At 41.8% G+C, this 120,954-nt stretch overlaps 5 protein-coding genes and 1 long non-coding RNA gene across 13 annotated transcripts; 1 reads left to right on the top strand and 5 right to left on the bottom strand.

The window, feature by feature from the left end:
• Positions 1-36,103: 36,103 nt before the first annotated feature.
• Positions 36,104-54,360, bottom strand: LOC122016724. The gene is made up of 2 exons (XR_006121179.1): positions 54,212-54,360; positions 36,104-36,289 (listed from the first exon to the last, which is right to left on the bottom strand). It is a non-coding gene; the product is annotated as an uncharacterized LOC122016724 (long non-coding RNA).
• A 657-nt stretch (positions 54,361-55,017) lies between these two features.
• Positions 55,018-59,148, bottom strand: LOC122013585. Its single transcript, XM_042569842.1, has 4 exons — positions 59,112-59,148; positions 57,519-57,908; positions 56,361-56,401; positions 55,018-56,271 (listed from the first exon to the last, which is right to left on the bottom strand). Exons 1-4 carry the CDS (start codon positions 59,146-59,148, stop codon positions 55,357-55,359), a joined length of 1,383 nt encoding a protein of 460 aa, XP_042425776.1. The 3' UTR covers positions 55,018-55,356.
• A 136-nt stretch (positions 59,149-59,284) lies between these two features.
• LOC122016179 (rhamnogalacturonan I rhamnosyltransferase 1-like) lies at positions 59,285-63,708 on the bottom strand. Of its 4 annotated transcripts, none has more exons than XM_042573405.1 (8): positions 63,299-63,708; positions 62,473-62,540; positions 62,309-62,397; positions 61,889-62,051; positions 61,397-61,548; positions 60,170-60,374; positions 59,865-60,022; positions 59,285-59,791 (listed from the first exon to the last, which is right to left on the bottom strand). In XM_042573405.1, the coding sequence occupies exons 1-8, from the start codon at positions 63,567-63,569 to the stop codon at positions 59,524-59,526; spliced, it is 1,374 nt and encodes a 457-aa protein (XP_042429339.1). In that variant the 5' UTR covers positions 63,570-63,708; the 3' UTR covers positions 59,285-59,523. The 4 variants fall into 4 exon arrangements, with proteins under 4 accessions (XP_042429339.1, XP_042429338.1, XP_042429337.1 ...); XM_042573404.1 differs by having other exon boundaries at positions 61,397-61,683; positions 61,889-62,024; positions 63,299-63,707; XM_042573403.1 differs by having other exon boundaries at positions 61,397-61,683; positions 63,299-63,706.
• A 1,318-nt stretch (positions 63,709-65,026) lies between these two features.
• Positions 65,027-68,870, top strand: LOC122016181 (translation initiation factor eIF-2B subunit alpha-like). The gene is made up of 5 exons (XM_042573412.1): positions 65,027-65,507; positions 67,641-67,793; positions 67,870-68,011; positions 68,086-68,327; positions 68,480-68,870. Exons 1-5 carry the CDS (start codon positions 65,094-65,096, stop codon positions 68,684-68,686), a joined length of 1,158 nt encoding a protein of 385 aa, XP_042429346.1. The 5' UTR covers positions 65,027-65,093; the 3' UTR covers positions 68,687-68,870.
• Positions 68,871-69,257: 387 nt separating this feature from the next.
• LOC122016180 (20 kDa chaperonin, chloroplastic-like) lies at positions 69,258-103,802 on the bottom strand. 4 transcript variants are annotated; one of them, XM_042573408.1, is made up of 10 exons: positions 103,459-103,802; positions 103,123-103,228; positions 102,835-102,872; positions 102,651-102,751; positions 80,073-80,233; positions 79,758-79,963; positions 78,660-78,839; positions 77,710-77,865; positions 69,681-69,758; positions 69,258-69,587 (listed from the first exon to the last, which is right to left on the bottom strand). In XM_042573408.1, the coding sequence occupies exons 1-10, from the start codon at positions 103,537-103,539 to the stop codon at positions 69,411-69,413; spliced, it is 1,284 nt and encodes a 427-aa protein (XP_042429342.1). In that variant the 5' UTR covers positions 103,540-103,802; the 3' UTR covers positions 69,258-69,410. The 4 variants fall into 4 exon arrangements, with proteins under 4 accessions (XP_042429342.1, XP_042429343.1, XP_042429344.1 ...); XM_042573409.1 differs by having other exon boundaries at positions 80,073-80,194; positions 103,459-103,801; XM_042573410.1 differs by lacking the exon at positions 102,835-102,872 and having other exon boundaries at positions 103,459-103,797.
• A 1,410-nt stretch (positions 103,803-105,212) lies between these two features.
• LOC122015340 (protein TIFY 10a-like) lies at positions 105,213-107,485 on the bottom strand. 2 transcript variants are annotated; one of them, XM_042572174.1, is made up of 5 exons: positions 107,286-107,485; positions 106,702-106,879; positions 106,321-106,544; positions 106,172-106,229; positions 105,213-106,073 (listed from the first exon to the last, which is right to left on the bottom strand). In XM_042572174.1, the coding sequence occupies exons 1-5, from the start codon at positions 107,410-107,412 to the stop codon at positions 105,929-105,931; spliced, it is 732 nt and encodes a 243-aa protein (XP_042428108.1). In that variant the 5' UTR covers positions 107,413-107,485; the 3' UTR covers positions 105,213-105,928. The 2 variants fall into 2 exon arrangements, with proteins under 2 accessions (XP_042428108.1, XP_042428109.1); XM_042572175.1 differs by having other exon boundaries at positions 105,948-106,073; positions 106,160-106,229.
• Between the last annotated feature and the right edge of the window lie 13,469 nt (positions 107,486-120,954).

Genomic DNA, 120,954 nt, shown 5'->3' with positions numbered 1-120,954 from the left:
GCCCTGTTGTCAAGGTTTACGTGGCCTCGCGTAATTTCCTTTTCTCTTCATAACGCCGCTCGTTAGACTCTCCTCAAAGGTCCACAGCGAAGCTAGGGCAGAAAAAACAATTCTCGGAACTTTGTGACAAGCTGGATATGATTGAGATATATGCTCCAGCTTGAGCGGAAGTGTTGAATACTTTTGAAGACTCCTTTACTTGTAGGGATTATGATTGATTTAGATTAGCTTGATTATAGAGATTGTGATTGATTGTAATTAATGATTGATAGACATACCATAATTATAGGATCATCTTTTTGTTGGTGCAATATACCCTAAGTCAAAGTTGACCAGTTTGACTAAGCTTGAGTTGACTAAGCTTGAGTCCTGATGTTTGAGTTTTGATGTTTGACAATACATGGAGATTGCAGGTACAATCGTCTGATTGGGGAGATTGTTAGAGCAATTCCCCTCTGGTCAAGGTTTGACCAAGTTGATGTGAAGAAGAGTCAAGTAAGTCAAGGTTGACTGGATACTTGACTAGAAAGCCCTGGTGAGTGAAGTCAGGCAGATCGAAAGTCCTGGTGAGTGAAGTCAGGCAGATTGAAAGACCTAGTCAGTGAAGTTAGATAGTTGTAAAAGACCTAGTGAGTGAAGCTAGGCAGTTGGAAAATCCTGGTGAGTGAAGCCAGGTGAAAGTCCTGGTGAGTGAAGCTAGGCAGGTAGAAGTCCCTGTGAGTGAAGCCGACTAGTGGAAAGACCTGGTAAGTGAAGCTAGGCAGGTGAAAGCCCAGGTGGGTCAAGGTTGACTGGACACCTAGTGTTGGAAAGTCCAAGTAGGTCAAAGGGTTGACCGGATACTTGGCACGTGGAAATCCAGATGGGTCAAGGTTGATCGGACACCTGATGTTGGGAAGTCCAAGTAGGTCAAAGGGTTGCCGGATACTTAGCACAAGGAAATCTAAATAGGTCAAGGATGACCAGACATCTGGTGGAAGGAAGTCTAAGTGAGTCATGGAGGATCAGACACTTGGCACGAGGAGAAAAGTCAAGTGGGTCTAAGGATTGACCGGACACTTGGTGAAGAAGTCCCAGCAGGTCAAGGTTGATAGGATGCTAGGCATGAGGAGTTCCAACAGGTCACGGTTGACTGGATGTTGAAATTAGGAACCTTGGACTTGAGTTAAGCAAGTCCAAGGGAGGCCAATCGATTGGACTATAGTCCAATCGATCAGTCGATCGATTGGTTGTGTGCGTGATCGAAGGCTGGCCCAATCGATCGACCGATCGATTGGGAAGCGAAATCACGCACACAAAAGCTTACCTAATCGATCAGTCGATCGATTGAGCATCGCCAATTGATCGACCGATCGATTGGGGAGCTGGAAATTGCGTCAAGTTGTGATAGAGGCTGAATCGATCGAACGATGGATTCAGGCCTTTTCCAGCGAGCATAGAGGCACTCTGAATCGATCAACCGATCGATTCAAGACATCCCAATCGATTGATCAATCGATTGGGATGTGACTGTTGCGAAGGAAACGTCGAGTTTAAAGTCGTCTTCCTCATAGCGATTCCAGCAACTCTTCTCCACTGTTTTCTCACGACTCTCACAGGTTTTCGCCACCAGTTCTTGAAGCGTCTTGGAGTCAAGTGTTGTTGCATTTTCCAAAGTCAAGAGGCGTTCCACAAGAAGAAGAAGCTAGGGTTAGGGTTTCATGTTGTAAATCTTGTAAGATTTTACTTGTATTTGCTTCCCTTGTCTTTCTTCTTGTACTGAGAGTTTGTACAAGGCTTCTCCGCCTTCGGTAGTTACCGAAAAGGAGTGTTTTTCATAGCGGAGTGTGTCACGTTCGGATCATTGGATTAGTCACCTCTTTTTGAGATGGATACTAAGTAAATCCTTTGTGTTAGCGTTGTAAATTTGCTTCGACCCCTCCTGCCCAGTTTAACCGTGATTTACCCCCTCTGGATATCTGTGGGACCGGACCCAGGGGGCCGCTAAGGTGGCGGTTCCACCTTTTGCAACAAATCGACCCTAACACTTTCCCTTATGTATATAAATATCTACATATAAGTGGATTATTGGGTGAAGAAATACATGGTCTCTCTCTTTTACAGGTACAAAGGTGGTAACACAGTGTAGCAATTCACATATCTTGTATCAAAGTCAAACATACTAAGACGAAAGCTTGACTTTCTCTTAATAAATTAATATCCTTCAATTAAACTTGTGTTTAAATAGTATTTTAGTTTGATTAGCTAAAGCATACAATGGACTCGAACTAGAAACTAAACAATATTTATAGTTAGATGCATGAATAAATTATAAACTCTTTATTTACTTATTTTTGTTCCACATGTCTCATTTTAGTTCACTTTTATGTCTATTAGTTTTAGAATTTGTTAAATTTAGATTTGAGCGTCTTTTTCCTTTATAACTTATATTCTTTTGGTTCTACAATTTACAAGAATCTTACAAAGAACATGACTCTTTATATACCATCCATGGTAAATCGAGTTGGATCGTAGAAGTCATACAACTAAATAAACCAATCACTCACTAAATAATCATTATGAATCAACTCCAAACTTACCCAAACGCTGCTTGTTCTCCTTCTCCAACCACAACTTATGGTGGAATGAAACCCTCCTAGGCAATACTCCGAACGTCTTCAAGGTTATGATTCTAAGAAGATATGAACAAAAATATGGCATCACTAAATCAAGTCTAACAAATGAAATTCGTTACCCAAATCAACCGCTGACCTCCTTCCTCTCTGGTGGTTTACTGCAGCCGGAGAGCCACTGATCAGGACTGGCTGTCAGCGGCGGCTAGCTGCTGGCAGCAGTGGAGAGGAGAAGACTAGATCAGAAGAGATACGAGGCTAAGGCTCGACGACAACATGGCGTCGACAAGGGCGGCGGTGCACAGGGATCAGATCTAGGGCACGGGGAAGAAATTAGGGCTTGAATACTTGCTCCTGGCTGAAGACTAAACCTGTGCAGAGATGGTGCCTCGGCGAGCTAGGGCACGGATCGGCGGTGTGAGGTGAGAAGAAACCGAGAGCTTCGGGAGAGGAAGGCTCGGCACTGAACGGTGGTGTTATGTTCCACAAGTGTACGGAAATATCGCAAGTAATATAAAAGATTATCGTATCCACAGGGACTGGAATAAGCACTAAAAATATCTCAAAGCGAATTAGCTAAACAACTAATCAATTGGTTTCAAATGCTAAGGATGAAAAACAAATCTAAAATGAAAGATTAACAAACAAGAGTTTGGGGTTTGAGTTATGATAAAGGGAGGTTCTAGGAGTTTTGGTTTCTTTGTAAGATCTCTTGAATATATATGGTTTACCAATTCTTATTTCTCAATTGTCTAATATTTGTAGAAGGTTGTCAGTTCTTTCTTGCAATAGATAATTGGCTTAGAACTGAAAAATGTACCTAAATGTGATCAATTAGATATGAACCTACGTTGTCCTTACACAGGATTACACCTATTACTATGCTTCCCTCGGATATCAACATAGAAGTTCATAGCTTCTTAAGCCATAAAGATACAAGGATTGAATCATAAAATCTATCCTACCCTCTTGAATATTCTCATTTCCCCTTCAAGGTTATCCCTCAAACGTCCTTACACGGGCTTGCACCTATCACATGGATCCCTCGGAAAATCGAGTGAGAGTTAATCTCTACAAAGTCTATAAGATATCCAAATAATCAATCAAGAATGAGAATTAAGCCATAATCACAATTAATCATTTAAGATCCAATCGATACAAACTAGGCAACATCATAGAAACAAAGAAATGACAAATCCACAAGAGTTTACATCAATTTATCTCACAAATACTCCCTCCATCCTAGAACAAAAAGATCTACTCCATAAAACGAAGAAAGAAAATCAAAGATAAGAAGATTACAAGCATTTCTTCAATCCCAATCCAAGAAGAGGAGAGAAAGAAAACTTATCTACAATATAGCTTCATCTTCGGATCCAATCCTCGCTCCCGGAGTCGAATTTGCCAAGATCTCCCTTTAGATCGCCCAAAAATCCTCCCAAGAATTGGAGGAATCCACCAAATCTTGCTTTTTCCCAAAGGGGAGAAGATCCCCTTTCAAATCTTCAAAGAGGCTTTAAATAGAGGGGGCTTTCGGGCGCCACACGGCCCCGAGGCATGGCCGTGTGAGGTTCACACGGCCAGAGCCTTTCCCCTCTCTGCCATCCATACACGGTCGTGTGGTGTACACGGCCGTGGACAACTCCCATCAAGACCTCCAAGCACGGCCGTGTAGATCCACACGACCTGGGCTGCCCCAAATTCTGGAAACCTGGCACGGCCGTGTGGTGCACATGGCCAGAACACTTTTAAGCGATGGGAACCCTGCACGGTCGTGTGATGCACACGGCCAGGGCCTTCTTGGTCTCTGGAAACTTTACACGGTCATGTAGATCCACACGACCATGTAAGGATTGAACTTTGATTTGCTTCAAAACTTGGCACGGCCGTGTGAGGTTCACACGGCCAGGCCAAGTTCCTTGTCTGTTTCTCCTGGTTGACCACACGGCCAGAGCACTCCACCCAGGCAAAGTCGTGTGTAGCACACGACCAAGTGCTTTCTCCAATGCTTTGCTCATAAGTTTGTCCAAGAATGTAGAATCTTCACCAAATTCGACTCCTATGTATAAAAAATGCACAAAAAGTAGATCACCGAACAAAAAGAGTAAATATGCTAAAAGAAAAGCTAGAAGTATAAAAATGCATAGATCAAGCAAGCTCAAAGTATTTAAATGTGCGCCAAAACATGCATAAAAGTATATAAAATCTACGCACATCACACCCCCAGACTTAAACCTTTGCTTGTCCTCAAGCAAAATGCTGCAATCTAAATTCATATGTTCTACAACGCATTTATAAACCCTAATGTACTTTCCTAACTCTATCAAAGAGTTCCAATAACAAGCATAATCATGGAAACAAATCAAGTATGGCTCAAGCTTAAGTATCCTGTGCACAGTGTAAAAGTAACTCAAAAACCCTTCAAGTTTCAATCTATGTCCTAGTCAAGTCGTCATCAAATTTGAATTCCTAATGTTTCCGGTGAGAGACAAGTAACCAGTGATAGGCACTTACTTGTCACTCACTTGGTTCATATTTCTCAACCAACGCGAGGTCTCAAAGGTGTGCTCAATCTCAAGAGAAGTTAAGCAGTCATTTCCCCAGTAACCTAACTCGGTCTCAAAGGGGTGACTTGCTAGATTCCACTCACGACAATTGTTTTTTATATCCCTTTTTTTTTTTTTCATTGCTTTTCTTTTTCAATTTTTTTCATAAGTATTTGCATTGGGCAAATCTTATTTCACAAGTGTACTTTTAGCACAAATGTTGGGATATTTTGATTTTTCCAAATGAGCTTTCATGAGTTGAGCCTCATCTAGTAACCAAAATGAAGTTTGAAAAATCACCATGGAAACTAAGTACTAAGCAAACAAGATGAATCATGACTATTTCAATGATATCAACCATTCAAGCATTAAGTCAAAGTGTAGTGAAAGTAAGATTCTTAAGGTCAAGCCAAGACTAAAACTCATCTCCATATGGTTCTTAGCTTATTTCATGCTACCCAAGATAGAGAAAAGAAGTACATAAAACTTACTATTAGCATCATTTACAACATCATGAATCTAGATAATGAACGTGCTAACATTTTATCTTGAATCCAAGAAAGCATAAAAGTGAAGATTGATGTTCTCAAGATGTTTGCCAAAGGATTTTAAAAGATAATCAAATGACTATCAAAACAAACACTCAAGCAAGACAATCAAAATAGAATGCAAAACAAAAACTACACATGCAGAAAACAATCAAAAATTGAAACAAAAAGAAATCAAGTTTGACACCCCCCCAGACTCAAACTTTTCATCGTCCCGATGAAATTAATATGGTGGAGGTGGAGGTGGAGGGGGACGAGGAAAAGGGTGCCTATGATGTAGCCGACCAATGGGAAAACTCGGGAATCCAGGAGTTTCGCTCAGGATTATATGATACTCAAACAAAGCATCAACTTATTGGCTAGTGACACTCATGCTTTGCATAAAGTCTCTCATTCTAGCTTGATCAGTATCATAATCTTGGACAAATTCGGCCACTTGACCCTGAAAATTCCTTGTGAATTGAAAGTGCTTTTGTACTTCTCTAAATTGATTATCTGATAAAGAGAAGCGGCCTTCCAACATTCTTTGTTGGGCATCATGCTTCTCGTGGAGCGATTCTAGAGAAGTACGGAAATTAGAAAAATCAAATCTGGAGGAACCCGTACCATAAGCAAAAGAATGCCTAGCAGGATCCGGATGTCTGGAAGGCTGCGGGTATCTAGATGTCGAGGGTTCAATGTGTGGCTCTGTGTCTCTGGATATAGAGGGAACATTTTCGGGATCAATATCGGTGATTACCCAATTAGCAGGGTTACGAATAGACATTCATTCAGGACAAGGAAGAGGTAGAGGAAAACCATTCCTCCTAGGAAATGCAAACCCATTCTCATACCGAACGATCATCTTCATGGCAAGACATGCATCCATGTCAATCATATCATTGCCATGAATAACTACTAACCCTTCTAAATCAAGTTCCAAATTAATGGCTACTTGGGTAATCAAACCACCAAGCACTATTGATCCCGAAGATGCCCTCGCAGTTCTCATTAAGGTTTGTAAGAAATGAAAATCGGAATCAAAATCATCCTTATATAGCATAGCCCATAGAGAATAAAGTTCTACCTTTTTGACGACTCCATCACTATCACCTCTACCAAAAATAGTTTTGCTCATAATTCTATGTAGATATCTAAAAACTGGGTTTCGCATGTGAGAAGCCTTAGCTCTAGAGGGCTCATAAGGATGATCTAGTCCAATAATTGAATTCCAAAAATGGTTCCAATTGAATCTAGAGTCAAACCTTCGAGAGCTACCAGAGGACAATCCAAAACAAGTATTAAAGTCACTAAACGTTCATTGAATTTCTTGATTCATTAATCTAAAAGTTATTCTGCCAACATAATCGTCCTCATTGGTAAAATGGACATCTAACGAACTCAGAAACTCCAGAACAAGACGAGGATAAGTTGGTAGATGTGAGTACAACATATCACTCCAATCTAAGAACTCAATCATCCAATCTATGTCATCCCTAATTCCCATCATATCTAAAATAGTTTGGTCATTTACCGAGTACACACAATCTTTCTATTGACAAGAATTGTAAATCTAGTAATTTGATCATCATTTCTAAATACAATATTGAATTCATTGTCATTACCTTCGTTGCGTGATATCCTCTTCCCTTTGCCCTTCATTGGTTGTTTTCCTTTATCCCTAGATGGTTCCTTCTCTTTGTCTCCACTAGATCCACCACCTCCTTTGCGAAGTTTCTTCAAAAGATTGGACATCTTGTTGAGTTTAGATGAGGGAAGGGACTATTTAGGGTTAGAGAAGTAAGATCTCAAAGAAACAAATCTTTGAAGAACAAGATTTGAGGTTAAGAGAACGAAAATCTTGAGTTTTGGAGAAGAAAAGAATCTGGATCTAAGAAAGTTTGAGGAAAAAGGTTGAAGAAAAGAGGGATATTAAAGAGATTGAGAGAGAAGAAGATGTTTTAAGAGAGGTGGGTGTGTGCGGGACACGGCCAAAATCTGGACGTGTAAGGAAGACACGGCCTCTTAAGGGCTTCTCCACATGAGTCGTGTAGATCTAAACGACCCCTCCCTTTCCCTCCTCGGCTTCATTCACACGATCGTGTCTGGGACACGGCCACATCCTTCTTCTTCTCGGCTTTCTTCATACGGGCGTGTCAGAGACACGGCCTTCCGAGTTCACTTCTCTGGTTTTGGCACACAGCCGTGTTTGGTACACGGTTAGTGCAGGCTCTTGCTCGGACTTCTTCACACGGCCGTGTCTAGAATACGGCCGAAGAACTCTCCTTCTCTGGATTCTTCACACGGCCGTGTGTGGGACACGGCCTTGCCCCTTTCCTTGTCTGTAGACTTTACACGACCGTGTCTGGTAGACACGGCCAGGTCATCTTCCTTCTCTACATCCTTTGTCTGGCCGTGTACAGCACACGACCATGCCCCTTTTTATTCCATTTGATGTTTATTATCCTAATCCACTTCTCCAATACTTCCATGCCCATGAAGAAGTCATGGCCAACTCATGGAAGTAGATTTTAACCTGAAAACAAAACTAAAACATAGTGAAAACAAAATAAAGATGAAAATACAAAATACAACTAACTAAAAGAACCCTTGGGTTGCCTCCCAAGAAGCGCTTGTTTAGGGTCTTTAACTCGACCAATCCAACTTATTCTTCTCGTTTCCTTGCCCTTGGAGGGCAGACATATTTTTCATTTTTGTTGGGAGGTCTCCTCCCAACATCCTCTACCAAATTGTTCTTTTCATTAGGTGGCCTTCCATGAGGATGGAAATTCCATTCCTCAAGTTTGTAAATCCTTGCCCTGCTACAAGCATTTAAAAGAGAAGAAACATGGTTAGAGACATTAGATAAATCATACTCCAACCGTTCCTTACCAATTACCAATGACAACTTATGATTTTTAACATCAATAATTGCTCCAGCTGTAGCAAGGAATGATCTTCTTAATATGATAGAAATTTTAGGGTCCTCTTCCATGTCCAACACAACAAAATCTGTGGGAATAATACTCCCACCAACTTCTACTGGCACATCTTCAATAATACCCATAGGGTACCTGTAGAAATGATCAGCAAGTTGTAGTGTCATAGTAGTAAGTTTAATGTTTTTGAGACCTAACTTATTATAAATTGAATAGGAAATGAGGCTAACACTTACCCCCAAATCACAAAAAGTTTTTTCAATGAATTCTGTTCTTATCTTGCAAGGAATATAAAAGCTCCCTGGATCCTTCAATTTCGGGGAAGTGTTCTTCACCAAAAGAGCGTTGCATTCCTCAGTTAGTGCAATGGTATACATCTCCTCTCTTTCTTTTATTTGACATGATGTCCTTCAAGAATTTGGCGAACTTTGGCATTTGAAGAATAGCATCTATAAGAGGAACTTCAACGTATATCTCTTTAACCTTCTCCAAAAATTTGCCAAATTCTTCATCCTTTTTAAGCATATTGAGTTTTTGGGGAAAAGGGATAACTTTGCTCTGATGGTTCAGTGGAAGAGTCTCTTCAACCTCAATGGTATTCTCCTCATTATTAAAAATTTGACTAGGTGTAAGAGGAGAGAGCTCTTCTTCATTTTGCATCCCTTTTTGAGCAGTCACTTGGGGATTTCCCAAGGTCCGTCCGCTCCTAAGCTCAATTATGTTGCAATGCTCCATAGGATTTACATCAGGTTTTCCAGGAAGTTGTCCTGGTGCTCTAGAAGATGAGGAAGCTAGCTGGGAAATTTGGCTATCCTGAATCTTTTGATGCTTTTCAGAATTATCCATTCTCTGAGTAAGCTTCAATAGATCCTGCTTTATTTCATTTTGATTGGAGATAATTTCTTCAAGCATCTTTTCAATTTTGGATGTAGGAAAGACTTGAAAAGATTGTTGCTGAAAATTTTGTTGCCCAGATTGAAAATTTGGTCTTGCCCCCATAGATGGTCCTTGATCCTGATTATTTCTGTAAGAGAAATTTGGATGATTTTTCCATCCAGGGTTGTAAGTATTTGAGTATGGGTTGTTCTGTCTTTGATTGAAACTCATGATTGCATCGCATTGCTCTAATTGATTAATTTGTGTAGTGATAGCTCCCAAAGGACATGAGTCATTTGAATGTTCTGAACTCCCACATACTTCACAAGACATAGCAATGACATTTATCATATTTGAACTAGTCCCCATATTCTCAAATTTTTTTGTAAGAGCATCAAGTTTTGCAGCCAATAAAGTCACTGCATCAACATCAAACCTTCCTGATGCTTTTGTTATTGGGTTTATTGAAGGATGACCACCACTTCTTTTATTTGCCTATTGATGATGATTTTGTGCTACACTCTCTATGATTTCCTCAACTTCATCCAAATTTTTATTCATGAGTGCCCCTCCAGCAGCTGAATCAAGGGACACTTTGGTATGATAATTAATATCATTATAGAAAGTATGCAACACTAACCATCTTTCCAAACTGTGGTGAGGGCATTGTCTGAGCATACTATTGTATCTATCCCAAGCTTCAAATAGAGATTCTGAGTCAGCTTGTTTGAAACTTGCAATCAAATTCCTCATATGAGCAGTTTTACTTGGGGGATAGAATTTATCAAGGAATTGTTGCTCACATTGTTCCCAAGTGGTGATCCTGTTGGGAGCCAAAGAATTCAACCATTACTTGGCCCTATTTCTCAAAGAAAACCCAAATAATAATAACTGCACTGCTTCTGAAGGAACACCATTCATTTTCATTGTCCCACATATTTCATAAAAGACCTCTAAGTGTTGATTAGGGTCTTCATGTGGTCCTCCCCCAAATTGATTTTGCTGCACCATGGAAATAATTGCAGGTTTGATCTCAAAATTATTTGCCTCCACTGAGGGTCTTGAAATACTAGATCGAAAACCCCTAGCATAAGGTGCTGCATAATCCTTTAGTGGTCTATTAGTCATGTTCAAATGCTCTTGTTCTTCAATTTGTCTCTGCAGAATTCTTCTTCTATGAAATGTTCTATCAATTTCAGGGTCAAGAGGAAAAAATTCTCCTACAAAGTTAGATCTTCGCATACACAAGAACAAGATTGCAATAGAAACTAAATCAAACAAAGAAATTAAAAACAGAGAAAGGTAAGATTGGAATGTTAGAAAACAAAAAAAATGCAGAATTAAAATTGCTACAAAAGAATTTCCAAGAAGTTAGAAAGTATATAGGAAAATGAAAACAGAAAACTAGAGATTAGTTACAACTATGCAAATGAAAAGAAATAGAAATGTTATGTTTAGTCTAACTCAATTGATAATCTCCAATGTTATAGCGCAGTCCCTGGCAATGCGCCAAAAACTTGTTACGTTCCGCAAGTGTACAGAAATGTCGCAAGTAATATAAAAGATTTTCGTATCCACAGGGACTGGAATAAGCACTAGAAATATCTCAAAGCGAATTAGCTAAACAACTAATCAATTGGTTTCAAATGCTAAGGATGAAAAACAAATCTAAAATGAAAGATTAACAAATAAGAGTTTGGGGTTTGAGTTATGATAAAGGGAGGTTCTAGGAGTTTTGGTTTCTTTGTAAGATCTCTTGAATGTATATGGTTTACCAATTCTTATTTCTCAATTGTCTAATATTCGTAGAAGGTTGTTGGTTCTCTCTTGCAATAGATAACCGGCTTAGGACTAAAAAATGTACCTAAATGTGATCAATTAGATATGAACCTACGTTGTCCTTACACAGGATTGCACCCATTACTATGCTTCCCTCGAATATCAACATAGAAGTTCATAGCTTCTTAACCCATAAAGATATAAGGATTGAATCATAAAATCTATCCTACCCTCTTGAATATTCTCATTTCCCCTTCAAGGTTATCCCTCAAACGTCCTTACACGGGCTTGCTCCTGTCACGTGGATCCCTCGAAAAATTGAGTGAGAGTTAATCTCTACAAAGTCTATAAGATATCCAAACAATCAATCAAGAATGAGAATTAAGCCCTAATCACAATTAATCATTCAAGATCCAATCGATACAAACTAGGCAACATTATAGAAACAAAGAAATGGCAAATCCACAAGAGTTTACATCAATTTATCTCACAAATACTCCCTCTATCCTAGAACAAAAAGATCTACTCCATAAAACAAAGAAAGAAAACCAAAAATAAGAAGATTACAAGCATTTCTTCAATCCCAATCCAAGAAGAGGAGAGAAAGAAAACTTATCTACAATATAGCTCCATCTTCGGATCCAATCCTCGCTCCCAGAGTCGAATTAGCCAAGATCTCCCTTTAGATCGCCCAAAAATCCTCCCAAGAATGGGAGGAATCCACCAAATCTTGCTTTCTCCCAAAGGGGAGAAGATCCCCTTTCAAATCTTCAAAGAGACTTTAAATAGAGGGGGCTTTCGGGCGCCACACGGCCCCGAGGCATGGCCGTGTGAGGTTCACACGGCCAGAGCCTTTCCCCTCTGTGTCATCCATACACGGCCGTGTGGTGTACACGGCTATGGACAACTCCCATCAAGACCTCCAAGCACGGCCGTGTAGATCCACACGGCCTGGACTGCCCCAGCTTCTGGAAACCTGGCACGGCCGTGTGGTGTACACGGCCAGAACACTTTTAAGCGCTGGGAACCATGCACGACCGTGTGATGCACACGGCCAGGGCCTTCTTGGTCTCTGGAAACCTTACACGGCCATGTAGATCCACACGGCCATGTAAGGATTGAACTCTGATTTGCTTCAAAACTTGGCACGGCCGTGTGAGGTTCACACGGCCAAGCCAAGTTCCTTGTTTGTTTCTCCTGGTTGACCACACGGCCAGAGCACTCCACCCAGGCAGAGCCGTGTGTAGCATACGGCCAAGTGCTTTCTCCAATGCTTAGCTCATAAGTTTGTCCAAGAATGTAGAATCTTCACCAAATTCGACTCCTGTGTACAAAAAATGCACAAAAAGCAGATCTCCGAACAAAAAGAGTAAATATGCTAAAAGAAAAGCTGGAAGTATAAAAATGCATAGATCAAGCAAGCTCAAAGTATGTAAATGTGCATCAAAATATGCATAAAAGTATATAAAATCTATGCACATCAGGTGGTCGGCTTCAGGCTGCGACGATCGGTCGTGGGTCCGTGGTGGTCGGCAGCGGCGTAGAGGAGAGCGGCAGTGGCGTCGGGTGTTGCATGACGCGAAGAGGAGGAGAAGGGCTTGGCCGGCGATTTTGTACGCGCGGGAGAGGAGGTGTCGTGTGGCGATGACGGTTTGCGGCGGCGATGGCGCGTCTGATGGGGAAGAGAAGAAGAATCGGAGTCGCGAGAGGGGAGGAGGAGAGGGATCAAGGGGAGGAGATGGGATAGGGGATTAAAAGAGAAAAGTTAATAAATTTAGGTTTAATTTAATTAAATTTTAAGTTGGTTTCTCAATCAACTCTTATTTTTAGATATTTCAAATAGACTTCCATTTAGCCTAAAATTTTATCCCCTTAAATTCGTGAGCTCCGAAAAATTCCTAGAAAATTCTTAAAAATTTCTAAAAATTCCCTTATGATAATTTGTCCTTTTCGGTATTTTACACAAGAACTATTAAAATGAAATACTAACAACAATAATAAAAAAAAAACTTGAACCGCAAGTTGTCGGAGTAGCTTCCCAGCGTCGCAGGAGCATGGCGTAACAGAGCAGTTGTAGAAAAAGTTGTTATCTTGATGCTCTGTGGAGGCTTTCTTTTATAGGCATGCTCCGGGCGCCCGGACCGTGACGTAGGTCCGGCCAATCAGCGCGCTCCATATCTATGACAAGATAAGTTTTGCCTTTCGGGTGCCCGGACCACCATTTTCTAGAAATTCCTTTTCCTGCAAGAAAATGTTAGTCCAATGCAAAATAAAGGTTATATTACCCTGCAAAATAAAAGTTAGCACAAACATAGTACAACAGAGTAATAATTAGATCCTGTCTCACTGAGACTGGTATCTAGTCACGATCTCAACTTAGATTCCCGAAATGATTTTAAGTTGGATCGACGCCTAAGTTCCCTAACTGGGAATGCGTCCTCACAAGTCACTCCCCTCCATTGACTTACCTTAACTTACCTGCCAGACATCCGGTCAGCCCGTCGACCTGTCTGGACTTTGTGGCACCTATCAGGTCAGCCCGTCAACCTAGCTGGACTTTGTGCCAGACATCCAATCAGCCCGTCGACCTGTCTGGACTTTGTGCCAATTATCAGGCCAGTCCATCGACCTAGATGAACTCTCCTGCAACACTAAGCTAGCACAATAGATAAGGCAAAATAATGTTAACAGAATTCAAGTATCCGAAATAGGTTCTATCTTAGGACGTCTAGCAGGTAAGTAGAGGTAAGTCACTAGAGGGGAGTAACTGTGAGAACGTGTTCCCGAGAAGAGAACATTAGGCGTCGATCCGACTTAGATCCATTTCGGATACCTAAGTCGAGATCGTGATTAGATTTCGGTCTCAATGAGACAGAATCTAGCTAATACTCTACTTGTTAAGCTTAAACTGTGCTAACACTTTATTTTGTAGGATATATATATCATATGTTTGCCTCCGGACTAACGTTTTCTTACAGAAAGGAAGATATTGAAAAACTGGGATCCGGGCGCCCGGAGGTGAAATTTCATCCGCAACGTCATTTTGCCACGTAGAGCACCCTGGTTGGATCGACTATGTCATATTCAAGGCGCCCTAGAGGTTTCAGGCACAAATTGTCGGCTTTTTCGTTTACTAATTAATTCTTGTACTTAACTTGTAATATTCTGTCGAATTATTAGTGATTGCCTATTGAAAGCACCCTTGCGTGCGGGCCTTGGAGTAGGAGTCGCCAAAGGCTCCGAACCAAGTAAAAGGTTCTTGTGTTAGCATTGTTTTGGTTTCGACTTTTCCGCTGCGTACTCTTTCGAAAATTTTTAATCGCTATTCACCCCCTCTAGCAAAACTCTACGATCCAACAATTACGATCTCAACTTAGATTCCCGAAATGATTCTAAGTTGGATCGACGCCTAAGTTTCCTAACTGGGAACGCATCCTCACAAGTCACTCCCCTCCAGTTACTTACCTTAACTTACCTGGCATACATCTGGTTAGCCCGTTGTCCTATCTGGACTTTGTAGCAGCTATCAGGTCAGCCCGTCGACTTAACTGGACTTCGTGCCAGACATCCGATCTGCCCGTCGACCTGTCTGGACTTCGTGCCAACTATCAGGTCAACCCGTCGAGCTAGCTAAACTCTCCTACAACACTGAGTTATCACAATAGATAAGGCAAAATAATGTTAACAGAATTCAAATATAACCTAGGGTTATCTCCCCCTAGGGTTGCCTAGCTTCACTCACTAGGACTTCCATTGTCTAGCTTCACTCACCAGGACTTCCTCCATGTAGCTTCACTCACTAGGGCCCAACTTCACTCACCAGGACTTCTATCACCTAGCTTCACTCACTAGGGTCTGGCTTCACTCACCAGCACTCACTAGGACTTCCACCACCTAGTTTCACTCACTAGGGCCTGACTTCACTCAATAGGACTTCCACCTTGTCTAACCTCCAGTTAGGACTCGTCACTCAGTAGACTTCTCACCTGCATATCCTTTGGTTAGGACTTACATTTGCTAGTCATCTAGTCCTGACTAGACTTCTCTCTTCCAAGCATCAAGTCTTGTTTGGATCAACCCTTGGTCAAACTGATCAGACTTAGGTATATTGTCAAACATCGAAACCCTAGAGGTCGACTGCACCAACAAATCGTTACATTTAAGTTCTAATATTTTGTTTATATAACATTCTAGATGTTGTTTTAAATGTAGGGAAAAATATATATTGTATTTGTTGGAGGTAAATGAGAATTTATGAAACATGGGCAGAAGCTTCTAATCATGTTAATGACTTTAAGGGCACTATACACAATTCTTTCAAAAGTAGAGAGGAGACATAAAAAGCTTTTGAGGCATACTTAGGTAAAAAATCTGCACCAACTTCCTTTGCACCAAGTCAAAATGAAATATCATGTGCAACTTCAAGTTCATATTTAAAGAGAAAACTTTCGAAAACTGAAAAATTTACTAAGTTGAAGGAAGCATTGAAAGAGATGAGCATCAATTGGATTCTCTTGTGATCAGTGATGATAATGACAATGATTAGGCATGTTATTTTAGGTTGTTATATGAGTTAAATTTCAAACACTGATTTTATTTTGAGTGGTTGCAATGGTTGTATCAAAATTAAGACGATGATTTTATCTAAATTGTTTTATGTAAGTTGTTACAAATAATGTGATGAAGTTGTTGCAGATTTTACAAAATGCAGGAGGAATCAACTATTGTAAGTAAAGCTGATTGAAGTTGTTATATGAGTTTGCAAGTTGTGGATCAATCCATGTATTGACATTAGCTAAACATGAATTTTGATATTCCTATCTTTACATAGGCAGTCAAGTAGCTCCTCTAGAATATAAAAGAGTTAAGAATAAACTCCTTGAGCAATCTGCAAGCCGTGGCTGCCCCTCCCTTAGGAACGCCATCGGTAAAAGAAATATCATCAAATGACATAAATATGAAAGAGTTTCCATAATCCTGGATGATAAAAGAAAGTGGAGATTCCCTACTGATCCTGTCTGAGCGCTGAGTCGATGGATACTGGAGCGTCGGAAGGTCGTCGCCGGGAAACCCCTCCCGGCTCGACTTCTTTGCAGGTTCGCCGGAGATCTACATCACCAGTCGAAGACAGCGGAGAGCATCACGTCTTCAGTGTCCATCGACTCAGCGCTCAGACAGGATCACCTACCATCTCTTAACTTCTCAGGCTCATCAGATATTTGAGAGTGATAATCAGCACAAACAAGAGCATAAGCGATGACACTTGTTGGTTCATCATCAAAAATTGGAATGGCAGTATCGTTAACAATAGATTGATTATCATGAGTAAATGTAGCTTAGCTGCTTAATGGAAGATAGATATTTTAGTATTCATGAGTCAATATTCAATAATGAAATGACAACTTTCATGTCTATGAAGTCAGATATTTCAAGAGAACCAAGAACAATAGATTGGTTATCATTTTGTTGAGCAAAAAGATATGGAACAAAAAATTGTACCATATGTTAGTTTTTCTTGACAAGGGTGTGAAAATGATAAAATAAGTAAAGGGGCTATATGAATGCTTCATTTCTAGATGTTGTCACATTAACCCTGAATTGTTAAATAAGAAACATATCCCTTTCTCCTCATTGTAATCCACCATTAGTTCAAGTGCCAGCAAAATTCCATATTCTTGCAAAGAAAGATAAAATCATAACAAGTTCATGAATATCGTAGTGTAAGAAGATTTTTCTGCACTCAAAAAGTTCCAAATTCTCACTGAAAGAAAATCCTAGAACACTGATAAAATCAGTATATGTTTATCACTCAGTTGAAAGAAATCATTAACACTTTGCAAAAATTTAAAAAAAAAAAAAGAATCATTACACCAAAACTGAAGCTGAATTCCTACAGCAACATAAGACTATTTTATCTGCTCCATCATTAACACACGCCAACATAGATATCAATCTCCTTCAAAATTGATGGTTTGGATGCCTCAATACGGGAAGGTATTGCATAATAGTACAACCTTATTTCACGCAACATTCTATTGCTATAGTGATGATTAAGGGTCAGTTTGTCACTAAAAATTGTATAAAAAATGCCGATAAATTAACTTGGGTAAAATAAATCTAATAACTTTCCTCTAACTGCATTTTCTAATTAAGCATAAATGTTTGGTGAAGTGCAATATGCAAAAATGTACATCTTCAGATGCATGGGAACCAATAACTGATTGACAATATCCATAATATGGGCAATAAATGACAAATCCTAAAATCTTATATTTTACAAAGTTTGCTCCAAAGTTGTCATCAATAAAAGCATTCATTCATTATATTCAAAAAGCATAAATATATCACACACAACGTAACAGTATTCTTTAAGTTCACTGAAATAATGTTTTCTTTAGTTAAATTCATTGACAGTAGAATATCACAGAAGAACACCACATTAAAAATGGCAGCATTTGCAAATCTTAGACAAATACAGAAATGAATAAAGAGTTCACAACATCTTGCTAGTCTTCTCCACCTTTAGGTGCTACAGCTTCAGATTTAGGTGCTTGTCTGTGCAACTGTTTCAAGTTCTCTAAATTATAAGGCCTAAGTGACAAGATATTCACTCAAATGTTGATAAGGGCATTCATAAGCACAAATCAAGCTAACATAAGTGTAATTCATAAGCACAAATCAGAAATCATGTGTAATAGCTAATTAATCAGAAATAGACATAATTAACAAAAGTGAAAAAGGAATCTTTGACACGAATTTTCCTGTATTGACCCAGCTTTAGACTGATTTAACTAACAAAGCACATATTGTTAGAACCTATAATAATAAAGACAGTTATTAATTTTAATATCTCAATCAATCAACCACTAACTTTAAATTAAACTTTGATAGTACTTGCCTGCTATAGATGTCAATTCTTCTTCATATGTGTCATCATCGTTGTTATTATAATTATCCACAGTTGATCTGACAATCAACACATCGTTGTATTTACACAATTTATGTAAATACAAATGGAGAATTAAAGTTGATTTGTAAATAAAATTATCATACAAATGGAGAATTAATCAACACATAACCTTACTGTAAAATTAGACAATTGAGCTTGTCATGTGACACGCCTCGATGCTCACGCCCACGACATAATCGAGACCTTTCAATTTCTTTCCACATCCCTTTATTCTTACTAAAGAAGGATCCATAATATTAAGGGACTCATCATGGATTTCTTCCTTTGACCTTGTTGGTGCGGTTAGCACTGACGGTCTAACTTAGATTTTAATGAATGACAAAATACGTTAAGTTAGTTTCATAGTGATCTAACACTTTGACGAAGTGTGCAGGAGAAGCCCGGCTAGGTCGACGGGTCGACCGGATAGCTGACACGAAGCCCAGCAAGGTCGACGGGTCGATCGAATAGCTGGCACGAAGCCCAGCTAGGTCGACGGGCTGACCTGATAGTTGGCACAAAGTCCAGATTGGTCGACGGGCTGACCGGATATCTGGCACGAAGTCCAGCTAGGTCGACGGGCTGACCTGATAGCTGGCACGAAGTCCAGACTGGTCGACGGGCTGACCGGATGTCTGGCATGAAGTCCAGCTAGGTCGACGGGTTGACCTGATAGTTGGCACGAAGTCCAGACGGGTTGACGGTCTGACCGGACGTCTGGCAGATAAGTTAAGGTAAGTCACTCGAGGGAAGTGACTTGGTGAGCACGCGTTCCTCGTTCGAGGGAACAGTAGGCGTCGATCCAACTTAGAACCATTTCGGGAATCTAAGTTGAGATCGCGACTAGACTCCGGTCTCGGTGAGACGGAATCTAATTACTACTCTTTTACTATAATTGTGATAACTTCTGTTTTGTAGGGTAGTTTAGCTTTTATTTTGCTTCAGACTAACACTTTCTTGCAGGAAAAGGACTTTCTGGAGAAAGGTGGTCCGGGCGCCCGGAATCGGTCCGAGCGCCTGGAAGGCAAAAATTATCCTGACAGCTTGGCGAGCGCTGATTGGACGGCCGACGTCACGGTCCAAGCGCCCGGAAGGGATCCGGGCGCCTGGAGCATGCCTATAAAAGAAGGTCTCCACGGAGCCTCAGAACAACGTCTTCCAACGGCTGTTCTACTGTGCTATGCTTCTACGACGCTACGACTCTACGAAGCTTCTCCGACAACCAACGGCTCAAGTTTTTTTTATATTGTTGTCGGTATTTTCTCTCTAAAGTTCTTGTACTTACATTTGTAATCTGATTTTGTGAACTATTAGTGATTGTCCAACGAAAGCACTCGACGAGTGCGAACCTTGAAGTAGGAGTCGATGAAGGCTCCGAACCAAGTAAAATCGGTTCGTGTTATCATTGTTTTGCTCTTATTTTTCCACTGCTTACTCTAACTCGATGACGAATTTTAAATCGCTATTTACCCCCCGCTCTATGATCTAACAAGTGGTATCAGAGCAGGTACTGCTCTGAATTGGTACAACCGCCTTTCATTTTTTTCCCTCCAAAAATATTTTAAAAAATTTATTTTCATTTTTTCACCGTTGGCTAGTATTGACAAAATATCACGTTTAATAAAATTTGTAATAATATTTTTTTATTAATATTTTTTTTTATTAATATTTATGATTTTTTAAAAAAAATCATGCATATTTCTTTATCTCCCACATTGCTTACCCCAAGACAAAGTCTTGGAAATTGTTTCTTATCTATTTTTTTTACAAATATATCAATGTCTATTCAAGAATGACGGAGCATCCACGAACCACCACCATACGATCAAGAAGATTTCAACTACTGGAGGCAAGAAATGGAATGATTCTTAGGAAGTCTAAATTTTGATAATTTGCTGATATTGAGAAAACCTTCTCGGGACTCAGAACTGAACAAAAATGTAAATAAACTTATTTGTAATATTTTATCTAACAATATTTTATGCAGACTAAAAAAGTACAAGAATGAACATGAACTTTGGACCCAGTTGATCAAGCTACACGAGGAGTCGTTAGAGCTAGAGGATCAAGTCAAAATCAAAACTGGACCTGAGTCAAATCCAATAAAAAAAACCCACTAAATTAGGGAATGCGGTTAATGTTAGTATAATTTACCAAAATACCCCTATCAGTAGTAGTTTAAATAATATGCATGATAATTTAGATAAGTATGAAATTATCCCAAATATGGTACATGATAATCTAAATTTACATGATTCAAGTTCAAAACCACAAAATAATCTAGATTCTGATCAAGTCAATCAAGACTTTAATTAAATCAGCGTCAATTGTGACTTCGTCAAACAAAACATTGACCAAATCAATTCAGACACATTAATTAATTCAGAAATAATTAATTCAAACATTAAAATAATGTCACGCCCCCGAGGAGTCCCTATAAAAAAATTTCGACAACATCTCCCTTGTACAAGTGACAATCTGAGACATACATACATACAAAATACATCAGCTACATACGACTGGAATATATACACCACCACACAGTTATATAATCGGCTCACTCGGCTGGAACAAGAATAAACACAACCACGCAGTTATATATATATTAAACAACACACACGGCTGAAAATAAAACACAACGGAAATCACAAATAACGATCACAAAACCACAATACAACCAACTACGAGTCGGCTCGGCTTGACACGACAACCACCACATCAAACCAAATACAAGATACTACAAAGCAAACTCCATATAAAAGATATAAGTACACGAATAATTACAAAACCAAAATAAAACGTATAGAAGCACTAATGGTACGGGAAGCTCGGTGTGACATGAGACTGCCGGGAAGGATCTCCAGGCGACTCCATAAATCCTTTACCTGCTACCTGGTGAAATAACCAGTTTACGGAGTGGTGAGTATAAAGACTCAACGGGTAATAGACAGATAGTGCATGAGTATAGTAAAGAACTAGAGATACAAAGGTATACAGTCTCGTAGGGAATATAGCAGATACTGTGATATCATAATAAGTGTCCATACCTGTAACCATATCATAGGCTAGTAAGGTCGGGAATAGTTCAGACCTGCTACAATACTGCTCATAGCTATAAGGGTATCATGTGAGGTATACTACCAATAAGTAAACTAGCGTCTAAACACATATCTCAGGTATATATCTCGACCTATGTGAGGATATCAGCATAAGAAAGCAACAGCAACATAAGTAAACAATAGCAGCATAAGTAAGCAATCAGCAGATATAATAATAACAGCGTATGCACGGATGGTCACTCCCACTCACCCCTCTGCACCATGACCCTTGTATGGCCGAGAGACCGGGTCAGTGACAGACTGTACACCACTCCAGCTACCACTACTCTCGAGTAGCCGAGGGGATAGTTGCATAGTAGCTGAATAGCTACGTCTGGGATGGGGGTCCATGCTGCTCGTGACTTCAGCTATCACTACCCATGAGTGTGCGAGTGGGGGGCACAATAGGATAAGCGGCACGCTCCAGCTACCACTACCCATGAGTGGCTGAGCGTGCGGCCCTGACCAACGACCCTCTCAACCACAAGGGAGGCATGGTCGCCAGCATGCATGCAATGACATGATGCAGTCATCATATATATATAAACAGAAACAGGTATGCTATATGAAGCCAGCATGCTCAGTAAGAAACATGAATAAATAGCAGTCAAAGTAAGAAAACATGGTATCTGGTATCTATATATCCAGTATATGGTGTCTAATATCTGCTAAATATCATAGATAGCAATGAGAAACTTTATAGATACAGAAACGAGTAGCTCAATGATTGAGTGGAAGTATCAAACGCAGGAAAAATACGAATGGAGTCAAGATAAATACAGGAACTATCCGAAGGTATAACTCATGCACTAAGAACAATGTACTAAATAGATAAAGCAAGAAGTACCCGCCTTTATACGTAGATCGTGTCAAGTACTCCCACGTCGAGACGCTCGTCCCGAACCCGAGTCCTGCAATCACAATATGTATAATATAACTAGTCAAGTAGGAACCAATTAGCTAAATCCATCATAAATTAGCTAACTTAACCCGAATCTGATTAGGAATCTATACATTGTTTCGCTTTACTACACTACAACAAATATGTTAAAAGACAACACTATAAAGACAATAGTTTTCGAAGGAACTGTTGTTAATTTGATAAAAGACAACGGTTTTGTCAAAAACCGTTGTCTTTGAGCTTTAAAAAAAAACAAAAGACAATAGTTTTGTAAAAACTGTTGTCGTTGAGCGAATTATTTTCTAATCAACAACGCATTTTACAACGGTTTTTTAAAACCGTTGTTGTTTTGCGCATTTTTTAGAGGATACCAGACATGGTGAAATTTCTTGGCACGTGTTTTCCCTCCCCTTAGTCTTCGGGAACCCTAGCCTACGGTGTCTTTCTCCTCTCCTTATCACGCGATCTCTTCACGTTCCCTCTCCTCACAAAATCTCCTCTTCCCAATCTCCTCACACAATCTCCTCCACTCCTCACACGTTTTTGCCTTCCACCCCTTTGCACGAACCCCTCTCCTCAAAACTCCTCTCTGCCTAAACCTCTCTCGCTGAACATCTCCGGCGAACCCCTCTCCTTGAACCTCTCCTTCGAAATCCTCTCAGACTAACCCTCTCCCGCTGAACATCTGAACAAGCCACCTTCATTCCCTTTTCAAAGGGGGTGAATCCACAGTTACACTGATATAACTCAGGTATGACTGGAAAAACTCTTTCATCTTCTTAGAAGGGTTTATAGTATTTTTTTCATCTTCTTATAAGGGTTTATATTGTTTGTGTTTGTGTGCTAAGAAGTGTTAACATTTTTATACAGGTATAAACAACAAATGTACTCTACCAAAAGTTTGCTTTCATTGTATTTTTTTTATTAACTTGTCAATCCATACAAGCATGATCTGCAACTGGAAGTTTTTTTTGCTAATTAATGTTATCCTGGTCTCTTCTTTTACAATTCGTCTAGCTTGTCTCTCTTCAAAGTATACTTCTCTTATCTCTACTACATGCTTAATGTTTAAAATAATTGATTCATAGTTGTCACAATTATTATTAATTTAGCTATATTTACCTTAATAATTAAATGAAATTTAATAGATATAATCCAACATAATTCATTATATTAATTTTGTAACGCCCCAAATTTCCTCAATTAGAGTCCTAAAAGTAATTTAAAAATATTTAAAAATGCTATAGAAATATTCAGGGATTTTTAGAAATTTTTAGAGTATTTTTATGAAATTTTTGGAGGTCGTTTGGTATTTTTACCAAAAGAAAGAAGTTTTGGAAAAAGAAAATGTCCAAGCCGAGGCTTGAACCGGCAACCCCTGACCCGAGCAAAACCCGGCTAACCAACTGGGCTAGCAGTTGTTACTTAATCAAATAAAGAGTTGTTACTTAACCAACTGGGCTAGCTATTAGAATTACATGAGTAGATTCCTTAGCTTTTCTTTGCTATTAGTTTGACATGAGCAGTTATGTTTATGCTTTATTTCTTTTTAGAGCATATAGTTTCTAGTTCTTTCTGTATACATGCATATTCGTGTTTTTTTGAGTTAGACAGCGCTTACTAAGCAAATTTTACTTATAGATTGCACTTCCTCTTACTGTAGATACAGGAAAGGAAAAGATATAGAAAGGAAGGCGACAAGGAGGTGTTCGAAGGATGTGTGATGCCAGGACTATGGAAGCCTTGGGACTAGGAAAGAAGTTTTATTTTAGTTTCCATTGTCTTTTGCTATGTTAGGAGTATTTGAGATAGTATTTGTTATTTTGATGTGATTAGGACATAGTAGAAGAATTGTAATCTTGTGTGATGATTTCTGGTGTTGTTCTCTTTTGTTTTGGATTTATTAAACTGCGTGAGAGTTTGTTACATGTTCCAGCGGCCTGTGGCTGTATATATTATGTATGTATGTCAGTTAAAGGTCACCGGTACAGGGGAGACTCTGTCGAAATTTTTTGGTAGGGTTTCCTTGTGATTTTAATCATACCGGTTAAGTAAAGTTAGTAGTTAAGTAACGGTCACTCTTAGGTAGTGTTAGGATCGATGATCGCGGCTAGAGAGGGGGGGTGTGAATAGCCGCCCCAAATCTTCGCGTTTCTTTCTACAAATCAGGTTAGCGCAGCGGAAATAAACAAAAGAAACGACAACGGAGAATAGCAAACCTCAAACTCGTCGATGTAACGAGGTTCGGAGATGATACTCCTACTCCTCGGCGTGTCCGTAAGGTGGACGAAGCCTATCAATCCGTCGGTGGATGAGACCCCGGAAAACCGGCTAATAACAACTCCTTCTGGGTGGAGAAACCTCGCCACAATAACTTGCAACAACAAGATGGAAATACAGCAAGAAATACAAACAATATGAATGTAAAACACCTTGCTTGCCTTCGACTGGTTTCCGTTGACGAAGCAGCAACTTCACGGAAGAACAGCAGCAGCTGACCAGCCGGGGAAGCTCACACGAAGCTTCACGAAGCAGAGAGCTCAGCAAAGCTCAAGTGCAGCAAGAAGCAGGGGCAAGAAGGAAGAAGTAACCGAGACGAAGAAGCGACTCTGCAGAAGCCCTTGAACTCTTTTATAATCTGCACTGCACCTGCGAGGAAGACACAGAAGAAACTAGCCGTTGCTACGCAACGGCTAGAACGTGGACCGATCAGGCCCTTCCCTGATCGATCCCATGACCGATCAGGACCTTTCCCTCCTTCTGATCGTCTCCTGATCGGTCTGCAGACCGATCAGGAACTTCACTGTATGCTATTGATCGATCACTGATCGGTCTGCTGACCGATCAGATAAGCAACAGAAAGCTTCTGTTTGGTTACTGATCGGTCACCAGACCGATCAGATAACCCAGCGTATCACTGGATCGGTCACCAGACCGATCCAGGTTTAGAGCTCCCAGCCCTAAACCCTACTTGGTCCTGAGAACGAGCTACCGAGCCCTCTCCGACTTCGTCCGGTCCAGAGAACGAGCTACCAAGCCCTCTCCGACCACAGTCCGGAGAACGAGCTACCGAGCCCTCTCCGACTTCGTCCGGTCCAGAGAACGAGCTACCGAGCCCTCTCTGACCTAGTCCGGAGAACGAGCTGCCGAGCCCTCTCCGACTCCGTCCGGTCCAGAGAACGAGCTACCGAGCCCTCTCTGACCACAGTCCGGAGAACGAGCTACCGAGCCCTCTCCGAATTTCCGTGCCAAGTCTCCAACTTGGTCTTCTCCGTGCCAAGTCTCCATACTTGGACTTTTCCCGTGCCAAGCTCCCTGCTTGGACTTTTCACCAGATGTCTGGTCAACCTTGACCCATCTGGATTTCCCTTGCCTGGCTTCACTCACCAGGACTTCCCAACTGCCTAGCTTCACTCACTAGGTCTTTCCCTTGCCTGGCTTCACTCACCAGGACTTTCCCGAATGCCTGGCTTCACTCACCAGGACTTTCCCGAATGCCTGGCTTCACTCACCAGGACTTTCCCAACTGCCTGGCTTCACTCACCAGGACTTTCCGAACTGCCTAACATCCCAGTTAGGACTTCCCAGTCAAGTATCCGGTCAACCTTGACCTACTTGACTCTTCTTCATCCAACCTGATCAGACCCTGATCAGTATCTCTCTGCATGGACAACTGCACCTGCATTGTCCATGTCTACATGTCTTTCTGTATTGTCAAACATCGAAACCATGACCAAGGTTTACGCTTGGTCAACTAGGTCGACCTTGACCTACTGGAAATTGCACCAACAATCTCTCCCTTTTTGATGTTTGACAATACCTTTAAGTTAGGCTAATCCAATAGCATCAACTTTCTTCATGCCACTAGGTAATGAAACCTAAGTTACAACCTTACATTCTCCTTCTAAGAAGACAACCTCCTTCTTAGATAATGAAGCCCTAACTTAAACCCTTCATTCTCCCCCTATTGGCACACATCAACTAACTCTCCCCCTGAAGAGTAAGTTATCGTTGTTCACAACTTCACTCGTTGTGATCAACAAACTCTCCCACTAACTCCAATGTTCTTCCTTGAACATTCTCTAGACATTCTCTCCCCCTTTTTGATACACATCAAAAGGAGTAAATCAAGGTCAAGAGTTTCTTCCTAATGAAAGTCCCATACCTTTCATTGAAACCCCTAATTTCCCCCTTGATACTAATGTCAATAGTCAATTTAGTGATAATCCCATATCACTCATGACAACTCCCCCTAAAGGTCAACTCCCCCTAAAGGTCAACTCCCCCTTGACCATTGCACCAACAATGTCTTGGAGAGTTCCAAACCTTTAGAAACCTAAAACACCAACTCCCGAGCTGAAATTTCAGACAACCAGTCGAATTTCAGCAAGTTGGCACGCCCTGATCGGTCACCGGACCGATCAGACTTCCTCTGGATCGGTCCAGTGACCGATCCACACAGACCTGGACCGATCAGGGAATCTCCTGATCGGTCCACGACCTCTGATTTCTGATTTCTGAAATTTTCTTCTTCCGAAATTCAGAAACCTCTAGAAAATCACAGAAAATTTCAAAAATTATAAAATTTTGAGGATATATTCCTCATAACATATACTATCATGGAAAAATAATTTTCGATGAAAATAACTTCCATTTTCAAATCTTGATACAAAGTTCAAAAGTCTTTGAAATAGCTCAAGTTTAACTCAACTTTGTATCAACTTGCTCAATGATGAATGCTATCACTAGAAAAGCTTCATCAGAGTTTTTCAAATCAATTTTAAAATGATTTTAAACCATTTAAATTAGGACCACAATCTTAGGGCTAGATGTACATGACTTGTACACAAGCTTTCCCTATGATCCCCAAATTAGAATTAGGCTCATCTAGGTACAAGAACTATGCACCTTGATCCTAACTCATCATCCTAATATCTCACACACATCTAAGGTGTATCAAACACATTCAAGTCAATTTTGATGTGAGATATGGGTTTAGGTTAGCTTAATCTAAGTTCTCATGCATTTTTCTAAACAACAATTTGATCTCCACATCAAATTGTGTTTCTTATCCTTAAATCAAGTTAATTGATCATTAATGCACAAGATGATGACATGACATATAATGATATCATAAGTGAAATATGTGCCAATGTCATGATGTCATGGCATAAAGTATGAAACTAAAAATAAAGCATGACATTTAACTAACCTAAGCATTATCATGACATTTTAAATGATCATAAAATAAATATGATGTCATGACATGGCATATGACAAACAATACATGGCAAATAATATATAAAGGTATAGAGAATACCTAATTCTAGCCTTAGTTGTCATTTTTGATATTTTTGATCATTTTGCCATAAATTCTATATTCCTAAGTGTAATAGACCTAAAATCACATACCAAGGATGTTTAGATCACTATGTGCCAATTAAATTGACCTAAGAGAACTCCTCAAATGTGATTGGCACATCCTAATCACCTTAGGAATAATTTTCAAATTCATTTTCAAGGCTTGATTGCACCTTGAAAATTCCTAAAGTGCCACCTTTTGCCATGATTATGTTAACTACCTATTCAAGTAAGGTTGGCACACCCTAACTCATCTAGCGTGATGAAATCACGCTCCTAGGAACCCAATACCTATTGGAGCTCATTGGGTTCACTAAATATTCACTAGGGATGACTTCCCTAGCAACCCTTCTAATGACCCTCCTAGGCTTTGAAGCCTTGGTCATTTGGGACTCATCAAGATCAACTCTAGGGGTGACTCCCCTTGTGACCTTGGTGATGGTCTTTCTAGCCCTAGATTTTGTTCCATAATCGAATGGAACATTATGATAACTGGGCTTGACCACTTGGGACTTAGGTTTGTGACCCAAACCTTTCTTGTCCTTGGACATTGGTTTTTGACCCTTAAACCCTAGAGATGACTTCTCCAAGTTCTTAAGAGCCTTTTCCAAAGTATCAAGTCTTGACCTCAAGACTTGATTCTCCTTCTCTAATACCTCAATTTTTAATTTTTCATTTTTCTTTGAGGTATTCCTAGGCATATGTCTAGTTGTTTTGGGGTTTCTACCTAGATTTTTCTTATCCTTAGATGAACTAATCCTAGGGTTGGTATTTCTAGTGTTATCCTTATCTAGACTCACATGTTTGGCACCTAAGCATGTGTATCGATTTCTAATGTTATCATGCTTACCATTATTAACAATAGCAATAAGGCTACTTGTGTTCTATTTGAATTGCAAAAATGAGCCTTAGAGATTACCTTAGGGTTTGCCTTAGCTCCCCCTATCGATGTGTTCGTCTCCTTGTCCTTGTGAGGTTGCCTCCCCCTCGGACATTGACTCCGATAATGTCCCCTTCGCTTGCATTGGAAGCACACCACGTGCTCCTTGCACTTGCGTATCGGGACTCCGACTTCCTTGATCTTTGGCGCCGGTGGAGTCTTCCTTATCCTCTTTGGACATTTACTCTTGTAATGCCCATATTCCCTACACTCAAAGCACATTATGTGTAATTTATTCGAAATTAAAATGCTTGAGTTACCTAGGGTTGAGGATGGTTGTATGCTTTCTCCTTCATCCCTTCCGGAGATAGAAGCTTCTTCTTCTTGCTCCGATCTTGAGGAAGAACTCTCCTCCTCTTCTTCCTTAGATGTTGAGTAACCCTCAACTTCTAATTCCACATCTCCATGGTGTGAGCTACTTAGCTCACTTGACTCCTCTTCATGGCTTGAAGTGGAGCTCCCCTCATGGAACTTGGCCAAGTTGTTCCACAACTCCTTGGCATTGTTGTATCCACCTATCCTACACAATATATCGTTAGGTAATGAGAATTCAAATATTTTCATTACCTCGTCGTTGATTATGGATTGGTGGATTTGCTCCTTCGTCCACTTCTTCTTCTCAAGAGGTTTTCCTTCTTTATCCATCGGAGGAGTGAAACCTAATTGTACACAAGTCCAATTTTCAATGTTAGTCATAAGGAAATACTTCATCCTTACCTTCCAATACGCGAAGTCGTCGCGATCGTAGAAGGGTGGAATGGTGATGTCTTCTCCGAGTTGATCCATCTCTAGCTTGTGCTCCCTCGGGTGTTAATCCGGCGAAGAGCGACCTGGCTCTGATACCACTTGTTAGGATCGATGATCGCGGCTAGAGAGGGGGGGGTGTGAATAGCCTCCCCAAATCTTCGCGTTTCTTTCTACAAATCAGGTTAGCGCAACGGAAATAAACAAAAGAAACGACAACGAAAAATAGCAAACCTCAAACTCGTCGATGTAACGAGGTTCAGAGATGATACTCCTACTCCTCGGCGTGTCCGTAAGGTGGACGAAGCCTATCAATCCGTCGGTGGATGAGACCCCAGAAAACCGGCTAATAACAACTCCTTCTGGGTGGAGAAACCTCGCCACAATAACTTGCAACAACAAGATAGAAATACAGCAAGAAATACAAACAATATGAATGTAAAACACCTTGCTTGCCTTCGACTGGTTTCCGTTGACGAAGCAGCAACTTCACGGAAGAACAGCAGCAGCTGACCAGCCGGGGAAGCTCACACGAAGCTTAACGAAGCAGAGAGCTCAGCAAAGCTCAAGTGCAGCAAGAAGCAGGGGCAAGAAGGAAGAAGTAACCGAGAGGAAGAAGCGACTCTGCAGAAGCCCTTGAACTATTTTATAATCTGCACTGCACTTGCGAGGAAGACACAGAAGAAACTAGCCGTTGCTACGCAACGGCTAGGACGTGGACCGATCAGGCCCTTCCCTGATCGGTCCACAAGGGTCCTGATCGGTCACAAGACCGATCAGGCCCTTCCCTGATTGGTCCCATGACCGATCAGGACCTTTCCCTCCTTCTGATCGTCTCCTTCTGATCGTCTCCTGATCGGTCTGCAGACCGATCAGGAATTTCACTGTATGCTACTGATCGGTCTACTGACCGATCAGATAAGCAGCGAAAGCTTCTGTTTGGTTACTGATCGGTCACCGGACCGATCAGATAACCCAGCGTATCTCTGGATCGATCCAGGTTTAGAGCTCCCAGCCCTAAACCCTACTTGGTCCTAAGAACGAGCTACCGAGCCCTCTCCGACTTCGTCTGATCCAGAGAACGAGCTACCGAGCCCTCTCCGACCACAGTCCGGAGAACGAGCTACCGAGCCCTCTCCGACTTCGTCCAGTCCAGAGAACGAGCTACCGAGCCCTCTCTGACCTAGTCCGGAGAACGAGCTGCCGAGCCCTCTCCGACTCCGTCCGGTCCAGAGAACGAGCTACCGAGCCCTCTCTGACCACAGTCCGGAGAACGAGCTACCGAGCCCTCTCCGACTTTCCGTGCCAAGTCTCCAACTTGGTCTTCTCCGTGCCAAGTCTTCATACTTGGACTTTTCCCGTGCCAAGCTCCCTGCTTGGACTTTTCACCAGATGTCTGGTCAACTTTGACCCATCTGGATTTCCCTTGCCTGGCTTCACTCACCAGGACTTCCCAACTGCCTAGCTTCACTCACTAGGTCTTTCCCTTGCCTGGCTTCACTCACCAGGACTTTCCCGAATGTCTGGCTTCACTCACCAGGACTTTCCCAACTGCCTGGCTTCACTCACCAGGACTTTCCGAACTGCCTGGTTTCACTCACCAGGACTTTCCGAACTGCCTAACATCCCAGTTAGGACTTCCCAGTCAAGTATCCGGTCAACCTTGACCTACTTGACTCTTCTTCATCCAACCTGATCAGACCCTGATCGGTATCTCTCCGCATGGACAACTGCACCTGCATTGTCCATGTCTACATGTCTTTCTGTATTGTCAAACATCGAAACCATGACCAAGGTTTACGCTTGGTCAACTAGGTCGACCTTGACCTACTGGAAATTGCACCAACAGGTAGTAGTAGTAGTAAGAAGGGTGGTCGTTACAAATTTTGTGTTGTTCGTAGTATTGCTAATTTAATGTTATTCTTACAATTGTTTTGAAGGATTTGACTCATTATTAGCTGCTTAGTTGTACGAGTAATGGATAAAGATTGGATGTCAAAGAATAGGTTATCACATGATTATGAGGTTGGGGTAGAGTCTTTCTTGCACTTTGCAACGCAAAACGCTATAGATCCGAATGCAATACCTTGCCCATGTGCAAGATGTGGTAATCTAAAGACGAAAGATGTTGACACTATAAGAGCACATTTGTGTTGTAATGGTATGGATTTAACATATCATACATGGATTTAGCATGGGGAAAGATCTAAGATCGGGAACTCAATGAATGATCAAGTAGGCCAAGATGAACACAAACCAATTGATATGGTACATGCTGCATATGATAGTTATGCTGAGAATCCAAACCAATTCCATAAGCTACTTGAAGATGCTGAGAAACCTTTATATCCAGGACGTACTAAATTTACAAAGTTATCTTCACTTGTCAAATTATATAACTTGAAGGCAAAATATAGTTAGGGTGATAAAAGTTTCACTGACATACTTACTTTGATCGGGGAAATGCTTCCAGATAACAATGAATTACCTTTATCTTTGTATGATGCAAAGAAAAGCTTATCTGTATTAGGGATGGATTATGTGAAAATTCATGCTTGCCCTAATGATTGTATCTTATACCGGAAGGAGTATGAGGATTTTTCCAATTGCCCTATTTGCGGGATGTCAAGGTGGAAGTTGGGTAAAAAAAATACGATAAATGAAGGAGTTCCAGCAAAAAACCTTTGGTACTTCCCACCTATTCCAAGATTTCAAAGATGGTTTAAGAACAAGGAGATATCTAAGGAGTTAACTTGGCATGCTGATAAAAGAATTCGTGATGGATACTTGCGTCATCCGGCTGATTCACCCTCTTGGAAATTGGTGGATCACAACTGGCTTGATTATGCTTCTGAGCCAAGAAATCTAAGATTGACCATATCAGCAGACGGGATTAATCCCCATAGTTCAATGAGTTCTACATATAGTTGTTGGTCAATTGTTATGATCACTTACAACCTTCCTCAAAGGTTATGTATGAAGAGAAAATTTATGATGCTCACTTTGATGATTTATGGTCCCAAACAACCGGGGAATGATATTGATGTCTATTTAGCACCTCTAATTGATAACCTAAAATGCTTATGGGATATAGGTGTTGATACATATGATGTATATCGAGAGGAAAATTTCTTGCTTAGAGCTGTTTTACTATGGACAATCAATGATTTTCCTGCATATGGGAACATGTCAGGTTGTGTTGTGAAAGGATATCATGCATGTCCAATATGCGGTGAAGAAACGTATTCAACAAGGTTAAAGCATAGTAGAAAAATGTCATATACTGGCCATAGAAGGTTTTTCCTAAAAGTCATCCTTATCGAAGGCAAAAGAAAGCATTTAATGGGAATCAAGAGTTTAACCTCGCACCAAAACCATTAACTGGCCATGAAGTATTAAAAAGAGTTGAAAGTATTAATTATCGTTTGGGAAAATTGAGTGGGAAGCTTCAGTTAAAGGATGTTGATGAAAAATCATGCTGGAAAAAGAAATCTATATTCTTTGAACTTGAGTATTGGAAACATCTACATGTTCGACATGTTCTTGATGTGATGCACATTGAAAAAAATGTTTGTGAAAGTCTCATTGGTACGTTACTTGACATTCCAGGAAAAACAAAGGATGGAGTAGCAGCAAGACTAGACCTTATGGAGATGAATGTGAGAACTGATTTGGCACCAAAGATGGGGGAGAATAAAACATATTTGCCAGCAGCGTGTTTTACACTAAGTAAGGTTGAGAAAAGAAAATTTTGCAATTCTTTGTTAGGAATAAAGGTCCCAACAGGTTACTCATCCAATGTTAAAAACCTTGTGTTGATGAAGGACTTTGTTGGCCTTAAGTCACATAACTATCACACTTTGATGCAACAATTGCTTCCAGTGGCTATCCGTGGTGTCTTGCCTAAACATGTTAGAGATACTATCATTCGGTTGTGTGGCTTTTTCAATATACTATATAATAAAGTGATAGATGTCTCAAAGTTGGATGATTTGCAAAGAGAGATTGTGATGCTATTGTGTTTACTTGAAAAATATTTTCCCCCATCTTTTTTTGATATAATGATTCATTTAACTGTTCATCTTGTGCGGGAGGTGAAATTGTGTGGACCGGTATTGTATAGGCATATGTACCCATTTGAAAGATTCATGAAGATCTTGAAAGGCTATGTGCGAAATCGTAATCGACCTGAAGGGTGTATAGCCGAAAGTTATATTGCGGAAGAGGCTATGGAATTTTGCTCAGACTACTTGTCTAGTGTGCATACAATTGGGATCCCATCAAGGCATCGAAGAGTACAACTCATAAAGCCTCTATCTGGTTCAGTAATTCACTCCACTAGTCATGATGAGTTGCATCAAGCACATCGTTATGTATTAGAAAATGATGATGATGTTGATCCTTATATCGAGTAATTTCTCTAACTTATTAATACTTTCTTCCACTTTTCTTATATTCAATTAGTTAACTTATCCCTAATCATTTCATCAAGAAGCACATGACATTTTTGAATGCAAAATTTCCTCATAAGGCTAAGTCTAAAAGGTGGCTACAAGATGAGCATAACCGAACATTTATTAACTGGTTACGTGATCGTGTAAGTTTCATAAGGTTTGAAATATAGGTTTTTTCAAAGCTAAGTTCATATTTTATGACATTGTGAAATATAGGTTGCAAGTGCAGTTGGTCATTCCACTAGTCAAATATCAGAAAGATTGAAGTGGATAGCGCGTGGATCTAGCAATCAAGTGTTAAAGTACTCTAGTTATTTAATTGATGGGGTTACTTATCATACAAAAGAGCGTGATGATATACGAGTTGTTCAAAACTCCGGAGTAAGCTTAGTCACAAAGACAATGCAAGTTGCTAGTTCAAAGGACAAAAATCCGGTTGTGTCAGACATGATTTTTTATGGAGTCATTCAAGAAATATGGGAACTTGATTACCAAAAGTTTCAAGTCCCAATGTTTAAATGTAATTGGGTTGAGAATAATAATGGTATTAAATTTGATGATCTTGGTTTCACGTTGGTAAATCTCAAGAGAATTGGATTCAAATCTGACCCTTTTATATTGGCCAGTCAAGCAAAGCAAGTATTTTACATTGAAGATCCGCAAGATCCTACATGGCATGTTGTACTTGCAACACCTAACAAGGAGAACATTGAATATATAAATGATGATGAGTTGGAAAATGATGTAATCTACTACCAATGTTTTACAAGAGGGTTTCTATCAATGGATGTTGATGGAATAGATGAGAAAGAACCACCATGTAGTCGTGAAGATTGTGATGGGACTTGGGTTGATAATAAATAAGTGCAATCCTACATGACATCAACTAGCAGGTTTTTAGTCTTTTGACTATTGTTCATTAGTTGTAAATGAAGTTCATTTGTTTATTTGTATTATGATTCTTGTATGAGTAGCATTGTGAATGACATTGATGTATGATGCAAATGGAAACTACTGTACTTTATTTACCAATGAATTGCATAGTGTAATTTTATGAATGGCTAACAAGTTGTCAATGCATAATGCAGGAACTGCATCATTGGAGAACTTTACAAGATTCTAGAATTGTATCATCTCATTGCTTTGTAGAAACTATGGCATCTTGTGGAAAAAAGAGTACAAGAAATGGAATTCAGGTACAAGGAAATACTGTAAGCACCAAAGAAGTTAATATGGCCAATTCTACAAATTCTGGAAATTTTGGTACAGTAATGGAATCTCAAGAGACCGAAACAACAAGAACTTCAAGAGGTCGCACTCGTTTGGATAAGCTGGTTAGGCAAAGGGTCCACGGAATTAGAAAGGATATAAAATTCAATAAATTTGGACAGCCAATAGGAGACTTTGCTATTGAAATGCAAAGTTATATTGGCATTCTCGCTCGGGAAAAGGTTAGGATAAGTTACAAATCATGGAAGCAAGTTCCAAGTGGTGTTAAGGATTTAATATGGGAATCAGTTAATGTAAGTTAAATTTGTTTTGACAATTTTAATTACCTTTTGTATGTTTATGATCTATTTAATGTGAGGGGTTAATATTTTTTATAGTTGAGTTACAATATTGACCCTAGCTGGAAAAAGGGGTGTTTGAATTCGGCAAATAATAAGTGGTGACAATATAAAGCTCTCCTCACTCATAATTTTATTGTTAGCAAGCTTGCTAAACCGGAGGAGTTGAAAGAACCACCAAGTGGTTATGGTATTACACGAGATGATTGGAGTGCATTTGTAATCAGTCGCATGTCTGACGACTTCAAGGTAAGAATTTTAATTTCCTATTTTCAATTAAGTTGATCACAAGCCACTGTTTTAGTTTTAAAGCTGGTATATGAGGAATGTTCAATTAACTAGAAAGTAAGTGATGAGCAAAAGAAGAGAAGAAAGCAGAATGTTTACCCACATCGGCTTGCCCGTAAAGGTTATCCACGTTTTGCTGCAGAAATAGTAAGTATTTCTACTTAATTCGGTAAATATGATCTATAATCTGCCTATATTTTATTTCTACTAAATCTATTAATGTGATTTATAAAGTTGTTTATATTATACATTTTGATTGTAGGGAGATGAATTATGTGATGATGAAGAGATTAATCGAGCGATTATTTGGAAGAAAGGACGGATGAATAAGAAGGGTCAATTTGAAGGCGATGATTTGAAAATGACAATAGAAAAGATTGTAAGCAAGCTCATTATGCGTCTTTCCTACTAAATCTATTATGCCTCTGTGTTTTCTTGTCGCAACAATAATTTATTGTTACATTTATTTACACTACATCATTGCAGAAAAAAAACAATTGTTGTATAATAAAATTTGGATCTTTAAACATGAATCTGCATCTGCTTATTTTCAGCAATAGTTTGGATACAATATTCTTTTTATTACAGAATCGTTTCACACCCAGAATAGCATCATAATCTGCATCTACATCAAAATCTGCATCTACATCAAAATCGTTTCATAAAAATCTGCATCTACATCAAAATCGTTTCATCAAAATCTGCATCTGCATCAAATTCGTTTCTTCATCAAAAATGATGTTATGTACCAGTAATTTATTCTGTACCAGTAATTATTTTGTTTTCTTTTGCATGACAAGATGATTATGTGCAACAAAAATGAGAGGGTAAGTTGCAATTAGTAGAGGCAAACACAGATATCCTTTCAAAAGCACTTTCATCTGAGGAGCATTCTGGGCGTGTGAGGGGTGTTGGAGGTCATGTCACTCCAACATTCTATTTTAATGTTGGCAGCAAAGTGAAGAAACATCTTGTCGATGAGCAGTTTATCGTTCAGCAAAAGGAGTTGATGGAGGCAAAGATATTAATCTCAGAACAAAATGCACGCATCTTAGAACAAAATTCACGCATATCAAATCAAGATGAACGCATACAGAAACTTGAAGCAATGTTCAGAAAGGGTGCATGCGACTTAGATACTGATGAAAAAGGTAGTTGCTTAGTAAAGTTGCATCCCATGAGTGACGAAAATATCAAAATTGAAAAGTGTGTCCCAAATATTGAAACTTTGGATGATGATGACATGCAAATTTTGAACAATGATGATTTCTTCCAGGTATATATTTAGTTGTCCTTATATTACTTAGTATTATTGAAACTATGAATTGCATCAATTTATAACATGATTACTTATCTTCTAGGGTAAACCGGTTGCATTGACAGTGGGTTCTAAGAGCAATATTGTTGCCTATGGTACAATTGTTCATGTCAATGCGGTTGGTAAATTACTTCATGGTGTTCTATTACCCATTAATTGTATGCGTGTCTCCATTGATAAAGCTGTGGATGAATTAGCACATTTGCCATTGTCAATTCCAAATCAATGTGATACAATTGGTGATGCTATAGGAACACATGTGGGATGGCCGGCTAACTTGGTAGTTATGCAAGTTGAGGTAAATGTCATATTATATTTATAGTTAAATTGTCCAACAAAGATTAGTGTTGCACCTAACATGTGTACATTTGCAATTTTTAGAATCCTCAAAGGAATAGAAGTGTTGCCCAAAGAAATAATCCAATTATTTCATCAAGAGTGCCAAGGTCATTGCATCTACTGTATTGTTATTGTAAGCATGCTCTAAATGATGAAACAAATATATCAATGATTTGTGAGCATGGTTTATTTGACGATGATTATGAAATCCTTGTGCACCTTGAAGATATCATTCCTTTTTATCATTTGGATCCCATAACTGCAAATTGTATAGTAATTTACATGTGGTAAGTCTTCTTATTCTATTTGTTTACCATATAAATTGTATAAACTTTATTAATTTAGCATTGTAACATTCTTCATTTTGAAATGGTAGGCATCTTTATAAAAAGTTGAAAATATATAGCAATGCCCATACAATCATATTTGTGAATCCACACATTATCCCATATATGGCATGTGTCACTCGACTGGACAAAAATAACAAAATCGAGCACTTGAATGAAAGAGCTAGTGTTTTGGCAGATAAGCTGAGTCAAGCATCAAGAAATCAACTAGTTTTGGTGCCACATAATGTTGGGTAAGTCAGACTTATAATATCAGTTTTAATTTATTCTTTTGAGAAATATGCATGCAATAATTATGTGATTTGTGCATAGTTATCATTGGATTCTCACTGTCATTGATCCATATAAGGAGACAGTTTATTTGTTGGATTCGCTTAGTCATCGCATTCGTGACGAGGACTGGAAATACGTAGTGGATATATGAGTACATATTTTAATTTTATTAAGGATTTGTTAATCAGTAAAACTCTGATATGTCCATTCTTATTGATGTATAAAGGAGCATAAGATTGTTTAATTCAACCAAGGAAAAAAAAGGGAAAAAACAAGTTACATGGGAAATAATAAAGGTATGCATGTCTACTTATGATTAAATTACAAACAATTAAACATGTATATTAGACATTTACAATTTGTTTTTAACATAGGGTCCTCGCCAACCAGATTCGAAACAGTGTGGCTTTTATGTGATGAGATATATGAGAGATATTATTGAAGAAGTGGAAACTATCGAGAGGGATTCACTTCGATCAATAGTAATATTTGGCATTCAATTCTAAATCTTCTCAAATATTTATGTGTTTATCATTTTGCACTTATCATCTTTTGATTGTTTTTTACTAATCTAATCTATGTCTTTGTTCACAGTTCATCAAAACGCAGTACTCTAGAAAAGAAATTGATGAAGTGCGTTCCGAGTGGGCAGAATGCATACAAGACTATATTTATGACTAGGTATGTAAAGTTATATAATGACTAATATACATTTCAGTATTTATGACTAGGTATGTAAAGTTATAATGCATACAAGGCAAACTCATTCTCATTTAAGTATTTCTTCTCTCTCTCTCTTTATATATTTCTTCTTTTCAAACTGAAAAAAGATCACAATGTTTTTAAAGTCCATGAAATCCCAAACAATCTACAAAATATACAGTTTCTTTTGCTCTATATGATCTCCTCAGTAAAGAGTTTCAGAAGATTAATAAGCTCAAGTCTTGTTCTTGCTTAATAATCTTTTCAGAAACAAATCATTCTGATATAAAGAAATAAAAATATAACAGATTTCTGATTTTTTTTATATCTTATTATTTTTTTAATGAACATGTTAAATATCATTTCTCTTGGATTTATTTAAAGTTAGAATAACTTGCGATTGGACAATCAGACCTTAAGTAGAGGAGAAACAAAATTAGCTCAATATAATAAAACAATATATTTTTAACCATTATATTTTAAATTTTCTGATATTTTACTGCTCTGCACGTCTATTATAAAAAAAATGATATGTTTTTTTGGTATGTGTGACTGCCTAGCACATGGAACTGCCTTTGAATACCTTAAACAAAATTTATCTTATGGTTGATATATTGTGAGAGTAGTTCTTCACCTTTTCTCTATAGCAGCTATGTTCCAAGTAATTGACACCAAATAATTAAAACATATGGTTTTTTTTTGCTGTTGTAGTTATTCATCTTTTGCTTCATGATTTCTTAATTACTAAGTTGATTTGTGTCATTTTACTTGTAAATCAGTTGGGTCGTTTGCTGCTGATTTGGTCTATTCTAGCATAAAAGCAAATTAAAACATTAAGCTAGTGTCTGACTATCTACAAGTAAAGATAATTTAGAGCCTCATAGGCATATCTTTAAATTGATCTATGAACATGTACGCTGAAAGAATACTTGTAATCTACTAATTTTTACATTAGCTTAGCATACAATCTTTATGTCTACCTTTTAACAGTTTGTTCAATTTATGTCAAGCTTCTGTTCTCTGAATAGTGTGTCTAAGCTTAGCTTGATCCAACCCGAATTGTTTGATTCTCCTTATTGGTGTTCATTGTTAATATTATCAAAGATATAGATTTGCATCGAGTTTGATGGAGGAATAAGATCCATTCTGTCTAGAATTAACATGATGATCATATCTAACTCAAGATATGCCACTTATTGCATTGGTGAAGCTATGTACTATTACCAATCTTCAAATCTGATTTCATCTCTTCCCTTCTCCAACTGCAGATATAGTCAAGGTGATTTCTTAAGGATGAAATTCTACTTGTATAATTGCACCCTCATTTCAAGTCTTGTCTCAGTGAAGAGTTTCAGTAAAGAGTTTCAATTTAGGTGGTAGTGATTATCAGTTTAGAAAATCATATTCTGGATTGCATAAAGTGATTAACAGTTTAGATGGTTTAATGGATTAGTTTGTTCTCGCTTTTTTATAGAAATAATGTTGAAACTAGTTTCGTATACTGCTTTGAGATTTTTTGTGGTTTTTATGCAAACTGCACATCCTCAAGCTTTGAGATCTTACTAGAGTGTTGCTGCTGTAATGTTGAGACATAAGGTACATGACTTCGATCCTCTATGATTTCATCTTTCTGTTGCTGCTGTTAGCTATTCTAGCTGCTTTCACATAATACATGGTTCAAGATATAATGTCAAATTTATATAATATTCATCAACTTTTTCATACTCACTTGCTTGACTGTACATGGTTCAAGATGCAAAACTGCAAGTTTATAATTGTTTATACATGTTGATAAGTTTTCTACTTTTGGGGCTTGTTTGTTTCAATTATCACTTTAGTTTGTAGTGGTTTATTAGATTATCTGTTTCAATTATCAGTTTGCAATGTTTATCAGTTTATACATGCATGTTTCTACTTTTTTCTATGGCTTTAACTATATTTTATTTTCAGAAAAGGGATAAAGCTGGGTTTGCAAGCTAAGTCTATGAAATTCTATATGTAGAAAAAGGACCAATACGCGAAGATTGATGCACATCCTGATCACTTGATCTATTCAGAAAAGGGCAAGTTAATTTACATGGTTGTGGTCTAATAAACTTAATTTTGTGGTCTCATCTTTTGTGATGGTCATGAACTTGTGGTAATGTTGGGATAGCTTGTAGTAATTGTAGAAGTTTATAAACTTAAGTGAATGTACATATATGTTGTACCAGTTTTTGGTTGAGACAAGATGTATAAAAGACAACTTAATGTATATATGTTGACAACGGTTTTTGCTAATGTATATATATATGTTGTACAGGTTTGTGTGTAAAAAAATTATGTTGACAACGATTTTTGTGAATGTATATACGGGTTTTGTGAATGTATATAGACAACAATTTTTTAACCGTTGTGAAAAATATGCAAAGGATCAATGGTTTTTAAACTAAATTTGGAAGAAAGACAACAGTAATGTATTTGTTGTTAAAAGCATATCTGCATGCGATCCAAATTATTGCAAAAATGGCAATTACAACGGTTTTATATGTTGCAGAACTGTTGTCTTTGGTATTAAAAAGACAACGCTTTAAATCCGTTGCATGACTGTTGTCTAATGTGGTCAAAGACAACAGTTTTAAACGGTTGTCTTTTACTGCACATTTAACAACACTGCCAATTACAACGGTTTAAAGAGCCTACGACAACGGTTTTTAACCGTTGTCTTTTAATATTTTTGTTGTAGTGCTAATCGAACACTTCTTTCAGTCCTTATGATTTAATCCAACTCATTTAGTTAACCTTTCTTGTTAATATGCTTCCATTATCCATCATGATATAAATTAACAATCCAACTACTATAATCAATCATGTATCAATTAATCCTCAATTAACACATCATTTAATCCATGTCTTAAATCAACTAGACATCATGAATCAATCATATTGATCACTAATTATCCAAGCAACAACAGATTACAAAATGTCCAACGCAATAGAATACATATCCATATCCACCCAAGCAACAGATCACATCTAAATATAATTAGAACTCCTAACCATTCCACAACTAGAATTAAATTTATACATGCATATCTCCAAAACTCACCCAATTTCATACTCATTCAAATGATCACTCATATCTAATCATTTAATCCCTTGATCTAACTACTAGCCATCATAAATCAAACCAAACTCACCCAAATCCGGAAGATCAGTCGGTGATCCACATCCGAAGATGTGCTTGCTGCCGGAACTAAAACTAGAGCTACAATAGTTGATCCAGCACTGCACACATTCCAAACCAATTAACATAATCTTAATCACTTCATAACCATCACAACTTACTTTAATTTTACTCCACGGTCACTTGGTTAAAGGCTTCCGTTGCAGCAGCGTGGATAAAGGAGTTCCCCACTCGGAACTAGTAGTGATCGAGGCAGCCCTCGAGTGCAAGAAGAAGTAACGACGAGGTTGAACTGTTTCGGCGGCACTGAAACAGCATTTCTTGCACTCATGTAGTCGGAGATGGGAGAGGATCGCCCTGCCGGTTGTGGCTCGACTCTACTCCGATCATCTAGTACCCTAGTAGAGAAGGCAATGGACCTCCCTGGTACAAGATCCAGTGAAGAAGAGGTGGTGTACCTTTCTGATGCAAGAACTGCAGCTCCTTTCCGATTCCACATGATTTGAATGGTGGGAAAAACTACAAAACTATGTTTTTCCATACTTGAAACCTTTGAAGTAACAATCGATTCTTCCTCGATGCACAAATTATCATCTTTTTAGTTGGTATTACATTTTGTTATACCCATAGAAAAGTAAATAAGCATCTTGAAGTTGATTTCTTGCTATCACTCTCCTCTCCCGAATATATATGCTGTGTTACCTGATATATACTTATGTCATACTTCATAGTTCATATGACCCTGCCAAACTCAACTAACATGAATCCCCTCTATTTCGATATGGATCCATTTGACTATTATAGAGCCATCTTTTAATCATAAAAGAAAAAACAAGAACGAGCCATCATAATGAATTCAATAACTTGCATATAAGCATATAGCTCCAAATGCAATAAGAAAACAAGAACAAAGGAAAAAATTCCTTAGAATTACTGACAAATGAGCTACATAGCCAGCGTAGAGATACCTACTATTGACTATTCTATTTTTCATTTCAGGACCCACTACTATACTTAGACATTGTAGATGATCAGCAATTCCATACATGGCCATCATCTCACTACGATAAGGTTTATATCCATACATGGTAAGCAATTAATTAAATTTTTTATTAGGTCATGGCCCTACTACGATCTTCTCAAGCTAATGAGAAGATCGGACGGTCAACCTAGGGTCAACAGCTTCTTCAAGCTCCTCCCTTTGACCGCCATGTGTTGCTCGCACCCTCCTCGTAACTCCATCTCGAGTGGACCTTCCACCGCTTCATTTTTGTACATTACAAATTTGAAACTCGAGTTACATTCGAATCTAAAATCTATTTACAACAAGAATTAAATTAGAAAGGCACGATGCGCAGGTCGCGTATCAAATACAACACGCACAATCACACAAAAAATGGAACGCATGCCATATTATGAATTACAACATATATTTCCAATCAAATTGGGTTCTTTGGGCCATGACCATCACAAATGTAACGACCCAAATTTTCTCATTCCAAGTCCTAATAGCATTTAAAAATATTTAGAAATGCTTTAGAAATATTCTAGAGATTTTTAAAAAATTTTAGAGTATTTTTATGTAATTTTTAGAGTCCATTTGGTATTTTTACTAAACGAAAGAAGTTTCGACAAAAATAATATCCAAGCCGAGATTCGAACCAGAGACCTCCGGCCGAGCCAACTCTTAAGCGAATCCAGCTGACCAAGTGCCCAAGCGGGCGTTGCTGATTAGAAGGAGAACAAAATTTATTTAAGCAGTAGTTAGGAAATAGGAAATAAATGGGAATAAAAGGTTCGGATGAGGAATCGAACCCGCGACAACGCCAAGTGTTCAAGCGGGCGTTGCTGATTAAAAGAGTAGTGAAAATTATTTAAGTGGTAGTTAATAAACAGAAAATAAATTGGAATAAAAAGGTTGCGGCCGAGATTCGAACCCGCGACCTCCGACCCGAACCGAACCTTAAGCAAATCCGGCTGACCAAGTGCCCATGCGGGCGGTTCTATTTAGAAAAGGTAGCAAAATTTATTTAAGAAGTTAACAGATTATTGGAGATTATAAAAGGGATAAGTTAGGAGAGGGTTTTATTTCCCGTGACCTAGAAACCTTTCTCCTCTCCTTTCTTCTGCGCGTGGCGACGGCGATTTCTCGGGCGGAAACAAGCCGGAGCTAGGCTTCTCTCCGGCGGCCGTCGAAGGGCAAATCCCGAGAGTTCTTCACCTCCTTAAGATCCTCTCGTCAAAGAGAAGCCGTGGGCACGAAGAAGAGCCAAAATCTCAAGCTCTCCGAAAACCCTAGAAGCCTAATTCGGATTGTAAGACCAAGAAACCAAGGTAAGTGCTACTCACCTGCGGTAAGGGTAGTTTCGAGCTTTGATTTAGTGTTTCTTTTAGTTTTCGGAATATACTGTAAAGGATTGTGGTTGCTTGGGAATTTAGAGTAGATCCAAGATTTGTTTTTCTCTTGTAATTAGAAATTCGGGTTCTTATGTGAGCTTATAGTGCAGATTTTTAATTAAGCATATAGTGCAGATTTTAATTAAGCTTATAGTGCAGATTTTTATGTAGGCTTATAGTGCAGATTTTAATTAAGCTTATAGTGCAGATTTTAATTAAGCTTATAATGCAGATTTTTATGTAAGCTTATAGTGCAGATTTTAATTAAGTTTGTAGTGCAGATTTTAATTAAGATTATAGTGCAGATTTTTATGTAAGCTTATAGTGCATATTTTGATTAAGTTTATAGAGCAGATTTTTGGTGGAACTTGTAGTGCAGATTTTTGGTGGAATTTATAGTGCAGATTTTAATTAAGCCTATAGTGCAGATTTTAATTAAGCTTATAGTGCAGATTTTTATGTAAGCTTATAGTGCAGATTTTAATTAAGCTTATAGTGCAGATTTTAATTAAGTTTATAGTGCAGATTTTTGGTGGAACTTGTAGTGCAGATTTTTGGTGGAACTCATAGTGCAGTTTGGTTAAGTATTATAGTGCAGAATTTATGTTTGCATAGTATGCAGAAATAGTGTAGCATAGAATGTAGAATCTTGATTAGTATAGTATGCAGAATTTTGATTAGCATAGTATGCAGATTTTTGTTTATGCATTTCAAAGTTAGAATTTGTTTAAACATTTCAGTTTTAAAGAAGCATTCTTTTATTAAAAGTATTAACAAGTATAAGAAAGATAAAGAAAAGAAAGAAAAATGTCAAGGCCTTAAGTAGATCCCAAAGTCAAGACTTTAGGGATTTTGGCACACAAGGTGCTCGTTAAAATGCCAAGGCATTTAAAGAATAAGTAATTAAGATAAATCAGCTTATGAATCAGTATTTTACTTTTATCAGTGACACTGTGCTGGACTCTTAGTTGTCCTTGGGTTGGGCTCCCATAGTCGTCCCTAGGTTTAGATAACCTAGTAAACCCTACTAGATTCGGGACTAGCTACCTCGGGTCTAGTTAGGGATGCGCGCATAGCAAGTACAGTTGCCAGGCCCATCAGCAGATTGATTATTATTTTTATCTATTATGAAAATAGTTTTCAAAACTTCACAAATCAGTTACGTGAATACAGTTCAGATTCAGCATTAGCCTAGCATCAATTTAGCTCAGCTTATGTATCAGTTCAGTTAAACTTATTATTCTGAAGTATAAAAGTATAAGTTTTGAACAAGTGAAATAAGCTTTACATGTTTAGCATTTCAGCATGTCTTGTTTCTTTTGCTATTAGATGAGTATGTGTAGTATTTCCTTTAAAGCATTCAGTTTTAGATTTATTTTATTCACATGCATATTTGAGTTTTGTGAGCTAGATAGCGCTTACTAAGCAATTTTGCTTATAGTTGCATTTCCTCTTACTGCAGATAAAGGAAAGGAAAAGTTATAGCAAAGGAAGGCGACAAGGAGGTGCGGATGGATGTGTGATGCCTGGACTATAGAAGCCTTGGGATTTAGCTTAAGATTTTATTAAGATATTTTGTATTTAGACTATTAGGATTGTTTATTCATGTAGATAATTTAATTCATAAGATGACTTTATGTACTTAGAATTCTTTCATTTAAATCATCTGAGTTGTATAATGGTTGCATGCATGTTTAGATTAATACATATATTTCAGCTTGTTTAGATTGATGTATAGTTTTAGTTGTGTATATATGCTGGAGTAGAATGTAGGGATAAGTTATTCATGTTTTCCGCTGCTAGTTAATTGCATGTTTAGAGAGTTTATGTATTGATATTCACATGTGTTCAATGTTAGTTAAGATAAGTTAGTAGTCCAGTAGCGCTCCGCCCTCACAGACTAGTAGTGAGGAGGGTGGGGCGTTACAACAAAATTATACATAATTCTAAATTATGTAATTTCCATAAATTTCTATAATTTTATTACTATTTTTATAATTTTATGAGTTACAACTTCCCGGCGGTCCCGTTTAGCGATTTTCGGGCGCGATCGCGGGACAATGCCCCTTATGGGGTTAGGGGCAGCACCCCTTCTCGTGAAATGAGTCTCATGAGTGTCCCACAACGATCTAACAGCGCCTTAAGCCGCTGTCCCAAAATATTTTGGATGAGACTTTGCCGTTTCGAAAGGTGTTTCTCAGTAGTCGAAGCCTACAAGTGTCCAAACACTTATTGCTTCGTCTTTACGAGAAAAATACCCAGAAAATCCATAAAAATAATAAAATCACAGAAACTTACATATCTACAATTTTTCATAAAAATTAAAATAAAACAAGTACACGCTTCTCACGTGGCTCTGATACCACTGTTGGAACTTTCGAGCCGCAAAAATCACTTTTGCGTTGCGGAAACCCCAAAGTCTTGCCACCGGATCCGTGCGAAGATTAAAATAAATTCATGTACTTGTTTCTATTCTAGATCTACATGGTAGAGATTTTATACCTTTGATGCAAAGTCCTTCGCTTATCCCGCTCGTCCAAAGTTGCCGGATCTCAAGAGTGTCAAACGTGCACTCCTCTATGTGTATCCACACGAACAATAGGTGGAGAAAAACACAACTAAGAGTGTGCTAGCACCCTGAGAAGGTCACGGCAATGGAGGAAGAGAGGGAGAGAAGAGAGGAAGAGATGAGGAAGAAGGAGTGAATGAGCACACAATTGCATTCACTTGCAATCAAGTGGTCGGCCACTTCATGGAGAGGTTATAAACCTCCATGGGATACGAAGAGTCATGGCTCTTGGTCTCCCTCATGAGGTGGCACACACATAAGCCAACCTTGATGATGTGGAACATCATCATTGGCCCACCTTATGCCAACACACAAATGATGTGGCATTGGTCAAGTCAAACTTGATCTTTCATCTTCCCTCTCAAGTCAAGTCAAACTTGACCTCTTATCTCCCATGGTTGATCAAATCTAATCATTGGTTCAAGTCAATTTGATTTAATGAATCTCTATTCATTGAATTAAATTGACTCAATAAGTCCAAGTCTAAATTAGACTCATTTAACACATGAATCAAATTAAGTCTAACTCAATTAGTTGAATTTGGATTACTTTTAATCCAACTTGGTTCATCACATGAACCTAATCCTCTTGGTTCATCAAATGAACCTAATCTCCATCTAATTGCCCTTTGTGTATGACCCTATAGGTTCTTGTAACGTTGGCAATAATCCTAAACCTATTTAGAAGCATAAGTAATGAGCGGTATCTAGCAACATATCATTACTACCCAAGTTACAAGAATGTTGAGATACAACATCACCTTTGTAACTACTAATTGTGACTCTCACAATATGTGACAATGTCCTTCTATCCTTGACATCTAGATTGATCAATGTGATGCATAGTCCGTGTCATCCTCTAATCAATCTAAATCTTAAACTCCAAGTATAATCACTCTAATCAAATGAGCTCAATATCTCATATTGACTCATTTGGACATGGTCATGCACTTAGTGGTCTCACTCTATCAAGAATAATGATGTCACTCCCGTCATATAAGAGGGATAGATCTCATCTACATCACTCACATCCCTCCGCATAATTTGTTACATACCCAGTAATCGCCTTTATGGTCCACCCAATTACGGGTGACGTTTGGCGAAGCCAAAGTATGCAACTCCTTATGTAGGGAACCATGGTGACTTCAGGTCCAAGGACTAATAGTCATACTAATAGTCACATAAGAAAGTATATGACACTCATATAACGATCCATGATACTTTCTCATGGCGGGTCATTCAGTATACATTCTCCAATGCATACACATGTGTCAACTTGATATCTCTATATCTATGACTTGTGAGATCAAGTCATCGAGTTGACCTATATGCTAGTCTCATCGCATTAACATTGTCCCTGAATGTTAATACTCGACTTGGAATGATTAAGAGTAGTGTTCTCTATATCATCTCACTATCGATTTAACCAATCGATTGATATAGATAAGAACCTTCTACTCAAGGACGCTATTATACTTAGTTATTTGACACCAATACAAGTAAGTATAATAACCATAAAAGAAATGTCTTGATAAACATATATGAATATGATACATCGAGTCCATACAATAATCATCATATGATTGGCTCTAGGGTTCTAACTAACACATGATACCTCGATGCACGAGGCGGGTCCCACGAATATGTAAGCAACCAGACAATAATAGAATAGTGAAATAAATACAAGATAGGTACAATGACGTACCCTGGCCCCGGGGGGGACCTCGGATGGATCGGTGAGTTGACCGCGGTACTGATCAAGTCGCCACGGCATGGACAAGTGGATGAGTGTGAGTCCACCGAGGAGCCGGACCTGAAAGCGGCGACAGGGAATCCAGTGCAGCAAGGATCCAAGAAGACAGCACGCAGGCTAGATACGACAGCGGCTCGCAGGCCAGATAACACTAGTAACGCACAAATATAATAACGGTGCAAATAACGGAGCACAACGGCCCGACGGATGGATCTGCATCGGCTCACCGGCCAAACACCCTCCAGGCTCGACAACCGGCGAAGACAAACAGTACGAGCGGCGTCGGCCGCTGGAGGGGGCTGGCCGCTGTCGGAGGCAGTTGCCCACTACCGGAGGCAACGACAGTGGCTGCAAGAGGCGGAGGCGACGCCCACTGGGGGCGGCGGCAGCACTCGCTAGAGGGGGCATCAGCGAACCCTGGGGGCGATGGCGCTTGCCGACAGCGAAGCCCGCTGGTCGCAGTGTGTAGGGGCGGCTGCGGCGCGTGGAGGCGGCGGCAACCGGCAAAGGCAGCGACGACGCATGCTGGAGGAAGCATCGGGGGCGTCCAAAGGGTCAGAGGCGGTAGGGCAGTGGAGGTATGCGTCGGCGATAAGAGGGGGAGTGATGGCTGGAGTCCCCGTGAGGATGGCATCGGTACGCATGGCAGAGGTGTCGGCTGGAGGCTTCTGCCGGGAGGAGATCTCCCGTCTGCGGAGCTAGCGGCGGCAAAAGGATCCCCTTCCTTGTGATGACACTGGAGTGACGAGGTTAAAGGGAAGAGGGCAGAGGAGAAGGGGAAGGAAGTGTCGGCGGCTTCGTCGTCGCCGGCGCAGGGCGTCAAAAGGAGGAGAGTCCTCCTTGGCAGGCGGCGGAGAAAAAACCTCCCCTTCCTCCCGTGCACAGTGCCCCCTTTTAAAACCGAAGCCCTAGAAACTTGAAATGACCCCAATGCCCTCCCTTCTACTGCCCTTATCTCATCACCACATCACAAGTCTCTCCTTCAAGTCTAGTCGAAGGAGGCGTTAGTCCGACTGACTGGACAGTCTATTACCAAAACCGAATCACTCTCGATTTCCAAATCCAATCCCTGAATTCCTCGTACAATGTTACACGAGCAATCGCTGTATAGTGCCTCATGAGGAATGGAGACAATGCCGAGCGGACTGCGAGAATGTCAAGTAAGCGACAAGTAAAACGATTGTCGACCGAGCGACCAGCGAGGTGCCGAGTAGACCGGGCGAACAGGTGATGCCAAGCGGACTACGAGAAATAGTACTAAGTCGATAATTGGCCAGATGCCGAGCGAGATACCGTGCAAATGTCGAAGGAGCAACGAAAACATCTTTGTGAGCGATGACTATACTGGGTGCACGATGAAAATAATGTTGAATGAGTGACAAGTAAAATGATAGTAGACCGAGCGACCAGCGAGGTGCCGAGTAGACCGGGCGAACAGGTGATGTCGAGCAGACTACGAGAAATAGTACTAAGTCGATAATCGGACAGATACCAAGCGAGATACCGTGCAAATGTCGAAGGAGCAACGAAAACATCTTTGTGAGCGATGACTATACTATACCGGGTGCACGACGAAAATAATGTCGAATGAGTGACAAGTAAAATGATAGTAGATCGAGCGGCCCGTGGGATAACAAGCAGGCCGAGAGAATGAGCAGGCGATGCCGAATGGGCGACTGAGAAAATGTCAACCAAAGGATTGTAAAACGCTAACAGAACCATCTAGCGAATGTCGAGCGTTCGACCAAGTAGTTCAAGTGTGTGGTCGAATGGGCGACTAAGCGATACCGGTCGGATGAATATGAGAGTGCTGAATGAGCGGCCTAGAGAATGTCGACCGGGTGATCATAAAATGACGATCGCATTGTCGTAAAATGCGACTAAGAGACCAAAGCGTCGACTGAGCGATGAAAGATAGGGCCGAGCTGCTGCCAGGCAAACTATCGGGCAAACGCCAAGTGCACACCGGGAAAAATACCGAGCAAGAGGTGAAACAACGCTAGGCAGGAGTGGAGCTCGAAAACCGAATGGGACCATAGCTCGTGAAATCGAATGCGCAGAGACGGAAGTCATGAGCCGAACCGGCGCATCGCACGTAAACTGAACTGGAGCGTAGCCCGTGAATTGAAGGCGCATGAAAGCGAAAGTCGTGAGTCGGACGAGCACATCGCACGTGGACTGAACTGGGGTGTAGCCCGTGAATCGAAGGCGCATGGAAGCGAAAGTCGTGAGCCGGATGAGCACATCGCACGTGGACTGAACTGGGGTGTAGCCCGTGAATCGAAGGCGCATGGAAGCGAAAGTCTTTAGCAGAGCGGGCCTAGAGCACGTGAGATATCCTGGTCCAAAACCAGTTGACACTCTTGTCCGTGATCATTAAAGATGGCTCGACCCCGAACGGAGGAGTTAAGTGCTTGTGAGAACTACTCGACTCTGAACGGGGGAGATAGATGCTCGTGAAGGCTGCTCTATCCCGAACGAGAGAGATAGAAGATATGATGTGCTCATCCACGACCAGTGAAGACTGCTCGACCCTGAACAAGGGAGATAGATGCTTTGATAAGCTGGTCCGAGACCAATGATAATCACTCAACCTCGAACGGGGGAGATGTAATATCTGATAGTGACGACTGCTCGACCCCAAACGGGGGAGATGAAATAACTGAAGCTGGTTCGAGACCAGTGGAGACCGCTCGATCCCGAACGGGGGAGAAAGAATATCCGATGAACTAGTCCGTGAAGACGGGGGTTTAACGTCGCCGCTCGACGGTTTTCAGGTCGGGGGATTTATAGTCGCCAGTTCGACTCTAGAGTTTAACGTCGCCGCTCGACCGTCTTCAGGCCGGGGGGTTTATAGTCGCCGGTTCGACTCTAGAGTTTAACATCGTCACTCGACGGTCTTCAGGCCGGGGGGTTTATAGTCGCCGGTTCGACTCTAGAGTTTAACGTCGCCACTCGACGGTCTTCAGGTCGGGGGGTTTATAGTCGTCGGTTCGACTCTAGAGTTTAACGTCGCCGCTTGACGATCTTCTAATATAACTCAAACCCGGCCAATCGGCGCAGGAGTCCCTAACAGAGCTCGGGACTCGGATAATATACACCCGGCCGATCGGCGCGAGGTCTTCGTCAACGAGCTCAGGGTTCGGATAATATACACCCGCCGATCGGCGCGAGGTCTTCGTCAACGAGCTCGGGGCTCGGATAATATACACCCGGCCGATCGGCGCGGGGTCTTCGTCAACGAGCTCGGGGCTCGGCTAATATACACCCGGCCGATCGACGCGGGGTCTTCGTCAACGAGCTCGGGGCTCGGCTAATATACACCCGGCCGATCGGCGCGGGGTCTTCGTCAACAAGCTCGAGGCTCGGCTAATATACACCAGGCCGATCGATGTGGGGTCTTCGTCAACGAGCTCGGGGGCTCGGATAATATACACCTGGCCGATCGACGCGGGGTCTTTGTCAACGAGCTCGGGGCTCGGATAATATACACCCGGTCGATCAGTGCGGGGTCTTCGTCAACGAGCTCGGGGCTCAGATAATATACACTCGGCCGATCAGCACGGGGTCTTCGTCAACGAGCTCGGGACTCGGCTAATATACACCCGGCCGATCGGTGGAGGGGTCCTCGATCGAGGAACTAGGGCAGATCATATAGCTGAAAGAGGAAAGATAACGCAAAAACTAACCGAGGTCATGAGGATGGTAGAATTTTCCAGTGTCGTCCATCTTCACATTCCCGACCAGGTGCGTTCCCACAGACGGCGCCAAATTGATCCTGCCGGGAGGCTGAAAAGACGAACCTGCTGGTGTATCGTGTCTAGAAGGTTGACCGCGTCCCCATGACCTGGACAGTGAGCTATCTTCTGTGTTGACCATGTCATCAGAAGTCCTCCTCTGGTCAACCGTTTCTGTATCCAGCGACCGAGTTACCCCGGTCCCTGGTACCTCGATGTTCGAGGCGGATCACACGAATATGTAAGCAACCAAACAATAATAGAATAGTGAAATAAATGCAAGATAGGTATAATGACGTACCCTGGCCCCGGGGAGGCGCCCTCTGATGGATCGGTGAGCTGACCGCGGTACTGATCAAGTCGCCACGGCATGGACGAGTGGATGAGTGTGAGTCCACCGAGGAGCCGGACCTGAAAGCGGCGACAGGGAATCCAGTGCAACAAGGATCCAAGAAGACGGCACGTAGGCCGGATACGACAGCGTCTCGCAGGCCAGTACACGGCACGTAGGCCAGATAACACTAGTAACGCACAAATATAATAATGGTGCAAATAACGGAGCACAACGGCCCGACGGACAGAACTGCATCGGCTCACCGTCCAAACACCCTCCAGGCTCGACGACCGGCGTAGACAAATAGTACAAGCGGCGTCAGCCGCTGGTGGGGGTTGACCGCTACCGGAGGCAGCTGCCCACTACCGGAGGCAACGACAATGGCTGCAAGAGGCAGAGGCGACGCCCACTGGGGGCGGCAGCACTCGCTGGAGGGGGCATCAGCGAACCCTGGCGGCGATGGCGCTTGCCGACGGCGAAGCCCGCTGGTCGCAGTGTGTAGGGGCGGCTGCGGCGAGTGGAGGCGGCGGCAACCGGCGAAGGCGGCGACGACGCATGCTGGAGGAAGCATCGGGGGCATCCAGAGGGCCGGAGGCGGCAGGGCAGCGGAGGTATGCGTCGGCGAGAAGAGGGGGAGTGACGGCTAGAGTCCCCATGAGGATGGCATCGGTACGCATGGCAGAGGTGTCGGCTGGAGGCTTCTGCCGAGAGGAGATCTCCCGTCTGCGGAGCTGGCGGTGGCAAAAGGACGCCCTCCCCTTCCTTGTGGCGACACTGGAGCGACGAGGTTAAAGGGAAGAGGGCAGAGGAGAAGGGGAAGGAAGCGTCGGCGGCTTCATTGTGGCCGGCGCAGGGCGTCAAAAGGAGGAGAGTCCTCCTTGACAAGCGGCGGAGAAAAAACCTCCCCTTCCTCCCATGCACAGTGCCCCCTTTTAAAATCGAAGCCCTAGAAATTTGAAATGACCCCAATGCCCTCCCTTCTACTGCCCTTATCTCATCACCACATCATTCTAATTATCCATAAAGAAAGACTAGCGTAACATTCATTAATTTAGGAATGGATGTCAGGGCAAAACGATTCAAACAGTGGTAATATTTTCCATACGCGTGTATCTATCAGAATAGTCTGTATCGGCCTCTTGTTGAATATCTTGAACGCTTTGTACTCGAAACAATCTGAGGCAAAGCTATATAAGATCATGAACAATAAGGAATTGATCCTTTCGGATGGGTCTAGTGACTAGCGCATGAGGTGTTGCCACAATGAGGTATGAGGTTCGAATCTCGACAAAGTCGAGGTAAATACCTCCCTTATGAGCTAGTCACTATTCCAAAGGCTAGTAGCCGTCATTGATTTACCTCCTCCGTGTTGACCTTGGGACGGATTGACCGGGGCACTGGGACGAACGTATTCATCTTTTATCACAATGACCATTAAGGAATTGAACAAAAGGAAAAGTTCATTATTTGATTTGATGGCATAAATCAAGGAAATTCCATCAATGTCATCGGCGAGAACTTGCAAATGCATGGACGAAACCACTAGCTAACCTAGTAAAGTCGACTATTCCAACACAAAGAGACAATATAATCTAAGTATACTGAGTGAAGAAAAAGAAGATTGTGGTTAAGATCAAGATCTGCCCACTGTCCCTAACAACATGAAAAATTGCAAGCGAGGAAGGAAAACGGAACCTGGAAGACGACGCGAGTGGTTCCGAGAGCAGGATCAAGGAAGGCGGAGGCTGGATCGACGATGGAGAAGGAGAGGTAGAATAGCAGGAGAAGCGATGGGAAGCATCGATTCTCCATCTCGTCGCCGCGGTAGCTTCCAATTCCGAAGATTTTCCAAATTCGTTTTTTTTAAATCTCCAGTTAATTAATTGCTCATTTATTAATCAATTTGGCCCCTACAAAATAGAGATTATCATTTATAGAATAATAAAAACATTAGAAAGAGGTCTTCTCGAAATAAAATAATCGGTAACTTCCTTTTGATGGGAGACGATCATGATTATTTTTTTCTATTTATATATGTTACTATTACTAAAACAATATGGTCCAGTCCCCGTGTATAAATAAACCAATCGATCATGTTTGATGTATTTATTTATGTTCATTCATATAAAATTAATTAAATAAATAAAAATGAACAACGATACGAGTTTAAACACATATATTCAATTTATTAATATTCATAATCAAGGATGATTGTGAAATATGTTCATTAATAAGATAAATGAATAAATAATAACTTTGAAAATGAATATACAAACTTATATTATCAAATTTATTAAACAAACTTATTACACACAAACTTAAACTGAGAAGTCAATAACATTTCAGTTTATTAACATATAAATAAATCAACTTAAACCAAACTTAAACTTGTAAAAATCAAATCAAATCAAACTTAGCAATCTTTCATTTTAACGATTTAATTCAATTTAGACTCGATTGAGTTTATCTTATCAAATAAGTTTAACCGCCACCAAACTTACTTGTTTACAACCCTTACAGACAACGTAGAAATGGTCAAAACACTTAACATGGTCTACAAGTGATATGCATACAAATAAACGGCCCGTGGCTAATCCATTAACTTAACTTGCTCTTTATGCAGATAACAGAAATACAATTCAGGTGAGCACACACACCCGCTAGACAAGCTCACCTGCACCAAGATCTCGAGAATGCAAATTTAAGAGCAAAACTACATAGCCGTCACTGAACAGAGAGCTTTTGCAGTAATTATGACTCTAAGCACTTCAACGAAACAACTTAGCTTCAGCATCTTATAAACCTGAGTTAGAACGTGTGGATGATGATGACAATGATAGTTATGACAATGATGATGATGAGCACCCAACGGCACCTTGTGCCTCTGATATTCTGCCGCGGGAAACAACTTGGATCCCATTTCTCTTCGGATCCTCGCTTTGTTTCTTGGTCAAATTTCCTTTCATAGATAGCTGCCTCTTGATATGGCTTTTACTCAATAAAACCATCCCACCGTGTTTTGGCGCATGTAAAGCGCCTTCCACACAATCACCCGCTTGCGCGCAGCTCCAAATTCTAGAAGGCCCTTCCCCAGGTGATTTCAACCTTCGAAATCCATTTTTCATTCGACAGCCAGCCCAGTTATCAGAAATATTTTCATGCAACTTTGAACAAAGTGGGCACGGGGGATCATGTTTGGATATCTTCGGGGTGGTTCGCTCTAAACATTCAGAATGATACACGTGCCAGCATGACAGAACACTTGCAGTTGGCAAATCTCCGCTGCAAACAATCCGGCGGGAGGACCATGGTGATCTCTGCGACAACCACCTCTCACATAGTCCGCATTTGGATAACTCGTGCAAAGAATTATGAGGACTAGATTTGGGTTCCAATAGTTCACAGATGTCCATGAAGTCAACATTGCCAGAGTTATCCCAATGCACTGGCTCCTTCTGGAGGACGCCACTGGTCTCTGATAAACCAAAAGAATGAAGTTCAGCCAGTGGTCTGATAAATCTATGATCAGTATGTAGACTGTTTCCAGAGATTGTCGAGAAAACATTACTGTTTCGTTCTTCACCTCCAGCAATGTGGTCTGGAACTGATAGAGGATGAATGGCCTTTGGCATGAAAAAGCGATGACTTGAGAAGCTGCAACCAGCAGAACCATGAGATTTTGATATAGCATCATATTCACTGCCATCTGAACGCGAGGAAAAGGAACCATTAAAGGATGGAAGCCCCAGTTTTCCCTGTAGATCAAAGGTAAGTCAATCCAGATCATTACATAAGAATCTTAGTTGCAATATATTCTTTGTATTCATAAGTGCGATCGAGATACCTCCACAAACCGTGGGATGACCAGTGGTCCAGATACTGGATCTGTTATATCAATGAAACAACTTTTGCTTGAGAATTCATTACCCACATTTGAGTTAAATTGTAATCAAACAGTGTAAAGATATGCTCATTGAGGCATTAAATTCTAAAATAAAATAAGTCAATGTAATTGTCAACTCAGGAACATTCCCAACCAAAGTACATAGTGAAGCTCCTGGTCATGCACCATATCTTGCAATTCTAGAGTTGCCTCTTAACTAAAATATGCTCACAGATGAAGTTTAAAATGCCTGTGAAAGGGTAAATTAATTTCGCTGATGACAACACATAACAGAAAGGCCAAAATGCATCTTTAATCGTTAACTGAGAGTACATGGTGAAACTCGTGGTCATGTAGCCATACCTTGTAATTCTAGGGTTACATCTAACCAAAAGACGTGCACAAATGGAGTTTCAAATGTGAAATCTCTAGTAAAAGGTCAAAACAATTTAAATTTCCTTGATGACAGAACAGATAATAAGAGAAAGGCCAAATCCGACACTTAATCCTTTTAGAAAATGTCAAACGATGGCCCCTTTGAAATTGAAAAAAAAAAGAGAACCAGGAAACTGACACCATTCCATCAAATCCATGTTAGTCCCAATGTGCAATTAAAAATATAAAAATGCATGTTTTGATATCAGTATATAGATTATCCTAAGTGGGTAGACAAACTAGAATAGCTAAACGATAACATCTTCCATTGAGTTTCCTATAAAATGCCAATTGCCAATATGCTGTCTAATCAAGTGCATGTGATAGATAAGAACCAAATTTTTACAAGTAGAATAATGAGCAAATTCAAAGAGACACCCATCAAATCCAAGCTTGACTATTTGTTCTTTTCAACTTTTAGCCAAGAATTTATCTTTAAAATGGGAATGATTGAACTCTCTGCATAATTCATAATGTCCCAAAGAATACAATATTGTTCCATTTGCACAAATATTGTTAATCAACATGCAAACCAAGTATATAAGCTGCAAATTTGAACTCTATGAAAATAACCATACAGACTTCCACACAGTCAGAGTTGACCTTTGTGAAGTCTAAAGAAATTTATTCATAAAATCATCGATTTCCAATATAAATGAAAGAGGAATCCAAGTTTCAGCTTACCTCTGATGTATTCCTCAATGCTGGCTCCTTGTGTAACTGGGGGTCTCAAATGATAGTTTTGGAAGCTATCAGAAGGGCTACTGGTGCATGAAAGAGCACCGTCAGAGACAGAGAACTGATGATTAGCAAATGACTCATTCCTTTCCCAACTCCTGGAACTTTTGTCATTCAACGAAATGGAAGATCCACAGTGCACAACTCTATCATCACCTTGTGAGCCAAAAGAAAACCCCTCTGCACGAAATCGATAGTCCCATCTTGTTGACAAGGGCGGCGAGAAACTTGAGCTTGTTGGCCAAAATGGTTCATTGCATCCCACCGACCACTCTCTACTTGTAGCCCGAGAACCGTGTGGCCTAGCGGCCACACAACAAAGCGCCCCTATCTTAGCTACAACTTAAAAACCCCTACTCTCAACTTACAACCAATTAAAACCAAAAATCACTGCAAGCGCACCGTACCTGCATGTTCTATCAAGAACAATCTACAAAAATATGTGATTAAAAAAAAAAAAAATCAAAGCCCTTGTGTTTCTCGAAGTACCAACTCCGACCCTGAAGTAGTGGTTCCTGACCTTTGCGGTTGTTCAGAACTTTAAATCACGAAGAGCAGGGGGCGAATCGCCCAAATTCACCACCTAAAGCGAAAAAAAACGATCTTTACAACGAGAGAATCTTTAAAAAGCCCAGAGGAAACAACCGGAAGAAGCACAGGTAGACAAACTAAAAAAACCCGATAAAAACTTTTATGCAGATGATGATTCATCGAGTTTCTATGAACAGCAACCGAATCTTACAAGTCAAGAAAACACTAAAAAAAACAAATTCCCCCCCCTAGTGATTCCAAGAGAGTAACTTACAGAGATTTAGCCCCAACAAATGGTGCATCACTGGGAAGAAAGAATGGACGGGAGCGGATTCGCAGTCGGAGAGGGTACAAAAGCCCTAACGTGGGTTTCCGGTGAGGAGGAGAAAGGGATTGTCGGACTCATAGCGATGAGGATCTGTCGGACTCGTAACCATGAGAGAGTGAAGTAAATAATTTTCCACTAATACCCTCGGGCCTCCGGGTAATTATAGCTTAAAGAATTTATTTTTTCGGCCGTTATTTTTCTTTTATTTTATTTTTTAAAATGTTTCGCTGAATTTTTTTTTAATATATATATACACACACATAAATTTTAATTTGAAAAAAAAAATTATCTCAAATTAATTTCCAAATATGACATTTTAAATTTGTTTATGTTAATAGAGACAAACATTTAATTTGTTGATTGATCCGTCTAAGTCAATTTCTTAATCAACTTAACTCACCAATTGATTAACTAAACCCGATCTATGATTATTCTATGAATAAGTCTGGCTTAAGTTTCTCAACGCACATAACTTATATATTAGATTTTATCTTCCTCAATTTAACTTGTCACCAAATGAATATGCTGCGAGACAGTTTGTCTTCTTCTAGCTGTTGTCAGTATTGAACTAACTTCATCACGCCAAATCAAACTCCACAAGCTGCTGTAACACCGCCTCAATGCTAATGTTTCAGATATCTTATACGCCTTCTCCATTCTTCATTGACCCTCCAAGTTACCATCAACACTAGCACCTTGCAGAGTTACAAACTCCATGTATATCTTATGAAATTTCTTGCACAACTTAACACAAACAAAACCTAAGATTCCGAGAACGATTTAACTTATTTTGAAAAAACATGCCTTGATTATGGGTAAAAGTTTTTTAAAATGTAATCCATAGATCTTCGAATGAGAATAAATTTAAAACACTCAATAACCTTAATTTTTAAATAACCAAGTAGCTTACAGTGAAACAAGAAAGAATGTGGCATTACAAATTAACTAATAAACAAAAGAACAAAGGCTATTAAACAAAGAAACAATAACAACAGAACATCTATGGTAGGCCTATAAAGGCCTACAAAGGCATGAAGGGAATGGCTAAACTTTTCTTTAAGAGAAGGCTAATAAGTTGCAGGGTATCTGTTTTCATCTCGATGAGTTTGACTGGTAAGGTACATTAAGGCACTCCTTTGCATTGGTTAGGCATTCGTGCGGGTTAGCATAGAAGTAATCTTCCTCTTTAGGTTTGTTGATGAGAACTTTTCGACAGATTGGCTGTCCAAGACTCCCATTAACAACTTGTTTCACTGAAGATGCAAACTCATCCCATGGAAGTGTTTTGTTGTTATGCATATCAAGAAGCTTAACCAATTTTCTGCGGTCCAGCAAGATAGTTTTCTGAAACCCAAGGTACCTACCAATGCCAAAATCCGGGAAATGAAACTAATTGACAACACAGAAAAAATGGAAAAGGAGAAAAGTGTTACCTTCGATGCCCCTCAACAACTTTGGCCATATTTCCATCATATGTTGGGATGAAAGTGTCGCTCGCCAACGAAACCATATAATCAAGTGCAGCCATTTTGGATGAGTGATTTTGGAACTGCTGCAGATCTTCTGAATTAAGCAACATCTCCTTTTTAACCTGCAGATTGGGTGTATCATAGAGCTTCAAAGTTCTGGACTAAGAGAATTAAGTAGAACAGAGATCATAGATCGGTATCATGCCTCAACCTGAATTTGGTAGCTAAAGAAAAAGTGAAGCAGCATTGTAAACGGGAAATGGTCTTACGAGATTGGGAAATTCTGCACGCAAAACTGATAGCCTCTTTTCCCCACCGTAAATCTCACCAGAGGCGATGTATATTACAGTGTCTTTGTCAAAGCCCAATGCTTTGAGAATAAGGGTGGTTTCCTCAGGTGTAAGTGGGCACAAGCCTTGCAGTCTCTTGGCTGTGGAATTTATCTCTTTTTCTCGCCACCAAGGATAGGCATACCTGAAAAGTGTAGAAGTTAGTTTCAAGTATGTACAACTATATAATGCTGTTTACAAGAATAAAATGAATCTGCTGTACCTGACGACAGAAACCTTATCATGAAATATCAAAATTTCAAAAACCTTCTGTCATTAAGAACAACAGTTTGGCAATGCCATCATAGATGAAATCATAGTTTCATCTATGATTGGGTACAAGTATAGTTTAGGTTTAATAGAGATGAGAATAATGAGATTCAGTGTGGGGTTATTGGGAAATACAAATAAAAAATGTTACCATGGGAGGAGTAATTAGTGTAACTCTAACAGAGTATGAAATACAGTCAAATGAGCTAAACTTCAAATATGTTTACCATTCTATAGTCTAATTATTGAAATCATGAAATGATAGGAGTTGAGAGTGTGAAGGAATAGATGGAAACTAAAAACTTCAGTTAATGTAATTAAATTTAAAAGTGATTTAAGAGATTCAAATATTACAATGATACAGTTTTACCAAATGTTTAATGGAAGGATACGAATGATAGGGGCTATCCCGATAATTGTTGAGAACAGTAGAGTTTACCCAAATTATTGATATACAATAAGTATATAGGTAATTCCACAAAATAGAGCATAGCTTCAGTAGTAGATAAGTGTTGCTAGAATATATAAATGAAAAAGGTGAATCCACAAAATGGTAGCACTGGTCTTCTTGAATTCTCCAATTGTAAGTTATGTAACATACCCTGAATTAGTACAAAATTTTTGAAGACCTTTGTTTTTTTTTCTTTTTTCCTTTCCTTATTCTCTGTGAGAAGAAAGAACTATATATAAAAAGAAAGTTAACTTTTGCAATTTACCAGTTATTTGTTAAATACCATAATTTGATTTACAACAGTATGCTAACTTGTAATGAAAAAACCCAAAATGCCATAGGAAGACATAACAACATATTTTACAAAGCCTAAAACTTCAGCGGTGAAGAATCAACAAAATGTGAATTAGTTACAAGAAGATCAAAGAGGTTTTATTGTTGTGTACCTTAATCTTTTAAGCTCTTCAGCTTCTTTCTCAGAACAATCATGAGTGCAACCAGAAAAGGCCAGCATGTCCATTTCATATCTCAAATGTAAGGTAACAAAGGATCCCTTCCCTCGAAGAATCTGAACCAACTTGTTTCCCAATGTCATGATCTGAGGAGAAAATTTCAGCGCATGATAGTTTACACGGCATCTAAGCTTCTGGAGCTCAAAAGCAAGATTGTTTGCTAATCGTGCATCCGTTTTATTAAAATGAATCACATTAAACTTGTTGAACAGTGGCAAAATCTGCAGCATAAGAACAAACAAGAGACAACACAAGAATAATAAATTCCCACATAACAGCCGAGCAATTTGCAAGAACACAGACAAGAGACAAGAAACACAGAGCCCTAGTTCCTTACTCTGGCAAAAATGATCAAGTCATTCATGTTAGCATTTCAAGTAACAGAACAAAATGTCAATATAATAAACTATGAAAAGATGTCCGCACCTGTTGTATGTAGTATTTCTCATCTGACCAACTCACTGGGCGCATCATAAAAAACTGGCTTGAAGCATTTCTATTTATGCTATTTGGCAGCTTTTTAATTATTCGCACTTCGTCTTTCAGTGATTTGATGAAATACCTCACATCAAAGATATCATCAAAATTACTGAAATTAGACGACAGGAATATATTAGGACCACGAAAAAGAAAAAGGATGATAAGAAACAACAACAGGATAATCTATAAGTTATACAGAGCACTGGACAAGTATATAAGTTAGTGCCAATGTATGAAGAAATGAATATTTGATATCCTGGTGTCTCCACTTTTCAATTAATTGACACTAAACGGCAAGCTCAGCGGTTGGTTCTTGTAGTTCTGAATTAGCATGCACTTTGGATGCGAAATAGGGATGAACAGTACCTTGGGTCAGCCCAAAATGAATTCTTGTCCAGTTCCGGGACCACTAGTGTTAGGTTCAGTAAGCGAGCCACCATCACCATGTCACATATCTGAAAACCAAATACCATAATTTCAATACTTGCCCTTGGCAGATGTCCACAACTTTGAGAAGGAATTATACCAACCGCTGCACGCATTTGGTTCAAGCCACCATTGCATGATAGTTTTAGATAGCCGTTGCTTGTATAATTTCCTGAAAGTGGTTAGATTTTGCAGACATCACACTCTAGAAGATAGACAAGTTAAAATGCCAATTTATTTAACTTCGGTTCTAAAATAATGGGTTATTATTATACTCGGTCTGTTTCAAAACCAAATATAGTTTGTAAATAATTTGTGCTTGAATGGCATGGAAAATCATGTTCAACCATCAAGCACCTGTGTTTATAAATCTAAGCCTATCTGATGCCATTCATATTCAAGCAAAACTAAAATACAACGGAGGAATCATTAAAACATCTTCTGTGGATCAAGAACTATGATTAAAATAAGGAACAGTGAAACACAAGGGAATCATCCCTGCAGACAAAAATCTTCCAAGCAATGAGTACAGGAGGAAAATAAATCAACTGCATCAAAAAATATTCTTTGCGTTGGTATTAGCAGCTCCAAAACTCAAGCTATTGGATATATGCCTTGTCTACCATGCGAAGCAGAAGATCAAAAGGCAAAGATTGAGAGTATACCAAAATAGATAGTACATCTCATCTACTTGTTCTAGGTATTAATTCATTATCCGTCTAGTGTCCGCTTACAAGTGCATTGATCGTCAGCAAAATAGTTTCTTTATTCGCGAATCTTTTTTGTACCACTCATTAGGGGATAAAAGAATGGTGAAATCTATTATCTTTTTCTCCTAAGACACCTACCCCGCAACAGTCCAAAAGGAAAAAAGAAATATTTGTATGGTTTGCCGAAACAACATTGCACAAAAAAGATAGGGCTACATACTCGACTGTAGCCCTGGTGATGGAGGTGTGAGCGGCGGAGGAGCTGAACTCGATCCAACACCGGCGACGTCGTCCCTGAGGACAAGGAAAAACCGCGCGGGATTCCAACTCTGCCAGAGACGCCCATAGGCAAGGAGCTGGATCAGGCACGTCCAGAGGAGGACGCAACCGCACGCGGTCACGAACCACGCCTGCCGTCGCACCCGCGCCGTCATCGCGGCTCTCGCCTGAGGCAGCCCGCTGACCTCAACCGCGATGGTGCCCTCCGACATCGCGCCGCCACCTCATTAGAATCGGAAGGCACGAACCCTAAATCGCAATATCCATCTCCAAGTATCGATCTTTTCAGGTTTCAGGATCGAAATAAAAGGGAAGAGAAGAGATTCCCACCAAAGGAAATAAAATTACTTATTAGGCATAACGAGGAAGAAGACGGAAATTTTGCCATTTTGAAATTAATTTTATAATATATATGAGTTCTTAGAATAATAATTTAGTACATTTTAATTAAGAACATTATATTATTTACTGTGTTTTTGTTATATTTGTTAATATTCTAAAATGACATTTAAATAATAAAAATACAAAAAAGAAAAATGGAGGATCATCTTGTCTGAAAGTCGAAGAGACGGAAAGCTGAAGATGTGACGTTCACGTCAACTTCCTATGAACTCCGTGCGGACCTGTAATACAAACTACGTTAGTGCTGAGACAGGGAAGGGATCCTCGATGTTGGCCCTCCGACACTCAAATCAGTCACCGGCAATGAGGAATGAAGTGGAGTAACAAAAAGACTATAGCACAAACAGTAAATATCGCATACCTCCAATTATGCTTGGACCCCTTTATATAGGGCTACGGTAGCGCACGTGTACGCTTCCCAAAGTGAGCGCGCTTATCAAAGCTTTTTCTGAAAAAACTGATCAGTAAAGTGTCCTTGACACAGTACCTTAACGGGCTGAGCATATCTCTAAAGTAACAGTGGAAACTTCCGTCGTACGATCTTCTGGCAGTCCATGCCCGATATCGACGGCACAAATTCCCAAAAGGATATCATTAGATATCATCAGGAGTGTACTTCTAGGCCGAGCAAATTGATCGCTCGGCCTTAATTCTACCACTCTGATGTCCCATCCGGTCAGCCACAGCCTCGTTGTTCCTAAGTGCGTGTTTGCTCGACCGAAGGTTCATTTTGCTATTGTCGAAGCTTGATGTCAAGCCGAGCGAGGCAGCCGCTCGGCTGAAGCATGTTGCCAGGCCGAGCGGGATAGCCGCTCGGTCGAAGTCAAACTCTGCACATCAATTCATGTTGTCTTGCCGAGCGGGGTGGTCGCTCGACTTCTGCATACTCTCCCTTAGTGTCGATTATTTGATTGCTCCCTGCGTCGAAGATGACGGCGGGTCATAGCCTTCTCTCCAATTGAGACATGCTTTGCCCGACCGATCGATGTCATCTATGTTTTGACCGCTTTGAATTTGATCTCCATCGTGATAACGGAGGCGGGGGCCTTCATCATCACCGCATCATAGGAGAAAACAAAATGAAAATGTGTCTGTGATAGATCTGAAAAAGAAACTTAAAAATAAAAATAAATAAATATCCCTTAAACTAATTCTAAAAAAGCTAAATAAATATTTTTTTTAAAAAAAACTAATAAATTATAAAAATTGATGATGCGTTATTTAAAAAAAAAACAAAGAGTGAAGAAGAAGAAGAATATAAGAACTTAAAACCATAATCGAATAGAATCAGATGCGGATTGAAAGCTAAAAAGGGTAGAAAGCAGGGGAGCAAAATGTGGGGGCGAACGGCTTCCTTCATCCTCGACAAGAACAATCTCAGCCAGTTTCCTTCCCCCTATTCCTCGCCCTCGGAATCCTCCTCCATGGATCGCTCTAACCCTAGGCCCGGCATCTCCGCCTACTACCAGACCCGCGCGGAGCACCACGTCACCAGTGACTGGCTCGCTCAGGCCCATGCTGCGCTCCTGAAGGAGGAGGAGGAGGAGGGGGATCTGCCACCATCTGCCCCTGGATCCATCGTGAAACCCTTCAGCGTCATCGACGAATTTAACCACTGGCGGAAGAAGCCCGACCTCGCCGAGGCCGTCGCCGCCATCATGGCCCTCGCCGCCGTCATCCGATCCAGTGAGGCGACCACCATGATGGAGCTTGAGATCGAGCTCAAGAAAGCTTCCGATACTCTAAAGGTAGGATCTTGGTTGCACGTCCTCTTGTTCCAGTACATTAAACAGCGTTCTATGATTCTATTGGTTCCTACTTTCTAGGGTTTTGCTTGCACGTTTGGAAAGATGTTAATCTTTATGTTATTGCTGATATTTTTATCTCACAACCCAGAAGAATTACTAATTCCTTACACAGTTCACTTTCGAACCGATCTCTAACGATCTTTCTTTCTTTGATAAGTTTGGACTGGACAATCTCTTTTTTTCAGTTTCTAAAACATTTCTGTCTTCCTTCCTTTAGCGGCTTCCTTAAAATATTTTTGTAGAATCCCTACTAATGAGTGAATCACATCTTTGCTGATATTTTTTTTTGTTTTGGGTGACTATTTTTTGGGCTAGGTTTATTCACATTGATTATATTAATGCAAAATTATCATCTTTTTTCTCTAAGCTATGTGGGTATTTTTGTTCAACCTCAGTAGTGTTTATGCATTTTTTTTTTCCAAATTGGATCACTCCCTTATGTTTTCCTTTTTATAAATAGTTCTCACTCATTTTCTCAATCTTCATACTGATTACAAACTTCTTGGCATAGCATCATTTAGTTGACAAAGCTGCTCGTCACTTAAGTTAGGATATTTAATTGACAAAGTTGCTCGTCACTTAGTGAAGTTAGGATATTTAGTTGACGAAGTTGCTGGTGCAAAATAATCAATATCAATTTCTTAATTAGCAAAAGTAGGCTTAATTGCAGTGATGTAAGATAATCAATAAAAGCATAAGCTATAATTAAGAATATTCAGTAGGATAAACAAAGAAACAGTTTAGAGTATACAACCCGGTTACCCAGGCTTGATCCGACCCTCTCCCTCTAAGTATACAACCTGTGATGCCTCTATTACTGATTCGACTACACAATAAGGTCTATCGTGCACCCTTTCAATGTTGAGCCTCGTCTGAGTATATATGATTTAAAAATTGAAACGAAAGAAGAATGAATGGGAAAAAAAAAGGCATTAGAGTTCTTGAGGAAGAGACTTTAAGCATTGGGAGTGGCCTTTCTTTTTAGAGGGCAATTGCTTTGAGGTGCACATTGACAAAGGTTGTCTCTTCTAGAGATGTGCCCTTTTAATAATAAAAATTCAAAAGACAATATAAAAAAATTGAAATATAATTTTAGCTCTTATAGCTTTGATAGTTTAAAGATTACCAAGTTAGGTGTTACTTTTTCTGATGGCTTGATCAGTAGAAATACAATATAAAAAAAATTCAATTATAATTTTAGCTCTTATAGCTTTGATAGTTTAAAGATTACCAAGTTAGGTTACTTTTTCTGATGGCTTGATCAGTAGAAGTATCTCTCTCTCTCTCTCTCTCTTCTTGACCATAAGGTGATCCCGCACCCCATTGGATGTGACGTCACATGGAATGTGAAACTATTCTCCATTTTAGGACGGGAGTAAAAGGTTAGCTCCTCCCAACAATGTTGTTAATGTTGTTATATGGGATCTGAATTCCCACACATTGGTGATGAGTCCTTTGGTTTTGTTTTTCTTTTTATAAATAATTCTCCTTGAATTTCTTAGCCTTTAGTCAAACTACAAACTTCTAGGTGTAGTTTCTGGACTTACGATATTTTGGTGATGAAGCTGTTTGTGCAAAACATAAACAATCAAATAAAATTATTCAAGAGGAACAAAAAAAAATAGTTTAGAGAAATATAACCTAGAGGCAAGCTGAAGCTCACAATCCTAAGGTGTCATTCTGGTTTCATCCAGTGTTCTCGCCTTGAGGATACTACCATCAACTGGCGATGCCCCTATTGTCAACATGACAGCATATTGAGACATGTCACGGACTCTTAAAGTGTCGTGCAACGTCTAAGTATATATAGGTCTCTTTAATAATAAAAAATTAGGATTAAATGATAATAAAAATATTATTGAAATATTGTTTTTGAGTTTTTATAGATAAAGACATTAATAAAAGCAGCTTCAATAGTTTAACATTACTACATTTTGTGATGGCCTAATCGACAGAATCAATTTTATTTTTCAGTCTGATCTAATGTTGCAGACAAAAAGACCTTATAATTGTTGTTTCCATTGCTGGATTACTTGCTTGAAATTATAACTAACAGATATGCCGGTATCTCAGTCTTGGGATGCAACTTCCATTTCACTATCAGCTGGTTGTGATCTCTTTATGCGATATGTTACCCGAACTTCTGCCCTTGAATATGAGGACTTTCATGCTGCAAAGCTTCGCTTGATTGAACGAGGGGAAAAATTTGGTGAGATTTCCATGAAGGTAGGTGATTGCCCGTGTTTCTTTTGTGATTTTACCCGTATGTCATAAAAACTAAGTTTGACTTTAAATATGCAAGGCACGCCGCACAATTGCCCTGCTTAGCCAAGATTTTATATTGGATGGCTGCACAATATTAGTTCATGGCTTTTCAAGAGTGATATTAGAAGTTTTGAAGCTGGCAGTTTCGAATAGAAAACTATTCACAGTCTTCTGCACAGGTCCTTTATAAAACATTTCATAACTGGGATCTTGGGACACTTAAACAAAAACTCATGTGTTCTTTATGTTTCAGAGGGTAGACCTGATGGAACTGGATTGAAGTTATCCAAAGAACTCGCTGCACTAGGCATTCCTGTTAAACTTCTTATTGATTCTGCCGCCGCATATGTAATGGATGAGGTTGACATGGTATTAGTTGGAGCTGATGGAGTTGTTGAGAGTGGAGGCATTATTAACATGATGGGAACATATCAAATTGCGATAGTGGCGCATAGCATGGATAAACCTGTTTATGTGGCTGCTGAAAGTTACAAGGTATACTTTTCCTCTTAATCATTATGTCAAAATTCTTATGAATCTATGAATGCATATACAAACATAGAACTTCAACTCGTTTGCAAGGCAGAATAACCATTGAACTCAAAAAGCTTTTACGACGATACTATTTTTATTGTGATGATCTGCAGTTTGCACGGCTGTATCCATTGGATCAGAAGGACATGGAACCTGCACTTCGTCCGATCAACTTTGGCGTCCCTGTTCCACCAGATGTAGAAGTCGAAACATCTGCTAGGGATTACACCCCGCCTCAGTACCTCACACTGCTCTTCACTGACCTTGGCATTCTTACTCCGTCTGTTGTGAGTGATGAGCTTATTCAGCTCTACCTTTAAGCGCCATGGCAATTATAACTTGCTCTGAGGTAATGCTATAAGCTTGTCAAATAAAAAGGGGAAATTTGTGCTAATTCCCTTTCTTTCTTTCTTTCGTTTTTTTCCTCCTTCCTTCGTAATTGACTCTTCCTTGAGAAATTTTGTGCATCGACTACTTGTATATGGATAAAAGCCAGTTTGTTCATCTCCCTAGCATTCTCGATAACAGAACTATTCACTGCTTGATTGTAACTCCTTTGTAATACGAAGTCATAGATGCCAAACATCATGCGAAGGTGGGTATTGTTAGCGTCGAGTTGCAGGTTCGAAAGTTGAAGAACACATGATCTAGACTGGGTCAGAAATATCTGATCATAAAAGAACGAGGGGTGATGTTCGGCTGGTTGATACCACCAAAGTTAAATTTTTAAAGATAATAATAGTAAGATTAAGTTTGCCAAAAGTGCACGTAACAAATTGAGCAAAACAAGTTAGGAGCAAACATGGTTCTTCGATAAATTCCAAATATAACACATCCTAAAAGTTCACTAAAATTAGATGCTCCTTTGCAAAATGCTAATAGAACTTCAGATTGCTTCAAAATGTTCCCAGCAATTTTAAAGAAATGATAGGTTGTATACAAATTAGTTTTAACTAAATAATATAAATCTTAAAGCCATGGTTGGAGAATAATCTCAGAACAGGATATTAGATTCAATAAAATTAATGTTGGCGCAAGACTAGCCTACGAAGAGAGGGATGCCATCACGTCTGATGCTCTCAGAACAATGAATTCTGCACCGTCGCTGCTTTTGAACTCACTTCCAGCATACTTGGAAAACATGACGGTGCTCCCAGCTTCGAGTTTCAATGGTGTTCTATTGCCTTCTGGATCTAAATTGCCAGGGCCCACGGCAATCACCTGCTCGATCAGGATGACTTTAGGCTTTAACATTCTGGCTAAATCAATGTAAACTTAGCATTAAGTTATGTTTCTTAAGATTGACAATCTCACCGTCCCCACCGAAGGCTTCTCCTTTGTGGCCTGAGTTAGCAGTAAACCGCCAGCAGTTTTCTCTTCCGCTTCTGCCACCTACGGAAAGGAAATAGCTAAATGGTATGGCTTGCTTGCAGCAATTGATGCTTCTTAGGAAACATGAAAATATCGTAAGCTCCACCGATGGAATAGCGAGAATGAAAACACTTATTTGCGGGAAATTATGAATCTTGATTATCTAAAAGGAATCAACTTTTAAATCTGATGGTATACCTACTAAAGAGGATATACTAGCCCTATCAAAACTTAAACACTAAAAGTTCGGATACAGAATCCAAAACTGGTTTAGCACAATCTACTGAACTCATTGTCAGTAATAAAACACAACTTTATGGAAAATTGGACTCTCTTCATAAAATACTCGAGGAAATCAAGAAAATGAACAAACTTAAATTTGAAAACACTCAATACTAATAAGCTTTAGAATATGCCAAACAATTTTCTATGACAAAAGAAGACGGTTTGACTGACAATCAAATAGCACTTGCATATGAATTCCACAAAATTCTTTGTTAGAAACTAGGTTACTCTCCCTAGAAAAACAAAATTCAGGAAATAGTCAAAACACCAAATGAACTTAACAAGAACGGAGCCTTTTACTGACTCCTCACAAACAGTCAGAGAGAGGCCAACAGAATCAAACACAACTTCTTGACTAGGTAGTTAAATGAATTAAATCCTAGGTGATTATATAGCCTAGAAATACTAAGGTTTGGTTTATAAATTTTTTATTTTCATTTTCTAAGAAAGTAAAAAACATTGTTTGTTTTCTAAAAAAAGAGAGATCATTTTATGAGAAAATAGAAAATATCTAAAAGTCATTTTCTAAGAAAAGGATAACACGTGTTTTTTAGAAAATGAAAATAGAAACCAAACGCACTCTAAACTTCTCAACTGCTGTGTATAGACACCATAGAGAAGAAGCTCTTCATCTCCCAAATGAAGTAAAACTTAATTTAATGACTGAAACATCAACTAGAACTTTATACAATCATCGACACAAACATCCATTTAGGATTAATTGAATATGGACTTAGAGGACTTATGACTCTCGATTAAAAATCAATCATAGGACTTGTAGAAGTTGATATGAATAATATCATTATTAAAGACTTTGTCAGACATTAAAGTACATATCCAAGCAAAAGGATATGGTCAGTTCCAAGATGACAATCTTCAGTTAGATATCATCTATTTGGGGAAAACAATGAATCATATTCATAATCATTTTAAAATTATGGTTACTGATATGATTGAAACACTTACTACAAAAGAAATATGCTTTCTAAAACCTGGAGAACATAACTCAGAGGTTTTAGAATGGAACATAAATCTAAATAATCCTGATACAACATTAAAACCCACGACTTCGATCATGTATAAAAACAGAAATGAGAAACTTTCTATTAGATTTTCAGAATTGATGCCTTCTACATCTCAAATTGAAGAAAATATAGAAGATGATAATTTAAATCTAATGTTTCTACAAGATGAAGATCCTTTCAGTATTCTTAGAAATTTGGGAAAAAGACTTAGTAGTAAGTCGGTCAGAGAGTTTAAGTGTGAATTGTCTGTGTGTAGACAATGAATGTGAGCTTTGATTCTAACATAACTATGATTATTTTGATCTAAAGTAATGATTGTTCTGGCTGTAAAGCTAAATTTAAGTAATATAACTTTCTAATTTCGTGTGGAGTGTTAGAAAGCATATACTAAGTGTCCCAAAGTCGTAATGGGCTCCGATACCAAAATTTTTATGGGTTGGATGATCCAAAATATTTAGGGTGACTGTTCCAAATACTAGTGGAGTTAAGTGGTACTCCTATGGAGTTATAGAAAGGTTGCTTCTGGAAATACAAAAGTGTGTTTATGTGTTGAGAGGGTTTTAGAGAGTTATAGACTTCATTGAGAGAGTTTTAGATAGTTATAGGCAGGAGTTATAGACTTAATTGAGAGAGTTTTAGATTGGATCTAGGCACTTTAGAAGGTAATTTTCTTTTCTGCTGCTTCTCACTAGTGAACCTCACCCTATTAGAGAACAACAAGAATCAACGTTGTATTTTTCAAACCTTACACTAGCGTCTTCAGGTCTTACAACAAGCTACTCAGATTTTATTGCCTTACTTAGCCAACAAGGGATTTGCAGGGTGGAAGAAATACAACAGTTCTATCCTCTCCCTTAGATAGTTATATTTCTACAACATTTATACTCGGATAAGGACTAAGAATTCTTGAAACAGGAGAAAGAAAATCATAGTCTTCCTCTTAGGCTTAAATAAGATTATTAAGCTGCCATAAATATAAGGTTTGCACAGAAAGATAAACACACAGAAGTATAAACAAGATTCACACGACCTGGTCGGGGGTTCAAGGGACGAGCGGCACCGGGGCACGCCCCATTCTCTTTCTCTGGAGTTGAGTTTGCTCCGAGGGAATTATAAGGAAATTGCAGAAACTTAAAGACTCACAGACTTGCTACAACTTGCTTCTTGCTTACAAGCTTGGGGTTTCTTCGATAATGAGACTCGCAGGCCTCAAGAGGGGATTTATAGAGAAGGAAGAGGAGAAGAGAAGAGAGGTCTACCATCTTCTAGAGAAAAGCAATCCACTAGGTTGTCAGCATTCCAAATAACAACATTCCTAGATTCTTTTATGTTATTTATGAAGTTACAATTAAAACAGATTGTGAAGCTATAGTCCTGTATCACTAGCAAACGAAAGGAACTAAAAAAGGATTAAGCTCAAAAAGATGGATAAAATTCAGTGACACTATAATCAATAGAGGATTAAAAATAAATTAGAAACATATAAAAGGAACCAATAATTCTAGCTGATACTTTATGCAGACTGCTACATTAAACTTCTTATTATTTTCTAGAAAAATAGATAGATAGAAAAAGGTCAGAACTTATGGCTACAAAACTATGAAATTCGGAAATCAATAACTTCAGCGGTATACATGAAAAGATGATATTTTCTAATTTGGTTGAAGATCAAAGCTGGATCTAATACAACAATGTCTTATAGATAATATTTGGAATATCCCTGCACCCGGAATTGTTATTCACAAGATTGCAATAATCAATGCACTCTCTAATTACTTTATAACAACCGTTTAGAAACAAATTGGAAAAAAAACATTCTTGCTATGCTCTCTTTTCAGGTACTCAAGCAGGACTTTACTCAAATTAGAATGAGGTAAAAACAACCATTTAGAAACAAGTTGGAAAAAAAATATTCTTGCTATGCTCTCTTTACGGGTACTCAAGCAGGACTTTACTCAAATTAGGATGAGGTAAAAAGTATTATTATAGATTGCAATAAGTCATTTTATAAAGGCTTTTACGCTATGGAAGAAGCTGTTGACTTACTCAGTGCTCGAGTAGGCCCATTATTAGTCCCTCACTAAGATCAGAAGGGCAAGCTCCTCCAGATAACTTAGACTTATTGCCAACTATTGATATTGAAACTTCACAATAAAAGGACCTTTACCATATAGACCTCAAAGGCCTATTAACTACTAATCTCTAGAGATTCTTCAGGCCATAATGCATTTTCTGGACAGAAAAATAATCTACCAGAAGATATTCTTACATGTATCAAGACTTTGGCAAACACTTTTACTTTTCAATAGTTTATGGAACTAGGGGGAGCCCTGAATTGGTTTCATCAGAATCTAACCGCTAGTATTACCATAGCATATGGTGAAGAATATAATTACAAAATCAAGTGCCAGAAAACATTTCCCCAATGTACTAAAGCACATTAGCCTTAGGTTGTCAATTACTTTATTCTTTTCGAAGAGCAAATATTCACTATGGAAACTTTGAACATAAAAACTATAGAGGAAGACTGATCACTCAATGGACTTCGGCCTTTTACAACAACTATGGATCCATGACTTGGACATCATACAACACTTCCCATATAGACTTGTCATAATTCTACAACATACTCCGGAAGAAAGAAAAATTTTCATATTATGCTCGTTTGACAGTTCTCCCGAGAATGGCTCCATCTAAAAATTGAACTAGCGAAGCATATTATTAAATTTGATAAACAAGGAGTTAATATATAACTTCTCATTTTTGAAGATTATCCTTCAAATCCTGATAGAGAATGGACATCTACGAAACCTCTAGCAAACCAGGTAAAACATTGGCGGGCTTCTGTCCAAGGAAGTTCTTGGCTATGGGATCCCTACCTAAACCCACAAGAATACACACTGGCCGGAGAAACATTTAGTCAAAGGAAATGGGAACTGATTTTTTTCAAATCAAATATTCTGCGCAACATGAAACACTATCAATTTTACGAGAAGAAAAATAAAAATAGTACAACAAAAATAAAGACAGCTCAGCTCTCTCACAAGGACAGTCAATTTCAACCTTACCACCCTCTATGGGCTTAGTAGAAGAGGTGAATCCAATCAACATGATGGAGCTTTAACCTAAAGCTACTTTTTTAGAGCACTAACTCTCAAACTTTTGTTCCTTTTGGTTATCACTTAGCAAGATTCTCTAACTCAGCAAGCAATGAAGCGCACCCAAAGATACTTTCTTATTGCCAAGACTCAACATTCAATTATGAAGCGCACCCAAAGATACTTTCTTATCGCCAAGATTCAGCATACAATTATGAAGCGCACCCAAACGATATTTCTAGCAATATGACTCAGCACTATAACAAATACTTGATGACTCACCCAATGGATTGCTTTTCTCCGTAAGATGGTAGACCTCTCCCCTCTCTTCTCTTCTCCTCTTCCTTTTCTATAAAACCCCTCTTGAGGCCAAGTCTCATCATCAAAGAAACCCCCAAGCTTGCAAGCAAGAAGCAAGTAGTAGCAAGTCTGTGAGTCTTTAAGTTTCTGCAATTTCTTTTCTTATAATTCCCTCGTGTAAATCTTATTTATACTTCTGTGTGTTTATCTTTTGGTACAAACCTTGTACTTATGGCAGCTTAATAAACTTATTTAGGCCTAAGGAAGGCTCTAATTTTCTCTCCATGTTTTAAAAATCCTCAGTCCTTATCCGAGTATACATGTTGTAGAAAGGTAACTATCTAAGGGTAGTGTTCTAAATTTCGGACTAGGCGGCCGCCAACCACACCGAAAAAGTGTTAGGCGGCAGCCTAGATGGAAGTGTGCGTCATCTGTGAATCACCATGACAGTGTCGATCACGAGACGCCTCTGGTGCTGCCGAAAGCGTCGCGGGATGCTTTTAGCGCCACCTTGCGGGACGGGCATGCACAACAAATGTTGCGTTCATGTTACCCAAAAAGATTTAATTAATTCAAATAATTCTCAACTAAAGTATGATATTTCGAATAGACTTTTATAAATCCTAATTAAATTATCCCAATAAAATATATAAAAAATATATTTAAAATTTAAAAAATAATAATAAATTTTATTAATTGATATTATGAAAATTCTTTTTTTTGCAGTTTTAAATTTTATTTAAAAATTCTAATAAATCAAATTTATACTCTGATAATTTTTTATTATTTTATTTTTTTTACAGTTTAATTGATATTTTGATTTTTTTTATTTTAAATATATATTAATTAAATGAATAAATAATTAATTTATATAATTATGATGTATCAATTTTAATTCGAGTTATTGATAGATCAATTTTCTTTAAAAAAATTATATTTAATTATTTTTTCTAATAATATTAAGTTGTTCAATAATTGAGAAGAAGAAGAAGAGGATCACAATGATGATAGTGAGTGTGTCCGATGAAGAACAAGTTGTTGAAATTTATGGAGAAGAAGTAGAATAAATATGTAATATTTTATTAGTTGTGTAATTTTAAACTCATTTTAAATTTGATGTTGTTGTGTTGAGTTATAGTATGTGATTATGTAATTTATATTGATACCGTGAAATCCGCTTAGCAACACCTAATCCCCGCCTAGGCGGCCTAGACACTAAGCGCTCGACTAACACCTAGCGAATTTTAGAACCTTATCCAGGGGAGAGGATGGAACTGTCATATTTCTTCCACCTTGTAAATCTTGGGCTGGATAAGTAAGGCAATAAAAATTGAGTAGCTTGTTGTAAGACCTGGAGACACCGGGGTAAGTTTGGAAAATACTACATTGGTTCTTGTTGCTCCTAATAGGTAATGCTCACAGATGAGAAGAAATTTGTATGAAAGTCAAATCTAGTTAGATTTCATGTTTTCTAAAATTCAGTGTAAATCTTTCTTTAATGCAAATGTTTGGTATGGTAGAGCATTTTTCACTCTTCAAACTATTTGAATTCCAACGTCTTTGTGCTCAAATAATACACACAAAAATTACTTTTTATTGGAGATAAATCAAGATGATTCACTCAGGCTTTTATTTCAAAGCCAAAAACTAGCCTTAAACTTAAATTTGATAAACTTGAATACTAGAAAAAAATTGTCCATTTTGACTGTAAGTCCATGGACATGAGAAATGAATGGCCAACAGGGACTCACTTGCAGTTGCTTGAGGCAAGGTACAAACTTGCCAATGTGTTTCAAATTTACCCTCGTTCTATCTATGAGGGTGAACCTTCTCATTGTCATGTCTAACTATAATCTCCTAAGGGGCCACCACATATCACAAACAAGTATCTTTCTCCCACATAATGGGGCAAGAATGAATGTTTGACTGTGCGAGAACAAGGAAAAGGTGATAGCCCAAAACATGAGAATAAACAAGGAAGGAGCATTTCAAGATTTTATCATGCACAACTAAACCATGAGAACTTTTAACGACAACAAGAGAAACCAAGCTTTTATCCCACTAAATAGAGTTGGCAGCATGAGAAATTTCTTGATATAAAATTAAATCCTACATTAGATGTGCACCAAGGCTAATATTTAGATTATAAATCAGAATTTGAGGTAAATTGATCAGATTAACAAATTAACCTAGAAAATCTTATTTAAATAATAAAAAAAATCCTACAAACTATGTGTTTAACAGATTAAAGCATTATGTAATCACAGCCTAGGTAGGTCAATTGTTCAGAAACAGAAAGTAAACAAAACCCAGGGTCAATAAACTAAACCATAACAGAAAATTGGTAAATGTCATCAATCGGAACCTAGAAACAGAATCAACCAAATATTAACAAAACCAAAGCTTTATCCATCAAAAGCTACATATAGAATAATCATATGTAAACAGAACCAAGATAAATGTTATCACTCTGTACCTGGATACACAGTTAATCAAATACCAACCGAACCAAAGCAAATATTATTAATCAGGACATAAATAGAGAATCAACCAAATGGTAACAGAACCCAGCTAAAAGTAATTAATCAGAACATACATCCAGAATTAGTAAAATACTAACAGAATCAAGGTATAAGTAAATAATCTGAATCTAGATCCCGAATAAATCAAATGTTGACAGAACTAAGATAGATGTTTTTAATCAGGACATAGCCACATAATTAATCAAATTCTAACATAACCACGGCATAAATTGTTACTTAGAACCAAGATAGAGAATTAATAAAACACTAATAGAACCAAGAAAATAATTTGTAATAACAACCTAGAAACAAAATTAATCAAATGCTAACAGAACTAAGGTAAATATTATTAACCAGAACCTAGTACCTAGAATAATCTGGCTACAAACGTCAAGTTAAGGATATACATTGTGATGATTTTTAACTTTTTCCCAAGATAAAATATTCCCTAGAAATCACGATCAATAAATTATGCACCAGCAAAAGGTTGATTGGAAAACCCTTCCATAAAAGTTTGATTCCTCTTTTGATGGTGATGGAAAAGGTGGGTTTTATATTAACCCCACAGTGTAGATTATATGTAAATGGTACAGGCTTTATATTATTAGCATAGAATGGCATGACTTCATGCATTTTGCTTTCCTTAATTTAATCACAATTTAGTTGTTTAACCAACTATATAAAATAGCCAAGAAATTGGAAAAACAACACAACTAAATGAACAGCAAGTCTTAAAACAAACCTTGATTAGAACACGATCATTGAGTGGCTTGAGGTCCTTGATATCGTCCGTTTCAAGAATACCAATGAGGTCATCTTCTTTCAACAATAGATGATTCGATCCATGGAATTCAAGTTCTGTTCCAGCATACTTTGAGTAGACGACTTGTTTACCAGCCTACAACCACATATTGCATATTGTCAAACTCAAGGTACACAACTGGTCGGACACTAACTGATCTGAAAAAAAATAAAGCATATTCAATGTTTAACCAACAAGGTAATAAGAACATTAGATTGAAATTCTATTCCAAAATCTGGAGTTGAGGACCTGCTTACCACTGTGCAACCAGATATTGCATATAATCAAACTTGAGCAACTGATGATAGGCTCAAGATACAATTGTTGGCCCATAACCAGTAAAGTGCACACATTATTCGACCAATAAAACATCTAGGTAACAGGTTCAGGTTCAAGAATTGAACTGCCTTAAATATTGTCCGCCCCCAAGAATGGAACGGCTAGGAGCAAGAAATGAATATATGAATAATGCAATTATACAGTTTGATCTTCACACTCCAATCAAGGATTCTTTATTTCCCTCATTAACATGAGGTCCAAAATAGTCCAAAATGGGGACTTTCAGTTAAGTAAAGACATTAAAGCTTGAGAAGTTGAAGCATAGCTCATCAAGATTGATACTAGAATCACTCCCCAATAAAGGATTCTTTATTTCCATCATTAAACATCAGGTCCAAAATTGTCCAAAATGGGATATATTGATTAAATGAAAGGATCAAAGCTAAACAAGTTGAAGCATCATTCCTCAAAATTGATGAAAGAAATCTCGTTGTATCAATTTTTAATATAAAAAAATCATGATGCTTAAATCAAACTATTTCCTTTATATTGTTCAGAAGCCACAGAAATCTATACTAGCCCAAATTAAATTAACATAAAAGAAGGCATACCTCAATTCCAATTTTTATTTCAATTTTCCCAATTGTTCTACCTTCTCCAACAGCAACAACCTCACCACTTTGAGGTTTTGTCTGAGCAGTAGTAGGCAGAAGTATTCCTCCACTGGTTTGCTCCTCAGAAGACTTGATCTTAACTAAGACTCTATCACCCACAGGCTGGATAGATGTGTACTGTGAAAATCAAAGAGAGATTTAAAATGAATAAGATATGATTATTTTTAGGGTAGAATGTTCTAGATATATTTGTGCAACTAACAATTCAAAGACATAAATCAGTAAGGTCCAAGCATTAATCAAGACATAAGATGCTACCCATAATGGATCATGAGAAGCATAAGAGGTGTTGGTTATGGAGAATCATAAACACGAGCTGCATAAAATGCATATCAACTTGAGGGTGTCGAACTATCAGTAATCTGGATAATTAACACAACATAAAAGGCATATACCCATTGATGGAGCATGAGAAGCATATGAGATCTTGGTTATTAAGAATCATAACCAAAATATATGGAACTCAAGTTGAAAATATTAAGAGAATGATGAAGCTATTAATACAGCTTAACATCCAAATACAGAAGCTTCTGTAATCTATAAATTCTATTCAAGGATGATCCAATAACAAAATCTACTTGCATGCAAAGACCAATAAAGAAACCTGGAACTCAAATATCCATCTACAAAGGCGATACTCTAAATTGTATCTAAAGCAGCTCTGTGCACAAGCGCGCTAAACAAGCAAATTAAATCCCAGAAGTAGAAAAATAGTATATATTTCTGAAACATTCCAGCAAGATCACAGACTTTCTCGGTAGCATTTTTTTCCTTTCTTGGAAACCTTTTAGAGGAGCTGTATGACGTAGATTAGAGGGAAAAAAATCTATTATCAATGTTACGGTCTGTGACAAGGGAAACAAAAGGGAAACTCAATCACAGTCCAACGTAGAGGTTGCCTTTCCATCAGCGCAGACTCAGTTATTACCTTTGCTACCCAATAAGATGTCCAAGTTTCCCACAAAGAAAATATAAGCACAAGAGATAGTAAACTCGACAACTATCCTAGCAAAGCACGTTTTTAATTTCTTATACCTTGGGAGCGATAACTGTAGCAGCCTTGACGACAAGTCCAGAAAAACTCCTTTTTAGCGCCATCCCTCGTGTTCCAGAACAGGAAGAGGTGCGAGCGGCGGTTGGGGCAAGACGGAGACCTTCGAACAAAGGAAAACTCCGCGCTCCGACCACTCCGCATGAAAACGGTTGCAGGGCTGCCATCGGTCCAAGGAAAAATCCTACCTCTGATCAAATCGAATCATCAAAGCAATATCAAGATCCAAGATTTCCAGTTTCGCACGATAGCGAGCTAGAAAAATGCAAAGACAGAAGAACCGATGTAGACGGGCATACCGATCAAGGGGAGCAGACACAAAACCCTAGCGATGGGTAATTGGCACTTCCTGCTGGGCTTGCAGTCGAAACGAGACGGCGTAGGTATTATCCGAGAAGCTTCTGTTGCCCCGCGGAACACGCTTAGCAAGACAGTCACGTTAGGGGTTTCGAGTGACCAACTGGGAGCCGGTTCGAGAATGTTCCAGGAATTAAGAAAAAAAACAAAAAAAATATTAAAGCATTGTAACAATTCAGGTTAGTTATTAGCCGGTAATTATAATATTTGATAATGTTATTAGGTTGGGATTGATTATTTTAATGAATAAAATTCAAATATTGGCCTGGAAAACAACATTTATAAAATTTATCATTGTAAGATATTCTGGTCGAAATCTTAAGATCAAGCTAGATGACTTGAATCTCGTGGATTGTATTTTATCAAGGGCGGATTCAATGGGGGCGGTATCGGCGGTCGCTCTTTTTTATTGACGATGAAATCCCTAGTATTATGAGGTTTTATCGATGGAGATGAGGAATATCATCTCTTATTTATCATGATCTATCCTTCTATATTATAATGTACCGTTGATATGGTAGAGATTGTGTACAAGTTAGTCCTATTATTCGTATTGAGAATAATTAGATGTTCTATACCGTTGATTATGATGTCTTACTCTCTAGAGGAGTTATTCTCGAATAGTCAAAGTCATATTAAATAAATGCACTATGTTACGAACCGAGAAAACTATAGTATTCCACATATTAGGCAATCAAAATGACAACATAGTGCAAAATCAAATGGACATACAAATAAGTAGATGAACTAGATGAGTTGCATAACTTGAATAGACCAATTGAATTGACACGACTAAATCGCACAAACTTATAAATCCAAAGGATGGCCTTCGCTAATCAGAAAGAAAAGAAAAAAAACAAAACAAAACAAAACAAAAAATATGAAAGAGCAAAATAAAAAATAAATGGGTGCAAATGACTTTTAATTTGTCTACAATCATATGCTTTTGCGATGATGCTTGCAAATTTTACAGTGTGCCCTGGAGGTTAAAGATTCAAGTTATAGAAATAGCTTCTTGTAGTGTAAGATAAGATTATATAGAATAGATCTTTCGCTAGGACTTGTGTTGATGGGTGATGTGGATATGTATTAAAGGTAGAGGAGTAATTAGGGGAAACAGGAGGGATATTTTGGCCATTTTACTATAGCTACTTTTTCTTTAGGGCACGGGAGATGTGTGAAGAAGGGGGGGTTTTTTTCTTCGACGGGGAGTTTTCCTTCGCTACCGCGAGGGATGGACGGCCCTTCTTCGTGGTTTTTACTGCTGCCGCCAGGAAGGAATTAGGGAGGCAAGCTGCCACCTCCAATCGGTGTTGCCTCGCCGGATGTTCTCGTCGATACCTCACCACCGCCGTCACCGGGGGTTGGGTCCGCTGTCGACGGACCAAAGAAGAAGACGCGCCTCTCTACTTCACGCTCAGCTCCTCGCGACGTCGTCGCCAGACAGATCGGCCCCTACTCTTCTTCTCCCTCTTGCGACGCCATCGCCGGACAAACCGGCTCCTACTCTTCTTCTCCCTCTCGCGACATCGCCGCAGGATAGACCAACCACTACTCTTCTTCTCCCTCTCGCGACGCCACCGCCAGACAGACCGGCGCCTACTCTCCTTCTCCTCCTTGCGACGCCATCACCGGAGAGACTAGCCACTGCTCCTCTCCTTCTCCTCATCTCGCGGGAGCTGCCTCAAAGCCACCCCTTTTCTCCCTCTCTACATGCCACAACCTTCCTCTTCCCGGCACCACTGTCCGCTTTCTCCGACACCCATTCAGTCACCCTTCAATGTCGCTACAGCAGACTCCGACACCTCTATAGTCGTTGTCGCCGCTTCCGGCGTAGATCCGACCATTGTTATGTGTCGTCCATCGAGTCGCTGTGTTTCATTCTTCGCATTGTTATTATGCTTCAGCCTTCGAGCTGTGGTTGAATCCTGATTTGTATGTCGTCGTCGTTGTATCCTGGCCTGTGAGCCGAGGTTGTATTCCGGACTATGTGCTTTGTGTCTAACTTTCGTGTTGTAGTTATATCCCGGCCTGTGTGCCGAAGTCATATTCCGGCCTTCATGTCGCCATTGTATCCTGGCTTGCGTGCCGATGTCCTATCTCGGCCTGCATGCTGATATTTTATCCCGGCCTGCGTGCTAATAACTTAGTCCGGTCTGCGTGTCAAGGTCACATCCGGCTTCGTGCCACCGTGTCCGACTTCGCGTCGTCAGATCCAGCTCTTCATTCGGCTCCGAGTCACCTGCTCTTCAGGGTCGCGACAACTCGAGTAGCGTCCCATCCGAGGGCGCCCCCTAGGTCAGGGTATGTTTTTCGTATTTACCCCTCGTTTATCTTATTATTACATTATTAGCCTGTTACTCATATATTCGTTGGATCTACCTTGAGCCTCGGGGTACCAGGGACCGGGACAACTCGGTCGCTGGCTGCAGGTAGCGTTGACCATATAACTTTTGACGACTTGGTCAACACAGAAGTCATCTCAGCACACCCCTCTCCGGGGCATCGCGACTCGGTCAACATTCCTTCCACCTCACCCGACGGTCCATTTGACTCAGATTCCGGACAGGATCAATTTGGCGCCGTCTGTGAGAATCTTCTCCACTTGTTCTGGAACGTAAAGATGGACGACGTCGGAAGGTTCTCTGTTATTATCACAACCCCAGAGGATCCCGACGAACATATTATCTTCTACACTCACTCGGTATTCGGGAGTCGATGGATTGAGTTGGAGCTTCAGCTGGCCGACAGATTAGTTTTTCTATTATATTTTTTCCCTGACTCCACGGGTATTCCAGAGTCAAGGAACCAAGACAAACCCTTAGTCGGTTGTCACGCCTCCCTGATCAGGTGCGTTACATGCTTTGCTTCCTTTTTACGGTTATAGGAGCTGCTATACCTCCCTGATAAGAGAGTAAGATCCTAGTTCCTCGATCAAAGACTAGGACCTTCGATTTTTGATCGGACACTAGGGGCCATAGTTTGCAAAATCGCGATCCGGATCGTAGGATCGTACGATCCTACGATCCGGAAACCCAAAATCGATCCAGGATCGTGCAGGATAATTTTGCAGTAGGATCGCAGCAGGATCGGTAGGATCGGAGCAGGATCGGTAGAATCGGAGCAGGATCGGAGCAGAATCGGAGCAGGATCGGTGGAAGCTTTGAGAGGTCATAACTTTTGACTCGGATTGAACCACGGGCATATAATATATCAAATTAAAGCTCGTTCAGAGATCTTTAATAAATTTCAAAGTTTATCCTTAACCATAATCTTTTTTTCATCTTATTAGAGTTTTAAATTATTTCAATATATGTTTATTTATTTTTGAGTTAGTTTTTTATCAATAACATTCTGTCATTTATTTTTCTCAAAATAATAAGTTTTTGGATGCCTATTGTCTAGTATTGTGTGACATCAACCAGTCTTTAGAAGATTATTTCCAGCATTCATATTTGAATCAAAGGATTCAATAGCTTCTGTTATATACGTTAAATGCTTTGTTGACATTTAAATTGAATTATCTTATAAATCAAGGAAATATTTTTGACATTGTATGTGTTATTATTATTGTGTTAATAGATATTTTATATTCTTTCATTTTATGATATGAAAATATAAATATTATTACTGTGCGAGAATGATAGTTGAATTACAAGTTAATTTAAATTTGTACATGTAGTAATGTAATTTGATGTGTTGAGTGTAAATAATTGTATATATATACAAAATTATTTATTTATTTATATGTAAATGAGTTTTTTAGATATTTTTTCTAATTATTAATCATGTATGATAAAATTTTAAGGATTTTTGGTAGGATCGTACGATTCTACGATCCGATCCTAACCGATCCGATCCTGACCCTAAATCGATCCTGCGTAGGATCGCGATTTTACAAACTATGCTAGGGGCCCAGCTCCCCACTCCTACATTAGGGACACAGCTCCCCGCTCATACACTAGGGACACAACTCCCCGATCATTGACTCGCAATACAACTTCCCGATCAGGATCTAGGAGCTTCGCTTTTTGATTATAGGCTAGGGGCCTTACTCTCCGATCATAGACCAGGGGCCCAGCTCTCCGATCAGGCATGTTATGGGCTCTGCATTCTCTTACTGCTATAGGTGCTTCACTTTATTATTACTATATGCTCTGTACTCTCCACTTGTTTTGCATTCTTTTACATCCGTAGGCTCTGCTCCCTTCACCCACGGTGCTCTGCTTCCTTCTAATGCTACGAATTTTGCTCCCTTATATGATTACGGGCTTCACTTTTTTGATGGTCGGGGTTCAGATTATTCTCTCCCTGACTCCGCGGGCATTTGAGAGTCATGGGATCGATACTATTTCTCTCCTTGACTTCACAGGTATTTTGGAGTTGAGGGACCGAGACAGATCCTCGGTTGGTCGACAATACTCCGCGGTCAAGTATGATAAAGGCTTTGCTCCCTCATATTGTTACGGGCATCGCTTCTACGAACTTCATGGCTTATCTCCCTCGTTCGGGGGTCGAGCTATTGCCACTGGTCTCGAACCAAAGTATCGCCACCGGTCTCGGACCGGAGTATCGTCACCGGTCTCGGACCGGAGTATCGTCACCAGTCTCGGACCGGAGTATCGCCACCAGTCTCGGACCGGAGTATTATCACCGGTCTCGGACCGGAGTATCGCCACCAGTCTCGGACTGGAGTATCGCCAACGACCTCTCGGTCGGGATTCCAGACTCTCACCTTTCTTAGGGTGAGTTATAAGTGAGCATGCTCTCACGTCTCCAGACTCTCGCCTCAGTGCGAGTTATAAGTGAGTCTGCTCTCACACACAATAACCGACAGGTCGGGTCTTAGACTCTCACCTTTCTTAGGGTGAGTTATAAGTGAGCATGCTCTCACGGCTCTAGACTCTCGTCCTAATGCGAGTTATAAGTGAGCATGCTCTCACGCCCAACGACCTCTCGGTCGGGTCCCAAACTCTCGCCTCAGTGCGAGTTATAAGTGAGCCTACTCTCATGCCCAACAACCTCTCGGTCGGGTCTCAAACTCTCGCCTCAGTGCGAGTTATAAGTGAACCTATTCTCACGCCCAACGACCGACAGGTCGGGTCCCAGACTCTCACCTTTCTTAGGGTGAGTTATAAGTGAGCATGCTCTCATGGCTCCAGACTCTCGCCCTAGTGCGAGTTATAAGTGAACATGCTCTTACACCTAACAACCTCTCGGTCGGGTCCCAGACTCTCGCCTTAGTGTGAGTTATAAGTGAGTCTGCTCTCACGCCCAACAACCTCTAGGTCGGGTCTCAGACTCTCACCTCAGTACGAGTTATAAGTGAGTCTGCTCTCACGCCCAACGACCTCTCGGTAGAGTCCCAGACTCTCGCCCCAGTGCGAGTTATAAATGAGCTTGCTCTCACACCCAATGACCTCTCGGTCGGGTCCTAGACTCTCGCCTTAGTACGAGTTATAAGTGAGCATGCTCTCACGTCTCCAGACTCTCGCCTCAGTGAGAGTTATAAGTGAGCATGCTCTCACATCCAACGACCTCTCAGTCGGGTCTCAGACTCTCGCCTCAGTGCGAGTTATAAATGAGCATGCTCTCACGCCTCCAGACTTTCACCCCAATATGAGTTATAAGTGAGCATGCTCTCACGCCTCCAGACTCTCACCCCAGTGTGAGTTATAAGTGAGCATGCTCTCACGTCCAACGACCTCTCGGTCGGGTCCCAGACTCTCGCCTCAGTGCGAGTTATAAGTGAGCTTGCTCTCACGACCAACAACCTTCCGGTCGAGATTCCAAACTCTCGCCCCAGTGCGAGTTATAAGTGAGCATGCTCTTACGCCCAACGACCTCTCGGTCGGCGCTCACCGCTCACTTGTCGCTTTGCCCGACACTCATCATACTAGCCCCACTTGTCACTCTGCCCCGCACTCGTCATACTCGCTTCACCCGCCGCTCTGCTCAGTACTCATCATTCATGTTTCGCTCACTGCTGCTGCTTGGTCGGCATTCACAGCTCCCTTGTCGCTATGCGCAGCACCCACCATTCGCTTCTCAATCACCGCTTTGCCCTGCACTCATCACATTCGCTGCACTTGTCGCTCTGCCTGGCACTCATCGTTCGCGACTTACTTGCTACTCTACCCCGCACCCACCATTCACGTCTCAATCACCGCTTTGTCCAGAACTCGTCCCTCGCATCTCACTCATCGCTTTGCCCCGCACTTGGCGCTCGGTCGAGATTTTCTCGATCGCGCGTTTGATACCACTCGCCCATCGTCTTTCGACCCGCTCAGCATTTTTCGATTGTCAGGTCGACGTTATTCGATTACCTGATCGTGATTTATTGTCGCTCGATCGACATTTGCTCGGTCGTGCTCACAGCTCTGCTCGCCCATCATTCCCTCTATTGCTCGATCGTAATTTATTGACGCTCGGTTGGTATTTTTCTTGGTCGCGCTCACGGCTCTGCTCGTCCATCATTCTCTCTATTGCTTGGTCACGATTTATTGACGCTTAGTCAGTATTTTTCTCGGTCGCGCTCACATCTCTACTCGTCCATCATTACTTCTATTGTCTGATCGTGATTTACTATCGCTAGGTCGACATTTTTATGATCGTCCGGTCATGATTTTTTGTCGCTCAATCGCGCGCTTGACACCGCTCGTGCATCGTCTTCCAACTCGCTCGGTATTCGGTCGATCGCTTACTTGGCATGTGCTTTATACTATTTCATACATCGCTTGGCTCGACATTCCATATGTCGTTTAGCTTGATGCACGTTTATTTGATCGAGCGCTCCTTAAGCATTCGCTCGGTCGCTTGCTCGGCTTTCCATTCCCTGTTCAGCTCGATGTCGCCACAACTGCTTGTTCGACGTTATATGACAGACCCCGCGATATGACTTTGCATTCAGTAGCGATTCTATTTTTTGTTTGGCTGGGTCTAGTCAGTCGGACTCGCGCCTCCTTCAACTAAACTTGAGAGAGAGACTTGTGATGTGGATATATATTAAGGGTAGAGGAGTAATTGGGGGAAATGGGAGGGGTATTTTGGCCATTTTTCTGTAGCAACCTTTTCTTTAGGGCACGGGAGATGTGTGGAGAAGGGGGTTTTTTTCTTCGGCAGGGAGTTTTCCTTCGTCGCCGTAAGGGATGGACGACCCTTCTTCGTGGTTTTTACTGCCGCCGCCAGGAAGGAATTAGGGAGGCAAGCTGCCACCTCCAATCGGCGTCGCCTCGCCGGATGTTCTCATCGATACCTCACCACCGTCGTCACCGGGGGTTGGGTCCGCCGTCGATGGACCAGAGAAGAATACACGCCTCTCTACTTCACGCTCAGCTCCTCGCGACGCTACCGCCGGACAGACCGGCCCCTACTCTTCTTCTCCCTCTCGCGACGTCGCCGCCAGACAGACCGGCTCCTACTCTTCTTCTCCCTCTCGCGACGTCGCCGCCGGACAGACTGACCCCTACTCCTCTTCTCCCTCTCACGATGCCATCGCTGGACAGACCCGCCCCAACTCTCCTCCTCCTCGCGACGCCATCGCCGGAGAGACTAGCCACTGCTCCTCTCCTTCTCCTCATCTCGTCGGAGCTGCCTCAGAGCCACCCCTTTTCTCCCTCTCTACATGCCACAACCTTCCTCTTCCGGGCACCCGCAGTCTGCTTTCTCCGACACCCATTCAGTCACCCTTCAACGCCGCTACAGCAGACTCCGACACCTCTACAGTCGTTGTCATCGCTTCTGGCGCAGATCCGACCATCGAGTCGCTGTGTTTCATTCTTTCGCATCGTTATTATGCTTTAGCCGTCGAATCCCAATTTATATGTCGTCGTCGTTCTATCCTGGCCTGTGAGCCGAGGTTGTATTCCGGACTATGTGCTTTGTGTCTAACTTTCGTGTTGTAGTTATATCCCGGCCTACGTGCCGAAGTCATATTCCGGCCTTCATGCCGCCATTGTATCCTGGCCTATGTGTCGATGTCCTATCTCGGCCTGCGTACCGATGTCTTATACCGGCCTGCGTGCTAATGTCTTAGCTTGACCTGCGTGTTGGGGTCACATTCGGCTTCGTGCCACCGGTCGCTGACTGTAGGTAGCGTTGACCAGAGGACTTTTGACGACTTGATCAACACAGAAGTTATCTCAGCACACCCCCTTCGGGACATTGTGACTCGGTCAATATTCCTTCCACCTCATCCGACGATCTATTTGACTCAGATTCCAGACAGAATCAACGGGAGTTTTATACACTGAATTTTTTTTTTTACAGATTTTATTGTAAAAAAGAAAATAGAAAAACATTGCCCGTCGAGTTTATTAATTTCCTCCTGAACTTAAAGTTTTCATTTCCCTTTCTTTTTTCTGATTAATTAATCGCGGTGTTCTTTATATAACCACCATGTTCTTTGTGATCTCAGCTAAGAGATCTAGTTGAGTTTCTCGTGCATGTAGGAAGATGCATTCGTGCATGGTGCTCGCAGAAAGCTCTTCTAGGCTGCACCCCAAGTTTGTGGCTTCTGTCCACAACAACACCAGCACCAATCCTAAGGGCACGTTTGGTTCAAGTAATGACACATAACCTTGATTATGTGATTACCAAGTAATCACATAACCAAGGTTATAGGGAATGAAACATAATCATTGGTTGTTTGGTTCAATTTAGGTAATCCAATAAAATCTTGTTTGTTTGGAGGTTTTAGTATATAACCTAATGTGATATTTTACCATATTACCCTTTATTATATATATATAATTAGATTTTTTGTTTATTTTTTATTTTTAGATTTTTATGATTTTTTATTTAATAATGTCATTAGGCTCGGCATGTTGACACAACATCAAAACCACCATATCGTTCTAAACCCTATACCCTAGCTCAAAATAGTATTTTAAACCACTGTGTGATTAAAGGATGCAAGACTCGGAAAGAAAAAAAAATGAAATATGGTAGCTCGGACTTTAGCTATCTAATCTCATCAAATAATCTTGCAAAACAACAATATGCAAGGAAGGCAAAGAGAATGCAATTTGTAGTTCAAAGCAAAAGTACAGAATAATGAATTATCAATAGGGAAAAAATAGACAAACAAATGTAATAAGTAAAATTGGTTCCATGATCAGTGGGAATGAAATGCAATGGATGAGAAAGACACTTTCAATCCAAATCGATTGCAGGAGTGGACTTTCTTGTATAGTTTCAAAGTGTCAGCGAATTGTCATCAGTTTGTAAACTTTCTATAAGTTGTACTACAATTGTCTCATCTCGTGCAAGCATTGCATGACGGAGACAAAATGTGTAACTAAAAACTGGTTATCTACTTCTTGTGCGGGGTCCCTGGATGAAGTAACTGAAAACGGGCAATCGGAGACAAAATCACAGAACTGACATTTCCATTTCTCATCCTCAGACACAAAGCTTGCTTCCCTGTATCCCAACCAAAACTCAAGGCCCCTGTTGATCTGTGTCTTAAGCCAATTAGAATCATAGGGAAAATAGTATTCTTCTAGTAATGACTGATCGGATTGCAACTCGTATCTGCACGAATAAAGCAATGTACTGCTAAATTTGTCATTTAGTTGAAAGAAAACACTTCATTGTAAGTCCATCTTGTGGTTGTTACCTCCGGAGGAGTTGTTCGTCGGATTGGGATAGCAAACTAGACGTATCTCGGAAATGAGATAATTCATCATCAAGAGTCTGTAGGCAATAAATAAATCAGATCACAACCAAGAGCAGCACCTTTCAACCCACATTTGCTGCATTTTAACTTTTTAGTTCTAACTCAAAGTTTTTCACGATTTCTCCAGAAAAATACACTTGAGGAGCCCTAAGTACACAATCACCAAATAGAAAAAGGATCAGTAAGGAAGAAGCATAAACCATCTAAGCTCCAGAACTCCAAATGATAAGAAGGAATTGTTGAAGGAACAAGAATAAACACTAGATATGGATTTAACTAGTGATGTAACTGATCCTGTCCGAATCGTCGAACCAAAGGACGCTGGGCACGTGGTGCTTTCCTAGTCGATGGCGCAGGCCTCCGAAGCTCCGGCGATCCTGCACAGAAGTCGGGCCGGGAAGGGGTTCCCGGCGGCGACCCTCCGACGCTCAAGTCAGGCAAAGCTCAATAGAGAGAAAGGGGCTCCAAAACTCGTAGCGTGCGTACCTCCGGCGAAGTGAGAGGTTCTTTATATAGAGCGGTGAAAGAACTAATGCACGTCCACCAAGGTGCATATGTGTCTGCAGCCATACCCCGGTATGCACCTGTCAGAGAGCTTACCTGACGCCATACTGCAACAGTCCCATTGCGCCTTCGATGGGACAACAGGACACCCCGTTGTCAGATTAGAAGTATGACCTAGCCATATGACTTGACGGCTGTCAGAAGATGTTCCCCCTTCTTTACTGCTCATAATCCGGGGCGTTCGACCGGCTGGACAGGGAGTCCGGCCGGCCGGCCCCTCCTCCTTTTACGCGCTGGCCGGACGGCAGTCACCTCGCGTCCAGCCTGCCGTTGATATTGGTGTGCTGGAGAAATTTCCAGTAGACGCTATGTAGAGACTGTTAGCAGTGTCATTTTCTCCTGGTTCTTCCGCTCGGCTCTTAACTACTGTTTCGACAGAGCGTCAGAACCCCTACCCGGTCGGGGCGCCTTTTGTTACCGAAGGTCCCTTGGTCGGCCGATCGGTCTTATCCATTTCTTCCAAGTCCGGTCGGCTCACTCTTCTCCGGCGGGCTACTTGGCCATTTGACCTCCACGTGGCGTTGACCCCTCGTTAGGGGGTCCCGGGCTCTTACCACCGGATCACTTGCCTTCCCCTCGAGTCTAGTCGAAGGAGGCTAAATCCGACTGACTGGACTGCCGATCTGACTGAGCAACGATCGCTGCATTGGGCCGCTCGGCCAGGCATAAGGATGCTCGTCCGTTCGGCGGAATCCATGTCCGATGCTCTCCCCTACTATCCATCACGTGCTCTGCGCACGGTAAGGGTGTTGGGTTCTTCGGGCCGCGAAAATCGCTTTTTCGCGTCGCGGAAACCCCGAGTCACCCAAAGCCGTAGATCCGTGCAAAGATTCGTAAACAAAAAACTTTTCGAAAAACCTTTTCTTGTACGAGTTTGTAAAACCTTTAGATCTACACTAGATAAGGGTTATACCTTCGAAGCGTGCCTTTCGCTTATTCCGCTCGTCCAAGGAGTTGCCGGATCTCTAGACCGTCAAGCGCCGGTCCTCTAGAAGTATCCACACGGACACGTAGGTGGAGAAAAACCTCACACAAAGGTGTGCTAGCACCTTGGTGAGATTCGGCCAAACAAGGAGGAGAGGGAGAGGGAGAGCTTGAGAGGAAGGAGGAGGAAGATACACCACACTTGAATTGAAAATTAATTCACATCCATTCACAAAGCGGCCGGCCACTTTCTCCACAAGAGTAACTCCCCATTAAATGCAATTAATGTGGAGTTAATAAGAAAATGGCTTTGTAACTTCCATGAGGTGGCACACCATGATGATGTGGAACATCATCATTGGTCCACCTAATGTCAACTCACCAATGAGGTGGCAAAAGGTCAAGTCAAAATTGACCTTTGGTCTTCCTTCTCTAGTCAAGTCCAACTTGACCCAATCTCTACCATGGTTGATCTAATCCAACCATTTGATTCAAGCCAACTTAATATAATGAATCTAATTCATTAAATTAAATTGATTTAATAAGTCATAATCTAAATTAGACTCATTAAATACATGAATCAACTTGAGTCGAACTCAAGTTAGCCCAATTAGGATTACTCTTAATCCAATTTGATTTATCAAATGAATCTAATCCTCTTGGTTCATCATATGAACCTAATCTCTATCTAATTGTCCTAAGTGTGTGACCCTATAGGTTCTTGTAACGTTGGCAATGCCCTAAACCCATTTAGGAGCATAAGTAATGAGCGATATCTAGCAACACATCATTACTACAAGTTACAAGAATGTCGAGATCATTACCTTGTGACTCTAATTGTGACTCCTCACGATATGTGACATTGTCCTTATATCCTGACATCTAGATTGATCGATGTGAGGCATAGACCGTGTCATCAATCAATCTAAATCTTGAACTCAAGTAGACTCACTCGATCAAATGAGCTCAACATCTAATGTTGACTCATTTGGGCGTAACGCCACGCACTTAGTGGTCTCACTCTGTCGAGAATAGCGATGTCGCTCCCTCATATGGGAGGATAGATCTCATCTACATCACTCACATCCCTTCATATTTACATACCCAGAATCGCCTTTATAGTCCACCCGATTACGGGTGACGTTTGAAACAAAGTACATAACTCCTATGTAGGAATCCATGGTGACTTGAGGTCTAAGGACTAATAGTCATACTAATAGCCACATGAAAGTATATGACACTCGTATAACGATCCACGATACTTTCTCAGTGGCGGGTCATTCGATACATTCTCGATGTATACCCCGTGTCGACCGATATCTACATATCCACGGACTTGTGAGATCAAGTCGAATTGACTACATGCTAGTCTTATTGCATTAACATTGTCCCTGAATGTTAATACTCGACTAGGAATGATTTAGAGTAGTGTTCCTTATATCATCTCACTATCGATTCAACTAATCGATTGATATAGGTATGAACCCTCTACTCAATGACGCTATTATACTTAGTCTATTTGGCACTAATACAAATAAGTATAATAACCAAACAAATTCCTTTATTAATATACAAGAATATGATATACATGAGTCCATACAATCATCAAATGATTGGCTCTAGGGCTCTAACTAATAAAGGGGAGCTCATTAAATGCGGCCAATGTCCCGATGACACGTGGCGATCGTGCATTCGTCAGCGTATGGCGGTGGCGTCACTTCCGATGGGACAGCCGCCGTTTGAAATGAACGGCTGGATGACGACCTTGATATCGGTGACCTGCATCGGACGGTGGAAATGGATGGCGGCCGCCCATATAAAGCTCCCGACCCCTGCTCTTCGCCGCACTTCGACCTCCTCGTTTCCAGACATCCCGCTGCTCCTCCTTTCGCCGGCGACCCTGCGTTTCGGCTTTTCGGCGACCTTACAGCATCTTCAGACCGTCTTCCTTGCTCGTAAGACCTTTTTTCTCGCTCCCAACGTTTTCTTCTTTTTGTTAATCGTCTCCTTCAGTCGGTTTCCATCCATTCCTCGCTTGAACCTTCCCCTTTTGTCCCGCATTCTTGTCTTTCGATCATGACCAGTACTTCGCAGTCGACCGGCGGTGCTCCGGGTCTTTGGTATTCGGCCATGGAAAGCCGGTTCGACGAGGAGGACGCCTTGCACCTTACTCGAACCTATGACCTGCCGACCGACCACCAAATAGTGTTAGCCACACCGGCCGATCGGCCTCCCCATTCTTTTCTTCCGAGACCAATTTCTGGCCGGATTTCCACCCCACCAATTTTCTTACAAGTTTGCAATTATTTTCGCATTCCGTCGGCCGGTAGTTCCTAACTCTATTAGGCTCCTGAGCGGGTTTATTCAAGTTGAACGGCATCCCCTTAGACCCAAAAATTTTCCACTATTTTTTTTATCCCAAAGTGGGGCACCTTTGTTTTCCGGTCTAGGATAGGTTTCGTCCTCTTCGATAACATGTCGAGCTCCAACAAACATTGGAAGGAGCATTTTTTATATCGCTTCCGAGCGCCAACTTTTCGTCAGTGGCGGGCACCTTCGCCAAGAACTCAGCAATTTAGAGGCGACGACCTACCTCATGCGTAGAGCGGCTGGTTAGTCGTAGCTATCGTATTGATGCTCCTTCGGGAGTAATGCATATTAAACTTGTCTTACACCGATCGCCCGGCATGAGTAAGTTCCTTATCCTCCGTTTATTTTGTTCTAACGGATTTATTTCTTGCTGAAGTCGTGTGGCGTCTTAAGGCGAGAAGCTCAATTAGCCGGATCGGCGGTGAAGAACAAAGAGGTCGCGGGGCTTGGCTCAGTGATCCGTGGCGAAGAAGGTGAGGGACTCAACCGTCCCGAAGCCTTAGCCTCTCACGATGAGGTGGGCAACATAGAACCTTCCACCGGCCGAGGTGGAGGCCGTTCGGCCGATGATGTGCCGCTACGCACTGGAAACGCCGGGAATCGCATCCGCGACTCCATTTGATGAACCGGCGGGCGCGGATGCTCGGTGTTGTCGGGCGGTTTCCTAGAGTACCCGACCCCACATGGCTCTCGAGGCAAGCCCAGTGCCGCCGTCGATCCTACAAGAACTGCGTGTCGGTGGCGACTTCCTCCTCGTCCACGGTGAGCTGTCCGGTAAGGCCGACGCTTCTCAGAGCGAGCCTAGCGGCAATTTAATTAAAATTTCTGCGCCTTCCTTCGGAGGCATACATGGCTGCTGCTGATCGGCCATGGTCCCCAGCAGATCACCTTGACGGGCCCTCTTGCCCAAGCTTGGGTGGGCGCGGCGTCGAATAGCCAAGATGACTCCCGGCAGCTCGGCGACAACAACCTACAACGGGGTATGCTCTATTTTTTTGTTTGCATATTTGAATTATGTTTTAACCCGTCACATTTGTTAGCGATCGGTGGGCAGATCACCATTAGCGATCGATTGTCCCGGAGGACGAGTTGAAAAACAAAAGTCGTAGTGCGGGCGTGGGCCGCTCTGGAGAAGGCCAAAAACTACGGATGCCGAACGGAAAGGGCTTCCATGGCGAGCAAGGTCGTTCGGCTGAGGCGATGATCAAGCAACGAGATAAGGAGATCAAGACGGCGACCAGGAAGCTCCGGGCCATCGATGATATGGACCGAATGAAGGTGGAGATCAGGGGAGCAACGCATCAAGGATCCGGATGCTCTTCTGGCTACCGAGAAGGAGAGCCGCTCGACCGAATTTGATGGAGACTTGAAGGATCTCCAAGCCGCCAGCGACGCTGCCCACGCCGCGCTCAAAGAATATCAAGAGGGGGAGTCGGCCCGTTCGGACGAAGTGAGGAAGGCGTATCTCCGCTCGGAAGATTTCGGAGAGAAGTTTACTGACAAGATATCCCTCACTTTCGAAGAAGCGATCAAGGCGGCGGTAGATTACCTGAAGACCAAGGGCATCCCCCCCAAGGACCTCGCGATCGTGATGGGCGCCATCCCAGACACTCTTTTTGACTTTGACACGTGATAAGCGTTTTTTGAACTTTTTTGTATTCCAGCCGTTTGGCTCAACTTATTTTTGTAGTAACTTTTTTGGTTCACCCAGTGCATAATAGATAATCTTTTCTTTTCCTCCAACTTCCGTTTTGACAAGAAATTTTTCTTTCGTCACATTTTAAGTGTTCTTTATAACTCCTCACTCGGCTTTACACTATAACGTGGACTCAAGCCGCTTGCCTTCAATAACATCTTTCGCCATGCAACTAGGTAGCCGCTCGGCGCTCGAACGTCATTCGTTCACTTGCTCACATTTTTAATTCTAATTAACCATCTCTAGCTTTACGCCTTATTTCAAAGGGGTTTGCACTAGATTCTTGCAATGCGAGCCGCTCGGACGTTTATAGACGCCGGCTCGTCTCTTGATATTTAACGTCGGAGCTCGACGGTCTTTCGCTCGGACATTTATAGACGCCGGCTCGTCTCTCGATATTTAACGTCGGAGCTCGACGGTCTTCCGCTCGGACGTTTATAGACGTCGGCTCGTCTCTCGATATTTAACGTCGGAGCTCGACGGTCTTCCGCTCGGACATTTATAGATGCCGGCTCGTCTCTTGATATTTAACGTCGGAGCTCGACGGTCTTCGCTTCGAGCGTTTATAACGCCCGGCTTGTCTCGATATTTAACGCCGAGCTCGGCGGTCTTCGCTCGGACATTTATAGGCCGGCTCGTCTCGATATTTAACGTCGGAGCTCGGCGGTCTTCCGCTTCGGACATTTATACTCGTCTCGATATTTAACGCCGGGCTCGGCGGTCTTCGCTTCGGGCGTTTATAAGCGGCTCGTCTCGATATTGCGTCGAGCTCGGCGGTCTTCCGCTGGCGTTTATAGACGTCGGCTCGTCTCGATATTTAACGCCTGAGCTCGACGGTCTTCCGCTTCGGCCGACGAGACGTCGGCTCGTCTCTCGATATTTATCGTCGGAGCTCGACGGTCTTCCGCTCGGACATTTATAGACGTCGGCTCGTCTCTCGATATTTAACATCGGAGCTCGACGGTCTTCCGCTCGGACGTTTATAGACGCCGGCTCGTCTCTCGATATTTAACGTCAGAGCTCGACGGTCTTCCGCTCGGACGTTTATAGACGCCGGCTCGTCTCTCGATATTTAACGTCGGAGCTCGACGGTCTTTACAGCTAACTTTTAACTGATTATATACGCCCTGCCGAGGGGCGAGGGGTCTTCGCTATCGATCATGCGGCTCGTTTAATGTACCTCAGGCCGAACGGTCCGGGGCCTTCGATACTAAGCCTTTGGCTCGGATACAATTCACACTGCCGAACGGCGCGGGGTCTACGTCATCGAGCGTTTGGCTCGTATATTTGTACGCCTCAGCCGAACGGCACGGGGTCTTCACGCAGTAGGCCGTTCGACGGATAATGCTCAATGCGTTTTCATCTTTTTGCTTCCTGCATTACAAGGACATAGGCGACTAGCATATACACAAAAAATGAATTACATTCGTGCACCTCTCACCCAGCTCGATAAGGCTGGAGATGATTTGCACTCCACGATCGATCCAGCTGTCGTCCGGCTTCATCCTCCAGATAATATGCGCCTGAGCGGAGCTTTTCAATAACCTTGAAGGGGCCCGCCCACGGTGCCTCCAATTTGCCGCGTCGTAGGCCAAACGACTTTCTTCAAACAAGATCGCGACGGAATGATCCGGGATTACTGGCGATTGTAATTTTCTCATCCGTACGCCATCGTTAGGACGGACGCCTAGCTCTTTCCTCTTGACTGTGTCCATCTATGTTCCTCCGCCGTTGCCTCATCATAGCTTTGGATCCCATGATTCGACCGACTTCAACAGAATGACCGCCGCCGTACACCAGTGGAAAGGCGTGGCCGATCCTTCCTTTGGAGCCGTTCGAATGACCCATAAGACGCCCGACACTTCATCTGGCCAACTTCCTCCCAAATGGTCGAGCCGAGCGCGCAAAATATGAAGAATTTCCCGATTGGCCACTTCGGCTTGACCGTTGCTTTGGGGATAAGCCACGGACGTGAAGTGTTGCTCGATGCCGTAGCTCTTGCATCAATCCTCTAGCATCTTCCCTGTGAATTGCCGCCCATTGTCTGAGACCAATCGACGAGGGATGCCGAACCGACAGATGATGTGTTGCTAGATAAATTTTTTGACCATCTGTTCGGTGATCTTGGCTAGCGGCTCGGCCTCCACCCACTTGGAGAAATAATCAACCGCCACTAGCAAAAATTTCCGCTGCCCGGTCGCCATCAGGAATGGACCAACAATATCCATTCCCCATTAATCGACTGATGATGCCTTCATTTTCTCTGCCGTTCGGTGGTTGAAGTTATGGTACTTTGGCATGAAAGCACGTCGACACTTGTCCGAGCGGCATACGCTTGTAAAGTCGGCCAAAAGTATCCGGCTAGCGGGATCTTCTTAGCTAGTGCTCGTCCCGGATGTCCTTCGCACGATCCTTGATGTACTTCTTGGAGGATGTGAGCCGGTCCTCCGAGCTCACGCATTTCAACAACGGACGTGAGAAAGCCTTTTATAAAGCCGATTGCCGATGAGTGTGAACCGACCGGCTCTCCTCCTAGCATGGGCTTCATACTCATTGGATGGTGTGGCGCCCGAGCGGAGGAACTCTATGATGGGCATCGCTTGGAAATGTGAGGCCTTCCATCCTACCGACGTGCGCCACCAACTTTTTCAATTGGGCTGTTGAATGACGCCGGCGTTATTGAGCTCATGAGTTTGGCTAACTCATCACCGCTGATTTCTGCTCTGGGTATCTTCCGGACAATAACTTCTCTAAAATCTGCTTTGAGCTTCTCGAAGGCTTGAGCGTTGAGCCAAACACTATTGATTTCGAATGTATCAGCTAGCGCTGAGCGGCCAACTGCGAATGGCTGCTACGTGCCGCGCGGCCTGCATGCCGACTATGAGGGCCTCATACTCCATTGTTGGTAGCATTATAATCCAGTAGGACGGATAAGTGCATCTTTTCTTCTTGAGGAGAGCAACAATATTCCAATCCCACTTCCGCCGAGTGGACGACCCATCCACATATATTCTCCACATAGCTTAGGCTCGGCCTTTGCACCTCACAAAATCGGCTAAGGTTGCGCTTGATCGCCGAGCGTATTGGATGTCAAATTCACTTAACTCCGTCGTCCATTTGATGAGCTTCTGGATTCAGTAACACACGTTCGAGCGGGCTATTAGTCTTGACGATGATACTATGCGCCAGGAAGTATGGACGGAGGCGCCGAGCGACGAGGATCAGAGCAAAAGCCAACTTCTCGAGCCCAGTGTAGCGAGATTCAACATCTTTTAAAATATGACTAAGGAAATACACGGGCTCCTCTCCACTCGTCCTCACTAAAGCCGAGCCGATTGCATGCTCGGTTGAAGATAAGTACATATAAAGTGGCTCACCAGCAGTCGGCTTGGCTAATACTGGGAGAGAGTTCAGATAGGCCTTCAAGTCTTCGAAGGCCCGATCGCATTCTTCATCCCAGTGAAACTTTGTAGCCTTGCGTAAGATCTTGAAAAAAGGAAGGCTCCGGTCGGCGGTTTTGGAGATGAATCTGGACAGAGCGGTTATCCGACCGGTCAAACGCTGCACTTCCCTTGTATTTCTTGGAGGCTACATATCTTGCAGAGCTTTCACCTTGCTGGGATTTGCTTCGATGCCTCATTCGATCACTATGTACCCCAAGAAACGCCCTCCTTTTGCTCCGAACAGGCACTTCTGGGGATTAAGTTTGACTCCATATTTGCATAGCGTTCGGAAGGTTTCTTCCAGGTCGTTGAAGAGATCGGCCGCTCGGACGGACTTAATGAGAATATCGTCCACATAAACTTCTAGATTCCGCCCGATCTGCTCTCTGAATACTTTATTCATCAAACGCTGATATGTGGCCCCCGCATTCTTCAGTCCGAACGGCATCACATTATAGCAATAAGTGCCGTCAGCCTGACTTTTCTTGATCTTCACGAGCGAGCGGTGATAGCCCTGGTAGGCGTCAAGCATACAGATTAATTACCGTAGAGTCCACCGGTGATCTATCAAGGCGGAGGATAAAAATCTTCTGCAAGCTTTGTTGAGATCCCAAAATCTACGCACACTCCACTTGTTGCACGCGAGACTAATACTACATTCACAACCACTGAACCGACCTCACGTATATACGGCCTCGAAGTTTTTCCACCTCCGCTCGGATGATGGAATTACGCTCGTATCAAGTCCCTTTTCGCTTCACGGCCGTGTGTCGGTCGGACATGTAACTCTCGTCTATGCTAGGCGAAATTCAGGCGACTCGCCTGCATTTAAGACATCATGATTTCTTCGAGGCAGGCGACCTTTCTGCTTCTCCTCCAGATCGGATGCAATAAAAGTCGTGGCCTCCGATCGGGTTGGGTGAATCTGTACCTCCTCTTTTTCTTCATAAATTAAAGAAGGTTGCTTCTCAGTGATGGCGTTTACCTCGATCCGGGGCGTCTTCCGAGCGGAATTGGCTTCTGCTCGGACCATCTCGATGTAGCATCGCTGAGTTGCTAGATGATCTCCCCATACTTCTCCCACTTTGTCCTCCACGGGGAACTTGATCTTCTGATGGAAGGTTGAGACGACCGCTCGGAATTCACTGAGCGCCGGTCGTCCCAGAATAACATTGTAGGACGAGGGAGAGTCGACCACCACAAAGTTTGTTGTCCTTGTCCTCCTGAGCGACTCTTCTCCCAACGAGGTAGCCAGCCGGATCTGTCCGACCGGCTGAACTTCGTTACCCGTAAACCCGTATAGCGGAGTTGTCATGGGTAACAGCTTGGCTCGATCAATTTGCAGTTGATCGAACGCCTTCTTGAATAAGATGTTGACTGAGCTCCCTGTGTCAACAAATACGCGGTGAATTATGTAATTGGCTATTACCGCTTTGATGAGCAGAGCATCGTCGTGGGGTACTTCAACTCCTTCCAAGTCCCTTGGCCCGAAACTGATTTCCGGTCCGTTCGCCCGCTCTTGGCTGCAGCCGACTGCATGAATTTGGAGCTGCCGGATGCTTGCCTTTCTAACTTGATTGGAGTCTCCTCCGGTCGGCCCGCCAGCAATAACGTTGATCTCGCCCCGGGAAGTATTGCTTCTATTTTTCTCTTCCCGAGCGGAAGGTCGGGACCGTTCTCTGGACGCTCGGCGATTCTCCTGCCTTGGAGAACGATGCCGATCGGGAGCCTGTTGCTGTGGCCTATCGGTTCGTGTCCGTTCGGCATCATGAGTTCTCTGCCGCCTGTCGACTAAGGGAGACCGTCGTCCGGCATCCCGGGGCACGGGATGAGCCACGAAGAGAAAACTTCGACAATCCCTTGTATTGTGCGTATCCGTCCGGTGGAAGGAGCAGAACATCGGGGTCCATTTCTTCTTTGGCTTTGGCCAAGCGGCAGCTACCTCTTGCACGTGGGATCGGACATGGGGGGCTCTGATTGCTTCGGCCCTCGGTCCTCTGGGCGGCTGATGAGCGGCATGTTGTTTCCGCTCGGATGGAGGGGGCCGCTCGGCTGGAATTTCTTTTTTCCTGGCCGCTTGCGCTTCTTCCACGTTGATGTACTCGTTAGCCCGGTGTAGCATGTGATCATAATCCCAGGGCGGCTTTCGGATGAGCGATCGGAAGAAATCTCCATCCACTAGGCCTTGTGTGAAGGCATTCATCATAGTTTCCGAGGTGGCCGTTGGAATGTCCATCGCCACTTGGTTGAACCGCTGGATGTAAGCTCGAAGTGATTCATGGGCTTCTTGCTTGATGGCGAACAGGCTCACGCTCATTTTCTGGTAGCGTCGACTGCTCACAAAATGGTGGAGGAAGGCCGTTCGGAAATCTTTGAAGCTCGTGATGGATCCGTCCGGCACCTCCGAAACCACCGTTGAGCCGACCCGGAGAGGGTGGTGAGGAAAACTCGACACTTCACCCCATCCGTGTATTGATGTAGGGTTGCCGTGTTGTCAAACTTACCCAAATGATCATCCGGGTCGGTTGTCCCATTATACTCGCCGATCGTCGGAGGCACGTAATGCTGGCGGGGTCTCGTAGAATAGCCTCCGAAAATTGGCGATTGATCCGCTCGGGCGATGCGTCCGCTCGGGGGGCTTTTCCTTTCAGTCATCCCGTCTAGGCATTTCATCCGAAGAAGATCCCCATCTCTGTAGTTGCTGCGGCTTCAGGGGTGCGGAACAGGGCTCGATGAAATGCAACGGTGGCTGGTGGCGCTTCCGCTCGACCACCAGACGCTGATGTTGCTTGCTGCTCCGGCCGCTCGGCTGTGGCTTTCTGTTTTTGCTCCACGAGCTTGGCGGCCCTTATCTCGATCAGAGCGTCGAGTTCCTCGTTCGAAAGCGTCACCGTGTGTTGTCGTCCAGCCTCGTCCATTGTTTCCGATCGGATGCAGGAGCGTTCCCACAGACGGCGCCAAATTGATCCTGTCCGAATCGCCGAACCAAAGGACGCTGGGCACGTGGTGCTTTCCTAGTCGATGGCGCAGGCCTCCGAAGCTCCGGCGATCCTGCACAGAAGTCGGGTCGGGAAGGGGTTCCCGGCGGCGACCCTCCGACGCTCAAGTCAGGCAAAGCTCAATAGAGAGAAAGGGACTCCAAAACTCGTAGCGTGCGTACCTCCGGCGAAGTGAGAGGTTCTTTATATAGAGCGGTGAAAGAACTAATGCACGTCCACCAAGGTGCATATGTGTCTGCAGCCATACCCGGTATGCACCTGTCAGAGAGCTTACCTGACGCCATACTGCAACAGTCCCATTGCGCCTTCGATGGGACAATAGGACACCCCTTCTTTACTGCTCATAATCCGGGGCGTCCGACCGGCTGGACAGGGAGTCCGGCCGGCCGGCCCCTCCTCCTTTTACGCGCTGGCCGGACGGCAGTCACCTCGCGTCCGGCCTGCCGTTGATATTGGTGTGCTGGGGAAATTTCCAGTAGGCGCTATGTAGAGACTGTTAGTAGTGTCATTTTCTCCTGGTTCTTCCGCTCGGCTCTTAACTACTGTTTCGACAGAGCGTCAGAACCCCTACCCGGTCGGGGTGCCTTTTGTTACCGAAGGTCCCTTGGTCGGCCGATCGGTCTTATCCATTTCTTCCAAGTCCGGTCGGCTCACTCTTCTCCGGCGGACTACTTGGCCATTTGACCTCCACGTGGCGTTGACCCCTCGTTAGGGGGTCCCGGGCTCTTACCACCGGATCAGTAACAATTAGTGGAAAGAATGTGACAAGCTAGAAAATTAAATCATCATACGCAATTACTTTGAAATCTCATAATTCTGAAACATTTATCGAAGAAATAACTTACCATACAACGCACTTTTCATGAACATATATTCCATCAGGCTGGTTTGCTTCCTCCAATGCAGTGAGTTTTCCATCTTTGTAGCAATACATAGGTCCAGAAGCCTGCAAATGCCAATTTGTTAAAAAAAAATATTGTTGCAGAATATCCACTGCGAAAACAATCAGCGGAGGAAAATGCAATGTACCTGCCTTTTTTGAATCGAAGGAAAATATAGTACCAATGCTGGGTAAGGACACACCATCATCAAAACATAAATATAACAACAAAACTTAATAATATAAACATTTTTGAACCAGCAATACAGACACCAAATACATACTATCAGCAAACAGAAATACAAACAGAAAATAACATACTATCATCAAGTTCAATCTAAAATGGCATTCATCCAATAAGTTTTGACAAACAATTTTTTTTTTTTTTGCAAGATTCTTGTTAATTTGTAGTTGAACGAATGGACCAGATGACTTACCTTGACTAGGACCTTGGATTTCCCCATCACTTTCACCACCTCTCTGGCTCTCCAACATACGAACCAGGCTTCTGAAGCAGCTGCAGCTCTTCTCGGAGCATTCTGACTGCAACCACAACGTACAACAACAAACAACCAGAAAAGTTATTGCGATGGATCTGACCTTTTCTTATTGCTAAAATCTCCGTTAAGAATTCGAAACTAAATTTCCAGCAGAACAAGTAAAATCACATTGGGAACCACTTCTATCGAGTATCGAAAAACCTAAACCTTCTCAGGATTAGGGCATCGTGGAAAATGGTGCAAAAACACACATCGAGGGTTGGGATTCCTAACCGCGAGAGTTGAGATCGTTCCGTTGGGCCTCGAGGCGCTGGAGGTTGTTCGCCTTCTGCCTGATCTAGAGCTGGAGATCATGGATGTGCTGAACGTAGTACTACCGCAACCCCTCGCCTCCGCCTCCGCCTCCTCTCACCTCGCCGCTGGCGCGCACATCTCGCCCTCCACCTCTGCAGGTTGCTTTTTCTCCACCGCGGCGGACGTCATCGCCTTCTGCCTACCTCACCGGTGTCGTCGCTGTGTCTCGTTTCCCCTTGATTTCGCTCGGCCTTGGGTTCGCAATGGGCACTCTCTCTGGGGCTGATAAATTAGATCGCTACTAGAGGGAAAGGTTGTGCACGAGAGGAGGAGCGGCGAACAATGGCTAGGTTTTTTTTTTTGTGAATCTGGAGCCATCCGAGTGGAAGATTGAAATTTGATAGATCTGTAGGGTTATTTTTGTCTCAAACGGTAAATAATGAAGGATAATTTTGTCTTAAAATTTTTGTGAACCCCGGAATCAAGGATAACCCCACTTTTCTTAGGTTTTGTGATTCCGGGTTGTATGCCCAAATTGCTGATGTGTCAGGCGTGCATCATGACTTAGGAATCATCAATTACTTAAACCAAACAAGGTTATCCTTGATAACCTTGGATGGATAACCAAGGTTATCAAGGATAACCCCGAACTAAACGCGCTCTAACAGTACTTACCCATCACCACCCCTTCACTTGCAGAAGAAGCAGCAAACCTCGAAACCCTGCCATTACAATGATCAAGTAAGTTCTTAAATCCATTCTTTTTTGTTTTTAAAAAAAATAAAGAGCGTATTTTTTTTATTAGAATCATTAAAAAAAAATCCTAGTTAAGGGTTATTGTAGTAATTACCGGATCATAACTAGTACGGATATTTCAATTTTGATCAACACTAATAATACTTTATTGTAATCCTTTCAAGGGTTGACACACAAAGAGTACTTACATATGACGTTCTTGTGATAGATCATGGGATCGATTCTAACTATAAGTAATCAGATAATCAAAATAGACCAAGTGCAATCCCAAATGGACATACAAGGTAAGTAGATGAACTAGATACAAACTTATTAATCCAAAGGATGACCTTCACTAATGAGAAAGAGAAGTAAAGTAACAAAACAAAGTAAGGAAGTGCAAATTAAGAGAGAATCCATCCATCCAAAATGGGGTGCAAATGACTTTTACTTTGTCTACTTATCCTGAACACTCTTATGCTTGATGGTGCTTGCAAATCCTATCGCGTGACCTAGAGGTCACGTATTCAAATTATGGAATAGTCTTTTGCAATGTAAGATAAGATTGTACGATAGACCTTTCGCAAAACCTATATTAATGGAGCTGGATTATTTTTTTTTTTTGCAAATTTTATTGTATCTGCTCATAATATACTTTTAAAAATGACATGGTGTGTGGGAACAAAGTTAGAGTACTTCACACTCAATTTGCTTTCATGGTGATGCCTGCAATTCTACAAAGTTGCCTAATAATAAGTATACTTAGAAAATTAAGTGTGGGTGTGTATGTGCCTGCCTGAAAAATGAGTGTGTGTGGCCTAATTGCAGTAAAACCTTGTTTAGGATTACTTGGTGTTGATTTTAATATTATGGGCGAACATTTTACAGAGAATAAACTGTTTTTCTTATATTATCAAACTGACCAAAGTCATCGTGGAAGAACTATGTCTCAATCTATATATTTTTTCTTACTGTAGAAGATTTGAAGCAACTATCCCCCTACCATTTTTAAGCAAGCTGCACATGTCGAGAACTAATTTGATTCCTCCAGAAAATGGGCATTCAGTAGAAATAGCAAGCCACCAAACTTTGACTCAGTTGTAGCTTCTGAAAGAAGGCAAGACTAGTTCGGTGTTGCATTCAATCCCCATTAAACACATGCAGGTTTTTGGATATGCAGCTCCAGTCCGTTGATCCTAAAGCATTGTGATATCAGCTCGTTGCTCAGGTCAAAGAGGAAGGTTTGAAGTCAGTGTCAGACATGGTTTTGAGCCTTAGAAGAAGCAATTACGAAGCAGAGTAAAAAGCCTTAGAAAAGTAGATTTAAGGTGCTTGAAGTTGACTGAGATTAGTCATCAGTATGGCTTTCGCAACGCACAGCAAAGATGAAGTTTGAAAGGTTCGATGAAATAGTCATTTATGTAGAGAATAACTGTTTGTGGAAAAAATCAAATAGCTGAATCCAGAGTTTTACACATAAAACAACTTCACTCTGCGGTAAGATCAGACAGTAGCTGATACATATGAATGGTAACTAGATTTCTGATATGCTGCATGAGCTACAGCTTTAAAAACAAGAACACAGAAAATCTAAATCGATGCAACTTGTTGGAAAAGGAAGACAAGTTCCTCAAAAAAAGAAGCAATCGAAGATTTTCTGAGCACTTTGCTTCAAGGTGAGAAGCATGTGAAACTGAACTCGACACAAGCAGGCCTATCTGCTATACTCAGAGCTCAGACTGAGACTGGGAGTGAAGAGGTTAGTGCCCAAGCCAAGCCATGCTTTGCGGTTCTCCTGGTTAACAGAAGTGGCCATTCGAGGAGATGGAATCATTTGGTACGGTGCTCTCGCATTGATCCTGAAATTTTTTTTGTTTAACCGATTTGAATTAGAACAGCTGAAACAATCAGCACTCGTTGATCTTTAGCATAAGAAAAGGATTACCGGATTGCCTACCGGTAGTTTCTCTTCTGCAGGAATCGTTGCAGTGAAACTTTTCTAGCAATAGGAAGATCTGTAGTTCAGCAAAACACTATCAACGTCAGTAGCTTGCATGGAGGTTCAAACATGATATGAATTTTGTTTTACATGTACTAATCTACTACCTGAGAGATTTGGCTCTGCTGATCTTGGCTGATTGACCAAGGTCGAGCTTTGACGAGAGAGGGAACTTGAGGCTGTCACAGGAGGAACGTAGCTAAAGTTTTGAGCAGCGGAACTCCCTTCGCTTGCTATCCGGATCAGATCCCTGGCTTTCTCGGCTGGGAAATTGTCAAACACCAGCACGTTTCCACCGTAGAAAATTGAAAGTTGGGATTTTTCTTCCCCCCTGCAAAATAAGCAGCCATAAAAACTGGTTAGAACACCTCTAGGGGTTTTATCAGATTCCTTTCTTGTTCTTTGATATCAAGCTTTTATTTCTTTCTTGTTCTTAGACATCAAGCTTTTATTTCGAATTTGTTCTGTGGTTGTAAGAGAGGTGAGACCTTGAACCCTGTGATACGGAGGGAATGAATCCGGCACGCCGGGGAAAGAGCTCCATCGGGTTCTCATGGGAAGCTACTTCCCCTTCGCTTTCCTTCTCGCAGTCCTCTCCACCGGAGATGTCCGCTCCGGGCAACAAACAAATGGTGGCCGGCGGCGGCCGAAACGACTGGGAGTTGCCTGGAAGAATAGATGGGAGTGATCAAGACAAGCTTATGCGAAAAAAGCACCAAATTCAGAGAAATCCATAAAATCTTCGAACGGAAGAACGAAACTAGTAAAAAGAAATATCATTTTCGCCAAGAACACGAATTGAAAATTCAATAAGGATAGATCAAAGACCTAGTGCGAACAAAATCGATCAATGTTCTGAAATGCATATCTAACCAAACAAATATTCGCCGTAATAATCCGAAAAGACAAATTTTTGAAAACAAACTAGTAGAAAACGCCGACCGATGGCATTCCTGCACGAAATCACCGAGAATCCCAACAAAACATTAGCAAGAAAAGAATACAAGATCGGGATCATCCGATGCAAAAAATCCGTCCAAAAATCTCAAATGCACAGCCAAAAAAAGCTCACCCTTAGTGGCGTCCTGGGCGATCCCGATCCCTAGGTCGGCGACGCTGCCCTTCTCCTTGATGTACTGGCTCAGGAAGCTACAGGCGAGCTCGAAGTTGGTGAAGCCTTGCTTCCGCCCCTCCGCCATCTCTCGATCCCCAAATTTTTGGAAAGTGAGCACGAAAATCCACTGGGGAAGGATGCAACTCGTTGCACTCGGAAACCGCGGTTTCTTCCCTCCTCTGGCCTTTGCCTTTCCTATTTATAGACGGCTTTCCATTTCAAACATGTGGTTCTCGAGTTGGGTAAAGTAGAGAGAAATTCACGATCGTACCTTTATTTTCCTTATATAAAAATTTATTTACTTATAACTCCCAATTATAAAATAAATAATTAATCGAGTGTCTAATAATAATCTAAATATCCTATCGTTAGATTATAGCCCCGAGATACTAACTCCCTCGTATAAATATCATTATTTAATTATCTTTAGGAACAAAATATTTAAAAATGAGTATAATTCTTATTTAAATCAATATTTTATATTAAATTTGAGTATATTTTCTATCAAAATTGTCTTCATATTTAATATGAATAAACTAGAATTGAGTACATTTTCTATTAAATTAATATAATTTTCTTCCTACTTAATATAATTTTTTTAAAATTCAGTACTATTTAAAAAAAATCTAATATATTTTCCATCCAATTAAGTATCATTTAAAGAAAATCTAATATATTCTTCATCCAATTGAAGTAGAAAAAGAATCGTGCTTAATTTAATAGAAAATCTACTATATTCTAATTTAATATACTGAATTTAAATAAAATTATACTTACTTTTGGATTTTTTATACTTAAAAATATTAGAGATAATTAGATACGTAAGATTAACTAGGTAGTGAAAATAAAGATTTTTATGAACGAGTACTATATGCAAAGTTTTGTTTGTCACTAAATTGTATGCAAATTTTTCCTCTCGAGTTCGTGCAACTACAGAAAATTAATTAAATAATAAATGATATTTGCCACTAACTTCAACATTATTTCAATTTAGTCCAAAATTTCCCATCTGAATGAACTTAACCAGAATAGTGAAAATCGGATTAACTTAAATATGACAATTTATGATTCTCCATGAAACATATGGACCAACTTGTGTCATAAAAATTACAAAATGAAAATATATTATAAATTAATTTTTGAATTAGTCTATTTATTTAGAGAAAAAATATTTAACAAACTTAATAAGTTAATTTATAAATTAATTTGCATTGTATAAAAGGAGTTCTAAAAGGGATTTACAAATTATTTTGTGATATTTTGATAAAATAAGATTTAAAATTTTTAAATAGGACAATAAATTTGACATTAAATTTGATAAATTTTATTTATGTCCATTTAATTCTCAAGTATATAAAATAAATAAATTTATTTAAAAAAAATAAATAATTTATGAATAAATATGATAAGTTACATAAATTTAATTATGTTTTTGTAATTTAAACACATAAAAACAATTAATATAAAGTTTTACATTTTTAAATTATTTATAATATATTTAAAATAAAAATAATATAAATCTTATCATTTTAAAAAATCTAGATATATGTGTTTTTTAACTTACTAACCTTAGATGTGATTATTTGGCCTATTGGTCATCAAAGTAGATCCAAAAATACAAACAATTCCTTACCTAGCCATTGATATCTTAGAAAAATCCTTTTAATATATCGCAGCGGGGAATCAAATAACAAATGCTTACAAATTACTACAATATCTTTGCATCATAGAGCAGGGGTAATATATATCTTATCATTGGCTATAGACAAATTTGAATAAGTTTTGTTTGACCCATATATATATATATACTAGTGTAATCGGAATATAATAATATATAAATTATTTAGGTTTTTAAAAATCCGAATTATAGAATCCCAACAATAAACTATTGTAATGGGCTTCTCTATGCAAAAAAATATTTTAATTTAATATTATACTTATCTTAGTAAAAAAACTAAGAAAAATATATTTTTTAATATCGTCGGCCTAAAATATTTATAGAAGTTTCTTTGATCATAGTGTTGTCAATTCTAAGATATGAGACTAAAGATAACTATATTTTTTTTATATACGTCGTAGCTGAGTCTCGAACTCTAGATCACTAATTGTTTCGCTTGTGAAATTACTAATAAACCTTGGAATTATTTTTAGTGTGAATAGAAAAAAGGATAGTAACGTAAATTCATTTTAGGCTTCACCAAAATTAGTTAGTAAAGAGGAGAGATTTTTAATAAAATAATAATATATATATATATATATATATATATATATATTACATTTCTATTTTCAAACGCATGAAAAGCTAAAAAAATTTTAACTTATAGGGCCTTTTTAAAATTTTCAATGCAGCCGGCAACATAAAAAAAACAATACAAACTCACATGGGTAAAAATCAAAGATTTTTTTATTTTTTTTTTGTCTTTTTTTAAATCATGTGCTCCTCCGGCCATATGAAAATTACATAACTACTCTCATGTATCACGTCGGATTGATTTTGAGTTTTTGACAAGTCTGATTTTAAATTTAAATTTTGAATTAGTCGAGCTAGTAACGTTTACAATTCGTATAATAATAATAATTATAAAAACATAACGATTTAATATTTTTGTTATAATAATTATAAAATTATAATTACTATAATATAAATTTATTTTATTTAACAATATTTATATTATAACAATTATTAAATGTCAGCACTATAACATAATTCTATCATGTTCAAGCAACTGACAGACCGATTCACGATTAAAATTTAAATTTTACCTATCTAATAGTCAACATCAACCGAAAAATATACTTGTAATTTTAGGACGGATAAGATAGGATATCTTTTTAATAAAAAATAAATGGAATAGTCTTTTAAAAAAAGACAATTCGGTGCATAAAATTTTTATCATGCGTAGTCTCGAAGAATGATCTATTGTGCGTAGTCTTATTTTATTTTTTGCAATAAGCTATTTCTAAGATTCGAACCTGTAATCTTTTGATCACATGATAATAATTTTATCGCTGTACCAAAACTCTCTTTCACGAAATAATCTTTTCTGACAATTCTAATAAAATAAAATGATCATGTCCGAGAGCGAGTAGACGGACGCTGGGTAGACGGCACTCACGTTGACTGGATGTCGACCGAAGATGTCGTGAACCTCCGACGAGCTGAGCCTGCAACCACAAGTCGTTAGTGCCGAGCCAGGGAGGGGTTCCCCGGCGATGACCCCCCGATGCTTAAGTCAATCAGCGTCAGTAGAAGAATGAACTAGAGAAGAAAGGAGTAGCGTGACTGTAGCTACAGTGATCGAAGCATACCTCCGACGAAGTCTGGGGGTCCTTATATAGGGCTCCTGAGAGGCACGTGCACGCTTCTCAAATCGTACATGGAAAGGATGTGTCAGAAAAGCGTATCTGACGTCATACCTTAACAGCCCGAGCATATCCCTGACGTGACAATGGAAGCTTCCACCGTATAATTCTCTATCTGACCCTACCGCCGACCACGCCTCCTATCAATGACACTGATCCCTAGGAAGATATTACCAACTGCTCCCTTTGTCTGTTATTGGGTCGAGCAGGAGAGTCGCTCGGCCAGTCGACTGTCTAGACGATGCAACGACCGAGCGGAGCGTCCTCTCGGCCGATGGGCTGCTGCCGGCTACACCCCGTCGGGCGAAGGAGTCTTGCCTGTCGAGTAAGGCTACATCCACTGTTTGTCGAGCGGGATGGCCGCTCGACCTTCGTGCCTCCCTGGTTGAGCTTTATGAACGTCGGAAGCTCGGTGTCTGACCGAACTGTCGAAGTGTTGGACCGGCTACCCTACCTACTGACCTGGAAGGTAGTTCGCCTGATCGGACGCCTGCCTAACGTTGACCACTTTGACCACCTGCCGGACGGGCCCTACCTTACCACCGGATCATGTGCCTCCCCCTCAAGTCTAGTCGAAGGAGGTTACAAGTCCGACTGACTGGACAAGTAGTTTGATGACCAATTGGTTGATCAGCCAATGAGCCGGTTAGATCCCGATCGACCCGTGTAGGGCTGGTCTTGCTCAGCCGATCGGCGCTTTGAGCCTTTGCACTTGGATTTTTTCTCATCACCCCCGGGGGGCCGCAAGCTGGGCGGTCAATGCTGACGCTGCCCAAATCTCCTCGGAACATGCACAAATCATCCCAATTAAGGCCGAACACGCGCCTATGCCCATTAAATGCTGCCCTGTGGGGAGGATACCACGTGTCACTGGCGCAGGCGCCTCACGTCCAAGGTGACAGCTGCTGATGTGACTTTTGGCTGTTCAAATTCAACAGCCGAATGTGCGCTCCGAGTCTCGTGCCCTAGATCGGACGGCTCTGGTCGGTCGTGCCCATCTTTATAAAGCCTTAGCATCGCCATTTCTTCCTCTACGTTCTCTTTCTGCTCTTCGACAGTTTGCTCCGACAATTTTGCTTGCTTCCAGCGTTCCGACGATTCTCGGCTTCTTCCTTCAGCGACCTTTCTCTTTGTAAGCCTTTCGACCTTTCCCAATCTCTCCGTTTGTGCGTAGTTTTCATAGCTTTCTTGTTTCCCGTGTCCGCTTGGTTTTTCTCGATCATCTTCTCTTTCGAACTTTCTACCTTATCATTTCCCGGCAATGGCGAGCTCCTCGTAACTGTCCGACCTCGCTCTCGGACTCTGGTACACTAGCATGGAGACTCGGTTCGACTCGGTTCGACGCGGGCGACGTCGCGAGTCTCATAAACGTCTACGACATCCCCTCTGACCACGAAATAATTTTTACCTCCCCGTCCGATCGACCCAATGACCCTGCCGATCGGCACAATTTGTTTCTTTTGAGATCAGTTCGTGGCCAATATTCGGTTTCTCATCCACCCCTTCATAACCGAGGTCTGCAACAACTTCCGCATCCCGCTCGCCCAGCTCGTCCCTTACTCCTTCCGCCTGTTGTGCGGCGTGGTAGTGTTGTTTCGAGTGCACAACATTCCACTGACCCCTCAGGTCTTTCACTACTTTTACTATCTCAAGCAGTCCGAGCTGGGCATGTACCTTTTCCAATCTCGGATCGGTCTAGTCTTCTTCGATAACATGCTTACCTCCAACAAGCACTGGAAGGATTACTTCTTCTTCCTGAGACTCCCCGAGCGGCCCTTCTTCCAGACCAAGTGGCAGGTCGGGCTCCCTACTCAACCTGATCTGAAGAGATACAAGACCCGGTCGGACTACCTCCATGCTGCTAATATGCAGGACGCCCTGAAGTTCGACATTCATAAGTTGCTGCCAGAGGGTGTGATGTACGTGTTCGGGCTAAGTCCGATCCGAACGAAGCTCCCGAGCAGCCTAGGTATGAAATTTCTCAACCTTCTTCCTTTGAGTCTAACTGATTCTGTTCTTCTTTTGCAGCTGACATCATGATGCGCGCCTGAGCAACGGGGATAATGAAGGCCAAGCAGGCCGAGATTGAAGCAGCCACGACCAAAGAGATGGAACGACTCAGCTTGACCCCTGTCGTCTCACAGGAGGGTACAGTTGGTGAAACTGCGACTGTGGGCGATAGGGCCGCCGAGTGGACACCTAGTGTAGGAGGGGCGGCCGACCCAGAACCGGTTCGAGGAGAGCCACCCATCATCCCTGCTGAGGGTTTGGGGTCCTCGGGCGATGAAGTACCACTCTCCCACAAGAGACGTCGAACAGACTCGCCTTCCAGTTCCGCCACCTCAACCGTCCAAGCCTCTGCCGGGGGGGGGGGGGCACCCCGTCTCCAGCTACTCATGTAATAGTGGAGGCCACTTCCTCCGAGCGGACTCTCTCTTTAGCTGAGCTGTCGGAGCCGCTCGCCGTTCAACCGATCACTTCCTTGCCACCAGCTAGGCGGAAGGTGACATGGTTCGCTATTCTGCTGGTCCCTCCGGCTCAAGCTTCCGGCCCGTCAGCCTCCGCTCCATTGGCGCCGAGCGGGCGACGATCCATCACTGCTACTCTCCGCCTACCGATAGAGGACCTTATGGCACCGGGCGACTAGCCGAGCTCTCCCTAGCATCAAGTCTACATTCGTGGTCGGCTCGCCCGCGTCTAGGAGGAAGCAAGGGCCCGAACGGCAGTGAAGCCTCCTGGCACGCTGGGCGATAGTTACCTGGAGATGTCCGCCGGGGTTAGTATTTTCAACTTATCAACTCATGATTTACCTCCGATCGACGCAAATATTTGCTTGCAGTTCTGGGTAGAGAATATCGCCATGTGTCAGTCATTAGCTCAGGTGGAGGACGAGCTGAAGAAGCTCAAGATTTCCGGAGCTTCCTCCTCCCACGGGCCGCCGGCCTCCGCCTGCAAGCCGACCTGAAAAAGGCCCAACAACTTCTTGCGGAGGAGCAGTAGAAGTCGGCCGAAGAGGCTAGTAGGATGGGCCAGATCGAGGCGCAATTGAAGACCTACGATCATAAATTCGAGATGACTTCCAAAAGAAAACAACGAGCCATCGCCGATCTGGAGCAGAAAAACCAGGATGCTCGGCAGTTGGCCTAGAAGATGAAGACGGACGACAACTAGAACGTCCTTGGAGCACGAACCACTTCCAGCCGTACCGAGCTGGATGAAAGGTGCGCCAGTGTAATTAAAGTGTACCTTCCGTTTTTCCTATGCCCTCTGATTGCAGGATTGAAATGAAAAATGAAAGGTTACCCAAATACTCGTCGAGCGGCGATGTTAAACTCATATTTCCATCGACGGTTGAGTGACGACCTTAAACCCCGGTCTTCACCAAATCGTGGAGCGGAGACGTTAAACTCATGTCTCCATCGACGGTCGAGCGGCGACCTTAAACCCCGGTCTTCACCAAATTGTCGAGCGGTGACGTTAAACCCATGTCTCCATCGACGGTCGAGCGGCGACCTTAAACTCCGGTCTTCACCAAATCATTAAGCGGCGACGTAAACCCATGTCTCCATCGATGGTTGCGCGACGACCTTAAACCCCGGTCTTCACCAAATCATCGAGTGGCGACGTTAAACCCATGTCTCCATCAACGGTCGAGCGGAGATCTTAAATCCTGATCTTCACCAAATCGTCGAGTGGCGACGTTAAAACCATGTCTCCATCGACGGTCGAGCGACGGCCTTAAACTCCTACCTTAGAAGATCATCTAGCGGAGACGTTAAAACCCAGAGTCAAGCGGCAACTATAAACCCCGGAGTTACAAGCCTAGCGAATATTTCAATAATGAAAGTACGGTCATAACAGCTGATCGGAACTATACAGCCGAATACTTAGCAAACAGATGGCATATGAAGAAAGAGTCCAAAAGGATTTCATTGATAATTGGTCACTGTCGAACGGCAGGAGGACATTCAAAACTTACAAAAAATATTCTCTACCGACCCCTCGCTCACTCGATATATTCGAAGACCTCGTCGGGAATGGATTCAAGGAGCTGGACGCGATTCACGTCTTTATCAGACAGAGCCTCAGAGACATGATCGTTCGCCTTCAGGTGGATGAGCGTCGCATCGATCGCTAGCTCAAATGATCGGACTATCCGATCGGTTGCCTTCTCCAGAAATTGGTCCAAGCAAAGATATTGTTACTTCAGGACCGCAAAGCGACCCGGTTTAGCCTCCTAATAGCCAGTCAGAGTAGCACGGGAGGCCGCCAGGTCATCCTCGAGGCACTTCACTTGGTCTTTGAGGTCAGCCTCTTTAGCCGAGCAATTCTCTCACTCGGCAGTCAGCAGGCCCTCCGCGTTCTTCAGCTTCTCGGCGCCCGAACGAAGCTTCTCCATAACTTTAAATGGTCCGGCTCACGGAGCTTCTAGTTTAGTGACATCACCGACCGACTTCACCTTCTTCCACACGAGGTCGCCGACCTGGAATGACCTCGGGATCACTCGTCAATTGTAGTTTTGCCTCATCCTCTGCCTATAAGCCATCAATCGAACGACTGCTTTGTCACACGTCTCATCCACGAAGTCCAGCTCCAGAAGCCTCTGCTCGGCGTTGTCTTCGTCATAGTGATGTATTCGATTGGACTCGACTCCCACCTCGACTGGGACGACCGCCTCACCGCCGTATACGAGGTGGAACGGGGTTACACCCGTGCCTTCCTTAGGGGTCGTTCAGATTGCCTATAACACGCCAGGTAGCTCGTCCACCCAGCTCCCTCCGATGTGGTCGAGCCGAACTCGCAAAATTCGCAAGATCTCCCAATTGGCGACTTCAGCTTGCCCATTGCTCTGAGGGTACCCTACGAAGATGAAGGCCTACTGGATGTCATACTCCTCACACCACTCTCTGAGTTTCCGTCCGGCGAACTGTCTACCATTGTCTGAGATGAGTCGACGCGGGATGACGAACCGACAGATGATTTGCTGCCAGATGAACTTTTGGACCATCTGCTCGGTTATCTTGGCCAGCAGCTCGACTTTGACTCACTTGGAGAAATAGTCCACCGCAACGAGCAAGAACTTTCGTTGCCCGGTTGCCATGGGGAAGGATCCCACAATATCCATTCCCCATTGGTCGAACGGGCACGGCACAATGGAAGCTTTCATTTCTTCGGTCGGCCGATGGGAAAGGTGGTGATACTTCTGGAAGGATAGACAATTGGCTACTATCCGAGCGACATCTTCCTATAAAATCGGTCAGAAGTACCCGCCCAGCAGGATCTTCCTTACTAGCGCCCGACCGCCCGGATGCCCTCCACAGGAGCCTTGGTGTACTTCTTGCAGTATATAGTCGGCATCCTCTGATCCGACACATTTAAGCAATGGTCTGGAGAAGACCTTCTTGTAGAGCTGGTCCCCGACTAAGGTTAAGCGACCGACCCTTCTTCTCAATAAGCGAACTTCCTCCCGATCGGAAGGCGTAGCTCCCGATCGTGGAAACTCTATTATGGTCATTCTCTAATCGTTGGGGAAAGTGAGCCCCTCCATTCGATCGACGTTCGCCACCAAGGATACTTGCTCGATTGGTTGAGTAATGACGATCGGCGAGAGTGAGCTCGTCAATTTGGCCAGCTCGTCTGCTGCTTGGTTCTCCGCTCGGGGGATCTTCTGGATGATTACCTCCTGAAAGCTTGTCTTCATCTTTTCGAAGGCTTCGGCGTACAACTTGAGCCGCATGTTACTGATCTCGAATGCTCCAACCAGCTGTTGAGCGGCTAATTGAGAATCAAAGTGGATAAGAACTCTGCCTGCGCCGACGTGCCGAGCGGCTTGTAAGCCGGCTATAAGAGCCTCGTACTCGACTTCATTGTTAATTGTCCGGTACTCTAGTCGAACGAACAACTGCACCCGCTCTTCTTGTGGGGAGATAAGCAGTATGCCGATTCCACTACCTTACCGGGTGGACGACCCATCCACATATATTTTCCATACTGAGTCGGGATCAGGGTTTTGCACCTCCGTGACAAAGTCGGTCAAGGCCTGCACTTTGATGACCGTTCGAGGATGATATTGGATATCAAACTCGCTGAGTTCCATTGTCCATTTGATCAGCCGGCCAGATGTCTCTAGGTTAAGCAGGACTCTTCCCAGAGGGTTGTTGGTCATCACCATGATAGTGTGAGCGAGGAAATAAGGGCGAAACCTCCGAGCGGTGAGTACCAAGGCAAATGCGAGCTTCTCAAAACCGGTGTAGCGAGATTCAACATCCTTTAATATATGACTCAAGAAGTACTCTGGTTGTTCTTCGTCGTTCTGCCGAACCAGAGCCGAGCTGATAGCGTGCTCGATCGAAGATAGATAAATCCGAAGCGGTTCACCGGCAGTAGGCTTAGCTAGTACAGGTAGTGAATTCAGATATACTTTGAGTTCCTCGAAGGCCCGGTCACACTCCTCGTCCCACTGAAACTTAGTGGCTCAGTGCAGAATTTTGAAGAAGGGAAGACTCCGGTCGAATAACTTTGAGATGAATCATGACAACGCTGTTATCCGTCCGGTAAGGCGTTGCACTTTCTTCAAGTTTCTTGGTGGTGGCATATCTTGGAGTGCTTTTACCTTGCTGAGAATTGTCTCAATGCCCCGTTCGGTGATGATATACCCTAGGAAGCGCCTGCTTTTAGCGTTGAACAGACACTTTTGGGGATTTAACTTTATTCTATACGTCTGAAGGATCTGGCAAGTCTCCTTGATGTCTGCACAGAGATCGACGACTCGGAGGGACTTAATTAATATGTCGTTGATATATACCTCCATGTTGCAGCCGATCTGCCGCCGGAAGACTTTATTCATCAGCCGCTGGTAGGTGGCTCCCGCATTCTTCAAGCCGAACGACATTACGTTGTAGCAGTACGTACCATCGACAGTGATGAAGCTGACTTTCTCTTGGTCTTCACGGGTGAGCGACATTTGATAATACCCCTGATATGCGTCCAGCATACATATCAGCTCGCACCCGACCGTGGAGTCTACCATCGATCGATCCTGGGCAAGGGATAGAAGTGCTTCGGGCATGCCTTGTTAAGATTCCGAAAGTCGATGCAGACCCTCCACTTGTTGCCCCGCTTGGAGACCAGCACCACATTGGCGAGCCATCTTGGAAACTGAACCTCGCGTATATGGCCGGTCTCCAGCAGTTTCTCAATCTCTTCCCGGATGATTAGATTCTATTCAGCACTGAAGTTTCTCTTCCTCTGTTTCACCGACCGAGCGTCTGGTTGGACGTGAAGCTCATGCTGCACGACGCTCGGGGAAATGTCGGGCAGCTCATGCGTAGACCAGGCGAACAAGTCATGGTTCTGCTGGAGACAACTGATCAGCTTGGCCTTCTGCCCGGCCTCTAGGTCAAACGCTATGAAGGTCGTCGCCTCGTATCGGCTCGGATGTATCTGCACCTCTTCTTTCTCTTTATAAACCAAAGTAGGGGGTTTCTCGATTATGGTTTTTACCTCCATCCGGGGTGTATTCCAAGCGGTCTTGGCCTCGGTCTTGACCATCTCGACATAGCATCTCCGAGCGGCCAACTGATCCCCCTTTACTTCTCCAACTCGATCTTCTACCGGGAACTTAATCTTTTGGCAGAAGGTTGAAACGACTGCTCCGAATTCATTGAGGGTCGCACGCGCCAAAATGACATTGTAGACTGAGGGAGCATCTACTACGATGAAGTTGGTGGCCCTTGTCCTCCGGAGTGGTTCCTCCCCGAGCGAGATGGCCATCTGAATCTAGCCGATCGACAAGACTTCATTGCGGGTGAATCCGTATAGAGAGGTCATCATTAGCAACCGTTCACCTCTGTCAATTTAGAGCTGGTCGAACGCCTTCTTGAAAATGATGTTGACCGAGCTGCCTGTGTTAACGAATATACGATGAATAGTGTAATTGGCAATTATCGCTCGAATAATGAGTGCGTCGTCGTGCGACACTTCAACTTCCTCGAGATCACGGGGACCGAAGCTGATCTCGGGTCCAACGGCCTGTTCCCGACTATAGGCCACCGCATGGATTTCTAACCGCCGGACGTGTGACTTCCGGGCTTGGTTGGAATCCCCGCTGGTTGTCCCGCCAGCTATGATGTTGATCTCGCCTCGAGCATCATTACTTCGATTTTCCTCCTCCCGAGCGGACGACCTGCTTCGCTCGCGCCCAGCTCTTGTTGGCTCTGCGCTTCTCTGATGAGGCCACCTTAGTGATCGCCTTGCTTCTTCTCATCGATCGGCCCGATGATGCTCGTGTCGCTGATCAGGAGAAGGGGATCGACGCCGATAACTCTTAGGTGTTGTGAGATGCAGACTGATGGAATGAGCAGAACAAAGGGGTCCATACCTTCCCCTTGGGATTCGGCCGTTCTGCGGCAACATGCTAGACGGTATGTGGCCTTGCTTCCTGGTGTGGACATACTCCCTTGGCTCGGGGCCCTCTTGGAGGTTGATGGCTGGACGACGACCATCGTTCAGTCGGCGCCGATGGTTAGGATGGAGCCTCCTTCCTTCGGGCCACTTGGGCTTCTTTCACGTTTATGTACTCATTGACCTTCTTCAGCATGTAGTCGTAGTCGCGAGGCGGCTTCCTGACGAGCGATCGAAAGAAGTCCCCGTCCATGAGCCCTTGTGTGAACGCGTTCATCATGATCTCGGACGAGACCGAGGGGGTATCCATCGCCACCTGGTTGAAGCGTTGGATGTAGGCTCGTAGAGTTTCCCTCTGGCCCTGCTTCATGGAAAACAGGCTGACGCTTGTTTTTTGATAGCGCATGCTGCTCGCGAAGTGGTGAAGGAAAGCCGTTCAGAAGTCTTTGAAGCTTCGGATAGACCCGTCCGACAACCTTCTAAACCACCGTTGGGCCGAGCCGAAGAGCGTAGTGAGGAAGACTCGACACTTGACTCCATCTATGTATTGATGAAGGATAGCGGCGTTATCGAACTTACCCAGATGGTCATTCGGGTCGGTCGACCCGTTATACTCTCTGATCGCTAGGGGAGCGTAGTGTTTCGGCAGCGGATCCTGAAAAATAACCTCTGAGAATTGTCGGTTGATCCGCTCGGGTGATGAATCGGCTCGGGGCGCTGTGCCTTTTCTTTTGTCCCGAGCGGGGGCCTAATATGAGGAACCCCTATCCTGGTTGGCCTGAACAATCTCTGAGGGCGTCTGAAATAACTCCCGGTGAAATGGAATGGACGCTGGCAGAACTTCTCCAAGAGTGCCAGTTAGCATCTTATTCTGTCCCCATATGGAGAGTTGCTCCGACCGGTTTTCATGCGCCGCTTGACCTCCCGAGGCCGATGTTGCTTGTTGTGCCAGCCGATCGGCCAGCGCCTTTTATTGCTGCTGCTCGATTAATTTCGTCGCTCATACTTGAATGAGCGCATCGACCTCTTCTGGAGTGAGCGTCACGGTGTGGAGATGTCCAGCTTCCTCCATCTTCTCCGTTCGGATTCAGGTGCGTTCCCATAGATGGCGCCAAATTTGATCTTGTCCAAGAGCGAGTAGACGGGCGTTGGGTAGACGACGCTCACGTTGACTAGATGTCAACCGAAGATGCCGTGAACCTCCTACGAGCTGAGCTTGCAACCACAAGTCGTTAGTGCCGAGCCAGGGAGGAATTTCCTGGAGATGACCCTCCGACGCTCAAGTCAATCACCGAGAGTAGAAGAATGAATTAGAGAAGGATGGAGCAACGTGACTGTAGCTACAGTGATCGAAGCATACCTCCGACGAAGTCTGAGGTTCCTTATATAGGGCTCTTGAGAGGCGTGTGCACGCTTCCCGAGGTGTGCACGCTTCTCAAAGCGTACCTGGAAAAGATGTGTTATAAAAACATGTTTGACGCCATACCTTAACAATCCGGGCATATCCATGACGTGACAGTGTAAGCTTTCACCGTACGATTCTCTATCTGACCTTGTCGCCGACCACGCCGCCTGTCAATGACACTGATCCCCAGGAAGATATTACCAACTGCTCCCTTTGTCTGTTATTGGACCGAGCGGGAGAGCCGCTCGGCCAGTCGACCGTCCGAACGATGCAACGGCCGGGCCGAGCGTCTGCTCGGCCGATGAGCTGCTAGCGGCTACACCCCGTCGGGCGAAAGAGTCTTGCCTGTCGAGTAAGGCTGCATCCACTGTTTGCCGAGCGGGATGACCGCTCGACCTTCGTGTCTCCCTGGTTGAGCTTTATGAGCGTCAAAAGCTTGGTGTCTGACCAAACTGT

The sequence above is a fragment of the Zingiber officinale genome, chromosome 8B (assembly GCF_018446385.1).
Source record: "Zingiber officinale cultivar Zhangliang chromosome 8B, Zo_v1.1, whole genome shotgun sequence".
NCBI lineage: Eukaryota > Viridiplantae > Streptophyta > Magnoliopsida > Zingiberales > Zingiberaceae > Zingiber > Zingiber officinale.
The sequence above is the reverse complement of the archived record's forward strand: the minus strand, read 5'-3'. Positions and strand labels throughout refer to the sequence as shown.

Bases quoted from the DNA above. Each gene is read 5' to 3' on its own strand.
- LOC122013585 (XM_042569842.1), bottom strand. From the start codon at position 59,148: ATGGAGTTTGTAACTCTGCAAGGTGCTAGTGTTGATG. The intron at 57,909-59,111 runs GTAACTTGGAGG...TTTAAGTTGTAG, and splicing joins GCAAGGTGCTAGTGTTGATG to CTAAGATAGGGGCGCTTTGT. The intron at 56,402-57,518 runs GTAAGCTGAAAC...TTGATATAACAG, and splicing joins CATTGAGGAATACATCAGAG to ATCCAGTATCTGGACCACTG.
- LOC122016181 (XM_042573412.1), top strand. From the start codon at position 65,094: ATGTGGGGGCGAACGGCTTCCTTCATCCTCGACAAGAACAATCTCAGC. The intron at 67,794-67,869 runs GTAGGTGATTGC...TAAATATGCAAG, and splicing joins TTGGTGAGATTTCCATGAAG to GCACGCCGCACAATTGCCCT. The intron at 68,328-68,479 runs GTATACTTTTCC...GATGATCTGCAG, and splicing joins TGGCTGCTGAAAGTTACAAG to TTTGCACGGCTGTATCCATT.
- LOC122016179 (XM_042573403.1), bottom strand. From the start codon at position 63,569: ATGTCGGAGGGCACCATCGCGGTTGAGGTCAGCGGGCTGCCTCAGGCG. The intron at 62,052-62,308 runs GTACTGTTCATC...GTCTAATTTCAG, and splicing joins TCATTTTGGGCTGACCCAAG to TAATTTTGATGATATCTTTG. The intron at 59,792-59,864 runs GTAACACTTTTC...TGGCATTGGTAG, and splicing joins GTTGTTGAGGGGCATCGAAG to GTACCTTGGGTTTCAGAAAA.
- LOC122015340 (XM_042572174.1), bottom strand. From the start codon at position 107,412: ATGGCGGAGGGGCGGAAGCAAGGCTTCACCAACTTCGAGCTCGCCTGT. The intron at 106,880-107,285 runs GTGAGCTTTTTT...CTATTCTTCCAG, and splicing joins CGCCCAGGACGCCACTAAGG to GCAACTCCCAGTCGTTTCGG. The intron at 106,545-106,701 runs GTCTCACCTCTC...CTTATTTTGCAG, and splicing joins TCCGTATCACAGGGTTCAAG to GGGGGAAGAAAAATCCCAAC.
- LOC122016180 (XM_042573408.1), bottom strand. From the start codon at position 103,539: ATGATCTCCAGCTCTAGATCAGGCAGAAGGCGAACAACCTCCAGCGCC. The intron at 103,229-103,458 runs GTTAGGAATCCC...TTGTGGTTGCAG, and splicing joins GAACGATCTCAACTCTCGCG to TCAGAATGCTCCGAGAAGAG. The intron at 77,866-78,659 runs GTATGCCTTCTT...ATGTGGTTGTAG, and splicing joins AAATAAAAATTGGAATTGAG to GCTGGTAAACAAGTCGTCTA.